Below are 144,179 nucleotides of genomic sequence, written 5' to 3'. Positions count from 1 at the left end.
CGTGTACATCGGCTTGCGAGATGTGGACCCTGGGGAACAGTAAGTTTATTCCACGCTCTTTTACACGCTAGGCTAGGCATGCTTTAACTGGTCAAATCTGTAAGAGGTTATTTCAAATTGCATATACATATATATGTATGTATGTGTGTGTGTATATATATAATGTTTGTGTGTATATATGTATGTGTATATATATAATGTTTGTATGTGTGTGTATATATATGTATATATAATGTTTGTGTGTATGTATTTATCCACACAAGCACACATTTACATTCACTTATACACATAGTATTATTTGGGCAATTAATAACGATTTACTCTTAAAATGCAACTAGGTGCATATACACACAGTTCACAGGACTTATACTAATTTTCCCACCCAAAGGAAAAGTCAGCTGTATTAACTGCAGTTTAATGTCAATCTGTTCTTTTACAGCTATATAATAAAAACTCTGGGCATTAAGTATTTCTCAATGACTGAAGTGGACAAGCTGGGAATTGGCAAAGTGATGGAAGAGACCTTCAGCTACCTGCTGGGAAGGTATGATGCTTTACTGTGCACGTGTGTTGACCAAGGTTTCCTCCTGACATCCTGTCAGCACAGGCTGTTAATAAAGCCTAGGTAAAACTGCGGGATTTGCGTACAATTATAAAGCAGGGTAAGACCTACATTTGATTACTGATTCTTAAACCACTTTAAACTGAAAGCCTCTCCCATTTCTTCAAAGGAAGAAAAGGCCCATTCACCTGAGTTTTGATGTTGATGGACTGGACCCAGTATTCACCCCGGCTACGGGCACACCCGTTGTGGGAGGCCTATCTTACAGAGAAGGTCTCTACATCACAGAAGAGATTTACAAGACAGGTAGGTAAAACTCTGAGGCCATAAAGAAGCAGCTGTGCACATGGCCAATGTATACGTTGTAGGCCTCTCCGACCTAGAAAGCAAGCCCATTGGTTCTTCTAGATTGTCCTTCACATGATGTAACACAGTGTGTTTGCTGTTGGTCACCACCTCTTCCCCACTAGGTGTACTTGGGAGTCAGCTGTCGCAGACTTTAGATGTCAGTTACTTTGATCAATGATGTCGTCACCACCTTCTTTGTTGTAGGGCTACTTTCAGGACTAGATATCATGGAAGTGAACCCAACTCTTGGGAAGACACCAGAGGAGGTGACTCGTACTGTGAACACGGCAGTGGCGTTGACCTTGTCTTGTTTCGGAACTAAACGGGAAGGTAATCATAAGCCAGAGACTGACTACCTTAAACCACCGAAATAAATGTGAATACATCGCGTAAAAGTTGTCTGGGGCATCACAGCAAACCGAACAGAACCAGGCCAACGCTGCTCCTCCCAAGGGCTTGTTCTTTTAGAAAAAGAATGTTTTTTCCAATATGTATGTGTTGTAGCAGTTCCTTTCTGGAATGAAATTCAGGGTGTGGAAATTAAAACAGCTATGAAATTAGGAGACACGTACTTCCCATTTTAGCAGAAGTTATCCTTAAGAAGTAGTATAAATTAATATCTAATTAAAAAATGCACCAGGAGTTAAAATACACAGTGATGTCAAGTGTCAACTCACGGTTGGAAGCAAAGGCATCTAAAGAGGTGGCCTGTATCCACGTCGTTCAAAACATGTGATTTTTGTAATAAACTCTTTATAATAAAATTCTGTTGTCTGCATCTTTCCAAACACATGTAACGTACTTACCCATGTACATATCATACCACACATGTACCTATCATACCACTACATATTAAAATATATATTCCCACAGGGCACAGAGATAACCATCCCTAAAACAATGGAAGACATTGACCATTAAAAGCTGGTTCCTGGTTGGGGATTTAGCTCAGTGGTAGAGCCCTTGCCTAGGAAGCACAAGGCCCTGGGTTCGGTCCCCAGCTCCGAAAAAAAAAACAAAAAAAAAAAAAAAAAAAAAAGCTGGTTCCTCTCTAGCCTGTAAAGTGGATCATCTCAGGCTTAGAGAATGTTCAAGTTCACTGGCATTAGACCACCCTTCCTCTTTCAAAGCAAACATAACGCTGGTATTTTAAGCATGACTAGTGTGCCGGTGTCCACAGAGAAGGGATTCACAAACACCGATGAGGAACTAGAGGAATTAAACAAGGGCTACTCATACATACGAGAATGTTAAATCTTTAAGGCCACCTAGGCTTTGGGAAGCCTGGCCTCCCATCTGCAGCATCCCTGATTAGCTAAACTCCTAAAACTCATCTTGGCTCTGAAATACGCCAAATGAGAAGGAATCACAAACGTGGATGAACTGTAATTATCAGAACAAGTGCGGTCACATGTGTCTGCCCTCACCTGAGCTTAGGCAGTAAGGGGAGGGAGCTCAGGACCGAAACGGGCTCTACAGAGCGATTTTTATTGTTTTTCCAGATGCACGTTAGGAAGGCTTGACCATCTGACTTTTCGTATGCAGTCCTAGAGTCTGAGCCTAATTGCTACCTCTACAGTGTTTGAGATAAATTTTATTGAGTTAATTGTAGAAAATTACGATGTACCTTTAAAGGGCCTTGTACGGTACAGTGACCACGTGCAGTTATTTACACTAAAGCTTCATCGAGATTTAAAATTCAACCCCCAATGTTAAATCTTTACTAGCCACGTGCAGCTATAACTACTGTACTGGAGGGGCGCAGGGAGCTCTGGCACTGCCGGGAGTCATGCCGGGAGGAGCCGGTTATAAGTCAGGAGAACAAGCACCCAAAGCCAAATTTTACTCTACAATTACTGTAGTGATTATTTTCCCCCAAATTATAAACCCAAAGTTTCTGTCTTCTATTAAGATCTCTGATAAGTAACTCTAAAATTCTATTCAGAGAAAACGTTTGATTTCTGATTTCTAACCTAGAGGGAAATTTGAATTTTTTATAAATTTACTTGAATGTATATGCCCTTGAGAAAGTCTTAAGACTGCTTTTCTTTTTTAGTCCAATGTCAATATATATAATATAATAATAAAACATTCTCATACACATAGTGTCAAATGTTCCCATTCTAAGATCTCGAAGCAATCTAGTCCTTGTGGTGGCACAAAGAATATGTTGAGATTATGTTAAGAACAATGTTTGGAGTCATCCCCAAAGTTTCTGGAGAAGGCTAAGACTGCTTATTATTAGCCTAGAAACATAATGCTACCCCTACATAAGTTTAAGATAGACAGACATGGCAGATAAGGATGTAGTGACTGCAAGGACCCGAACCGCAGAAGTAAAGGCCCGGAGGAACACAGGATCTGGAGTGTAGCCGGCCGGCTTCATCATTATAATTCTATGAGGAGAAAACTCAGGGTTCCCAGTGATGATGCTCACATTTGTAGTGCAGACACTGAGGCAGTCTCCAGGCAGCAGGAGCTCATATCAGGCCATTAAAGAAACCGCAAGTTTATTTGTTCGACTTTACTGGCTTTAGAATTTTTCAAAGTGCCATTTCCCTTCGAATTAGCACCTCGAAAAGCAAATAAGCCTTAAAGAACTAAAATGTGTACTATATTTAAAATTTGTGAAGTTACGAAAATTCTGAGAGTTTGAACGATACAGTTACAGTCAGGGAATCGAAGTCTGAGCATGGCCTTATTAAATTTATAAATTTTGGATGGCTTCTATTCATTTTATTCAGAACGCTCAGAGCAAAGACAAAACTCTCACAATCTACTTTGGTAAAAACTTTACATCATTTATTTGGAACTATTTGGAAATTTAAAATTTACAATAAAAAATTTATAGGCAGTTAAATAAAAAAAACTATGAAACTTCATTTGTTCTGTACTCCAAGTGAAGTATAAGGCCCTGTAATTAATGTATTTGGAAGGACATTTATGTATAAAAGGGTGTGCAATGACCATTGCACACGTGTTGTGTCTGCAAGGAAATGTATAGGAAATGTGAAGTGTCACGTACAATAATTTACAAGGGGCTGAGACAGGAAGCCTGGGAGTGCCTGGTCAAAGCCACGTGACTACAGAAACACCCACATTCCCAGGGCCCCAATAAATGATAGGAATATGAACAACACAGAGCTTACTTAATCTCTTAGAGATAAAACATAGACAGGGAGAAGGGATTCGAAGGTGTAAAGAGATTCAGTATCTGAATCAGAATAAACCAATCTGAACATGGCCGCTGACGGGGTTCGCAGATTTAGCCGTGAGTCCCCTCCTCTGCATCGTCACAGTGCCCCAGGCCTCACTGAGTCACGGGCAGAGCTGTGGGCACCTGGTTGGCCTGAGGGGCTGGAGACCCGCTGCTGAGGGCCTGGGGCGGCACTGCCGGCTCCATCTTGCTGATGTGCGTGATGAACCGAAGACGAAGCTTCAAAGCTGGCTTTAAATTACAGATGATCTTCTCTACCTAAGAGGTGGGAACACAATTAGGGAAAGCAGCGTCCAAATTTCCCAAGTGACATCAGTTGTCAACAGCGTGCTAGAGGAGGGGTTGGCACATGGGAAGTTTTATAAACCACTACAAGCACATGTATACGCCCTCACCCTCTGTGTAGGTGTATGCAGTGTGTACACGCCTGTCTACACATGCACTTCGAGAACTTACGACCCATCGACCTGCTCAGTTATCCTGCCATCCACAACTAGAACTGCTCCCATTAGGAGAACATGTAACAACTTAGTCATCCTCCCGAGTGCAATGCTAGCAGAAGCGGAGAGCATTTGCAGCGGTCCTCCCCAAAGCCGTCCTCATTTTACCCCCATTAGACTGAAGCAGCAGTGTCTGCAGTTCCACGCGCTCAGAAAGTGTTACGGGGGCAGATGCACCAGTTCCCTGGCTTTCTCATCTCTACTGCTCTTTGATCTCTAGGGAAGGACTGGGTTGTCAGCAAAGTTCCTTTTTGTTTTATTCCCGTGTCATAGTTTAGGCCCAAATATAAAGAATACATTTTGGGTTTAAAACGCTTCATCAGTTCTCCCCATTTTTGTGTGTGGTCACTGAAACAGACACAAAAAGAAATGCTTCCTTTCAAGAGGGAAAATGTTAACTCTGGCAATGCTGTGAGGGTAGGAAGGAGCGAATGTCCTCCCGTCCGTCGTCGTCAGCTCCAAGGAGCAGCTGCTCAGACCAGCATTCACGCTGACACAGCAACTGCCTTTCTGACGAGCAGTGAATGAACAGCACATGCAAGTGGAAACAGCACCGTGAGACGCACTCCTCAGTGCTGCTCAGAGAGCTAATTAAGACAAAAATCCAACAGAGCAAGCCTGAACACTGCCCCGGCAGAAAGGGAACAGCAGCCAGGCACTGAGGAGACGGGGGCACGGCAGCCGTCTGTCTCTCTGACACCGCCACAACAGCTCTGATGGCTTCCTAACACGGAGCACACACATGACTGAGGTCGTCCCACGTCCAGCCATCTCTAGTTGGAAGTGCCTTTTCCTGTGTTGACTTTCGGTGCATCCCTTCAACTTCACCACCGACCTCATGCTATGTCACGTGACAGAACAAGTCTGACCCTCGGGAGAAATTCTTCTGAGCAGTGGAGATGGGAACACGTCCTTGGGACTCTGTTCTTCAGGGTCAACAGGACCCTCATGGTCTCCTGAAACCCTCCGTAGCCAGACTCTTGGACAGCCGGGTGTGACTGGTACCGCTGTGCTTGGCATCCCACAGTGCCCTAACCAGCAAGGGGCGGGGGAGGGGAAGAAGTCGCCCCCTTGGGTCTTCCTAGCCACACCACACGGCTTTTCCCAGGTGAGCAAACTATTCAAAGAGATCCTACTCACTGATGCCATAGGGCCTTTCTGACGTTCTGTTTCTAACATCACAGGGAAAGCTAAGAGATCATTTCTTTATCACTGCATCTAGAATTACGTTCTCCTGTGGCCTTAAGAGGTCAGATACCAGACACCTTACAAACCAAACCACACCAAACCAAACACCACAAGCAAGTGTGCTTATCACCATGTATTTAATACACAGGTTAAACAGCACTAAAACTTGACCTAACTTACCTGCTCCTTCACACTGTCGCCAGTGAACATATACTTCATATGGTACAGGAAGTCGCAGATCGGGTCCATGTAATTGAGGTGGGTGCTGCACTGGTCTACATTCAGCAGCATGTCATAAAATGCCACTCCAATCTATGCAACGAATAAGGTTAGGTCACGTAAATGACTAAATGACCAAGTCGTTCAACATAACCTACCCGGTCTCCCACACTGGCACACAGGACGGCACTTGTGCAGAGGGACAGTGGCGGCCCACGCATCTCTCTGCACAGAGAAGCTACGACACAGCCTGCACTCAGGGCGGAGTCACAGTGCTACACAATGGCTAACTAGAGCGCCTCTCTCCAGTGAAGTCTCTCCTAGAGTAAGATACAAGATCCCCGTCTAGACACGACCTCACCCACAGACGCTCCGGGCATGCTTAGGCTTAGTGTGCCCCAGTTCCATTAAAGAAAAGATCTGTCTATTTTATTCTGTGTGTGTGTGTGTGTGTGTGTGTGTGTGTAGCCCTGAAACCGGAGTTACAGGTGGCTGGGACCGGCCATGTGGGCTGGGCTGGGAACTAAATCCAGACCCCTGGCGAGAGCAGCCAGTGCTTTTAACCACTGCGTCAGCTCTCCAGCCCTGTGGTGGCGAATGATTGTTAAAGTTCTATTTTGGCCCATTTTCTTAGAAACGCTTACTTCTTCCAGTCCCCTCATTGTAAATTCTCAGACATACTTGTGTGCCCACAACTGACGACCTCCTTGAGCGCAGCTATTTTCCCGTGTCTCGTTCAGCACGCTGTGCTCTAAGCTTCCTGCAGGTACTCTGAGCCCCATAGGTGGCTCCCAGACCCCACGACACATGTGACAGCCTACGGCTGACCTCCCCTGTGAAAACACTTGTCCGGAAACAGGCCTTTCAGACGTACCTCGATCATGCACCGGGTTCTCTCCTGCTGGAATCGCTGTAAAAATGGCCCCACGAGATGGTACACGTAAAGCAACTGGAATTCAGTCTTCACCACGGGAAGAAGCACTTCAGTGAGAAACCTGAAGGTGGAAGATAGAGTAAATCCTCCCATGAAGTTCAAGCAGCTGAATCCTCTGAGTTCTTTAGTGCACTGTTTACAAAAGTGCGTCAGAAGACCGGGAACGTGGCTCTTCCTTCCTTCTCAAAGGTGCCGCTTACTCCTGGTAACAATATTCCTGTGTTCTGTGTACATGCATGTGGGTGTTGTGGGGGTGGTGTGCGTATGTCTGTGGGCACACATGCCTGTGTGCAGAGGGCAGAGGAGGCCGTCAGGTGTCTGCTGTGCCACTCTCCTGACCCCTACATGGGCTGTCCCTGAACCTGGGGCTGGGCTGGCATCCAGGAGTCTTCTCCATTCCTCCCCACGGCACTGAGGGCACAGGCGTATCTGCAGCCATGTCTGGCTGTCTGTGTGTGCTCTGGGATTTGAACTGAGGTCTTCACGTCTGCACAGCACACGCACTCTGTCCAAATGCACAGCACGCACTGCTCACACCTGCGCACTCCCTCTGTCTGAGCAGCTCCCTCTCCTGGTAACCATGGAATCTATAAATCTTGTATATCTCACCTGGTCTCATTTTGAATTGACTCATCACAGAAATAAATTACTTCAGATTTAAAAGTAATTCTTATATATATATAAAGTACAGGTATTAAATGGCAGGTGACTTACCTAAAAGGAAAAGAGAATTGGCAGAAATGCTACGTTCGTGAACTTTAGATCTAAGTGATAGCATTTTACAGTCAACAAAGGTAATCCGCAAAGAGCTTATTCAATCCGGTTTTCAGTTCAAACGGCAACGTCTGTGATATACTCTGGGGCAGAGAGCTGAGTGAGCCCCTTGAAAGCTCAGTGGAGAAATGACATACCACTACTTGCACGCATAAGAAACTAAAACAAACAATTCTGAATAAAAGAGCAGAACCTTTGAGAAGGAAGGAAGAGGCACGCTTTCGGTCTTCTGACACACTTTTGTAAACAGTGCACTAACCAGACCCCCGCTGTCCGAAACCCACTTTGCAATTCTCACGAAACACTGCCCTGTAAAGCAGACTTCGGCCAGAGATGCTACCCCTTTATGGAACCCGGCTTACTTCGGGATAAGCGAGAGCTGTCCGATGCTGGAGTGGTGCCACACGGCGTGAGCCAGCGCTAACGTGTAGCTGCAGCTCATCTCAGAGTAGGACTGGTGACAAGCGGTGAAGTCGAAGAGGCGGAACGGATAACCAACCCACTCTGTCTCTGACGTCAGGCTAGAACTGCTGATTACACTCACGATTCGGTCATGAAGCACAATCCAGTATGGTTCCTTTAAATCAGAGAATAGTCTGGCTGAAAACTTACCATGTATCCAGCACAGGACTTCATCTGCTACTCTGCTGCTTCCAAATGCACTGACATTTCCATTTGTCTGGCTATGTGTCCGCAATGGAGTCTGAAACAGCTAAGTGGCTTTGCACTGATTAGCCTGACCTACAGAAAGGCTGACTGTACATTAGTTAGCGCCTGACACTTACCATGCAGCAAACTGACTTTGCAAACCTTTATTATACAGAGAAGCTGGGACACGTGTAAACACAGAAAGCATATTAACAAAGCACAGGTTCACATAGTTACCCAGCAAGTGTAGAGAGCATGGTGCTGATCAACATTATTTAAAGCTCAAGAGACGAGGAGGCCAGAGAGGAAGAAACCACTTGGGCTGCAGGGGCTGTGGGTGTGGCTGATGGAGGAGAGAAGTTTGGCTGGCACAATGTATCATTTACTAACACTTCTCAACAGTGTGCAGGAGGACGGGTTAGATACACAGCATGTTAACTGGCCCAAACCAGACCAGATTGTGAGACAGAAATAAAGGTTGGATGTGGGAGTTGCTAATGGCAGAGTAGGTTAAGTCTAACAGATAACATTTGTAAGTGACACAGAACAGCAAAAGGACAGAGAGAGTGATTTAACTACATGTATGTGTTGACGTGGTCTCATGATGTAGTGGAGGGTGACATAGAAGCCTCGATCTTCATGCCTCTACCTCCCAAGTGCTGGGCTTGGGGGTGTGCCACCACCAGGTCCATGCTCGCAAACCCAGGGCTTTTGCAGGCTAGGCAGGCGCTCGCTCTGTTAACTAAGCTGCATTTCCAGCCTCACCAATGTTTTAAAAAGGACTGGTAGGAAAGACTGAGGAAGGAGGCGAGGCCGTTCATTAACTGGCATGAGCTCCTGGGGTATTACTCTGTATGCATTTCTCTGGTTGACACTGCACCACTACGTACAAACCACAGTTAGGAACTCACTGGGAGGGCCGTGATGATCAGACCAATTGCATTCATCCATGCTGTAATGTTCTCCCTTGGCACTAAGGGCTGGCTGCAAGCAGACAGGAAAAAAGGTGAGGTTATGAAAACAGTCTACATGCTTGACTAAGGATCTTGTTTGGTAAACAAATGTAATTAAGATGCACAACCAATCAACTCCAAATAATAATGGGCATTTTGTGAGAAAAAAAATAATATAGACAAAGTTAGTCCTCTGTACGTGTATCCTTTAATAACAGTTGTGAGGCTGAAGACTATCGAACTTTATTTATACCTTCTCCCACTCACTCCTCCCTCCTTTCCACTGTTTTTTAACAGGACATTTTTGGTGTAGGGCGTAGCTGGGGACTTAACCCACAGTCTAGCACTTGCTGAGCAGATGCTCTAAAATCAAGCTCTACCCCTGCTCCTGGTTATCTGTAAAGAGACTTATTAGTCACAAGCTAACATTACTGCTAACTTAATTGTTGAGGTTATGAGAGGTCTAATGTGAGATCACCTTAGTGATCGTGCGCAGTGTTCGTTCTCTTACACCTGCCTCTCAGAGTCGAGAGTGCGACCAGAAGATGGCTCTTCTGCGCGGCCCACTTTGGGGCACGGGTCTGCCTGACAGCAATCCTGTCAGATGAAAACAGACTCTGACTTCAGGAAAAGAACAGACCTTTTCAGGACAACATTGAGAAGGGCATTCCCGACATCTTTGCCTGGAACTGCCAAGGCCATGAGTTCCACACACGTCACATGCAGAGCATGGGCAGCAGGGTTGGGGAACTCATTGAATCTCCAGTCACAGTTTGGGAAGGGTCCCGGAGACTTGCCAGCCATGGGTGCAAAAGATTAAGGCAATAACAATTTGACTATTCTGAGATTAATGGTTCACGCTTAAATAATGTTTACAGATTTCATAATGTTCCAAACGAAAGCATCTCATTTGATTATCAACTTATCTGATTATGGCCTGTCAAGAGATGATTTAGCTGCAATTAAAATATAAAAGATAAACAATACAAAGCAAACACAAGATAAGGATCATGAGATAAGGGTTGCACAACTTAAGCATACGGAGCAATACCCACAAAGCAAGTGGTTGCGTTTACATATGGACTCTCAGAACAGATGCTATACCAGCGGGAGGCAGAACAACGTGGCCTCAGGCTTCTTTATCCTATTTCTTTTATAGCTACAAGGCAATTTCACGTAAAAATTGAGTAATCCGGTTAGCACAGGAAACAGTCCTTTGTTTAGGCATGGTATGCAGACATGTTCTGTAGACGGTTGAGAACTGTACACATGAAATCAAACTCAAGGAAAAAACATAAAAAAGCAATAGCTATTTAGTTCAAAGTTTGACTGGTGTTTATTAACATGTATGCTGTAAAAGCACTCAAAGATTTAATATTTATTCAATTCATTAACCGAGGTAGGGTCTTGCTATGCAGCTCAGGCTGGCCTTGAACTTTTTCCTGCCTCTGCCTCCCAAGTGCTAGCAGTGTCTGCTGCTATACCTGGTGCCTTTTGTTTGTTTTGTTTTGTTTTCTTTCCCCTGGAGCTGAGGACCGAACCAGGGCCTTGCACCAAGCACTCTACCACTGAGCTAAATTCCCCGCCCCGCTATACCTGGTTTTAAAGTATTCATTCAAAGCAGTAAGACTCGTGCTCTCAAGGAGCAAACTGACGCCTGCACTGAGAGAGACAGTGCACTCATACAGAATTTCCTTCTTGAAGACAAATGTCTATAACATCTGTTCTTACGTTTGAGTAGCAACAGAGAAAATCCCCATGGCTGGTCTGATGATGCAATTTAAAGTTTCAACATTTTTACAGAGATAAACTAATCCCATCATGTGGAAGGCAGATATGTGAATCTAAGGCCAGCCTGGTCTATATAGCAAGTTCTGGGCCAGCCACAGCTACACAGACTGACACTGGAGGACCTGGGTGAGCACAGTGTGTGCTTACAGCCTCAACTCGTGCGGGAGCTCAGACAGAAGACTGGCCAAAGCAAGGAGTCTGAGCTTGGCCCAAGCATCTCAGAGAAAAAAATTAAAAATGAGGTTTTGAAATACATAAAAACACTTCCTTAAAAACTGTTCTTACAAGCTAAAATACAGCTATTTATGGAGCGTCTAGAAGAGGCATGATGGGAGAAAGGATATTGTCTACCAGCCGGCCAATCAGCTTGCAGTAGTAGGAGTCCTCTGGAACCCAGGGGTTGTCCTCCCGTGCATTCATAGCATGCTTCAGGTAGGTGTCACTGAGACACCAGCCCTGTGGCCGGTTGTCTTTGAGGGAGCCAATGATGGCATGGACGAGTTTTCGTTTGAGATGGTCACGGTTTCTCAGGCACATTTCATAATAGTGTAAAGTGTTATACAGGTAAGTCACCGGCCGGTCTGCCAAGAAGAAAACAGCTCAGCGTGTGTTTCAGGTCACGGACCAGTGCGAAAGCAAACCTGTATCTCCATGACTACGCAGAGACAGCTCAGAGGGTTAGGACATTACTCCACACTCTGGACCACGCACACAGGGAGTACTGTAATCCTACAGCAGCAGAAGATCCCTAGTAATACACACAGTATGTAAGGATGGCCATCCTGAGCCGACAGGGTCACCTCTGTAAATTTACTGTGCAAAAATGACAGAAAGCAACAAATGTCAAGTGTGTTCCTGTTCCCACTGTTAAAATGGTCACGAAGGACTGAGACGTTATCACCCAGGGGGCAGAGGCCTCCGTGTACTTACTGACGTTAATGGCCAACCTCAGCACAGGAGGAAGAACCAGTTACAGAACGCTGCACTGCATTTATAACAAAACAAAAAAGGCAGAGCAAGGAGCCAGAGGGGCACCTGACAGTCGCCTAGGCAACTGTAACAGTGGCATCTAGGGAAGACCACCCAGGTAACTGTGACAGTGCCGGCTGAGAGACCATGGCAGCTGCACACTGTGGTACTGTTTACTGCACACCCATTAGATACCATGTCCCCACGTCCCCTAATCCCGAGCACTGCTTTTAAAGGCATCCCCCTGGAGCCTGACACTTGCTCTATACAATACTATACTTCTGCTTTCAAAGAAGATATTGTAACAGGTGGAGGGACCTGTTGCTGCCAGGGGACACCTTTCTCTGCAGTGGCTTTCCTCACATTTGTGTCATGGGCTGCACCATGCTCTGGTTTCCCGTCTTAAGACCAGAGTTTCAATGGTCTCCTAAGCAGGCCCAGCCCAGCAGATCGTTTCCTAGCTCCCGTGTCTTCACTGCATGGCCCACGGCGTTTTGAGAGCTAATACCCATAAGGGCTGTGAGGTAGCTGTCAGATGTGCTGTGAGGCCACAGCTGACCTCATCTTTCTAAAACGATGGCTCCCACGCACCCATCTTACTTGACGACTTCCAGGACCACCATGCCTAGGTTATAAAACCGAAACTGTGAGCCTGCAGTGAGGAGTGTTTTCCTCTCCTGGCCTCATTTTGAAACTCACAGGAAAATATTCTTAACTCCAATGAAGCAATTTTCCTTCGAATATGCCTTTCTCTTCTACCATCGCAGTTTTCCCAAAAGATCCCCCATGGCTCATGTATGCTTACAAATTGTGTATATCCAAGGTTCAAACTGCACATCTCAGAAGCCTGCCAAGACCCTCTTTGTTTACAGAGGAATCCCGAGGCTCTGTGCTGTGCATCTCTCACTTGTGTGACTTCATCCTGAAGCACTGCAAACCGGTAGAACCACTTTTACCACATGGCAGTGCTCGGCCTGTCTGCTCACGACGGCATCAGACGGGATCACAAGCTGAACACACTCACCGTGGAATTTGTACAAGCCCCCTAGGTGGTCCAGGAGAGTCTCTAGTGATTTGGACACTGGCAGCAACTCTAAAAACCTGTGGATCACTATATCAAACACTGGAAGAAACCGGAGACACACATTTCCAAAGTAGATGGGCAGATACGGGGACTGAATTGGTACAGGAGGGTCAACCTGTTCTGCCAGGCCTTCAAAGTACAGCTTCTCCGGATATTTCTGTAGGTGAGGAAATAGACATTTATTAGAGTATCTCTGAAAAGCAAGCTTAACAAAGCTACAGAAAATGAAAATATTAACTTTTTAATAAAAATAATTTTTTTGGTATTGAGGAAAGCATGTGCTCCCTAAATCAAGCACCCCAGCTCCCCAAGAGTCACACCATACTAATTTTATTATTGCTACCTTCATTTAATACAGAATTATGTCTATTAAAACAGTTCCAATTAACTCTTACTCATTATCATAACGTCACAGCTAATTTGCTTCCACACAGATCATAAAGTAAACAACAGACCCACCATGCAAACTGTGCAATCAGGCAGCCACTCATTCCTGCGGCTGCTCTGGAGAGCAGTACCTTGTGGTAGCTCATGTGTTTGGTGTGCCAGTCGCTCTGCAGCCAGTGCTCTGGGGAGTTCTCCTTCACAAAGTCACTCACTCGGTTTCGGAAGTCATTTGGTTTCAGCAATAGCAACTGAATTATGAAATAACAAACCTGGGCTTCATTTCCTTCATGACTACGCATAGCCTTTGGAAATAAACAGAAACATTAAGTGAACTTGTCCTATCTGTATACAATTATATTATTATAATTTCCTTAGAAGTCTGGTCTACCCCAAACTAAGTTTTCAGCATTCCTAAAGACTATTTGACCCTTTTTGGCTTACTTGTGGTTCACTATTCCTCCTGCTAGGAATGGTCACCTTAAGGTAAACCTTTGTTCGATGATGTATCATTTAGGGTCATGTGATGCCTGCTGTTTTCTGATGCTATTTCCCTACATCACTATGTTATTTGCCAGGTAAACTTGTCTTAGTCCCCTACTACACTCCAACTACCTGTACATTTCTGCTTCCCAGGTAAGGGGCCACTGTTAATGAACTAAGCCACCACAAATACTACCAGCATGTCCTGGCTGGCCCTGGGCGCTCAATGTGGACCAGCCTGGCCTTGAACTTATGACAATCCCCTGCATCTGCTAGGATTACAGGGATGTGCTAACATACCCAGCCACTACTGATTTCTGAAAAGTACATAATGTCCTAGTCTAATTTAGTCTTTTCACAAACTTGGCCTGAAGGGCTGGGGTGTGGTTCAGAGTCTGGAGCCCTGGCTCTTCTTACAGATGATATGGGTCTGACTCTCAGCACCTACAGGGCTCCTCAGAACGTTCCAGGCAACCCGACATCCTCTTTCGGTCCCCATGAACACTGCATACATGGTACACAGAGACAAGTGCAAGCCAAACACTCATGCACATAAAAATAAAAAAACCCTAAAACACACAAATGATCAAACTGGCTACTTTTGAGATACACTAACAGGCAGAGGCCAAGGGAACACCTGGAGGATGCTGGGTATACACGAGAAACAGCCAAAGTCCTGGCTGCTGAAGGGAATGATTACGTCAGCTAGCACGCGACAAAGAAAGCTTTTCACTGTTTCCTGACCCACAGCCTCTGCGCATCAACCATTTTTATTTCAAGGCATCACAAGGCCAGAAAAGGTCTATTCATTTCTGTATCTTCTGTGAATCTAACACTAATCATTGAATATGCACTGACACAAAGAATTCAGAAAGTCCTCCTTCTTTAAGGAAGCTTAAGCGCAGCATAAACCCAACTTCTCTGGAGCCAAACAGGAAATCAGTGCCAGGCGCCCACTCACACAGTCTGCTCAGAGCACGATGCTATTCTTACCAGGCAGAGAATTAGTCTGTCCAGAGTGACAATGTTGTACTTCCACACCATGTCATTGAGAATCTCAATGCATTTATTGAGTTGCTGACCTCCTGCTGATGTAGAGAACTCATACACCAAGAAATCTGCAAAGGTTCTCACGTGGGCCACCAAGGCCCTGGCCCCAATTCTCTCTAGTACTCTAGAAGGCAAAGAGTGAGAATTGAGCCCTCGTACATGGACAGCCCTGACCGTCAAGCGGGCGGAAACCCTCGGCTTCTGCCCGGCTTACTTGTACCCGATCTGACTGATGTGGTCCGTCTCCAGGAGCATTTTCCAGAGCAGGCAGAGGAACAGTGGAGGGAAGCCTGGCATGGAGAACTGCGTGATGATCTCGCTTTCATCCGTCATTGACTTCCACTTCCTGTACTCTTCTTCCACGTTCTTTTTCAGATTAAAACGGCTTTCCTGAGGTACATTATTTTGCTTGAAGAATGCCTAAAAGGGACAACAGAAGTTCATGTCACCGGATACAGAAAAAAGGGACAGTGGACAATTGGAAATGAGAAACTTGCTCTGCATTTGGTCTGGCAGAACAAGTAACTCACCCTGTATCTGTGAATCTCACAAAACTAAGTGTCCCCGAGTCAGGTGGTAATGAACACCTCAATGTCACAGGCTGGCCTAGCAACTCTAAGTTTCTCTGTTCTAATTCCTAAACAGAAATTCTAAGCAAGCTTGAATTCAAAGTCTTTTCAATCATTTTATGCTAATCTTTGAGAGAAAGAAGAGAAGGAAGAAAAAGAAACGTGTCTCCTTCTCGGGTTACACATGCAGTGTCTCCACAAGGGATCAGTTCTGACAGACCAGTGGTTCTGCTCAGGCCGTCTTAAGGCCCTTTCCCAGATCTGCTCAACCAGAAGCTCTAAGGCTGGGACCCAGGAGCTGTGGCTTGGCGAGCCTTCCAACTCTATCCAATATGTGAGGACCGACACTGTAGCCTCCCTGAAGTCATGGAAAATCAATATCCACCATGCCGTAAACCTTCTCTGAGGTTCACCTTCTCTTTTTTAAGGAGCCACAGCTATAATTTTGTCAAATTTGATATCTTTGTGCTCTATGAAGTTTCACTGAAGCTTATTTCTCTCCATCTTGGTGTCAGCAAAGAATTCTTCAGGAAATGTAACCTCTTGTGAGAGTCTAAAACTGCAGAGAATAGCCTTGCTGGGGCACCAGTGGAAGGGGAAGCCCTTGGTCCTGCCAAGGTTGGACCCCCAGTGCAGGGGAATGTGGGGGGGGCGATAAGGGGGATTTATAGGGGGATGCCCGTATGGGGGAGGGGGAGGGAAGGGATGGGGGCTTATGGAAAGGAAACCGGGAAGGGGAATAACCTTTGAAATATAAGTAAAGAAATACATCTAATAAAAATTTTTAAAAAAAGAAAAGAAAAATGGAACCATAATAATTACATTTTCAGAAACATTTAATCCTCAGTAGGATGAGAACCAACTCAAGAGATTTGGGAAGTAAAAAGAAGAATTTTCAAAAAGGAAATAGCCAATTTTCTTTAGCTATTACCAAGTCAGAACTCCCTAGAAAGCCACCATAACTGGAAGAAAAGATTCACTGCCTATTTAATATGCACTTCAGAACCAAATTACCTGCAGAGGGGCTGGAAAACAGCTAAGGGTGTGCGAAGCCCAGTTATGAGGAGTAAAAGTCATGATGGTCTGAAGGATATCTTTACACCAAGTTCCCTGTATTGAATCAGATCCTGTAAAAAAATCTAAACAAACAGATGTGAGTCAGCCCTCTATGACCACAAATACATACTGTCAAAGGAAGCAAAAGCATCCATGTACACTGAGGTGTTGTAGTGTGGACACTCACTGTTTACCTATATTTTACTCAGCACCTAAACTCTCTTACTTTGAGAATAACTAGGAGTGACTTGGACTTTTTATTACAACATATGAGTACAATTAGTGAAGAGACAACAAAGGACTTAATCTTTTTTTATTTTTAAAAGGGTCAAGGAGTGGAACTAAAAAAGCAGATGTGGGACTACATGCCCTGTACGTCCCAAGTGTAAATCTCTAAATCAGAGACATTTACTCACAGGAAATAACCGCTTACAAAATGTAGCTGAAATTGACAAATCTGGTATCTTTTCTTTCCTTTTTTAAACAAACAACTCTCACAGTGTACTGTGAACTGCTGATCTCTAGCAGCTGCCGGTGTCCATTCGTCCTTCCTTCCTTCTGTTTTTGAGATAGGGTCTTTTTTTAAGTCTAGGTTTACCTCAACTTTGAAATCCTCCTGCCTCAAACTCTCCAAGTGCTAGGATTACAGGCTTGTGCTGCTATACCTACCTAGTCCTACTGTCCTTTCAAGGATTTGGTGTGTTCACAGCTATTCAAATAACAAACTGCAGCTATCCGTAATGGTACAGCAAAATGCCTGGCTCTCTGCACACTTCTAAGAAGGCCCCAGACTACCCATTATACACTACTGCACGCCACCTGCAGGAGTCTGAGGGAAAGTGCGCGAACGGCAGTACTCAGGTGCAACAGCTGCCTTTCCTCATGGGATTTCAATTTTAGGTAGAAGAGCGTCTGACAGAAAGTCAGTAATTATGCAGACATGAACATCTGGCAGACGCTCTAGAAAACGAACACTCACCCTGTGTTTTAAGAAGAACATAGAACGGCATCTTCTACAGACGCAGTCTGATGTTTTAGGTGGCAATTAGGAACTGGAAAACTTCCGTCCATGAGTGTGACTGATTTCCCTGATGTAATGATGTTCTATGGAACTACAGTGAGATGTGTTCACATTTGCTACAACTGCTTAACTCGGGGAATGTTTTCCAAATGGTGAATTCATAAAGACCCATACATTAAAAATGTATTCATTATAAAAAATAGGCCAGGGATCACAGGGCAGAAAAGTCCACGGACAGGACTGGGTTTCACAGTCCAGCTGATCTTGACGGACACGCAGCTATCTGAAAAGCCTAAGGTGGCCAGGCCTTTCTTCCCTTGGCTGTGTCTGTGAGAGGCCATGCTTCCTCATGTGCTCTAACCACCGTAGCATCCTCGTACTGAAGCAGATAAATGCTGCAGAGGCAGACGGGAGAAACCACGGCTCGCTTACTCCACACATTAAAGGGCAGCGACTAAAACAAAAGCACCACTTCCCACTGGAGTTGTGTTGTGGAAAACACCGTTTTCATAAATGTTACTTATACTGATGTTATATGCTGCATTACTTTTAATAAATAAACACTTTTTAAAACTTCTCTATTTTAATAACTAATATACTTGTTCATGTGCAAATGAAAATCCATAAAAAGAAAATCTTTGGGAATTTCCTCAGTCAGAGTGACAGTGCCACGGGACTCCATTTTTGACTGATCCCGAGCAGAGCCTAGAGCAACTGGCTCGCTTCCCTGAAAGGCACCTCCTTGGCATGTGCTCCCACAGGGAGGGTCTGAGAGGAGCTGCACGATGTATGCTAGCGTCCCTTGCAGGATCTCTACCTGTGACGTGGGTTGCTCTGGCCAAGGTCAGGATCAAGGCTCGGTTCAGCTCTTCAGATTCTGCGGACAGCACTGTTTTGGGATCGTTGAGGAAGCGCGTAAACTGCGGCTGGACCTCGGAGCTCCCCAGTGCTGTGATGAGCCTTAGCGCAGTACTTTCCACGCTGAAAGCAGGAACGCAGTTGACACACACGTTGGTAGACCCCAGTGCAGAGTTATGAACACGTAATAACACAAAGGTTACACGTTTCCCTTCTTTTTGATGCTAAATTGTACAATTTGAAGCAGCTGACCTCTGTACACATTTGACAAAGAGAGCCCTAGGCTAGAAGAGACCCTTCTCCTAGACAGACAGCATTTCTGTAACACCGTACTACTAGGTAGGCAGCAGACACTGCAGAGTCAGTACGGTGGTGTGAATAAAAATGGCCCCCGTAGGTCCATAGGGAGTGGCACTATTAGGAAGTTGGGCCTTGGAATACACATGGCTTCATTGGAGGAGAGGAGTGAATAAGAGGCCTCAGAAACTCAACAATCAGGTCCTTCTTCAGCACCGTGTCCTTCTGCATGCCACCATACTTCCCTTCATGATGATAATGGCCTAAACCTCTGCACCTGTGAGCCAGCACCAACCAATGCTTTCCCCTGGTAAGAGCTGCCATGGTCACGGGGTCTGTTCACAGCAACAGAACTCTAAGAGAACCAGCATTTAGGAGGCAGAGGCAGGGGATCAGGAATTTTTATCTTGTGTCGGCTACAAAAATGAATTCCAGGTCAACTTATGCTACAGGACACTGTGTCCCCTCCTCCATTAAGTTACAGATTTCCATCTGAAATACGTTTTCACTTAAATCAAAATGGAAATGATACTTTTTCTTGGTTTTCAAGACAGGGTTTCTCTGTGTAGCCCTGGTTGTCCTGGAACTCACTCTGTAGACCAGGCTTGCCTTGAAATCACAGAGATCTGCCTGCCTCTGTCTCCTATAAAATGATGCTTTAACCAGGACTTGACACATATGTAAGTCCAATTTCTTTTAAAAACTTGGATTCCAATCTTTCACTGTAATTATAGTATCTTAGAAGCAGAATTTAAATTTTATGGCAAATAAGAAAAAAGTGGGGGTGGGGAAGATTAAGACCCCCACTTCCAAGCATGGGTGCGCTAAACCTCAGGGGAGGCAGCCTGCAGGCTACTCACTCACCACAGATGGAGCTGGTTCTGGTTGGTTTGTGCGACTGCAGCCAGGGTGTGGAGATGGCTCAGGAGCTGAACTCGGTAATGCGGCTGAATGTGGTGCATCCGGTGGCTGAACATCTCCAGCAGCGTGTGCAGGATGCCCCAGGCATGGGACTTGAAGACAGTGGGCAGGAGCTGACCTACCAGAGGCAGAATTCCGGTACCAGTTAGTAAAAGGACCTCCCTGTATATATCTGAAGACTGTCACTCAGGACATATGTGAAACTACGACTACAAACACAGACACACACGTATATACATATTTCCACTTGTAGGGGTAAAAAAATGCAGAGCCTAAATACGCACTGAGTTTATCCTTCCCTTTCGGAGTTTAACATGCCAGGCTCCAGTTAATATGGAAAAATAAAATGAAAGCAACCACACAAAAATAAAACCAAACCAAGCAACCAATCAAAACCATGAAAGCCCTTCTGGTCTGCTTCACATCTCCAGTTACCTTTGGATATTTTTATAGAGAGTCAAAGGTTTCTGACTTCTGAGTATGAAATTCATTTTTAGATAGATAGATAGATAGATAGATAGATAGATAGATAGATAGACAGACAGACAGACAGACAGACAGACAGATAAGTAGGTCGATGGATAGATAGTTAGTGCTGGCAATTGAACCCAAGGGCTCCATTACCCAGGCTGGCAGTGAACTTTCACACTCAAGTAATTCTCTTCAATCTCTTCAGCTGAGACTACAGGTGTACACCACTGCAACTAGTGTAACTAAAACAGACTCGCCTTTTAACACCAAAAAAAGAAAGGGAGGGAGGGATGGAGGGACAGGGAGAGGGAGGGAGGGAGATGAAGCGGGGAGGGGGAGAGGGAGGGGGAAAGGGAGAGGGAGCAAGCCAGCCAGCCAGCCAGCCAGCCAGCCCAGCCACAGCGGGGCGCACAATTCCAGTACTCAGGAGGCAGAAGCAAGAGGCAAGAGGCAAGAGTTCAGAACCAGACTCTCTTACATAAGGAGTCAGAGGCCAGCCTAGACTGGACAACAGGAGACACTATCTCGAAAAAGTAAAAACCTAGACCAGAACAAAAAACCTAATGTTTTTCCTTGTTCATTCTTTCTTCCATCCAAAGAAAGTTGGATTCACTTCTGGTGAAATGAGTCAGAAAAGTGTTCCCAGTCGGGAAGTACCTATCAGTCAGAATCCCTGAACTAACACAGATGTTACCCTCTGCACTGGATGACAGCTCCTTCCCTGTGGCCAGACCCGTGCAGGGAGAGCAGCCGTCCTGCTGGGGCTTCTGAGGGGCAGCCTTGTTCCCTTTCCTTGCCTGCTCCTTACACCCAGCTCCCTCACGCCTCAGACACCGAGGGAGGCCTGCCGCGCCCTGGATTCCACAGCACCCATGTCTGTCCCAGCGCCATCTGCCATCCTCTGCTTTTCCCTGTCTGGACGGGCTGGCCTCCCTGCAGCGTCCTCAGCACGAGGACGACTGTTCCCTGAATTACTGACTTGTTAATCATGAGAAACAGCAGCGACGTTTGTCTTACTGATAAATCCTTTGATGCCCAGAGACTCTATTTCCATGTAGACCAGTAAACGACTGTAAGTTTCCACCAGGGCTGGAGCCAATGCGACACTGGACTTTGTATGAGCCAGTTTTATCACTCTGGTTGCAATGCTGTGAATAAGGCTGAGGAGGAAAGAAGAAGAAGATGAGAGCCCATGTCTATAAGGAAGTTGTTCTTCTCAGTGGCAAATACCACAGATCTGAAACGCAAAGGCTCCGACAGACTTGGTCACTTGACCGGCTTAAGCTGTATCAGACACTTGGCAGTGACGTCTGAACAACTGGAAAAAGCTGTGGTTTCTACAGGACTTCAGGGCTGGGGCAGTAGCTGGGCTGTGCACAGGGATCCTTCTGCTCAGGACAAAGCAAGCCCTGCACACAGACCCTGAGAGCACGACTGAGTGCTTTCAACTAGCGTCACTCAAACAGGTAACTAAGTACCCTTGAAGAGCGACACGTATCACATTCACCATACATTATCATATACATCACAAAATCATTAAATAAATTATTACTAAGACCCACGTGCTTGCTTCTAGCAGGGCTGTGCTCAAATGTGTCACATCTGCCAGTGAAGTGACACTCTGTCACAATGTGTACCGTCTGAGAGTAAAAAGCATGGCTTTTGTAGAGCTGACACTGTGTCTGGGGAGCTACAGGCCAGTTTTCTTTGGCCTGTATACAGTGCTGTCTTAGGTTTGCGTCAGAACCTAACACTTGAGAGCAGACATTTCTGGATTGCCTCGTCCTTCTCAAGGAATCACCGTGAGCAGCTAGGATAGACAGCATCCTACTCCACTCACCAACCGAACTGTGAGCTCAAGGTAAGACCCTAACGCTGTGCTGTGTGCCTCCACACGCCAGCCTCCAGTGCACTCACTCCTGATTCTCAGCATGCTGTGCCAGGCCGCACCACAGCTCCAGCCTGGCTACCCCGGGCACCTGAGGTCCGGTGCCAACGGAGGTTTTCCTGCCTTCCAGGAAACAAACACAACTCTAAAGTGTCCTTGTGCACAATTCAATAAGGCAAAAGCCTTAACACTTTAAATTTCGGGACACAGCAATTCTCCTTTCAGAAAACTGTTTAGTAAAAAAATGTAAGAAAAAGACTGAAGGTAAATGCAACTACAGACATCGCCCTGAGCGCTGTAAGGCAGCCTTCATCAACATCTCCTAAATAGGAAGGTGCCACCAAGCCCTCGACTCCCAGCAATGCAGAGAGCCGTTCAGGCTTCATGAGGAACTTGGTTGTAGCAATCCACAACAGTTTTGGGGGAAAATCACGTGAAAAGATGTTTATTATGGGAGGAAAACAAGGTACAACACATTTTTGTGCACAATATATAAAATCATAAATTTACTGATTGAAAAAAAGATGCAAGGATGTTTTTCCATTGTCTTGTGAAAGGGATAAAGTCCCCATCGGCCTCACACTCCTCTGCATACTCTATAGCTTCTACAGTTAACAGCATTCATTTCTGTGAAGAAATCACTCTTAAATGCCCAGACCATACACACATATGTACGCATTTTTTTTTTTTAATCAATTCCCAGATAAAGAAAGGAACACACCTCATCTTGGCATGCACTGTCAGAGAATCCAGGAGGTTCATTGGTAAGGGAGTTACTGATGCTGAGGCCAGACAGCTTGTCCCGGGGAGAGGCACTCTCATAATTCCATTGCCATAAATGGTCTCTACCAGAGCGCCCATAGGTAAGGTGAAACACTCTGAATTTGTAGAATACGCATTACACAGCAGGGCGATCTTATAGTCATTCATCTGCAAACTTTTGTTTCTCAGACTCTGCTGTAGGAACCTAAGTATCACATCGGAACAGAAAAACACAAGTAACATGCATGAGGTTAATTTGCGTAGTAACTTCAATCCTACTGCTGTCTGTATCTTTACCTTTAGAGACACTACAATCTCTGATGACATGCATAGTGAGTTTATGAATTAAAGCCTGGGTAATACTGCAGACGGAAGTTCATCCTAAGTTAACAATCACTACACATCTGTCAAGTACACACACGATACACGATGCACTATTTTAGGCTAAGTTTCAGAGAATGAAGAAATAACTCACAAATTAGTGAAAAATATTTCTATTTATTATCTGCTTAAAAAACAAATGCCTTCATTATTGGTTCTGCAATGAAAAGATGGTCATGGGTATTTCATAAACTAAAAGCCCACTGAAACATGGCCCTCACCATGGACAGGCTCTATGGAGAGAGACCTGGAGTCCTAGAGAGGAAGTCCAGCTGCTTCCTAACACCATGATTGACACAGCTCTTTCTAAGGGGACCTCTTCTCTGAGGCATCACAGCTTTGGGACACACATCTGCTCCCTGTCTGTGGCCATCCCAGGGAGCATAAGATGCCTGATTCAGATCATGTCCAAATCATGAGCACTTGGGAAATGCTGGAATAGTCTCATGTTGGTAAAGATAAGATACTTTAAGTTATAATGTAAAGGTGTAATATATAGAAACCGGAATCATTCTTGAAAACGGACAGGAAGACACCCAGGCACATGAGAAGGCTCACTGACACTGTTTCCGATGCTGCCCTTGGCCAGCATTACTGGCAGTGTGGAGACATCACACGCCACATGAACACTGTCAGTGCCGGTCTATAGCACTACTAACGAACGAGACATCAGGCTCCGGGCACGACGACTTACTCGTGGTGCAGCTTCAGGGAGTGGGGTATGGGGATCTGCAGCTTGGAGTTGTCATTTTGAGCTTTTCTATTAAGATGAATCCAAATACAAGTCATTGCGAAGGCATGCGTTGACTGTGGCTTGTTAATGTCAGGAACTGGGATACACTGAAAGACAGGAGTTAGCGTCATATGAATGAGATCAAATAGTCACGTGTATCTTAGAAATCCTCTACTATGTAACTCTTTAAAACTCTTATCTCAGCTTGGCCCCACTAGCTCTTGACTATTCATTAGGATGAGAGGCCTTGTGGAATAACATATTAACAGGACATTCTTGTTGGCAAGTTTCTACCTGTTAACAAAATAAAAGATGCTTAGCCAGGGTCTCCCTATCACAGAAATAATGAACAAAAAGTGTTTAAAGTTTAATTTTGAAAAATTAAACATATCCCAAAATCATATCAAATTGTGATAAATTCTATAATTCTCACAAATGTATTTCAACTTTCAACACACAAATAAAAACACAACTCTAGGGCTGGAGACACCGTGATTCAGTCTTCTTTCCACAGAACACATGCACACTAGACAAGCTTGCTCTCTCTGCTAAGCACTCAGGGACACTTACTTCCTTCTCTGGGTACAGCAGGTCAAAGAGCTTCATGACAGGGAGGAAGTCAGCAAGCGCATTTTTCTGAATACTTCCCGAGATGAACTGCAGCAGAACCCACATCAGATGGTCTCGCCCTTTAATCAGTCCTCGCCCTGCTAACTGTAAGAAATGTTACAGTACAAGTGTGCACTCGGCCACTAATGACGCGGGCGGAGAAAGCTGCGGTTCATTCTTAACAGCGCACCTTGATGTTATACTCTGGACCTCAAACGATCCACAAAGGCCATGAGATGAGGCCTGGCCATCATCTGATGGTGATGTTGGAAGATGGGGGAATATTGAGAAGGCAGTGGCTAGTGAGAGGAAGTTATCACTGGGAGCATGCCCTGATGTGACTATTTGGTCAGTGGTCCTTCCTCTCGTTCCTTGCCTCCTGGCTGTGATGAGGTAAATAAACATCTTTGGTCACACATTCCCTCACCACAATGTCCTGTCTTACCACAAGCTTCCTTCGCTTCCTTCTCTAAGAGAGTGACCTGGCTGAACGACCAGGGATAGAAAAGTCAAAAACGACAAAAACTCCTTGCTAGTGTGCAAGCCTTCCTTCCTCACAAGCTTCTTAGCTAACGCATCACCATGCTCACTGGTGTACGACAGGGACTGACACACTTGGTGTGTGTGCTTGGAAGTCAGTATCTTAGCTTGGGTGTTCAGTAAGTACTGAGTCTCAATGCAGGACATCAAATTCACAGCCTGCTACATTGTATGTTTTTCCGTGCTCCTTTAAACTACACATATCAAAAAAAAAATTAAACATGAGAATCAAGCTCAATATTCTGAAGGTAAGAGGTTGCTGGACTTCCCACCCTGGTGCATGTTTCTATCAAGCAGGTCTACCTCCTGTCTGCAAAGAAAAGTTGTACTCACTCCAACCAGGAAAGGTCGTAGTCTCTGGACCTCCTAGCTAAGCTCTAACTTCCTTCCTCCTGAGTGTACCTTGGCTGGCTGACAAAGCCATTGGAAAAATATCTCACACACACACACACACACACACACACACACACACACACACACACACACGCACACACCCCTTTTCCCCTTCCCCTCTAGCGTAAGGGTCCTTGGTGGTACTACAGCGTCGTTTCCTTTTGTATAATGTGTCCTGGCACCACGGGTATATGTACAATGAGTGACAAACTAGAGTTTATAGTTAAAAAGAAAAGTAAAAAGTTAAAAAACCATAAAAGTTCTAAAGAAAGCAGGCACAAGGCCACACACCTTCAATCCTAGCCCTTGGGAGTCAGAGGCAGCTGGGACTTTGTGAGTTTGAGGGTGGCCTGCTCTACATAGTGAGTTCTAGACAAGTCAGACAACATGTGAGACCCTGTCTTAAAACAAACAAATAAAATACAACTAAACAAAAGCATCATTAGGGCTCTGCCTTCTGTCCCCTCTGAACCCAGGAGCTGCAAGTGCTGAAAGCTGTCAGAGCCAAAGTAAGGGGCTGTTGGAGTGGCTCTGAGGAGGTGCACTGTGGTCATACCTTCTGGTGGAGAGACAGAACCATATGTGGGAAACTGGCAAACTGGAAAAGCACAAAGAAAATGAGCTGGCTGGAAAGGTGCTGCCACAGGAGCTGGCTGGTTCCCCCATCGTCAAACTTCTCCTCGGTCTCAGACCTCTCCATGGCGTACACCACCAGGTCCACCAACTGGTCCTCCAGCACAGGGCAGCGCTGCTTGTGCTGTAGGGCAGAGATTGAATACAGTATTCCAAAAGCCTCCTGGTAGTTACCGAAGTCACCAGTTAACAGGCTTTAATCCTAACCCGAGGCCAAGAAGCATGGGATGGAGTTGAGGTTACGGTTAGATCTAGTCTCTTAAAGCTGCATCCTGTCCTACTGGCACAGAGGAGGGTCCACGGGGACATCTATCTTTTCATGTCCTCCGCTTCCAATTCATTTTTAATTTTGATACAGAATTACTTCAACTTGACAAAAGGCCACCAGAGCACTGCAGATTCCTTTCTTAGGACACTAGGTTAAAGAGGACGGGCGTGATAGAGAGATGCCATTATTTTTGCAATCTAACTGAAAAATTGAAAGGCCTGAATTTCCAGAGATTGAAGATTTAGGGAAAGAAAATGAGGCAATAAGGTAAGCCTTGTGTTTTAAAGTGATTACTCCAAGTTTACGGTTGGGCTCCTCATGTGTGACGGCAATGCTGGGTTGAAATGGAAGCCTCGTCCCTAACAGCAGAGCAGCTCATCTCAGAGCGAGGGGCATCTGCCATCCCTCCTACGCAGGCAAACATAATGCAGCTTTAAATTAGATCACTTAAATCTAAAACAACGAGAGTTGGTTCAAACACTGACAATGAAAACGCGACTTCCCTTTCTAGAGGCAAAAAGATCTGTGCTTGTCAAAATGATGTCTAATGTGCTTTGACCGAAAGAGCTAAGCCGTATTTGAAAAGCATCTTCATTTTTTTAAAAAATAAATGTTGTATTACTCAGTAGCAGGCAGTTAGAAGCCATTCTAGTGAACACAATGACTAAAATATAGATAATTTGCCCTATACTTTAGATTTAATTATTGATGTCTTTTGCCATGAAAAAGGGATATGATTTCTTGAATTTATAGAAAAATGCAAAATGGGGACAGCTCTGGAAGGAGACAAGATGCCCCACTGCCTCCCGACCCTCCTTGCATGCTTCGCCAGCTCCACGTGGAAAGGCTCTATCATAGCTGCACTTTCTGGATGCATGCAAAGAAAACAGACATCTACCCCACAGATAAGCATCGATGGTTGCTTCATCTTGTATTTTCCCAAAACCACAAGGCCATGACCACAGCTGAACCACGGTACAGGTTTACAGAGAGCAGGATTAACGCCACCAGTTTAGACTCCAGCACGTCTCCAGACGCAATTATCAGTACGAAGCAGGGCAGAGTGCAACAGACAAGACTACAGACTAGCTCTCAAGTCAGCATGCAGCTACTGTGTACAGGGCTTGAAATTCACTAGTTCTGCCAACCACCAACAACCTCAGAAAGGTGTCAGACAACACACGTCTACAGCGAGATCACTCAAAGGATGCAAAGTCAGAAAAATCTGTGAAAAGAAGGAAAGCCAGGATTTCCAGTAGGAATTTTTTTTTTTTTTTTTTTTTTTTATACTAGTGGGGAGAATTTGCTTCTACTGCAGAGACTAGCCAATCTGTGAACTGTCCCTGTCTGTGGTGGTTGCCCATGAGTCTATTTTAGGAGAAAGAGCACCTGGGTCACTCTGGAGTTCCCCTTTCTTGTATTAGCTATTTGTTTGTTTATTTAAGGGCTGGACTTTTACCTACATGGTTTCGGGCATGTTGTCTTGGTAACTCAATTAATGGTTTAAAGAAGAATGCCAGAAATACGAAAATTTTGGCAAGATAAAGCACTTGGGAAACGTAAAGCTGATGGCTTTACGACATATGCTCCATGAGTACACCCCAGCTTTTTAGTTGAAAATTAAATACACCAGTAATCTCTGGTCCGGAAGGCCTGGTATCTAATATAAGCAAACTATGGACTGGGCTAATTGTTTTGGATAAAGCTAGGCACATTCCCTAAAAGCAAACATAAAGACAGAATTACATGCTGTTTTGTCTGACAATGGGGCAGCATCAACGAAGGAAGGCCTGTGACAGTCTAAGTAACGTGTGCACAGGTCTAGCATCCAGCTGCCACAAGGGAGGGGGACTGGACTTATGTTGTAAAGGCAGCCTACTGTATGCAGTGTTTCCAGTCTTAAAAAATAAAACGTAAGCGTGCTTTCATTTTCTGCTTTGATCTTTGTTTTAAGGCAAGGTTTTGCTATACAGCTCTGGAGAACCTGGTACTCACTACGAAGCCCAGGCTGAACTCGCGCTTGAGGCTGTCTTCCTACCCCAGCCTCCTGAGCACTCGGATTCCAGGTGTATGACACCATAGCTAGTTTGTTTTAGTTTCCAATTACTATAAAATAAGTATATCCAAACAAAGAGTCCTCAGCATACTTCAGATTATCTTATCAAGTGGACGGCATAAACTTTTGAAAGGTACTTTAATAATTGTATTTATAAATCACTAGACTAGTATAAATATTGAATGTTTATATCTACGTGTATATTTAGCTTAAACCTGTTTTAACAAAGGGACTATCCAATTCAGTATTTAAAAATCATTTTTCTATGTGGTGGGTCAATGTGTACGAGACCCTACTTTAACCCTCAACTCGACTGTGCCCAGCTTCCTTCCTACCCCTGGCCAACTGGACATGACAGTGCTCCTCTGTCCCCACTCAGAACCACTACTAAGTGGCATGGGACACTTCTGCAAGAACAGCTCACTTTTGCACTAAACATTTCGCTAATTTTACTTACAAGGGGTTAATTGTGAGTAGTAATTTAAATGACTTTTAATACTGCCTTCAGAACAGGCTGGGAGGAATAAATCTCTCAGTTCTAGTGGTTCCTACTTTAACCACGGAGGCTGTAATCAGAACTGGGTCCCTGTGGTAGCACTAGCCTCCAGAGTCACTGCAGAGAGGTGGCAGCCAGAGCCTACACACAGCACACCAAGCTCGGGAAGTATAGTGACTTCTGATGCTTTTATTCATAGGGAAAACACTAGAAAGTCTATGTCAACACAGAACACATCATTTCTTTTGTTCCACTGCTGTTTCAACACTCTACGCTGGCTGTGGTTGTAGAACTGAGCTATTTATGACCTATCTACGACCGATTTTAGGATTAACCATAGCCCAATTCCTACTGGAAAATGTAATATGGACAGGTCATAAAGTCTCCAAGCTTTAATTGTTGCACTGTTAGAGAAAGGACAAGAAAGTACAGCACAGGGTATACAGTTCTGTAATGATAGAAGATGATTTGATTTGTTTTATTCATATGGATTGATACTGCTGGTTCTCCTTTCGTACCCTACTTTCCACATGTAAAATAATACACCAAGGCACTTCGGCATATTATCTTGCATCTGTAGATCCCTTCACTACAGTTACCTAAGACAACAATTACTGATGAATTGTGAATTTTTGACAATGTTTACACTACGGTGGGACCAATAGTAATAATGTTCTGTCAGCATTTCCATTATAAACTTTATTTTTTATGGATTTATGCCTTAGTCATAAACTTTTTATAGGTTGAAACTTGTTATTAAAATGATCAGATCATAAAAACTCTTCTTGAAGTATTTTGTCAATTTCTATTTTGAGGACAACTGCCTCCTTTCAAGGAAGAGGGGAGCCATAATAGCTAAGGCTATCTGGAGAGGAGGGGAGCCATAGGTGGCTAAGGCTATCTGGGGGATGTACTTACAGCTCAAATGTCAGTTAGCCACCAAATTATAAAAAGAATGAGCGGAGTATGGCAAAATGCTTACTCAAACTTCGTCTTCAGACGAAGCGTGAAGCATTCTTGCACAGTTAGCTAATACTTACCTCTAACTCAAATGAAAGCGGGTGAGAGTTAATGTGACAGGCTACAAGAGGTAACTGTTGGTACTTGGGTGGTCAGGGAGTTTCAGTTCACTTTACAAAGGCTCTTCCAAACAAGGAAACTTGGTAAAATTTTTTTAGAAGGAAAAAAAATGAAAATAATAAAAGAGGTGTTGCTACTGTGGTGAGTTTGGCATGCAGTTTCAACACTGAGCAAGTTTTATGGCCAAGCCGTATGTCCGTAAAAATAGGGCTTTATCAATGGAAGCACTGGCACAACCTTCACTATGGTATTGCAAACAGCAACGCTACCTTACAGAGCCTGGAAAGAGCATCTCCTTAAAATCAAAACGCTGTTCGATTTTAATATGCTGGGCTCAAAAACTGTTAACAAAAATTTACTGGAACCACAATTCTGCTTAAGCTCTCAAAGGTGCGAAGCCCAGAATGGACCTGGGGCTGCACCAAGAGTTCAGCTTATCAGACATAGCACAGTGGTTGTCTCCTGCCACAGGCGGGCCGCACCTGAGGAGCCCGCTCTACGAGAAGGGCACATCTGGCAAAGACTGACAAAGGCAGGTGTTTGTCAAGAGGTGTGGGGTCACCTAAGAGTGTGACGTTTCTTAGTCAATCCCCATGGTTCCAAAAAGACTTCCCTGTTTAGAGCTTACCACTCCGACCTTTGAAGGCAGCATATCGCTATGAAAATGTTCGGTTTTTCATTCCTTTTTGAAATTGTTCTGGTTTTTAAGGCAAATCAACACAAGTATTTTTGTTGTTGTTATTTGTTTTTTTAGTAGCCTGGAAAGATATGAGGCTGCCGCCAATCTTCCCTCTCTGAAAACTCCATCAGGGCTGCCTTTAGCCCTGAAATGAAAACAGTAAAACGGAGCTGGGGAAACAACCAAAAACTGACAGGTTTACTGAGTGCCAAGTGTTGTCTCTTTCTTTAAAAAGAAAAAAAAAACCAAAAAACCAAGAAACCAAAAAAATATATATATTATATATATATATACATATATATTTCAAAAAAACCACAAAAAACAAAAACCATCCACCAAAAAGAACTCTCACATCCCAAGAAAGGTTTCAGTGGCCTTGGTCTCAGACGGCCCCGCCAATTTCAAGCCCCGACCGACCATACACGTACTGTCTAAATGAATCAGCGGCTACAAAGCGGCCAGCGTATCGTTAGTCACAATACAACAGTAAGGTTGTGAACATACCTGCGCAATGTTCAAGGTCTAGAGCATTGGAGGATGGGCAGGACAAGACAGGACAGAACAAAAATAAAGGAAGAAAAAAAGAAAAGACAAAACGGTGACTATGAGGCCAGCCTCAAGGAACCCCCAGTCAGCACAAACCCGCCCACATGTCAACCACCAACACACCAAAAAGAAAAAAAGAAAAAAATTAAAAAACAAAAAAAGAAAAGAAAAAAAAGAAAGAAATAGAAAAAGTCAGCAAGGCGGCCACTCGGAGGGTATCAGGGTTATAAAAATACACCCAAACAACAACAACAAAAGGTCCAAAAATATGGTTAAGTCATGTGTAGGTTTCTCTGGCAAAGGGGGACTTGAAACTGGCCTTATAGGAAAAAAGCAATGCAGAACAAACCAATTTTAGAAATACCTCCCTTTAAATTTAAACATCCTTAACGCAATATTAAACCACAGCATACACTGTCGAGTAACCTGCATACTGAAAAGGTCATCAAAGGGTTCTGAACTGTGTTGCTCGGTGAGCTACAGCAGAGAAAACAGCACAGTGCACATGAGATCTACAGACGTACGGCCTCCAGCGTAGTACAGTACCTGCTTGTTTAAACCTAGCATATTGCAGACCATATCCCTGGAGTAAGGCTGCTCCAGTACATATCTCAACAAAGCAGTCTGGGGTTCAAACAGATCCTTTAAAGGAAATAAAAGAGACATTACTGCTCCAAGATTAGCAAAGGTGAACTCAAACGATGAGGAATTAAGAGGAGAATCTCCTCCAGCACTGGTTACTTCCCCAGTAGGAAAATCTCCTGGGAAAATGACATTTACTGTGTACAGGTTAGGTTCCCACCCAGCGTTCTCATTTCAACACCAAGGTGAAAGCCTTCAGCAAGGCCTTCTAAGGATTAAAAGTCAAGACAACACTTGAATGGATCTTGTCATTTCCCCTGTTCCTGAAAACATTTAGTTTCCCCTTTAGAGACTACTTAAGATGTCAATATTATAGTTGCCAGTTTAGATAGGCCTCTGTCCTTGGCCGTGTTTCTTAGACATAATGAAGCATCCCAAGTTTCTACGTAACTGAACACACAATTTCTTATACATCCAAACTTAGAACCTTTTTCTGAGTTTACAGTTTTTTCATAAGTATCTCTTGTACTCCCTCAGTATAAGCTGCTGGGCTCCATGTCTCTAGCAAGACTGGTAAAGTGGACTCACCATTTAAACACACAGCTTAGGAGAGCAGTGCTTTGCCTATGCCCTTCAGTGACCCTTACCTCACAGCCAGCCGTCCTACAAGAGTGGCTCTTACAGCACATGCGCAGGAAGACCCTGTCTGACCCTGACTGAGTCTGCATGTTTGCTGGAGTGTCTGAGCCACCAGCCAGTGTCCTAACGCATGTCCCATCCTTACGTCTGTGTGTGCTGCCAGAGCCATCACTTGGACAGTCACTGCCAAGTTTACTTCAGATACTACTTGTATAACGGTCACTTGGTTGCAATTGTTTTTAATAGATACCTTAGATGGAATTCTGAAAGAAATGGGACGAGGGGAGAGCAAATTAAACTGATTTTGTGTGAATATCTAATTGTGGTTTTTGAGATTAGGTTTCTTTGTGTAATCCTGGCTACCCTGGACTCACTTTGTAGACCAGGCTGGCTTCAAACTCAGCGAGGTCTGCCTGCCTCTTCATCCTGAGTGCTGGGATTAAAGGTGTGTGCCACCATACCCGGCTTTAAACTGATTTTAAAGACATGCTTTAAAAAAACTGTACTAGATAAATTTTGAAGTAAAACTCAGGAACAATTATTGCTTTCATAAACATGTTTCCTTTTCAATGGACAGATCCTCACCCTCAGTTCAGCCCAGTTCTCTCCTGGCTTATTGCTCTTTTCTCCACTTGTGCTATTAAATATGTGCAGAAATAACAGGAAGGCACACACACATCCCCGTCAAGTAATAATTTTAAAGGATTCCTTGTGAGGCTGGAGGGATGGCTGCTCTTCCCGAGGGCCAGGGTTCAATTCCCACCATCCACTGGGCAGCTCACGACCACTTAAAACTCTCACTGTGGGGGACCTGACACCCCTCAGGCACTGTATTCACGTGGCACATAAACAACGTGGATCATTTAAAACCAGAACATGCAGACTCAGCTTCTCCCAGAAGCTTCGGAGACAGGAGCACTGGCCTAGAACTTCTCTAAAGCCTAGGATGGCTTGGGTCCCACAGTCACCTCTTGCCTCATCACTCTGAATCCTAGGGACATGAGCCACAACTCACTGTGTAGGTACAGTTCTAATGACAACCAGACTGGAGCCAGCACAATCTGCAAGACTGCTCATTAGTGCAGTTAGGGATTGCTGCTTCTAAGCAGAAAAATGCCCCAGTTTCCGTGATTACAAAAACACTCCCTCTTTGCTTTGGTCACATTTGTCATAAACATGGCTGTAAGGAGAATTTTCTGCTTAGAAATCTAACCAAAGCGCCAAATGTTCTCTTCCAAGGTTATCACTCTTCCCAAAGATGACAAGGGCAAATGCCAAAAGAATAGTAATGCGTGTATGTCCTGAGTTCAAATCCAGGTCTTCATTTTATTTTTTTAATGTTGAGCCTTAGACAAGAACTGTACTTAGAATGTTTGTATCGAAGTTCTTTAGCAGAGGTATACCACTGAGGCAAATCCACACCCACAGAGTATACTGGGGTAGGGGACGGACATAGCCACAGGTAGTGGCATGGTGCCTTCCCAGCACTGCCAGCTCAAGGCTGGCTATGGAGTCCAGGCCAGCCACGGTTACACAGCAAGACCATAGCAAAAGAAACCGAAATCTAAGACTAAACCAAAGCACACACCATGAAATATAATAAGCCATAAGCTACCTCTCTTGAGAACATTTACTTCTCTAGACTATTAAGGGGCGATCTGTCATCGAACACTTGACAATGCAGTATTCAGACATAGATACGCTTTTTCTTTTTCTTTTCTTTTTCTTTTTTTGAGGATTTTTTTAAAAATTGTATATTTTATTTATTTACATTTCAAATGTTATCCCTTTTCCAGTTTCCCCTCTGGAAACCCCCTATCCCATCCTCCCTCCCCCTACTTCTATGAGGGTGCTCCCCCACCCTCCCCCCCCCCCACTAGATGGCCAAGCCTACACTGGGTTTAAAACACACCTTATCGTATGGCAAAAGGCCTTTCAAGGGAAAGCGGAGAGTTGCAGGGTCCAGTTTCCATGAGTTACAGATGGCTCCCGAGTTGTTCACAACTGGCAGAAGACTGCAGCGGCCTGCACGCATTACAAAAACATGTCCGTGTGAACGTGGCCAAGGCAATGGCAGGCCCTTCATCCTCTCAGTATCTAATGAGTATGCTTACTGAGCCAGGCTCCGGTTTAAACTGCCTGCAACAGTGTCAGCAGGACACTGAAGCGTGGCAGTTTTTATTGTGTATATTTCTCCCAGGTGGCTGAACGATCAAGCCGTACAAGGCTTCTAAACGGTTGCCCTCTGTTTAAGGGTTTAGGGCAGAACTCAGCACAGCTCAGTCCATGAGCCAAACCTAGAGGCTATCTGCTTTTGCAAGTTGTACACGAGGAAGTCTCGAGAGCACCTCTGCAGTCCGGCAGCAGAGCTGCTACAGACCAAACACAACACACAGCTTCCAATGTTTACCAGACGGACCTGCAGGAGAGAGCCTGAGGCCTCAACTCCACATCATCTTCACTTCCATATTTCATTTAATGACATTAATACTCAGCTACAAAAACTAGAGAGCTCGGGATTTATGTAGTTTCTTTTTATACTCCCAGTGTCAAAAGCAGCGCAGACTCATAAGAAATGCTCAACATCTGGTCAATTTTTAAAAAGCCTGTATTCTCAGACAGTTACGAGGCTAATGTAATCTCTAAAACAATCTGGAAATATATAAAGGAATTTCAAGGATAGTAAACGATTGCATCAAGCATAAGGAAACAGAGAGCTAAAGAGAAAGTGCGTGTGGACTACAGTGCCTGGGCTTCGGCACCGGGGCTACAATGGACTGAAGAATCCGGACTTCTCATTACTCTGCCACAGAACCCTGCAGACATTTCCAGGGGCCAGGAACAGAGCTCATGTGCTAGATTGGTCAGCAGGCATGCAGCCCTGGGTTCTCTCCCCACAAACACACAAACTGAGTGTGGCAGGAAAGAGGAGAATCAGATGTTCACGATCACAGTTGCCTACATAATTTCAGGCCAGCCTGGGTTATATGAACCGTGTCTTAAAAATCCAAAATCAAAATATAATGAAAGGTGTGCTAATTAAAACATACAAAATAAATAGTGTTTCTAGTCAGATGAAAGCCAACTGCTGGAATAGTCTTATGTGAAAGTTGCCCCAGTCTAAGATTTCTGTCTTTGCCTTATCCAAAGCACCTAAAAATAAACATTATTTTCTAGACTGCTACAAAGTGGTGGGTCACACCTAAGAGGCCATCCTTCAGCTAAGTCCAAAAGATCTCTGGTCACTTAAGATACAGGTTTATGTAGTACGCTAAGTGTACTTTAAACGCATCTTACCACAAATGGAGTTTATCCTCGCTGTGGGCCTGAAGGTATCCACAAAGTCTGATACCAAGTTTCCTAGTAACTAGAAGAAAAAGAAAATAAATATACAAGCAAGGTTATCCCGCATCTCTGAGCATCATCTACAGAAACTGAGGTAACACACAAGAATTAGTGCAAAGTATGGCACAGACAATTACTTAAGGACTAATGTGCTCTCTCCTTTTCTTCCAAACACTTGTTACTCCATGTGTCCCTAAGTTGAGCCAAGTCATACCACTGCATCCCTACCTAGTCAATGAACCTGTATAGTTTTTAAGGACATAAGAACTGTTTTGGGAGCTGAACTGGTCCCACAGTTCTTTGTACCCAAATCCCATGGGGGAGAGAGCTGGACTCTCAGAAGTGTGGACATTCCTGAGAGCTCAGGGGAGACCACCACTTCTGCTCACATTCCTGGCATAAGAGGAATCCACCTAGAGCCCTCTGGACACAGGAACCTAGGAGCAGTGAGGGGTAGGATCCTTCTAGTCTCTGCCTGGGCCCAGAGCCAGTCACCAGGGGTGCTGATACAGCTGAGAGCAGAGAAACACCACTTCTGCTCTGAGGGACCCGCCTGGAGCCCTCAGGACACACGAACTCAGGAGCAGTCTGGACAGGACCCTTCCAGTTTCTGCCTGAGCCTAGAGCTGACATGGACCCACAGCTCTCTATACCCAGATCATGCTGGGAAAAGCCACTCTCCAGGAGTGCTGACACACAGGCGTACAGGAGGGTCAAAAAACTGTCAGAGATAGCAAAACCAGCTAACACCAGACACAGATGGCAAGAGGCAAGCACAGGAACCTAAGCAACAGAAACCAAGACTACTTGGCATCATCAGAGCCCAGTTCTCCCACCAGAGCAAATACTGGATATCCAAACACACCGGAAAAGCAAGATTTGGATTTAAAACCACATTTTATGATGACGATGATGGAGGACTTTAAGAAGGACGTAAATAACTCCCTTAAAGAAATACAGGACAACATAAGTAAACAAGCAGAAGTCCTTAAAGAGAAAACAAACAAACAAATCCCTTAAAGAATTACAGGAAAACACAACCAAACAGGTGAAGGAATTGAACAAAACCATAGCTCTGAGAGCCTGCAAAAAGAAATAGGAGAGAGCATACATCAGCCACTTGACAGCACACCTAAAAGCTCTAGAACAAAAAGAAGCAAATACACCCAAGAGGAGTAAAAGGCAGGAAATAATCAAACTCAGGGCTGAAATCGACCAAGTAGAAACAAAAAGGACTGTACAAATAATCAACAAAACCAGGGGCTAAATCAAAAAGATAGATAAACCATTAGCCAGACTAACCAGAGGGCACAGAGAGTGTAACCAAATTAACAAAATCAGAAATGAAAAAGGAGACATAACAACAGAATCAGAAGAAATTAAAAAAACATCAGATCCTACTATAAAAGCCTATATTCAACAAAACTGGAAAATCTGGAGGAAATGAACAATTTTCTAGACAAATACGAAGTACCAAAATTAAATCAGGATCAGATAAACCATCTAAACAACCCCATAACTCCTAAAGAAATAGAAGCAGTTATTAAGAGTCTCCCAACCAAAGAGCCCAGGAGCAGATGGGTCTGCAGAATTCTATCAGACCTTCATAGAAGACCTCATACAAAATACTGTCCAAACAATTCCACCAAATTGAAACTAAAGGGACACTACCCAATTCCTTCTATGAAGCTATAATTACACTTATACCTAAACCACACAAAGACCCAACAAAGAAAGAGAACTTCAGAACAATTTCCTTTATGAATATCGACACAAAAACACTCAATAAAATTCTTGCAAACCAAATCCAAGAACTCATCAAAATGATCATCCATCATGATTAAGTAGGCTTCATCCCAGGGATGCAGGAATGGTTCAATATATGGAAATCCATCATTGTAATGCACTATATAAATAAACTCAAAGAAAAAAAAACCACATGATCATTTCATTAGATGCTGAGAAAGCATTTGACAAAATTCAACACCCTTTCATGATAAAAGTCCTGGAAGATCAGGAATTCAAGGCTCTTACCTAAACATAGTAAAAGCAATATAAGGCAAACCAGTAGCCAACATCAAACTAAACGGAGAGAAACTTGAAGCAATCCCACTAAAATCAGGGACTAGACAAAGCTGTCCACTCTCTCCCTATTTATCCAATACAGTAGTCGAAGTCCTAGCGAGAACAATCAGACAACAAAAGGAAGAAGTCAAAATATCACTATTTGCAGATGATATGATAGTATACTTAAGTGACCCCAAAAGTTCCACCAGAGAACTACTAAAGCTGATAAACAACTTCAGCAAAGTGGCTGGGTATAAAATTAACTCAAACAAATCAGTAGCCTTCCTCTACTCAAAGAATTAACAGGCTAAGAAAGAAATGAGTGCAATGACACCGTTCATAATAGTAAAAAAATAACGTAAAATACCTCGGTGTGACTCTAAGCAAGCAAGTGAAAGATCTGTATGATAAGAACTTCAAGTCTTTGAAGAAAGAAATCGAAGATCTCAGAAGATGGAAAGATCTCCCATGCTCATGGACTGGCAGGATTGATCTAAAAATGGCCATTTTGCCAAAAGCAATCTACAGATTCAATACAATCCCCATCAAAATTCCAACTCAGTTCTTCATAGAGCAATCTGCAAATTCATTTGAAATAACAAAAAACCCAGGACAGCAAAAACTATACTCGACAATAAAAGAACTTCTGGGGAAATCATTATCCCTGACTTCAAGCTGTATTACAGAACAATAGTGATAAATAGTACATGGTATTGGTACAGAAACATGCAGGTAGATCAATGGAATAGAATTGAAGACCCAGAATTGAATCCACATAACCATGGTCACTTGATCTTTGACAAAGGAGCTAAAATCAGCCAGTGGAAAAAAGATAGCATTTTCAGCAAACGGTGCTGGTTCAACTGGAAGTCAGCATGTAGAAGAATGCAAATCGACCCATTCTTATCACCAGGTACAAAGCTTAAGTCCAAGTGGATCAAGGACCTTCACATCAAACCAGATACCCTCAAACTAATAAAAGAAAAAGTGGGGAAGAGTCACATGGGCACTGGGGAAATTTCCTGAACAGAACACCAATGGCTTATGCTCTAAGATCAAGAATGGACAAATGGGATCTCATAAAACTGCAAAGCTTCTGTAAGGCAAAGGACACTATGGTTAGGACAAAACGGCAACCAACAGATTGGGAAAAGATCTTTACCAATCCTACATCTGATAGAAGGGTAATATCCAATATATATAAAGAACTGAAGAACTTAGACTCCAGAGAGCCAGATAACCCTATTAAAAAATGGGGTACACAGCTAAACAAAGAATTCTCAACTGAGGAATATCAAATGGCTGAGAAGCACCTAAAGAAATGTTCAACATCCTTAGTCATCAGGGAAATGCAAATCAAAGCAAACCTGAGATTCCACCTCACACGAGTCAGAATGGCTAAGATCAAAAACTCAGGTGACGGGGTTGGGGATTTAGCTCAGTGGTAGAGTGTTTGCCTAGCAAGCGCAAGGCCCTGGGTTCGGTCCTCAGCTCAGGCAAAAACAAAACAAGACAAAAAAAAAAAAAAAAAAAACCAAAACAAAACAACAATGCCAACCAATCAGAGCTCCCAGGGACTAAACCACTACCTAAAGACTATACATGCACAGACCCATGGCTCCAACTACATATGTAGCAGAGGAAGGCTTTGTTGGGCACCAATGGGAGGAGAAGCCCTTGGTCCTGCCAAGGCTGGAACTCCCCCCCACCCCTAGTGTAGGAGACTGTCAGGGTGGGAAGGTGGGAAGGGGTGGGTAGTTGTGGGGGGAACACGCTCATAGAAGGGGGAGGGGCGGTAGAATGGGGAGGGGAGCTTATGGCCAGGAAACTGGGAAAGGGGATAACATTAAAATATAAATAACCCCCCCCCAAAAAAAAAACCACACAAATAAAACTGACCTGTTTCAATGGGTTAATAGAGATACAAAACAAATACTATGGTAAAAGAATATATTTACTGGGTCAGTGATTTGGTTTAAGAGGGAGAGGTGCTTGGCACCAAGCCTGAGGCATCGTATATCCCTGGGACACAAAGGTAGAAGAGAAAACTGACTTCTGCAAGTCAGCTTCCGACCTCTAGCCACATGCACGGGGTACACAGTCTGCCCCCTACCCCAAATAAATATTAAGCACAGTAAAGTATGCAGCACCTAGGGATACCTAACCATGTGAAAACGTGCATGACATGATTCTTTTGGAACCCTCCCACTCTCAGGAGTTCTCCTATGTTTGCCCTAAAGTAGAAGTTGTTATCTTCTCAAAGGGGCCAGAGGGACGAAACGGCTCAGCGGGTGAAGTTACTTGCTGTGCAAACCTAACAGCATAATACTGAGTCCCTCCAACACAGGAGAAAACCAACTTTCAAAGTGCCCCAACTCCACACTCGTGCTGTGGCGTGTGCACAGAGATACACACTGTGTTAGCTAGTTTTATGGTCAACCTGACACCGGCTAGAGTCACCTGAGAGGGGGAACCCCAAGAAGAAAATGCCTCCCTCCATAGGATTAGATTATAGATGAGGCTGCAAGGCATTTTCTCAGTTAGTGGTCAGAAAGGGAGTATCCAACCCACTGTGGGTGAGGCCATTCCTGGTCCTGGGTTCTGTACAAAGGCAGGCCGAGTAAAGCCTAAGAGCCAGCCAGAGAGCAGCACCCTCCTCAGCCTATGCAGCAACTCCTGCCTCCAGTTCCTAGCCTGCTTGAGTTCCCATCTTGATTTCCTTTGACGGCACACAACGATATGGTCACATCAAGAGAAACGCTAACTAAGATAGGAAGTCAGTCATGTACACAGACACACACACACACACACACACACACACACACACACACACGCCTGTGTACAAATAAGCAATACAATTATATAACATTTTGACAGGAATTTAAAATTTTAGAAAATGCAAAGTTACCCAGTGTGGAAGTTTTCCCTCGGGATATAATTTTCTGATCTCTGTGACTGCAAAGTAGGCTGGCAACAGGCAGGCATTTCGTTCCAAGATATACGCTATAACCTAAAACAAACAAAAAGCATTATTCTTGACTAGCCTCACACACACACACACACACAAAAATTCAAATACGGTTGGGGATTTAGCTCAGTGGTAGAGCGCTTGCCTAGCAAGCACAAGGCCCTGGGTTCGGTCCCCAGCTCCGAAAAAAAAAGAGAAAAAAAAAAAAAATTCAAATACACGACAGCAACAACAGAAAAGTAAGTTAGCAAATAGGGCTGGGGCAATAAGTCAGTTGGTAAAGTGCTTGTATCTGTGTGGGAGCCCTCGAAATGCTGATTAAAAAGACTCACTTCTGGTAATCAGGAGGAAAAAATTCAAGAGTCTGTTGTATATCATGACTGCAGTTAATCAGAATATATTATAAACTTGAAAATGGCTATGTAGGTCTTATAAAGGTAATCGTATCTGAGATTCCAACGTTTGGGAAGTGGAGACAGCGAATCTGGAGTTCAGGCCTATCCCCCCGTAAGCTGCAAATTAGTTCAGTGTCAGCGGGGGTTACATGATACTTGACAGAAAATCAAAAGACTGTGAGGTAAACTATGCCAAACTGCTTCCCTTAACCATTCCTCAAGGTAAATGTATATGTGTGCACAGCCTTAAAAACAGCAGAATTATTACTTTAAAAATTAGTAGAGGAATTCTCTTAGAGAATTATAAAAATGAAGGCTATTAACAATAGAATGCATTTTTGGTAATAATACCTTAAAATGCTTTAAAGAGTGACAGGTTTAAGATGGTAACAGGAAAAAAGAATAACTATTACAGTATTATTAATAGTTTAAAAAGATAAACGTGGCCATTGTCTGTCTTATAACGATTTAAAATACTTTAGTCTCTATACTCCTTTCATAACTATCTAGCATAAATTAAATTTTTAAAATTTCCTTTTGCAAGCCAGGAGCAATGAAGCAAGAGTGTCTTTGAAACCAAAAATGACTTGGGCTGAGATATAGCTCAGTGGCAGATCATGTGATTAAAAACAACTGATTTCATTTCAGTAGAAGGAACTAAACATTCTACAACTATTCCAAGTTATGAGTGTGTGTGTGCTGTGTGAGTTATGTGCACGTGTGCAGTTGTCCGTGTGTGTCAGGTGTCCTCCTAGCGTTTTCTGCTGGGCTCACTGACCAGCCTCTCTCTGACCCATAGCACCAGGGCTATGGCACTGGGCAGTAGCAGGATGCGTGCCTGGTTCCTTTACTGAACTCTCTCTTGTTTAACAGCAAGTGCTCTTCCCCACTGAGCCATCTCCCCAGCTCCAGCCCCTGTGTATTTGAAAAGCACACACCAAAACAAACCGAGATATGAGCAGCATGTTTAAATTACCTCTCTTGCTGCCAGAAGCTGCTGGACAACAGCAGAGCTTACAGTATTCGGGATTGTCAAGATTTTCTCCAAAATCACTTTCAGGAGGTCTCGAACACCCTGATAGGTATAAAGATGATGACGTGAGTTGAACCAAAGGTAAGTGTAAAGTCTCTATGTGAGACAAAATGGCCAGGTTTCAGGAGTGGACACCGCTTCAACGTCACACTTTTGCATTTTTCCAAATCATTACTAACACTAACCTAAGAAGCATAATGCTCTATAATAGGACAAAAACCGCATGAACAATGAAAGTGAGCTAAAAGTCAAGTGGAGCTTTCTATTCAGCCAATCTCTGGTCGTAAAAACCATGAAGGGTTCCTACTCTTACAAAGGTTAAGAGAGCACAGCTTTGCTATGTGCAGAGATGGTGTGAGTAACACTCTGGGGACCTGGGTAAGGATATTCAGTTTGAGTACAAAGAAAATAATCTGAGAAGTCTGCTGTGACTAATTTAGGGTCACTGTGATTTAATAGTAACGTCTACTTGGTCACTACTGGATCATTTCAGATGGAAGGCTATGCAGACATAGAGCATAAAGCCACACACTGGCAATTCCTTGACAAAGAACAGTAACAAAGGACATGAAAGAAAATGGTCTTCCAGCTGTGGCTGTGATGCTCCTGAGCTGGACCCTGAAGTACACGGAGATGCTCTGCTGCAGCTGGTGTTTGGTCAGCTGAGGAACCCTAAAGGCGTCCAGTAAGGAAGGACACGATTCTAAAGACACCAACACAGAAGTCTCGATCCACAAATCCCGCTCTGCCTTCCTCATTTCACAAGACAACGAAAGAACTCTGGCATCAGACATGGATTCTGCCTTGTGACTGCCCATTTTATTATAAAAACATATTAGTCCTGTGTATGTTTTAAAATGTTGGGAGTTGACCATAAGTCAACTGAATAGTTTTAAATCCCTTCAGCACATATGAGAAAAAGTCAAGTTATGAATACTCTCTGCTTTGTTTCTCATGAGAAGAGTCACACCCTGTTTTTAAAACAAACATGTCAGAAAGCAATCACTTTTTATAATTGGGAAACAATACCTTATAATCCACTCCTCCAATGATTTTCCGAACCAGCTTAAATGTTAAGGCCCAAAGCTGTGTTCTTTCCCATTCAAGAGTGTCAGAGTTTATCAAAGATTCACAAACCATCCTGGGGGGAAGGAAAGAGCATTCAGTTACAAGAGAGAATCCTAAAGATTTTCTAATGGCTACTGTATATGCAACTGATTTTTACTTAGAAGAAAGCTCAAACATTAAGTAGAACTAAATGATATAGAAATGATATACGATTCGCTAGAAAAACGAATCTCTCATAAACTTTTGGCTAAACATTTACCATCTGCCAGGTGGCGGCAGACTGTATTTTCTTCCAGATGACTACACCACATTTCCATATGCTTCTGTGAAGCACGGCACTGATACACACCCTTGAGAGCTAGAGGGACGGGCTACGGTGTCTGGGCAGTTTTAAGGCTATGGCAAGGATGTGAGGCTACTTCTTTTTTTAAGAGTGATTTATTTATTATATATAAGTACACTGTAGGTGTCCTCAGAAACACCAGAAGAGGGCATCAGATCTCATTACAGATGGTTGTGAGCCACCATGTAGTTGCTGGGATTTGAACTCAGGACCTCTGGAAGAGCAGTCAGTGCTCTTAACCACTGGGCCATCTCTCCGGCCCACGAGGCTACTTCTTGATTATACTTCTTTGGTGAACTTCTGAATGCTACTGGGCTGTGAGAAAGCCAAGTCACAGTAGACAACACCTGTAGTCTGGAGGAAGGCCCCAACAGACGACTGAGTGTGGAAGGGACTTCAGCCACAGTGGCTATAATTACGAAGCACTATGAAAGCAAACACAGGGCTGGAAATGGCCGCGGTTCGAAGCTCACAGTGCTCTTGCACAAGCCCCGAGTTCAGTTCCCAGAACCCATGTCAGGTAGCCCATACCATCTGCCAACCCCAGCTCCAAAGGGTCTAACGCCCTCTCCTGGCCTCCTCAGGCATGCCTACATATACGGCAACCACTAACACAGATGCGTATACATAAAAACAGAATAAACTTAAAACAGAAAACCAAGGGGTTGGGGATTTAGCTCAGTGGTAGAGCGCTTGCCTAGCAAGCACAAGGCCCTGTTCGGTCCCCAGCTCCGAAAAAAAAAAAAAAAAAAAGAAAAAAAAAAAAAAACAGAAACCCGCCTCATAAGCCAACTTACAGATGAGCTCCACGCCTCCTTCCCATCCCTTGTTTCTGTACAACAACCTCAAAGCAATTCCGCAACTTGACAATGAAGGGTCTTCCCACTGCCCATCCCCACCCAAACGTACCTGGGTGGAAGGAGACCAGTCTCAACTGCCATGGCTAAGCAATCATACAGAAAGGAAATCCTTTTCGGGCTATGTTGGCCGTGAATAAATTTAACGATCCACTGGACACACTGTTCGTGAGACTCCTAAAAGTCAGAAAACACTTTTATTTTGGGCCTGAGGTTTCAATTTCAAACTCACACATATTATACCTGAGAAGCAATCAACATTGTAAATGAAATATTTCTCTGTGAACATCTATAAATGAAGATGATTTCTGAAAGAGCAAGATGAAAAGAGTCAGATTCAGCCGTGGGCACGGGAGTGCCGGCCTGTAAACCTAGTACCTGAAGGGGTGAGGCGTGGGTAAGGCCACCCTGGGCCGTGTATAGATTTCTAAGTCAACCCGAGTTATATCTAGCAGAGACTGTCCCCAACCAAATAGATATGTATTTGTTATATCAATTGTAAAAATCTTACCATTATATAAATTATACTTTCACCATGAGACCTCCAAAATAGTTAAGATTATATTAACAGACTCATGGCCGACTGAAACTCATTTATTTGTATCTTTCTGTCTCACTACATAAACATCCTGTAAGGTCGCACGGTAAGTCACTAAATGCTTAGGGAATTACATTAGCAATTTCACGTGCCGTTAAGGAGCTCGGCACACACGGCACTTGCTGTGTTGAGTTTGATTCCCAGGACCCGTATAGTAGAGAAAGATTCTCGCTTACAAGTTGTTTTCTGACCTGTACACAAGTACTGTCACACACACACACACACACACACACACAACAATCCCCAAAAAAAGAAAAAGCCCAACAAATATTTAAAAATTAAAAATGCATAAAATATGATAAATATTGAAAGAAACACAAAGTAACATTTTACCAAGATAAAACTTCTCAGTGCTTGATACACAAGGATAAGAAATTATTATTATTCCATTGTATGCCTTTAAGGAATTAAATCAGTTGTTGGTATTGAGAATGTAAACTAGATAACTCTTATAAGAAATAATTAGGTAGGTTGGGGATTTAGCTCAGGGGTAGAGCACTTGCCTAGCAAGCGCAAGGCCCTGGGTTGGGTCCCCAGCTCCAAAAAAAAAAAAAAAAAGAAAAGAAAGAAATAATTAGGTAATTTCCACAAAATCATAAATTGCTGGGGTGGTTATGAATGCTTACATCCCAGTACTGAGGAGGAAGAGACAGGAGGGTCATAAGTCCATACATAACCAATCTGGACTACATATCAAGTCCCAGGCAAATCAGGGTTACAGAGACTGTGTCATGTGTGTTATACACCTCCCCTCCGTAACTAAGGAAAAAAACAAAACAACTAGCTTTTGATTATCAATCCGATGCCTGGTCAATAGCATGATTTACTGTGACACTACTTAAAGTAGAAAACTGAAGAGAAAATCTAGCTAAGTGTGGTGGTCCATGCTATGATGCCAGGAAGCAAAGGAAGGGGGAATGCTGAAAGGTCAAGTCTAGCCCGGGCTACATAGCAACTAACCCTTTATCTGGAAAAAAGAGAGAAAAATTTGAAAGCAAGAAGGTGGTTAGTAAATAAAGGAGGTAAGGACACATAACAATATGCTACATCACTGTAAGAAATAAGAAATAGGGTCTGGAGAGATGGCTCAGCGGTTAAGAGCACTGACTGCCCTTCCAGAGGTCCTGAGGTCAATTCCCAGCAACCACATGGTGGCTCACATGGGGTTATGTGTAATGGGATCTGATGCACTCTTCTGGTGTGTGTCTGAAGACAGCTACTGTGTATTCATATAAATAAAAATAAATAAATCTTTTAAAAAAGGGGGGGCGTCAAAAGTCATCAACTGGATGCTGAACAGGAAATGTCTTACCTGAGAAAGTCCATTCCAAAACTGCCGGAAGGCTGCCAAACAGCTAATAAGTTTTGTTTTTTCATCCTCGGGGGTATCCATAAACATGCTGAAAAACAAAAATCGCATTATTTGCTACTAGTTTTAAAAGAGTACACAGCCAGTAAGGTAGATGTTTTTAACTCCCCCAAACCAACTTAAGTGACATCTAACAAAGATAAATCTACAAACAAAAACCCCACAAAAATCTGCCTGTCACATACTCACCCTGGGAAAGCCTCTTCTATAATTTCTGTTTTCTGAAAACAAACAAACAAAAAATAGTAAACGATCTGAATACTAAAAGGAGGTGGGGTTGGAAATGTCCCCTAAAGAAATATTCTCGGGCAATATAGGGCAAGACCTTATCGGGACCGCGACGGGAACTAACTACACTTTCTCGAATCTGACAGCAGTCCGGGGGACCGCCACCCTAGTTCAAACGCCCATGTCAACACAGTGGGCAGGGAAGAAGCTGCCCCAAGCCCAGAGCTTGGACCTGCAGCCTGCCCCTCCCGGAGCCATTTTCCTGGGTTACGGACAGGTGCACTCACCACCACCTCCTCGAAAATGCTCTGCAGTTGCGTCTCCATCGGTACCATCGAGTCCCGGCCTTCCGGGGTACCCGGCAACCACCGGGTGAACCCCTAGACCTGGGAAGAATGGAGCGAAGGGGCGGAGCCACCAACAGGAAGCCGCCGCTCTTTCTGTTACTTCCTTTGGTGCTCCGCAAAGGAGCCCGCCCGGTGCTCACCCGTTACCAGCCCCTCCAAAATCTGTCTCTCTGCTTGATGGTTCTGCGTGCAGATGTGGCCCGCAAGCTGACAACGCTGCTTGATCGCTGACACAGCCTTGGACAGCAAGGCCACCACCTCCTGGCTGGAGCCGGAGCTGCGTCCAGCCTGGCTCCTCGGACGCAGCTCCTTGTAGTTCACTTATATATATAGCCCAGAAGCACAAGGGCTGCAGCCAGAACCAAGTGGGTGACTGTCAAGAGCTGACCTCGTTGAAGCAGTTGATAACACGTTATTCTTGCCCAATAGAATCCAAGTCTTCACTATGGTAGCCTCAGTAGCTAGCACAGTGATGGGTATGTCGTCATCTTTTATTGGATGTTGAAAAAAAAAAACCCGGAATAAACGCATTATTATTAATTTGCAAGTAAGTGGCTGTATTAAGCACGTCATTGTAAAACAGACTATTTCCCACCATCCTGGTAAATTTCTGACATCATATGTGCCCACTGGCTCAGCCACACAGCCCTACATCCAGAAACCATTTTCAAAATATATCGTCATTAATTTTTCACATCCTTGATATTTATGACTAGACTGTTTAAATTTGTCTACTATCAGACAATTTCTCATAAGTTTATTTGTGGTTCGAATACATTTTGTATTTAAGTTTTTCACCTTATATAGCCATCATTTTTCCTTTGCATACTTGCTTTCTCCCACCTCTCTTCTCACCCCTCCTCTTTTTTCTCCTCTCCCCTCTCCTTTTGTCTCTCCCCAGATTTCTCACTTCCTCTCCTCTTGTCTTTCAGGACAGGGTCTAGTATAGTCTGGGCTAACCTGGAGCTCACTATATAGCCCAGGTTAGCCTTGAAATCACAATCGAAAAATCTGCCTGAACCTCCTGAGCGATGGAGTGTTTTCTTGTTTTCTAAAACACTCTCTTTTGCTGTAGACTGATTTTTTTTTAAGATTTATTTATTTAATGTATATGAGTACACTGTTGCTGTCTCCAGGCACACCAGAAGAGGGCACCAGATCCTATTTCAGATGGTTGTGAGCCACCATGTGGTTGCTGGGAATTGAACTCAGGACCTCTGGAAGAGCAGTCAGTGCTCTTAACCACTGAGCCATCTCTCCAGCCCCTGTAGATTGATTTTAATGAATACTTTTATTTATTTTTTGTTTTTGTCTCTCCTAAAGCCATGCATGGTGCTATTCATACGTTTTCTTCCAGAAACTTTGTTCTAGTTTTGGTTTTTAAGTCCATACTTTTCTCGAAGTAGCTTTCATGACTGCTGGTCAGTTTTCATACAATTTTTATTCCTGGGGGAGATGTAAATAAATGTTTATAAACCCTAAATGGAGGGCATTGACAGATTAAAGAAAGAACCATTCAAATCCAGGTTGGTGAAACAATGTGATTATAGTTACTTATAGGAGCACAGTGACTCAGGCATCCTCATTACTGGGAACTCCTACTCCAAGCGTCAATGACTTACACAAAGTTATACCAGTGGACAGTACCCTCCTGCTAAAATATTCACTTTTAACACAATGTTAGAGAACAGAGGGGTCTTCTGGGGAATCTTGTAAAGACCATCTTGAGTTTCCATGGAGACTTTATTTTACTGTATTGTATTTTATAGTTTTGAGACAGGGTATTTTTGTACCCCCAAGATGACCATGAACTCACTATGTAGCAGAGTGACCTTGAATATTTGATCCTTCTATTATAGTGGAGAGAGGTGGAACGCCCCCGAGGCTTTCTGCCATGAAGAAGTGTTTATTTGTGCCCGTGCTAGCTCAGAGGATCCACATCCAAAAGTTGAGCCCCAAGCACCGCACCTCAGGGTGTAGCCTTATATACCCTTCCTTTGTTCCCCTTTACATCCTACCTCCTTTGTCTCTCTTACATGGTAGCATACATTCAGATTAGGTGATCTATGTTACAGAGTCATGAATACCTTCATAAATATTAATTCCACCACATTGTCTTCCCTTTGTCATGAGAAGGCCCTTACCACACTACCTTTACCTTCTGAATGCTGAAGCTACAAGTCTATGCTGCCATGCCTGTTTTAGGTGGTCGGGGTTGGGGTTTAAATTTGGGTTTCGGTTGCAGTGGGGTTAGAGTTAGGGTTAGGACTGAACCCAGGTTAGGGATAGGTTTGCTAGACTTAGGTTAGCATTAAACCCAGAGCTTCTGGCTTGCTAGACAAGCAGTCTACCGGTAAGGACACATTCCCATCCCATCTCATGTGGGTCTCAGGCAACTGAGCCTGCTCTGCTCTGACAGTGAAGCACGCACTACTTCCTGGGAGACGCTGAGCAAGAAGCTAGTGATTTCCCAAGTAAGTCTGGCAGAAACTTAGTTTCCCAGCAAGTGTAAATGGCATCCAATCACCGTATAGCATTGCTTACTGGATCGTAACTACTAAACACTGGGATGAACTATTTAATTTTCTAGTTGGAGAATAGCTTGGAGACGTATGCACTGTGGGAGGCTCGCTAGGGACGTGATAGGAAAGACTGGGTAGTTTAAATAATAGCGATTTATGTTGATGTTGTTACAGTTCTGGAAGACAGAAGTCTAAGATGAAGGGACTGACTTTCAGGGCTGGTTTCTTCTGGGGCCTCTCTCCTTGGCTGGTAGATGGACATCTTCAGTTTTCCTGTTGTCTTTGCTTTGTGTGGCCGAGGCTGCTACTGTTCCTTCATACTCTCCTCTTTTTTCTTCCTCTTCCCTTGTCTTCTACTCTGTGATAAGGTCTTCTCTGTCCCTAGGCTGGTCTTGAGCTCAGCCTTCTGAATATGTATGCTTATACATATAGACCTATACTAAGGTCAGCCTTTAATCAGAGAAGATAACAATATCCTGGTGTAAACTTGGTAAATGACCTTCAGGTCCCTCCCACTCCTTACTGAGTAGCTATATTCCTGAATAAACAAGCTAAATTATCTTCACGTCCCAACCTTTATCGAGTGGACATATCCTGGCATAGACAGGCTAAATGATCATCAGATCCTACCCCTTACTGGGTAGCTATAAGTAGAGGATAAGTTTTAGGGAAAGAAGACTCGGTTTTGAAGATACGACTACCTGCAGATTTTCTTAGTGCTAGTGCAGGGGTTCTCAACCTGTGGGTCAAGACTCCTGCAGGGCAACAAATCAGATATCCTATCTATCAGATATTTATAGCTCAGAACAGTAGCAAAACTGCAGTTATAAAGTGGTGACAACATAGTTCTCTAGCTGGGGATCACCACAGAAAAGCTGCATGGAAGGGTCGCAGTTTTAGGAAGGATGAGAGCCACCGTTCTAGTATCCATGCGGGTATGAGCAGCTCTAATTAGACCTAGTGGGTCGTCAACCAAACAAGACATGAAGTTTGGAGGAGGGCACGCTGAGGCAATATGAGGAGAACTGGAGTGGCAAATGGGGATTAAATAGGATCACACTTCATCGTATGCACACATAAAATTCTCAACAAATTCACAGGTAAAATTTTACACTTGTTTACATATCTGTGTGCACGTGCCACGGCATGAGTGTGGAGGTCAGAGGTCAACTGTGGGCTCCAGAGATTGACCTCAGGCCACCAGCATCTGCCATTACTGCTGAGCTATCTCCCTGGCCCTCTTTTTAAATAAACCCCAACTCCACTTCATTCTTTCTTTTTTGTTTCTGGAAAATATTTTCTGGGTTAAACCCAAGGATCCAGTTTTGCCTCAGTCGAGGTCCCTGAAGAGTTCAGGGAAACATTCAGGTGGATAAGTCTCTGTCCCTGCTTCCACAGATATCTGGGCACAATCACTCTGCCCCGACCTCCTAAATTTCTTCTTCTCTTGTAGCCTATAACTAGTAGATGGTACAGCAGAGACTCAGCCACACTGATGCTTCGTCCTAGCCACTTCTGGTAGCAGAAAATTATACAGCATTTATTTTTTAAAATCTTTACATTTATTTATCTTATATAAGTACCCTGGAGCTGTCTTCAGACACACCAGAAGAGGGCATCAGGTCCCATGGCTGATGGTTGTGAGCCACCACGTGGTTGCTGGAAATTGAACTTTGAACTCAGGACTTTTGGAAGAGCAGTCAGCGCTCTTAACCACTGAGCCATCTCTCCAACCCAACAGCATTTTTTTTTTTTTTTTTCCGGAGCTGGGGACCAACCCAGGGCCTTGTGCTTCCTAGGCAAGCGCTCTACCACTGAGCCAAATCCCCAACCCCCCAACAGCATTTCTTAATATAAAAAGACAAAAAGAAAGAGAATCAAGGCTAAGGATGTAGCTCAGTGGTTGAGCATTTGCCAAGTACGGCTAAGGTCCTAGGTGCAACCATCAACCCTGTCATCAAAACCCAACAAAAACAAGAAAGAAGGAACAAGGGGACGAAGGATAAGGGAGGAGAGGAAAGGAAAAGAAGATAGGGAGGGAGGGGGAGAGAGGGGGAAGGAGGGGTAGAGTTCTCAACAGAGGAGCTTAGCTGACGTCATCTTAACCAGGTGATCGGGTATTATCAGCAGTGAGAAAATGTGAATCATGCACCATCATGATAGGCTGTCATGAGAACATCGTACGTTTCTCTTCTTTTCTGCCAACACTGCACAATCTTAATCTACTTCATAAAGAAATGTGAAGCTCGCTACCTATGGACATTCGCCCAAGCAATGTACTTCATGGAGAATACAAAGGCAAGGTGATGGGCACTCAGTGAAGCAACTGAGAGAGACTCAAGAGAGCTAAGGAAGGCTGAGAAAGGCTTCAAGAACGGAAGAACTGTTCTACACCAACACAAAGCACGGCTCTCAACAGATTTCCTCATGTAGGAAAGAGAAGTTGGCGAAACCTAATGACAACTGAGCGTGAGACAGGGGACACTGAAGGAAACGCTGATTGTGGTAGCTGTGGCAGTATAGAGAAGCGCCTTTATCTTTAGAATGCATACATACTTAAGTAGTTTTCAGTGAAAGATCTAAGATTGGGTTGGCAACTTGTGACGACTCAGAGCGGAAGCTGTGTCAGAAATTTGGGGGAAACAGTTAAAACAGAATGTTGACACTGTGGTTTGAAGATGAAATGTTCCCCCACAGGCCTTTCATATTTGAACAGTGCCCCCACCTGGAGGAAGTGGGTCACAGCTCAGCCTGCCCCACTTCACGGTCACTTTCTGCTTCCCAAGTGTAGGTACAATGTGGGTGGCCCGCTTCCTGCTTTTACTGCTGTTATCTTCCCAACCATTATGGCCAGTCGCTATGACCCAAAGCAAGCCTAGGCATTAAAATTTTTATTCCACTCATTTCTACGTATGTATCTGTGCACGGGCATGCCGCACTACATGTGTGTGAGTCAGAGGACAGCTTACAGGAGTTCCTTCTGTTACACAGGTTCTTGTTAAGCAATTCTATCACAGCAGTGAGAAAGTAACTAAGATACACAAAATGAATCTGTGTGGACCCAACAAAGGGTGAGCATCCAGAATGTTTTTTTGTGAAAAGAGACGCATAGTCTGTCACTGTTAGGATGTCAGGACTTCTCACTTGGCAAATGTAGTCACACACACACACACACACACACACACACACACACACACACACACCCTGTATTGGAAATAGCCAAACCCACAAATGCCCATGTCACTCATATACAGTGGTGTAGGCAGGCAAGTTGGCTCAGCATGTAAAAGCACTTGCTGCCCAACCTAGTAATTTGAATTTGATCCCTAGCACTAAAATTGTGGAAGGAGAACCAACTCAATTCTCAAAAGCTGCCCCTCTGATCTCCAATATATATGCTATGACATGCAAGTACCAGCAAATGTACACACACACACACATACACACATACACACACATACACACATGCACGCACACACGCACATACACACACGTACACACACACATGCATGCACATGCATGCACGCAATGCACACATACACGCGCGCACGCACACACACATATACACACACACATGCACACACGCACATGCACATGCACATGCACACGCACACACATTGCCAACCAAGAAAACCTACCTGAACTTCAATGCCCAAATGAACTTCAATGCCCAAATAGTGCTCATTGGTGGGTAGTTTTAACAGTCAACTTGGACTCATCTAGGGAAGGAGTCTCAAGGAAGAATTATAAGGATCAGGTTGGCCTGCATGTTACTGGGTGGCATAGGAGGTTATTAGTTGGCATAGAAAAAGGCAGCCCAGGGTAGGCAGCATAACTCCCTAGGCTAGGCTCTCTCCACTGTGTAAGAGTTAAAAGCTATTGAGCAAACAAAGATTAAATGCATTTCTTTTTTTTTTTTTTTTTTTTTTTTTTTTTTTTTTTGAGCTGGGGACCGAACCCAGGGCCTTGTGCTTGCTAGGCAAGCGCTCTACCACTGAGCTAAATCCCCAACCCCTTAGATTCGTGCATTTCCTTTCTCTGCTCTTGACTGTGAACACGATGCAAAAATGGACTACCTGAAACAGTAAAGCCAAATAAACACTTTCTTTTCCCTAACTCTCTTTAGCTCAGAGTATTTGTCATAGCCACAGAAGTTACACACGGGCAAGACTTCACATAGATGCCATATAACAGCTTGTGTAGCTCACTTCAGCTTCCAGCTTCTCCAGAGGTTGACCTGATACTTCATGATCTGCCCAATTCATATTGTGAGACCACGTAGGTGACCCACACCCCCAGGGAAGCCAAGCCACTTCTATGAGATGTGACTTTCCAAGGTCATGATCCTCTAGAATCAAGGTGAGGGCCAGGTCTCTTTCTGGTCAAAGCTGAGCTCTTTACAAGTTCACTCAATACTACCATGCAACCTCCCTTGCCTTAAACCACAATGTCTGTCAAAAAAAACCAAACACTGAACAGGCTTCACAGTGTTCCTATACGAGTTTATGCAGAATGGCTCTCCAGTAATGTCTTTTCCAACTTTACAACCATCTGCATGATTTTGCATTTTAAACATCCATAGGTTTAAAATCTTGGATTACTCTTCAGAATGTCTTATAACCAAAATAGGAACTTTTTCTTTTTTATGTGTACCATGATCCTGTTATGCAACTGGAACTATCTATCTTAGAGAGTGAAGAAATCATTGAAAATTCAAAATTTAGTGCTGTGGTTTGCGTGTGCCCATCAAAGGTCCATTGCTCAATAGGTTGCTAGAATATGACACCGTGGGAGGTGAGGCCTGGTAGAATGAAGCCATGTTACTCAAGATTCGTGGTTTTCCCACAACCTCCCTATGCCCCACCACAGGCTCCAACACAGCAGAGCCAGTGACCTGGAACTGAAGTGTGTGAAACAATGTATCATAGCAAACACTTCTGCCTCACAGGTTGCTTTCCTTAGGTATTTTGTTACAGCAACAGGAAGCTGACCGACAAAGCAACAGCTCTCCATTAGAAGTTGCTCACTCTGTGTCTGATTCTATACTGATTTTTTTAAGTACATTTTTTTTCTTTTCACAAGAATTAGCTGTTTTTCAAATGATAAGTTAGCTTCGAGGACTTAAGGAGCTTTCTGCGTGTATTGATAGTATACCGACGTGAGGCTAGTCTGACCAAGTCAGATAGATTGGTGACAGTGGAGTAAGGGCATCTCTGTTAGTGCCATGGGGTGACATGAGCTTTGGTATTGATGGAAAGTATAGTTCTGCGCATACACTACAGATGGCCACAGAAATAATGAGGTCACGCTCCAAGGAGGGAAATACATGGATCGCAAGAGGGCTAAATACAACCCAAGGTAATTTGACTCTGGACTTACAACATTCTAACCTTTCCACAGCACTAAAGTTCTGGTAGTCAGTCATCTTTTTTGTAGTCACAGGTTCTACAGGAACTTTGAATTATGGTATATTCAGGTCTATTGTGTGTTTGTGGATGTGCTTTTGTGTGTGTATTTGTGTGTGTGTGTGTGTGTACATGGGTGAGTGTGCACGTATGTGTATGTGTTTGTGCATGTACATTTGTGTGCGTGTGAGTGTGTGGGTGTGACTATATGTGAATATATTCATATATGTATGAACAAATACACATATATGCATATAGTTTGCTCAGGTCATTCAGCAAGTTTGCAGATCTTTGTGTCAATCTATTTTCTAATCTCACCACTAGCTCTTACCTTAATGGAAATGTTTTCAAAGTTAGTTCCCTTGACTTCCCACTCCATAGCCCAGAAATAATTTGTTTTCAGCAGTCCTAATCTCTACTGAAGACAGACCCCACACCACTCACAGCTGTCTGCCCTCCCTGGCCTTCACTCCCTACCACTAGGTCCAAGTTACTGTAGCAGATGATTTGAGTGGGTTAATGGATGTCCAGAGAGCTGGTAAAATGTTGTTTCTAGTTATGTCTGATAAACAGAATTTAATTTACATTAGAAGGCTGACAAAAAAAATAGTGTTTTCCAAACAGATTAGAAAAAAGCAAAAACTAATTTCCTTTGTTTTAATTGGAGCATGCTTTTTCCTGAGAGTGGGAAAAGATCTAAATAAAGAAAAATGGTTAAAAAAAATCTGGGAAGTTTCTGGACTTGAAGGTGGAGGAAGGAAACTATTTGCTAAGGCATGTGCGTGGCTTCCAACAAAGTCAGAAAGGCCATAATACACCCTTTCCTAGCAAGTCCAGTGAGGGCTTCAGTCATGCTGATAACTGGACTTTTGCCTGGTGTGATTAATATTGGACTTACAATCAACAAAACTATAAAGTAATAAATTCGTTCTGTTTAGATACTTCCATGGCAATTTGTAACATCAGTAGCAAAAAACTGTTTGATTTCTTTGTTGAGCTTAGACTATGCTGTATGCTAAGTTTCTCTGCCTCAGGAAAAGCAAAGGTATTTCAGGCTATGCCTTGCCCAGGGACTCCATTTTACAGGAAGCTCTGAACTCCGTTTTGACACTGAAGGATGCTTGTAAACCGAGGAGAATGGACAAAGAACAGACCCACCCAGTACCACCCATATGTCACAGGCTGACAAATGACTTATTTGTGTAAGTAGAAGAGATGCTACCCCACAAACTTCTCATACTGAATTGAGATTGTAGGAACATTAGACTTCTATCAGGTCCAACAACTTATCTGACATGCTGGAAAGGGCGTAACTCCCTCAGCTGGACCCATAAATTGATCAACAGGCAGCAATGATCCCACCCCCACCTGGCACCCGATACCAGGTGAGTGTGCCACCTGTTACCTGATACCAGGTGAGTGTGTGTCAGGGAGCAGCAGAGCGCTCTACCAACCTGAGGTTTTAGCTCAGCTCTGTGCCTCTGTAGATGTGGTCCACTAGAGGTCTGTCTGCTCTTATCTGCTCACCCATTTGGGCGTGGACCCACAGTTCCTGCTGGGGGAGCCAGTTTTGTCCTATTGTCTCAGCAGTAGTAGCAGTTCTTCCCTACAGGTGGTTCACGTTCATTATCTTACCAATATAGACAATGTACACATTCTTTTAAAGATTGATTTATGTATCATTTGTAAGTACACTATAGCTGTCTTCAGACACACCAGAAGAGGGCATCAGATCCCATTACAGATGGTTGTGAGCCACCATGTGGTTGCTGGGATTTGAACTCAGGACCTCTTGGAAGAGCAGTCAGTGCTCTTAACCGCTGAGCCATCTCTCCAGCCCCAACGTACACATTCTGAACAGCCCATCTCCGAAACCCTTGGACTCCCTGTTGTAGCCCCTTTAACTTGTATTCATTCTGTAACTCAGATCAATTGCTATCTACCACTATCCATATTTACTGTATGATGTGTGACATGAGAGCTAATATTAAAATTAAGAGTAGAATGGAAGGAGCTGCCTTGGCCAGGTAGGAACATTTGGCAAACTGCTACCATCAAAACGATTGCACCTTGTGAATGTACAGCTAGTTATTCAACAATCCCAGCATTGGGGTGTGTGTGTGTGTGTGTGTGTGTGTGTGTGTGTGCATACATGTGCTTACATACATGACTCAGCACACATAAGGTGTGTGCAGGAGTCAGTTCTTTCTGACACAAGGGTTCTGAGGCAAGAACTCAGATGGTCAGGGTTGGAGTTAATGTTTGTGTTTAGATTTTTCTCTTCTCCTTTCTTTCTTCCTTCCTTTCTTCCTTCCTTTCTTTCTTCCTTCCTTTCTTTCTTTCTTTCTTCCTTCCTTCCTTTCTTTCTTTCTTTCTTTCTTCCTTTCTCCCCTTCCTTTCCCTTAGGCCCTCTCTCCCTCCTTCCTGCTTTCCTTTTCCCTCAGTTCTTTATCTATAAAGTAAAAGAAGTTATTTAACTATTCATATTACTTTTCTCTCCTTCCTTCCTTCTTTCCTTCCTTCCTTCCTTCCCTCCTTCCTTCTCTCATTCCCTCCCTTTATCTGTTTAATATCTCCTTTCTTTCCTAGGAAAAGCAGTTTGGGAGTTTCTACGACTTTTAGACGGATTATTAGCATATTACCTTGAAATTGTTTAAATAATGAAAGCCATAAAATTTTTTTTTAATCTACAAACATGCACTTGAGGAAAATTGGCCAAAACATTGTAGGGCCATGTTGGCTTTTCAGAATATGTTGGTGTTCTCATGTTAAGTAGACTCATTGCCTCTTCTGGCCTCTTAAATGGACACCAGAAGGTATTAGATCAAATCTGCACAACCAACATATTTGTATTTCTCTGTCTGTCTCTGTCTGTCTCTGTCTCTGCCTGTCTCTGTCTTTCTCTGTCTCTGTTTCTATCTCTGTCTCTGTCTTTCTCTGTCTCTGTCTGTCTCTGTCTCTGTCGCTGTCTGTCTCTGTCTGTCTCTGTTTCCATCTCTGTCTCTGTTTCTATCTCTGTCTCTGTCTGTTTCTCTCTCTCTCTGTCTGTCTCTGTCTCTGTCTCTGTCTGTCTCTGTCTCTGTTTCTATCTCTGTCTCTGGCTGTCTCTGTCTCTGGCTGTCTCTGCTCTGGCTGTCTCTGTGTGTGCATGTGTTTAGCACACACTGTGCACCGTGACAGGTGTTGCAGCCATAGCTTTATTTGAAACTGTCCTGGAAGTCATTTGCACTTCAATTCATTGGCTTCACTGAATATTTCTTTTTCATGTAAAATTAGATATTTCATGTTTCAGTGTCACCTCCTGGTTGAATATTCTGAGATCTTACTGGTGACATCAACATCAGAATTTCAGAAATTAACTACATTCTCTTTTAGCCTTAACTTTCTACTAATGATAATGTATATAAAATGTCAGCTTTGCTTAGGATCTACATGTTTTATTTAGGGGTCTATTTACCATTTTTACTACTTCCATTTGGTCTTCTGAGAGTCAAGTATAGATCATCCAGTGACAGCTGCATTCTCTCCCTTACACACAAGGAGTCCAAACAAAAAATAATTGCCCCACCTACCTTCTTTCAGGTATAGATTTTTAAGGGAAAAACCAATTTAAGGCGGCAAGCTGGGCACATTGGTTCATGTCTGTGTTTCCATCCCACAAGAGGTCCAGGCATGAGGATGGCAAGTTCAAGACTAGCTGGGGATACCTGATCAGACTATATCTTAACAAATGCGCAAAACCAAGATGGTGGCATCTGTCTCTCACAGCTAAAAGCAGGAGATGGCTCTGTCAGCAAAGTTTATAAGAGTTTATAAGGACTAGGATTTGTTACTTCTATGTGTTAGTTTTAGGTGTGGACATTGCCTTTTGGGATTATTATATTTCCTTTTTTCTTTTCAGGTTTATTTATTTTATACATAGGAGTACACTGTTGCTGTCTTCAGACACACCAGAAGAGGGCACCAGATCCCATTACAGATGGTTGTGAACCACCATGTGGTTGCTGGGAATTGAACTCAGGACCTCTGGAAGAGCAGTAAGGGCTCTTAATCACTGGGCAATCTCTCCAGCTCCGATTATTATATTTTCGATAATGAAATCTGTCACCCATAAGGGAGAACACATGGGGATTTATCAGCTGACAGACTGTTCGCTTAGTGTACACAAAGCACTTGGCTCAGTCCCCTAGCCCTGCAGAACCTGGGCATGGTGGTACACTCTTGCAATGCAGTGCCAGAAGGTAGAAACTGAAGGATCAAAAGTTCGAAGTCATCCTCAGCTTCGTAAGGAGGTGGAAGCTAGTCTGGGTAGCATGAGACCCTGTCTCTTTCTAATAAAACTCCAAGTAGTAACAGCAGTAGTAATAATATCAAGTAAATATCTCAGGACAGATATCTAGTGTACCTTCACTGGGAAAAGAGACAGAACATTGCCAACACCCTACTGTCCCACTTTTTAGCAGTCTCCTCCTCCTTCCAGTGACAACACTGTCCTGACTCTTATGGTTTGGTGTCACTTTCTCCACTGTCTATATTTTCATCGGCTGATATATGTGTCTTCCTTTGCCAATGGTGAGTGGCAGGGGAAAGGTGAGATATAAAGTAAGGACTGGGTGATGGTTACTAATATAATCTCCCAGAAAAACATAAGCCAGGGTAGGGTCTGGGTCAAAGCATGGCTTTAGTTTCTCAGAGGTTTCCAATGATGATTTGCCTTCTGGGAAAAGTCAATAAAACAGAGCAGAGAGAGCTAGACCTGGGAAAACAGAGTACATTGCACCCTGGGTGTCCCACAACGCCTATTGGATAGCTGGTGTGTATACAGCCATTGGGGCAGGCTCTCATGTGTTACCCAGTTTCTAGCTTTACACAGATGCTTCTAGATCCTTGGGGCAGTTTTTCTTGCAATGAACTAAAATGACTATTCTTTCCCTTACTTAAGCATCGGGACCCCCCCCCAGGCAAGAAAGTGTTTCCCAAAAACCCAGCAAAACGGAGGAACTCAAAGTACAAAGTCTGGTAGCGCTGGGCAGCTGGCCACACTGCCAGACCCTAGCGTCACTCTAGGGTGACTCTGCCATTCTGAAGTGGTTGCTTCCTTTGTCACTGCACATCTGTTGCGCTGTGTTCCTTTGTTATCTGTCTGTTTGATTTCTGGGCTGTTTCACATTGATCGGATGTCAGATCACGAGCTTTCTCCAAGTGGTGTCTTCCTGTTTGATAGTTTAGGATCTTGTTTTGGTGTAAATGAGGGTGTGGGGTAAAAACTCTGCATGTCTTAAAATGCTCTTCTTGCATTCTCATCCCGAACAAGAGTGTAGGCTGTGTGTGAAATTATAGATTGAAGATTATTTTCTTCAAAGGCATTATTCTACTGTCTTCTCTCTTTTATCATGGCTACTGGGAGACCCCAAACTCTTCTGGTTCTAGAGACATTACAGGTCCCCACTTTTTTCTCTCTCTCCAAAAGCTCAAGAAATCAGAACATCATTACCGAGTGTTTAGGAAGATGTCTGTCTTTTATTCATTAACTGAGCATGCAGTGGCCATAAGACACATTTTCCTTTGGGGCTAGCAAATTTTCTTCAACTAATTTGTGATTCTCCCTTTCCCATTTTACTTCTGTCTCGTTTCGACATTTATTACTGGATAGAGGCTAAATTCTTTATGTGGAATTTTAAATTTGTTTTGATATGTGCTGGTTAGTCTTTGTCAACTGGACACCAATTTGAGTCACCCCGGAAGAGGGACCCTAATTGAAGAGGTGGCCTCCATTAGATGGCCTGAGCATGTCAAGTGGGAGCCAGCATTTTCTTCATTAACAGTGGATGTAGGAGAGCCCAGCCCACTGTGGGCAGTGCCATCCCCAGGCAAATATACCTGAGCTCTATAAGAAAGCAGACTGAGGGGGTTGGGGATTTAGCTCAGTTGTAGAGCGCTTGCCTAGCAAGCGCAAGGCCCTGGGTTCGGTCCCCAGCTCCAAAAAAAAAAAAAAAAAAAGAAAAAGAAAAAGAAAAGAGAAAAAAAAAAAAAAAAAAAAAAAGAAAGCAGGCTGAGAAAGCTGTGGAGAGCAGTCCGATAAACAGTGTTCTTCCATTGTCTCTGCTTCAAGCTCTTGCCTTGTGTTGTTGCTACCTTGGTTGGCTTCCCTCAGTAACGGATCGTGACGTAGAAGAGGAAGAATCCCTTTCTTGTCCCAAATGTTTCTGGTCATTGCTTTTAAAGAGCAAATTGGGGTAACAAGTATCTAAAAGATGTTAAGGTTCTTCTTCACTAAAAATCCTTCATGTAGGTGTTTTATAGTCTCTTCCCTCCCTCCCTCCCTCCCTCCTTCCCTCCTTCTCTTTCCTTAATAGGGTATCTTATGGCCAATGCTAACTAACCTCAAACTCAATCTGTAGCTGGTTCCTCTTGCCTTGATTGTCTTGCCTTTGCACCCCCAGTGTTAGATTACAATGTACAGTACCACACACAGGTTGCGTGGTATTGAGCATTTAACTGAGGCCAAATCCATGCTAACCGAGAACTCTATCAGCTAAGTGACAGCCTCAGCCAAGAACCCCCTAATTCTTCATTTGCTCACCAAGTTGTGCAGCCATTGGTACAGTTTTAGACCTACATGAAGACCTATCTACCTACCTACCTACTTACCTACCTACCTACTTACCTACCTACCTACTTACCTACCTATCTACCTACTTACCTACCTACCTACCATCTCTAGATGTAGATCCAGTCACCAACTCAAGCAGGCCTCCAACTTGGGATCCTCTCGCCTCATCCTCCACAGAGCTGGGATTACAGGCATGTGCTACCTTGCTGATAGTTTTTAAGTCCCTCCACTCCTCCCTTACTTTGGTCGTTATTGCCTTTCTTCAGCTGCCGAGAGGTTCTTCCCCAGCGTCCGCGATTGAGAGTAGAGGAAGAAAGAGCTGCTGAGAAACTCTGAGCTGCTGGGCAGGCTTTAAACACCAATATGGGTTGACTTGAGGCGTGCTCTCTTGGGAAATCCCCAAGGCTGAGCATTCTGGGCTTCCCTCTTTGGCAGCAGATCAGACACCGTTACTGGAATGTAAGTGGGTAGCATTCTGAAGGCTGCCAAAGCCCTGCTTCCAAATGGAGCAAGAAGTCTGTGTTCTTAACTTTCTATGTGTATGGAGCCTCTATCACTCTCTCTATATAATATATATATATACCCACTATATACATATATATTTATGATAGATCTATATTTCTTCTATATCTTGGAAGGCTAAAAAAGAACTTATTTTCCTATACCTCTTCCTTCAGAAAAAGCACTTCTTGTTTAAAAAAAGATTTATCTAAGTATATGAGTACACTGTAGCTATATTCAGACACACCAGAAGAGGGCGCCAAATCCCACTACAGATGGTTGTGAGCCACCATGTGGTTCCGGGGAATTGAACTCAGGTCCTCTGGAAGAGCAGTCAGTGCTCTTAACCTCTGAGCCATCTCTCCAGGCCTGAAAAGTGCACTTCTTGCTTGTGCCCTTGCTGCTACATCAGCACCATTGGCACAGCATTCCTTACACTGTATCATGGCCCTCACCTTTTGCTTCTTCAGATTAAGGCTCTTTAAAGAGAAGTTCAACATTCTGCATTTGCTAAGTCCCAGCCTACAGTTTGTGGTTCAGATACACGTTTACTATTCACTCCTGTGGGTGATATATAGGCCTTCAAAACCACTTTATATTGTGGACATAGCTTCTTCTGGGGTAATAGCTAGTTCTAGAATCCTGGGTGTTAAGAAAGATTTGGATCACCAGCCAAATTATACCTATTATTATATCAAAATTTCATTTGCTGGATATTTATGGGTGGGGCTTAGGTTTCTGTGTTGTTACTAAAACAATTAAATAAGTCACTTGATAAATCTTCCTCGAATGTCTTGCAGCAGACAGACGTCTCTACAAATGAAAAGCATAAGTGATTTTACCCCTGTCACCAGGTAGTGGACATGTCATAAATGAGTCTCGGGACAGAGGAAAACAACTCAGCTCATTCCAGGTTTCAAAGAAGGGAATGAATGTATGTGGCACGTATCTTAACTTATGCCAACACACAGACTGCACCTGTGACTGTCAACGCAGGGATTTTCAGCTCTCTTCCTCAGAGACTTTCTAGAAATTTGGCCATTCATGATTCCCTCATAAGGACAGTAAAACAAGAGCTTATGAAAGCCTGGAAATCAAATTTATGAAATCAAATTACTTCAGAATTTTGCAATAAGTAGGAAAGGTTTTCAAGAACTTTATTGAGGCTAGGGTGAGTTTCAGTACTTGAGGCCAAGTAGGACACAGTCCTGGTGGGTTGGAAGAGCATCTCAGAGGTGTGGAGTTAGCAGAGAACCAACATAGTGGTCTGTTAAGTCATCAACTGCTCATCTACACTGACCCACAGATGTGTATTTCATTAGTACACGGGCACTATTAAACACGGTTACCATGGCCCAGTCATTGATTCTCATCTCCCACGTGTCATTGCTTGGGTGTCTGGCAATGCACCCACTTTACTTATATTTCACCTGCACAAGCCTGCATCTTCTAGCCCATGTTGTGTTCTTGCCATTGTGTGACATTGCCTCCTGGACCTCGCCCGATACTGATGACAACCAGGCTCACAACTCAGTCCCCACACCACAGCTGTACTATCTGTCCTTGGTCTGGACCAAGTGCTAACCAAATTAGTTACTTTTCTCCTATTTTTCTTATTTATCAATCTTCTCATATATTTTTCTGTCTTTTCACTGTAACTCACCTCCCCTGAAGCTGATCACCTCCCCACAAAGTCGCCTTTGAGTGACTCTCTCTTCTTGTTTTTTTTTTTTTCCTGCATTTAGTTTGCTTTTTGAAAGCCCCTTAGTGTGTCTAGTTTCTCTCGACCCTCCTGGTCCAGCATGTCCACCTACCATCCAAGTTCTAGCTCTGGCCTGGAAGTCAAGGTTTCTGAGACTTAGAGGAATGGCAAATTAATTAATAGATGGGTAGACTGAGGATGGCTTCCCCTGACTTAGGTTCTCTTAACTAGTTTTCTAATTCTCTCACGCTTGCATGTATTAATTAGAGTAGTTATGGAGGCAATGCACAGGCAGCCTTGGCTTCTATTAGGACTACTATTTTTTCTTTAACAAAATCGGGAGGGAAGTACAAAGGTCCTCTTAACAGATCACTAGTGAAACCAGAACTATTAGACATACAAGGGCGTTTTCTCATGGCAGGAGATTAAAATACCTCTTTTCCTGCCCAGAAGGCTGGGAGTGGATTTTATTAACGACCTGGTGACCTCTTCTGTCTGTGGAGGCAGACCTCACCCAAAGTCCTGAGAATGATCATCCCAGATTCTTCCCTCCCTAACTCCCAGTTAAGAGAAACTGTCCTTGGGGGAGATGTCACATGTGCGTTATGGCCTACTGTGCCACCAACCCCAACGTCACAGGCATACTGACTTGGGCATAAACCCTTCGTTGGTGAATTGGTCTCAGATACACTGTGACAGTAGCAGAGAGCGAACACAGAGGTTGTGAGGAAGATGGAGATTCTGAAACATGGAAGCTAACCGAATGCACTGTGGAAACCCAGGGTCAGGGTCAGGGTCAGGGTTCGGGTGGTGAGGGGGAGGGGGAGGGGAGCTTTATAGAACACTGGTGCAGAATGAAGCTACATCTTGGAGAGAACTGGAAAATATATCTGAAGGTACAACTGGGGACTCAGAACCAGCAAGCATTTGGGAGGAAAAGCATACAAATTCTTGTATAAATCGTCAAGATTGGGAATTAAAATCAAGACAATGCTCAGGAAACCCAAAATACAAAGCCTAGTGTTCTAAGTAAAGGGGTAGGGTGGGGTAGGGTGTCTAGTGAGACTACTTTGCCTTGTCTAAACATAAACATTAAAACTATGTAAAAGGAGGTAAGGTTCTCCAAAGAAATGTATTTGGGAGGAGCAGAGAAAATACAGACGTCAAGGACTTGGTCCAGTGCCCTGGAGGCTGGCATGACTAAAATCCACAGGATTGACCAGAACAGCCTAGAGGAGAGAGAGAGCAGGGAGAGCAAGCTCAAGCTACCTCTCAAGATTAAATATCCTATTTAGTACATTTTTGGTTTTATTCCTCCTCCAACCCCATTTTTGGTTTTGGGAGACAAGATCTCATATAGCCCAGGTTGGCCTTGAACTCCCAGTGTAGCCGAGATAACCTTCTGGTCCTCTGGACTCTACTCCCCAAGTGAACTATTAGACGTGTTTACCACGATGATGCCCAGTTTTATGTGTTGTTGAGGAAGAGCCCAGGGCTTTGCAAATTCTAGGCAAGCACTCTACCAAGTAGGGTACGTAACAGTCCCTGGGCTTTTCGTTGACCACCAATGAGTGATTAAAGAAGGAGGTGTGTGTGGTTTGAATAGGGATGGCCCCTGTAGACTTGTGTGAGAATACTTGGCCCATTGAGAATGGGAGAATGGTACTATTAGGAGATGTAGCCTTGCTGGTACAAAGGCGCTCTCTCTCTCTCTCTCTCTCTCTCTCTCTCTCTCTCTCTCTCTCTCTCTCTCAGACCAATTACATCATCATCATCATCACCACCACCATCATCATCACCATCCTCATTTCAATATTTATGTTTATTTTTGCGTATGTGTACAGATGAATGCAATTATATGCCAAGTGTATGCAGGAGTCCATAGAAGCCAGAAGAAGACGTTGAGTCCCCTGGAGCTGGAGTTATAGAGACGCTGTCAGTTGCCTGATATGTGTGCTGGGAACCAAACCTGGGACTTTTGGGAGAGTAGCAACCACTCTTAACCACTTGGCCATTCCTGCAGCCTTTTCTTACATTATTGAAGGCAATTATTCCTTAATATTACAATTTTTAAAGATTTATCTATTTTTAATGTATATGAGTACAGTCACTATCTTCAGACACACCAGAAGAGGAATCAGATCTCATAGATGGCTGTGAGCCACCATGTGGTTGCTGGGATTTGAACTCAGGACCTCTGGAAGAGCAGTCAGTGCTCTTAACTGCTGAGCCATCTCTCTAGCCCGAAGGCAATTATTTCTAAAAGTCAACTGGTTCTAGTAGCTTCCACGTCTACAAAATACTACTGCAATAATATCCTAGATCCAGTGCCTGCTGCAGGAACATCATGGCTTCTCCATGAAGACAACTAAAACCAGCCATCCCAGATGCAAGCAGGAGCCTCGAGGTTTTTAGAACCCAGAAACCCACAGGAGCTCAAGCCACGTGGCAAATGCTCATGTATACTCAGTTGCTCCCCACGTGAAAGGCGCACTTCGATACAGGCTCAATCTTTCCTAACTCATTATCATTCTATATCTCAGTTCTGAGATGTCACTAGCTGAGAGATCTTACAGACGTTATCGAATTGCTTTTGAATTTATCTGTTAATGGTTGATCACACAGAGGGGATGTTTTCCGCAGGGAGTTTGAAAATGAATCCACCGACTAAGAAAACATTTAGGAAGTATTACTGAGGAATCTGAATTTCAAAATTTAGAACAATAACAACAACAACAAAAAGCATTAAAAGCAAACCAAGACACATCCCTAGACGTTGTCTTAGCAGGGTTTCTGTTGCTGTGGTAAACACCATGATAAAAAGCTTGGGAGGACAGGGTTTGCTGCCTCTTGGAGCTGTAGTCAATCATGAGGAGCAGTTGGGGCAGGGACTCACGCAGTGTAGGGACATGCAGACAGGAACTGAAGCAGAACCGTGGAGGGACACTGCTCACAATGAGTTGGGCCCTCCCACATAAATTATTAATCAGCAAAGAGGCCTCAAGGTCTTGTCTACAGACAATCTGATGGAAACATTTCCTCAGTTAACATCCCTTCTCCCCATATAACTGGAGTTTGTGTCAAGTTGGGAGAATCGAAGCAGCAGCACGACTGAGCCCTTGTGAACTCGACACACAGACACACCGTTAAACCGTAGGCTTTCCTTTCTTATTTGTCCTCAAGGTCTTGTTGATATTAACAACAACACAACGTAAAACACAGTCCAACTTTTAAAAATTCCCACGGTCTTTAAAAAACTTCCAAGGGCTTGAAAGTTGAAGGTCTTGTTACAAGTCCAAAGTCTCCTGAGTGTAAGCTCCCATAAAATAAAAAGAAAGTTAAATATTTTCTTATTATGAAAGGGGGGAAACCAGGGCACAGTTACAATCAGGTTCAAGCAAACCCAAAATCCAACATAATAAAGAGACTGGGGCTTACTCACAATTTCCGGAGCTCCAAAGGCCTGAACAGCTCCATTTCTTTGGCTCTGCCATTCACAGAGCACAGAGCACATCTTATAGGCTCAGGCAGGCTCGACAGGGGCTCACACTCCAGTCCTGGCATCTCCCATCTGCTGGAGTCTTTAGAGGCTACAGACATACCAATGACTTCTTCCTGGCTTCTCTTTCAGGACTCCAACTCTGACACATGATGCCAAGCCTCAGGTTTTCTCCATGATCCCTCCAATCCCAGGGTATCCACTGCACCTTCCCCAGCCGGTGTCCTTCGCTAGCATCTCAAAGTGCCCAGCTGCCGATCTCCGTAACCCTCAGCCTTACAGCTCTGCTGCTATGAAAACCAGGGACACGAGGAGACTTGGCTACGTTATTAACTTGAGCCAGCTTGAGATGCAGGCTTGCCCGCCTCTGAGCTGAAGTGTGGAGAGAGTGTAAGTTAATATGAAGGGTGCTCGTGAAAAACCAAGGTGCACTCATGAGTTTTTGTGCTCGTTGGGTTTTGTCAACATGATGCAATCTATCTGGGAAGAAGGAATCTCAAGAATTTGGCCTGTAGACAAGTTTGTGAGGCATTTTCTAGATTAATGATTGATGGGGGTAGGCACCCAATGTGGGTGGTGCCATATCTGGGCAGATGGTCTTGGGTGTACAAGAACAAAAGATAAAAAGGCACATCAGTAAGCAGTACTCCTCCAGGCCCCCTGCTTTCAGTTTCTGGTCTGATTTCCCTATAAATTTTAAGATGAAATTTTCTCCCCAGGTTGTTTTCGATTGTAGTGCTTATCACAATGATAGAAAGCAAAATAGGGCACCTATGTTCTAGTTAACCAGTTAAAAGACACAATGGCGTGTTTGATGGCAGATGGCCATCATTTTGATCCTATAATTAATGGGTCACTAAAAGAAAACTCCAGTGCCAGGTATGGGGCATCTCCATGGGAGTTATTCCTCAGGTAGTCGCCGGAGGCCCCTCCCCCTCCCCCAAATATAGGCTTTTGTAATTCTACTTGATTCTTCACTGGAATTAGATGAGAAGATCCTATTGCCAGAAATAACAGATATCTTGAATAAAAAATATAAGTAAACCAAGGCATAAATGAGCTAGATATTTCCTTTCTGTTAGGTGGCTTTCATAGTGTCCGATGAGAATATGTAGCCTGCCTGCAGGTGGGGGGGGGGCAGGGGGTGATGTGTTTATAAAAAAGAAGAGGGGATATGTCTGGTGAATGTGTGGTGAAGTGTGAGGGGAGTGGGTGCCTCTGCAGGCCCATACTATGGCATCCCTTTCCCCCTGAGGGACCAGCCATGGGGAGGGGAGTCAGGAGGGTAGAGAAAGAGAGAGAGAGAGAGAGAGAGGAGAGAGAGAGAGAGAGAGAGAGAGAAGGAAGAGGAGGAGGAGGGGGAAGAAGAGGAGGAGGGGGAGGAGGAGGAAAAAGAAGAAGAAGAAGAAGAAAAGAAGAAGAAGAGGAGGAGGAGAGGAGGAGGAGGAGGAGGAGGAGGAGGAGGAGGAGGAGGAGGAGGAGGAGGAGGAGGAGGAGGAGAAGAGAAGTGAGGCCAGCCATGAGCATGTGGAGAGAGAAGGGGGAAGGGATGAGAGGACAGAGCAGGAACAGGAAGGCAGGAGCAAGAGCAAGAAAGAAGAAGGGGGCAAGCAGCTCCTTTTCTAGTGAGTCAGGCACACCTGGCTGTTGCCTGGTAACTGTGGGGCGGAGCTTAGACAGAATGCTAACAGAGGGGTCTCATGGAGGCAGAAACTCTCATACCCAGCTCTGAACACTGTGGACTGCAATAACCACATGCCAGACAAATGCGCCCATTGGTGCCGTAGTGGCATGATTATTATGGTGGCAATTAGCTACTCCCTGACTTGATATATGACCCACACCAAGAGAGGGAATCCATGCTTCTAGACTGTAAACCCAGTCAAGAACTCATGACTAAAGGGCTCTCGGGCTCCAGGGGAAAAATAAACCCATGTTCCTTAGTTAGGTGGGTGTAGCATCCAAGTTCTTCACAAATATGTGCATTTATACCTGTGAGCAAAGCTTTTCTCAGCCTTAATCAGAGAAGCCTCTGATCGCAGAGAATGGAGGTGGTGTCTCCTCCTTAAGGCTCAGGGAACAGTGCAGAGCCAGAAGAGAGAGAAAAGTGTTGTAAAGCACTATCTTCTAAGCATTACATGGGTTGGCAATTGGGAACTCATGCCAGGTTGGCTCACTGGATCTGGACGAGTCAAGCCCAGCCAGCAGTCAGTCACGGGTTGGGAAGGAGCTCCCAGGGTTCTACAGGTTACTTAGATGAGCTATCAGCAGTTAGAATTCTGGGACAGAGGGAGGCATAGTAGCTAGCTGTGTACCTGCTGATGAGTCCAGCAGGCTCTAATGGACAGTTTCGAATCCACAGTCATATAGACAGTCCTTGTTAAACTCTGGGATATAAAACAAGACAAAACATCACGAATGTGGATAAAAAGAGACTTGTCAAGAAGAAGGGTGACTAACAGGAATGAACTGTAGGTAAGAGAGGGCGTATTGGGGTGTGGACAATAACCTGAATACATGCTATCGATGTATAAAACTGTCAAGGCACAGAATTTATTAATTTAAACCTATCAAGCCCTGGGTTTGATGCTTTCTATAGAATCTTCCACTTCTGACAAGGATTCTTTTTGTTTTAGCAGTTAATGATCCTGATTCTACAGATAGGGCTTGAGTAGAAGAAAGTAGGCACACAATGGGCCAAGGAGCAGATGGGAAAGAATTAGACACCCACAAAGCCACAAAGAAACCTGGCTTTTGTGATATAGATGTTTTGCTTGGGAGAGTGACTTGACCACACAAGATGGATGTGCCATGATTCTAGGAGCTAGTCTTAACATTCCCAAGTTTTGGTATAGCAAAGCATTTTCTTCTCATATTTATCTTTGCTGTGTTATGGTTGTTCAAGTTTACCCAGAGCAGTGCTTTCCATGGGGTGGACTCCAGCGTGAAGCATTTTAAATAATCTTTATACTGGAGAGGAGTTCTCAGAGTTTGTTTGACAAGCTAGGCAGTGCTTATGGGACTAGTATTCCATAATACTGCGTTGTAAGACTCACTGGTTTTAATGTCATCAAAACTTGATGAGTTCACTATGACTTTTGACTGTTATTTATTTAGTTTTTTTCCCATCAACCTGAACCTTTTTCTCAGGGCAGGGGAAATGTGAAGCCCCAGTCTCTCCACTTTAGACAGCAGAGCTATACTGCAATGCTCTGTTACATTCAGATGAGCCTATGGGGGCCATTTCTATTCAAACCACCGCAAGAACCTTTTAGTTGATAGATTAAAATAGGCTTGGATTGGGGTATTAGAAGGGTTCCTTGTCTAATTCTGGTGTTTAGTAAGCAGGCAATACTGAGAGAGTGTATCACATCATTTAAACAACCAGAGCTTTAATGTACTCACTTGACAGAGAAGAATAAAATAATTATAAGGGGCACGTGTTATTTCTAAGTACTTAAACCGAAGCCAAGGACTTACACATTCTAAGCAATCACTTCCTAACTGAGCCAGCGTCCATAAAGATAGCCTTAGTTTGACATCAGATAATGTGTATGAAAACATTTTTTTTTTTTGGTTCTTTTTTTCAGAGCTGGGGACCGAACCCAGGGCCTTGCGCTTCCTAGGTAAGCACTCTACCACTGAGCTAAATCCCCAGCCCCTATGAAAACATTTCTTAAGACCCGGGAAAACAGCCATTGTAGGGTCATCAAATCCTTTCCGCCATGACGAACTGTATCCCTTCAAACGGGGCTGAGCAACCTCCAGTGCCAGGAATGAGTATGCCTTTATCAATCAGGTTAGCTTAGAGTGGAGACATTGCCTTCTACCTGGGAATAGGGAACCCTTTGGCTAAAGGAAGCCAAGACTTGAACTACATTGATGTTGAAGCCACTGCAGTTCCAGTGATGGGGAAAGAGACAGAGAAGGGGAGAAAACATCAAAGACTCAAGTTCTGCCGCTGTCAGTGGTTGGATCCAGCCTTCGCATCATGAAGCAAGCCTGTGGCGCATTCTCATTGCATTCACAGTAGCCCGGTGGGTAAGGTAGGAGACTTAATAAAAACTTGGTCCAGTCCAACTTCTTCCTACTTGGAAAGCTGCTTAATTCCCTGAAAGGCAGAAAGCAGTGAGAACACAGTGTCTTAGTCACTAGTCTATCGATGTGAAGAGATACCATGACCAAGGCAACTCTTATCAAAGAAAACTTTTAAATGTGGACTTACTTACATTTTTGGAGGTTCGTCCATTATCATGTCTAGAAACACAGTAGCATGCAGGCAGACATACTACTGGAGAAGTAGCTGTAGAAAGTTTTATATACCAATCCATAGGTGGGAATGTATCTATCCATCCATCTCTCTCTCTCTCTCTCTCTCTCTCTCTCTCTCTCTATCTATCTATCCATCCATCTATCTATTCATCTATCTATCTATCTATCTATCTATCTATCTATCTATCTATCTATCCATCCATCTATCTATTCATCTATCTATCTATCTATCTATCTATCTATCTATCTATCTATCACAAGAGAGACAGACAGACAGACAGACAGACAGACACACACACACACACACACACACACACACACACACTGGGCTTTTGCAACCTCAAAGCCCACCCTTAGATGACAAACTTTCTCCAACAAGACTGTACACCTCTTAATCCTTCCGATCCCTTGAAATAGCACCACTCTCTGGTGACTAAGCGTTCAAACACAAGAGCCTGTGGAAGCCCTTCCTAGCAAACCACCATACGTACTATTTTGTTGTTTGCTTTAAAATAATTCTTAAACTGTAGACATTTTAAAATGTAAGATATACTCCTCTCATAGTTAAAAATCTTTATAGCAGTTTCAGAATTTCTATTATGATCAAAGGCATTTTATTTTAATTACTTAATCATATATATATATGTATATGTATATAGTGGAGGGGGGTAATTATGTGTGTATGAGTGCAGGGGTCCTTGGAGGCCAGAGGAAGGAGGGAATCAAGTCCCTGGAGCTGGCACTGCTGGCTGCCCCAAGCAGCCTGACATAGGTGCTGATGTCTGAATTTTGTCTGCAGCAGCAGCCTCTACTCATAACTGCTGGGCAGTCTCTCTACCCTCAAGTACTGTAGCAAATGTACTAGGTTTTAACCATAGTGCAAAATCTTCTTGAATGTACAAACCCCCTGCATAGGCTTCTTGTCAGCCTTCAGAACCCTGAGAAAGGAGGACTTCGAAAACTTGAGGCCACTCAGGCTACCATGGTGTAAGCTCCTGCTCCCAAAACACATCAGAAACAAAACCCAGAAAGCAACCCAGCTGGGGTGGAGCTCAGCTGGTATGAAGCTGAAGCCCTGGGTTCAATCCCCGGCAATTTGTAAATTGGAGGACACATGTTGTAATCCTGGTGCTCAGGAGATAAAAAGTGACACAAGTTCTTGCCACATACAAAAACAAAGCAAAGGGATTGGGGATTTAGCTCAGTGGTAGAGTGCTTGCCTAGCAAGCGCAAGGCCCTAGGTTCAGTCCCCAGCTCCGGAAAATAGAAAAAAAAAAAAAAACAAAAAAAAAACAACAACAACAAAAAAAAAAAACAAAGCAAATGATTAGCTTCTTATAAGTTTGATTAATACACTATTCTTGCTATCTACATATCATGGTTATTGCACATTATTACTTCTAAGGCTGTAAAGAACAGCTGTCCACAATGTCTGAGAAATGGACTTTACTCTGTGGACAATGCTCTTAGACTAAGGCTTTTTCCTCTTCGGTTGACCAATCACTACAGAGCTCTGCTTTTCTCCGGGATTTAAAAGTCAGCCACAGCTGGGGCAGTCAGGACAGTTCCTTTTTCCTCCCTAGAGGAAAGAAAGAGCCTTATTTTCTGGCTAAACAGGTTTACACAGCTACAGGAACAATGGATTCCAGGCTAGCTTTAGCCACGGAGGAGCCCATTAAGAAAGACAGCCTGAAGAGATACAAGATCCTTTGTGCGGTAAGTGCAACTGTTAACTTTAAGTCTTACAAGCTTGGAGCAGAAATGGAACGCCTGCCCGCCTCCCCACTTAGGTTTGTTTGTTTTGCTACTTAGGTTGGAGTGCTAAGTAATTGTGTCCAGCCTTATATTTGACTGAAATCTGAGACCACAGGGGACTGATTTCGATTTCCATCTGTTTATAGTTAGAGCTCAGGGCACTTTTGAGTGGTACGAATCCTGTAAGAGCAAGAATTTAGCAACTGAAATCCCTTAACACATCCGTCTTAAGGAACTGTTGATTTGATTTTTTTAATTAACATTTCATTCTATTTATTTTCTGTGTGGAGATTACTTCTTTCCCTTCCTTCCTCACTTCCATCTTTTTATGTGATTTATCTTCCCTCAACAAAAATATAATGTTAAAAAGCACCTTGCTTTTATGAGTCTGTTTTTATCCTTCATCATCAAACTTTGGAGAAGTGGGGGACTCTGTCCAGCACCCCAGTTTTCGTGGCCCGTCTAAATGGGCGTGCTCTGGTTTTCCCCTCCCGTAATGAAGTGCCCCTTTAGCAACTGATCTATCTCTTCCCTCTGTGTTTCCAATTTGAATGTCCCTAACAATACGTGGATGTTGAGAGTTTTATCTTGCTTCCTTGACAACTTGAAACGCTCGTTTCTAAGAATTACTTGCTTTTTGGCTGACTTATCATATTTTCATTGAATGTTACTCAAGACGTTGCCCCACATCTATCTTATCCAGTCATCTTTTCTTTACGAAATCCGTGAGTTCTCATGAGATGTTAAATTAAACCTTCCCGGACCCAAGCCACCATTTCCGACTTCTCACCGGGTCTTCCTTAACTTCGGATGTCTCATGCCTGACTACTCACCCAGCATCTCAAGCCAAAACCAAAAGCAGTCCTTTCACATCTGTCTTGCAGCGGCTTTCCTCAGGCTCCTCTCGGCTAGCATATGTTATAGCTCTCCTTCCCGGTTTCCCTAGCGACGAAGGTCAAGCACTGCAGGAGCCAAGACCCATGACTTACAACAAGCCCTCCGGGAGATCCTCGGAGTTTATCTTTTCAGAACTTACAGGGCCCCCCTTGCAGTTTTCCTGCCTTTGGCTTTATCTCAGTTTGTCACTCAAAGAATCAAACCCCTTGGGAGCTCTCTCTGGGTCCTTAATGTATTTTTAGATTTTTCTTTTCTTTTTCTTGCTGAGGAACCTGTGGGCTGGCACACAAGCTTAGGTTTCTTTCCACAGGACACTTCCTACTATTTTGTTTCTTTGTTTTGTTTTTGAGACCCTGGACCCCGCCTGGGGCTTGCTGATTAGCATAATCATGCTGGCCCTGGAGCCATGGATGCCAGAGCCTTCTCCCAGAGTGCATACCACTGGGCCACACCCTGATAATTTGGGTTCTGGGAATTGAACTCAGGACCTTGTGTTTATAACAAATACTGAACTGAAGGAGCTATCTCTCTGGCCTGAGGATATATATATATATATATATATATATATATATATATATATATTTTTTTTTTTTTTTTTAAATCGTATCTCAAAAAATACTCTAATGGTTCTCTCTCTCTCTCTCTCTCCCTTCCTTTCTTTTTTTAAATAAGTTTCAGTTAAAACTTTAAGGTTTCAGTGGGTATCATGGTACATTCCTAAAATTATAATACTTAGGAGGTAGATGCAGTAGGGTCGGTGGTCCAACGTCACCCTCAGCTACATGCTGAGTTGAAGGCTGGCTGGGCTGATCTCCAAAACCAAACCACAAAACAAAACTGAAAAATAACACACTTAAAGGTTTCTATACACCCCCTCCTGTGCTTTATTTAGTCAAGCTGAAGCCAGATGTTGGGCTCTCAGTATGTTTCAGAGTCTAGAACATCTTTCCTATTTTGTGTTCAGCATAAGGTAAGAAGCTTTAAAGAAAGAGCATTGAAGAGAGAGAGAGAGAGAGAGGAGAGGGAGGGAGGGAGGGGAGAGAGAGAGAGAGAGAGAGAGAGAGAGAGAGGGGGACAGGAAATAAAAATACAAAACCATGAAAAATATAAATCTTAACATTACAAAGTTTTAAAGCAGAGTAAGGGCACATACTGTCCTATAGGAAATTTAAATGGAAAAACACAAAAGGAAAGACGTGGGTCAGAATGTTAACACTCTGTAAATGGTAACACATCAGGTTTACTGTAAGGAATTGACCAGCTCTGGCTTTAGTGCTTTCTGGTAATTTTGGTAGGATATCTGTGGTTCTTGGACACTGCCACCAGGCTTAACTACCAACGTTCTTTTCGTTCCTGTTTTGTTTTGAGACAGGGTTTCCCAGGGTAGCCCTGAGTGCCATGGAGCATACTGGCCTTGTAGACCAGGCTGGGCTTGAAATCGGAGATCAGCCTGCCTCTGCCTCCTGAGTGCTGGGATTAAAGATGTGGGCCACCTACTGTCCTTAAGCAGTTTACACTCCCTGCCTCTCACCGAGCAAATGCACACTCAAAGATCTCTTCCTGCTGTTGTTACTTGGATGCAGTTTGAGACCTCATGGGGAAAGAATTGTTCTAATATTGGATTTATGTGTTTTCTTGGGCACTGCATTTCCTTTTATGGTAAAAGTTCATGCATTTTTTTTCTCAGTTGATTTTCAAAATGCAAACTCCTCAAAGTCAATAGTTTGTGCAATTCTTTATTACGTAAGCGATTTTGGTACTGCATTTGTTCTTTTGCAAGGTTTGTTCTTTGCTTTTAAATTCTAGTCAAATTTATTTTTGAAAGTAATTTGAACTCATGTCTATTGTTAGCATTGTTTAAAAATTTTAAAATTACAGTTACTGGAGGTGAGTCTGAAAACAGAACACTTTGGTGGGAGGGGTTTGCTTTCTATTTCCACTCTGCAGGGCCCAGGGATCAAACTCAGGTCACTGGGCTTGGCAGCAAGCCCCTTTACGCACTGAACCCTCTCACTGGCCCCTGTTATGTTCTGTATGGCATTGTGCAGCTTCACTAGCCCGTTCTTATCACTTGAACCCAAGGGAGAATCTAGTCACATCACCTTGTAATCTGACTGAAGCTCAGAGTCGACAATGCTGCACAGCTTTGCCAACAGAAGCAATCCCAGTGAACTCAACACTCTCTGGTCAAGAAGCTTCCAGACCATGTGAAGTCGTCGTGTTCATGAACAAAGGAAACTCTTTCAGTTAACGACTCGCACAGTGTACATCGATGAGTGTTGATTATTTTCCTTGTCCTCTGGCTAATTAGCAATGAGGCACTTAAGGATTTCACAGCTCTGCTGGGTGCCAGAGTAAATTCATACAAATATTCTCCGAGGGACAGTCTAGTAAGAAAAAAAAAGGATATAGCTCTGGTGGTGTCGATGCCAGCTTTCACTCAATCCGAGTTAAACTTAATGTATTTGAAATATGAAAGTGTTTGAATCTGGACATCATAAACGCTGCGCACAACATTTTCTCATGGGGTTAGGATGTATCTCAGTTATTAGAATACTTGTCTGGCATGCATGAAGTCCTGGATTTGATCTCCAGTCTTGGAGGAGGGATGGATGAGAGTTTAAGATTGTCCTTGGAGAGATAGTAAGTTTGAGGCTAGCCTAGGCTACACGGGGACTTGTTTTAAAAGCAGATATGAAAAAAAAAAAAACAAAAAACAAAAAAAAACAAATGATTGCTTTCCAAATCTCTTTCTATCGGGCATTCAATGAAATCGCAAGCTTTTGTTTTTGTTGCATCCAATACAGTTGGTTGTTAGCATGCTGCCTCTACTGAGTATTGATGGCAGTCTAGAGGAAAGGTACGTACCTGTCATTTGTTTATATATTTAAAACCACAGAGATGACTTCTCCTTTCTATAACAGGTTCTTCTTGCTTTGCTGGTGATTGTGTCGCTTGGATTGGGCCTGGGACTGGGACTCAGGAAACCTGAAGAGCATATAGGTATACGCAGTCTCTTCTTCCTTCTGGCTTTACCTCCTTGGAACCTGTCTGCTCTCTAGCCCCGAAGCCCTCCCCTACCTCCCTCACAATCAACATCACTCATTGGTGTTCATGGACTTTCCTCTTTTACCCTGACACAATAAATGAAAGAAAAACACCAAGTCCAGAGGAGTCTGGGAACTAATCGAAGACATTCTGTCCCAGCTCCTCCAGCAACCAGACATGCCTGACGACTCTGTCCAGCCTCTTGACGTCTGCTGTGTCCAGCCCCTTACCTCTGCTTTTCTGGCCTCTTGACCCTCAAAGTCTTTGTTGCTATGGCAACCTCCTCTGGGCCTGGATAGCACATTGATACTGTCAAACTGTCACATCTTTCACATCCTGCTATGTGGTTAATCAATGCCAAATTCTTTTTTCTTATAAGAAGCAACAAAAAAAAAATAGGAGGTATATATTCTTAAGTATAAAATCATATTCCCTTTGTTTTATCGTACTGGTATGGATAGCAAGTTTAATATACGCATTTTGTATAATTTTTAAAAATTTTTTTAAAGATTTATTTATTATATAAGTACACTTGTAGCTGTCTTCAGACACACCAGAAGAGGGCATCAGATTTCATTACAGATGGTTGTAGGCCACCATGTGGTTGCTGGGATTTGAACTTAGGACCTCTGGAAGAGCAGTCAGTGCTCTTAACCGCTGAGCCATCTCTCCAGCCCTAAAATTTTTATTTTATTTAGTATCATACATATGTGCATGATGTATGTGTGTGTGTGTGTGTGTGTGTGTGTGTGTGTGTGTGTGTGTGTCTGCAACATGCATGTAGAAATCAGAAGACAAGAATCTGGGGAGTTGGTTTTCTCATTCAGCATGGGTTCTTGGGACCCAACTCAGGTTGCCTGGGTCACATGAGAAACACCTTGACTTTCTGAGCCAGTTCACTTCTGTATTTCTTAGTAGATTGTGCTGGTGTTTTGACTTGGGTGAACTATGAAGTCTCTTTTTAAATCACTTGATATCCCTCTCAATGTGATTAACACACTTCCCTGAGAAAGGATTTAGCATCTCTGTTCCAGAGAGGCTTCTGGGGAGGTTAGCTACAATTTCCCAGTCACGTGTCCATTTGAGAACTGACACACAGTTCTTCTATGCAACACAGGAAAATAGAGATTAAAAACCAAAAGGTAACATTAGCCAGAAAATTCCTGTCATCTTGCGGTCACTGGACTTCTGTGTCTCTGAGGGGCGTGGCCATTCCTGGTTGGAGTGAACGTTGCCAAGCTCTTTCAGTAGCTTTATAACGTGGTTGATACACACAAATGGGCATTAGTTCTTGGCTATTTTATCCTCCAAATTGCGTATGTTGACTTCAAAAAGAAAACATAGACTAATCTCTGGACAAAATCCCCTATTGTCTCAGCATTTTGCTCTCTTTACTTCCTCATACCTCCTGCCAGGTTCCCAGAGTGCTGCTCCTTTATTCTCTTCCCTTCATCTCAGTTCTCAACTCTCCTAACAGCATCTCCTGCCTCCTCTTTTCAGTCAGGGCCCTTTGGCCTCGTTCATTTTCAATATCCCGTGGCTCTTAGCACGGTCAGCCCGTTTCCGTTAGGGCAAAGTCCTGAACAACTTTAACATTCTCTGCTTCATGTAATCCTTGCTCATTTGCAATGTAAATGGCGATTTTTTTTAAAAAAAATGTTTATGTATTCTTTAAAACTCATTGTCGCATGTGCATTTTACTGTTTTGAAAGTACTCACTGAAAACTGAACGCCGGCTTGTGTTTTCTAGCTAGGGCGTGGTGGTGAAGGAGACAAAGGTCCTTTCAAGAGTGTCCTTGTCTAGGTTGAGGATGTAGTCCCATTGGTACAGTTGGGCTAGTATTTGCCTAGCATGCATGAACAGCCCTGGGGTTGGTACTCAGGACCCTAGGCACTAGAGCATACCTGTAGTCCCAGCACCGAGAAGGCAGCAGGCAGGGAATCAGAAGTTGAAGGCCATTTTCAGTCATGTAGTGTTGGGGAGGAGTGAGAGGGTCCAAGAGGAAAAAAAAAATAATGAGGGAAACCAAAAAGAAGAAAATGTTATGTCAGGTGGGTATGTGAGATTGGATGTGGGTGCGAAGTGACTGACATTTGAGTTATGAGCTCATGGAAGTGAAGAAGTGGGGGTTCTCTCTGAGGAAGACTATTTCAGGTAACTAGAAACAGCGAGTGCAAAGGTCTAAACCAGGAGAATGAATGTCTACTGTGCTCCACTGAGGAGACAACAGGAAGGTCGCGATCTAGACTTAACAGGGGAAGGCAGTCACAGGATGGGATCAGCAGTCACAGGTTGGGATCAGCCAGAGAGAAGTGAATCCCCAGGGGTTGGTATCAAAGCTTGGATTTGGACTGGAGAGTTTGAGCGGAAGAATGAAATGATCTGGTTTGTGTTCAAAGGCAGTATGAGCTAAGGCTGCTGTGTTCCAACCATGGAAGTATGAGAACAGAAGCAGAGAGGGCAGTTGGGGCCTGGGACAGTCGCACACACAGTCATGGTCTCGAAGCAGGTGGCAATAAGTCTTTGGATCCTGGAACCATGGGTAGAGCTCATATATAAAATGAAAACTAGATACTTCAAGGATGGTTCCATGGTTTTGCTTTGGGTTTTTTCTTTTTTTGCATGAACATTTGGAAATACAAATCCTATTTGAGCTGGCCATGGGGTAGAGCTGGGGTTGTGGGTAGTATTAGTTCAGATAAAAAGATTTGGCTGCTCAATTTTAAACCATCTGTTGTAGTAATACTTTAAAAATAATCTCAATGCTCCATTTCATATATTTTGGGGTCAAGTAGAGTAGGCTGAATCCGAGAGGTCTACCACCCCAAGAAACATTAATTTTTATGATTTTTACCCCTGTCTTCATCTGTACTTCCTACTCCCCTTGCTTTTTTAAACTTTTTATTTTTTGGTACATTTTAAAGCAAGTAGTCTCCCTATCTTTGACTACCAAGATGTTTGTATCTTGTTTGGCCTCCATATTTATTGATTTCTGTATATGAGGCAAGAGTATCTACCGATTCAGTTTCTTCCCTTGCAACTGACTGGTTGTCTTAATATACTGAAACTCACTATTGTTTTATTAACATAATTTTGCTTAAGGAATCTTTTATTAATGTGGAGTCTCTATGGCCACATCTTGGCTTTTCCTACCTCTTTACTCCGATACCCATCACAATGTTCGAAATATAACAAAACTAAAGTAACACCTCTGTGTGCTCGAGCTGTAGCTGGTGGATGGCTTGTCTAGCACGGTTCAGGCCATAGGTTTTAATCCTCAGTACCCCATGACCTGGGTGTGGTGGCATACACCTCTTATCCCAGTAGTCAGGAGGCTGAGTCAAGAGGACCAGGGGTTCAAAGTTACCCTTGGTTGTTCAGAGTTTGACATCAGTCAGGGCCACATGAGGCCCTGTCTCAAACACAGGGTTTTAAGTGACAGTTCATAAATTAAAAACTTTGTAGTGGTTTCCAAGGAATGGACTTAACGTTGGCGAAACAGAATTCACCCAAACATACTACCATGTACTCTTGGCCTTCAACTGGGAATTTTAAAAAGCAGAAAACAAGTATCATAAGGAATTGTAGATAATATTTATTTGTTTAGTCCTCGTTCAATTCACAGCCAAGATAAATTATATTTAGCTTGACACACACTTAGTTCAGGACACATCAAGGAAGAGGAGCAGGAGAGTCAGGGAAGACTGGGCTGAACCTGTCTTCTGGACATGACAGGACCCACAGCAGCTGTGGTTGCCTGCATTAAGACCTGAGCAAGATCATACCTGGTAACATGCTAGCATGGGCTGTAAAAGGGGTGGGGGTTGGGGGAAGGGGGCATGATTCCCCACTTCCACTTGAGAGGTTATTCACAATTAGTGGTTGATTAGAAGGGAGAATCAGTTTTCTTTAAGATTTTGACCCTGGTAGAATGACCATGATCCGACGGATAGTGCCATACCCATGCGTACATGGGTAACATACATTGGATCCAGAGGACTATAAAAATATAAAAAGAGAACGGGAAGGTGAGGGTGGGAGATGGATCTGAAAGTAGTCATGGAGAAGACATGAGGTTATTATGATGAAAATACATTGTGTGCACGTGTGAAATTCTCAAATAAATAATAAAATACTATCTTAAACATAACTATAGCATTCTTTTTTGTTTGACCATCAATATGCTGGTGATTTCAGAACGAGTATCTGTAGTTTCTCTCTCTTTCCTGAGCTTCAATATGCAGTAGGTATCTATCTACTCAGCTATGAGGAAGCACTGAGCTTATTATTGTTTGACATCTCTGCCCTCCTTGTTAGGAGCCATCCTCACCTTATTCCTCCTTTTCTATTCTGAAATGCACTTTACTTTATCTACATTGTATTTGTGTCATCTTTTGTTGGTTTGGGTTAAAATTCCCGACTGGTTTGGCAAGTTTCCATCCACTACCCCTGCCACTTATTTTCTGGAGTGAGTTTCTAAAATGCAAATCTACATTGCTAGTGTGTGTGTGTGTGTGTGTGTGTGTGTGTGTGTGTGTGTGTGTGTGTGTGTGTACTATGACTAGTATAATGACTTGCCCTTAACATAGTTGAGCCGCAAGTGTCTTAGCAGGGCAGGAGAGCACCTGTCCTCACACCCTTTGAAAGCTACCTTTCCAAACTACACATTGCTCATTTGGAAAAAGCCCAACTGTATGTATGTGTGTATATATATATATATATATATATATATATATACAGTTTGTATACATCCATTTCTCTTACTGGGCATGGCATCATCACACTGGACCATAAACATCATCAATCTAGTCCTAGCCTATGTTAACTACTGCTGTGTTCTCACCCCCTAGAGCTGAAACCCTGGCCAGCTTCTAAGTGCGGCTGTCCTTTGTCTTTCGTTCGACAGGCAGCTGCAGGAAAAAATGCTTTGATTCATCACACAGAGGACTGGAGGGTTGCCGCTGTGACTCCGGATGCACAGACCGGGGAGACTGCTGCTGGGACTTTGAAGATACCTGTGTGAAATCAAGTAAGGGTTCTGACAGCCTTTCACTAGCACATTAGTTATGCCGACGGCATTCCGAGGGCACAGCCTTCTGCCTTTTGTAAGTTTCCAAGGTTACCGTAACGAAGTACTGTATAGTCTAGGTAGCTTTCAAAATCAAACAGCAAGCAGCAAATGACAAGCTGAAGCCCTTTCTTTCAGTTGGGGAGGCTAGAAATCCAACATCTAGATGTTGGCAGCATTGGCTGGGGGTGAAGAATTTCAACCTCTTTTCTAGGGTCTGGTTTGTCACGGGCAAGCTTTGACATTCGTTGACTGGGGGTATTGCAGCCTTGCCTACCCTGTCACATGATCTACATTCCTTACACATAGCCTTCCTCTGCCTTACTGTCACATGAGCTATATCTCTTCACATAGCCTTCCTCAACCTTCCCTCTCACATGATCGTGGAAATTAAGCCTTCATTATCTCTCAAGGCTGCACAGTTCTGCACATAGCATCTGCTCTGGATATCTACACAGGTTATTTATTATCATTTCCCCCACTTTGTTTGACCGCAATGGAGGGATAGCTGTATAGGAAGTGAAATGATGGATGGATAACAGCCTGGTTCCGAGGGATTCTCAGATGCTCCTGTTACTTCTATGACCCCCATCCCTCCTTTATTGGCTACCCTTAGACAAGGCTGGGAGAGGAAGTTCTTGATCATACTCCAATCGTGTCAGTGCTCGTGATGCTTTGACATGTGGAGTTTCCACACTCGAGAAGGAGTAGGACCGGAATCCAGAACCTCTGCAAACAGAGTACAAGTTCAACTTAAGGAGCCTCACTACTCTCCACTACCCATGCAAGGAGAGTGGAGTCGCAGCTTTTTGTTGTTGTTGTTGTTTTCGATGTCTTTCTATTCATTAAATCTGATAAACCAAGAGTCTGCCTGGGTGGTAATAACGCAGGGGGAGCATGTGGCGTTGGTGGTCTTTGTGTCGCGCGCCTAGGTGCTCAGAACTGCACTGCGTGCCTTTTCAGCTCAAATATGGAGGTGCAATTCGTTCCGCTGTGGGGAGAGCAGACTAGAGACAGCCCTCTGTTCCTGTGCGGATGACTGTCTGCAGAGGAAGGACTGCTGCACTGACTACAAGGCCGTGTGCCAAGGTAAGCGGAGGCCGCTGGTGCGTTTGCCTCTGGGGGTTCGCTGGGACTGGGGGTTTCGTAGAGCTATCCCAAACCACGAAGATTTTGAGGGAGAGAGAGAGAGAGAGAGAGAGAGAGAGAGAGAGAGAGAGAGAGAGAGAGAGAGAGAGAACATTTAGTGGTTACTCCGTGTACAGGAAAAGATGGAATGTCTCTAGTGTGCGGTGAAATGGGGTTTAGAAGGGAAGTCCATTCCATAAAGAGACAAAAGAGCTTTGTACCCCTGTCACCATGTAGACAGCAAGGGGCTTCCAGTCCAGGGACAATGTCCGTGACTTGTGCTTTGAGACCCTAGTTGGCAGTTCTCAAAGTTAAAGCATGTGGAGAAGGTTTTGTAACAGAAGCAGGGAATGATCTGTGTCCCGAGTACTCTACAGAACCCTTAGGGACTTAACCGCAGATAGGAGGTCCTAATGCAAGCCTACACCAGATGCTTCATAAAGCTTTGGTATCGTTGGGAGTTTGTTGATGCTTCAGCCTATGTGATGACTTATGAAAAATGCACATTGAGCACTGAGATTCTATATACTCTAGATCCTGTCCCTGTAATACCGCGCTGTAATGAATCGATGTTTTAAACACGCTCGAGAAATTAAACTGGATTCTAAGTTTTGAAATAAGAAACAGAAGTTAGCAAATAAATGTTGCTAGAGCTGGGCTCTCTTAATCTAGAAATGGTAGCAATGAGACCTGTCTTCCATAGCCTCAAGGATTTGAATGCTTGGTCCCCTAGTTGGAGGTACTGTTTGGGGAGGTTCTGGAGGCACGGCCTTGCTGGAGGAGGAGTGTTGCTGTGGGTGGCCTTTCAGAGCTAAAATCCCTTTACTATTTCCAGTTTGCTCTGTCTGCTCTGTATGTTTGGTTAAGCGTGTGAGCTTTCAGCTTTCTGCTCTGGCCGACCTGCCACTTGGGTCTAAGCTTCCCGGCCACAACAAACTCATATCCTTCTGGAATGTTAGGCCCAAATAAATTCTGTCTTCTATAAGCTATCTTCGTTGCAATGTTCTATAACTCTGACAAATTGCAAGAAAGAAAAGCTTGGCTACCAGAGAAGTTCCTTTCTAGATCTTTTGTGCAAACAAGGGATTTCGAGTGGCAGAGTATCCTGGTCCCCTCTGGCCCATGTCTGAGCTCAGCTGTAGGAGGCTTATGGGTCAGCAATAATTATATGACAGGTTAGGTTCCAAGAGGCATCTTCTGCTTCTTCTCCATGGGTAGGATATATTTGTAACTCTTACATGTTTAACATGAGGGCTGGGGGAAGGCCTTGGGGCCTTAACTCAGTCCTTATTTATGACTTTTCTATGAGAGCAAAAAGTGGATTGGCTATCTATCTCCCAGCTTCTGATCATTTTAACCTTGGTTTGTGTGACTCTTATCTGTCTCAGAAACATTAGTCGCTATAGTCTAGGAATGTATTGATAAATATGAGTCAAATATATTTCGTATTTTTCTATGAAAAAATACTTTAAAATAATCAGAGCCAGGCTTCCTGAAAAGTGGCCTGAGACGCTAACAGTTTCCAAATACTTAACAGTAACTACTGAGTCATTAATTCTTTTTTCCTGAGTATTTAGAAAGCCAAGTAAGGCTTGTAGTTGGCCTAGCTTTCCAATTCCACTGAACGTAATTTTTCTCGTCCTCATATTTATTCTCCTTTCTTTTGCCCCAATTTTGTAACTTCAATATTTTATCTGAAGGCTTGTACTGAGGTCATGTAAGTTTTTAACTGAGTTCATGACTTGGCTCTACCATGAGAAGCGGTTGTTACAAACAGAGCTGAAGTTTAGCTTTGTACACATTCATTAGTCTGGTGGGCTAATCAATTGTCTATTTCCAAATTAAATGCAATGCTTTCTCACTCCAAAGAGACAGTTTTTTTGTTGTTGTTGTTGTTCTTGTTGTTTTTCTTTTTAGATTTAAAGAAATAGTTTCAGAGAATAGTTCGGAGGGAATTTGAATGATTTGGGAGTAAGAACTTGTTTGTGGTTTTTGTGACAAATTTAGAAAGCTCAAAAAAAACTCCGATTAATTTCTACCGAGCAGAGGCAGAGAGAGCCATCTTGTGCTTTCCTCGTGCCTGCCCACCACCTGTGTAAAACACATCATTTCAGGGCCAAGCCCATCTCCTACTGAGGAAGTATATAAACGTAGCATGACTTGCAGATAAGCGTAGAGTGAACGAGGCAAAGGTAAGCTGACTCAGTACGATAAGCAACCAGATTGCAAACCTGCTTGGAAGAGAAGAGTGGATATAGGGTGGAAAGACTATTGAGATAAAACTGCTGAATTGGTAGCCTCCGGCGGGGTTGAAGTTACTTGTCCTCCCACAGAGCATTCTGCTGTTTGCTATTAGGTCAGAATTCAACCCTTTTATCTCTAGTTGTTCTCTACTAGTGAACTGTTGTGAAAGATAGACTCCTGTTTATCTAGGTAATTGAGTGATGCATCGTCTGGCCTCTTAGAAGATTCACAGCGGGACATTGCCAGGGAGTCTAGGACCGTGATCTGCGTGTCTCCAAATCCTGTATTTTCTTTTCTTTTTAAAATAGCTTTGTGTGTCCAAGTGTTTGCCTGCCTGTACCTCTGTGTCTTCTCCATGGGTCAAGAGGGTGACAGATCTGAGTCTGGAGTTAAAGATGGTGTTGAATCTGCATGTGGGTGCTAGGGATTGAAGCCTGATCCTCTAGAAGATCAGCCAGTGCTCTTAACTGCTGGACCATCTCTACAACATTGTATTTTCTCTATTATTTTTTTAAATAAAAATATACATGTTATTTCTTGCCGTCTTCCTCCTTTCTGTCTCTATCTCTGTTTAGCTGTCTCTGTCTTTGTCTGTCTCTGTCTCTGGCTGTCTCTCCTCCCTCTCTAAAGTTTAGATTAGTTCAAGGATGGCATTAGCATCATGGCATTGGAACATTTTCAGTATGTGTCTAAAAAACCAAAGATTTACTAACATTATAATACTACCTATTAATATAATTACTTCAAGTCCTGAAATATCTTTCTTTCATAATAGTTTTTAAAGGATTGGAGCAAGATCCAAATAAGTACTTGTTATTGCAACTGACACATGTATTTCAAGTCTTATTAAAAGCTATGATCTCCCTTTTTGTTCCTCTGACATTTTATATTCTAGAGAAATGGAGTCATTTGTTCTAGAGAGTTTCCTAGTCCAGGTTTTGCTGATGGAATCCTTTGTTTCTTAAGTAGTTTACTATTTCAAACATTTCCAGAAATATAGAAGTTAGAGCCAGAGCATTGTTGAAACTCTGCTATTGATTGATTGATGATTGATTGATTGATCTGCATCATGATACACACCACATCTGCTTGTGTCTTCTATGGGAGGTGTCATTAGGAGTTGCCCAAGGTCACATGTGTCTTTTGTCATTTCTTCTTTGTCAGCTAGCTGGAATGTTTTATAAAGGGAAACATACAGCCAACTTCCGTGGTTAAGATTTTTCAGTGTTTTCCATTTGATGCCAACCATTCCAGTTAGCCATTTATTGCCTTCATGATTCTCTTCCTTTTATAGGTTTTATTAAATCTATTGTTACTACAGCCCTTGTGAAAATACCCTTGAGATGAGGACGTGAGAAAAACAAACCCATTAAGGAAGAAATGGTCTTTTTGCTTGAGGACTCTGCTTTGTTTCCCCTTCCTGGCACTCAGCCGTGTAAATCGCTGATCTCAAGTCTTTAGAGCCCTTGTCACTCCATGAGACAGAGCAGAGCATGCTAGGTCCTGGAAGAAGTTAGTCATGAGTCATCAGAGAGGCAGTGGTCCAGCAGCTGGAAGACACGCCTCGATAAACCCCTGCTTCTCTCTGTATGTGGCATAGCTGTCATATGATCTGCTTTGCAGGAGAAATCCCATGGGTGACAGAAGCCTGTGCCTCATCCCAGGAGCCCCAGTGTCCAGAAGGGTAAGTCTAAATGACACGGGACGTCATCTTCCTTTAATAGCAGGCACATGATGCTGTAAGGAGGAAGGGAGGGGAATTTCTACATTATCCTCTCAATATAACTGTTGACAGAAGTTTGGACTCTGTGGCTTCACAGTCAGCAGTCATTTATTTGCTTTGTCGATGACAAAGACATTACTTTTGTGTATTATGTGATTATATCTATTAATAGTGTCAGGAGTTGGCTCTCCTGTGGGAAGGGTCTCAAGTGATGCCGGTCATTGTTTAGCCGTTCCCTCGATCTCTGCTCCATCTTTATCCTTGCACATCTTGTGGTCAGGGCACATTTTGGGTCGAGGGTTTCCTGGGTAGGTTGGTGTCCCCACCCCTCCACTGGAAGTACTGCCTGGCTACAGGAGGTGACCGCGTTAGGCTCCATATTCCCAGTGTCAGCCAGAGTCACCTCTATAAACTCCCAGAGCCCTCCCCATCCCTGGTCTCTGGCTTATCCAAGAGCCCCGAACTGATTTTCATTCTCTCTCACAACCAGCTCTCTCCCCACCCCTCCCAACACTTGCTCTTTATCCTGTTCCCCTCTCCACCCCATCTTCCTCCCAGACGACTATTTTATTTCCTCTTCCTTTTCAAACCTCTTCCCTTGGGACCTCCTCGTTACTTAGCCTCTTTGGGTCTGTGTATTGTAGCATGGTTATCCTGTACTTCATGGTTAATGTCCACTTACAGGTGAGTACATACCACGATGCCTTTCTGGGTCTGGGTTACCTCACTCTGGACATATTTGTTGACATATACCAACTCCCCAGGGCATTTCTCAGTCCATTTACATCCTTGTAGTTAACACATCTTCCAGTTCCAGAGGGGAGGCAAAGGGATTCAGGGAAAGAAAGGCTCACAGTGGCAGGCCCTTTGCCAGGCAACAACCACCTCTCACCAGTCTCTCCTCATCTATGTGTGACCATTGTTCTCTTTATGCTAAAGACCTGTCTCTTGTCCCCTCCCCATCAGGGTGAACTTCCTTTCCTGCTTTTGCTCACTGCCCTCCTTGGGCCCAGCAGTTAGAGGATGGCAGGGGTAGGAGTGGCAAAAGCAGAAAACCTGACTTTATAAAGAATCGGCATCTTAAAAAAGCATCATTTCATCAAGAAAACTGTCTACAGAGCCCAGCACGGTGGGAGGCCAGGATAAAGAGTCCCAGCTACTTGGGAGACTGAGGCAGGAGGATCACTTGAACCAAGGAGTTGGAAGACAGTTGAGGCAGCAAAGAGAGATGATGCCTTTCTTTAAAAAAAAAAGTGTATTATATTAAATTATAGCTCTTGAGACAGAGATCTTGGAAATAAAAGGTCTAAGTTGATAGCTATTAGACCAGAAAAACCAGATCCTAGAATAAGAACCCAGAACTTTTGGGCAGCAAAATTAGGAAGAGGTTTGAAAAACTTCACCGTCTCAGAAAATAGTATTTCTAAGTATACATACATTTAATTATATGTATATTTAATTTGTATATGATTGACACAGATATGGAGGAGGCAGGGATAGGATCAGAGTTAAGTTTATAAAATGTTCATTAAGTATATACATTTACGTATTGCAGTTGGAGTACGTTCTGTTGGAGGCACAAAGGTCCCCTGTCCACAGATCCCTAGAGAAACCAGGAATGTTAAACACAGAGGAGCCTCTCTTCTACAGAGGAGATCAAACACCTGGTTTCCTTCCCAGAAGGCTGGAAATGGATTTTGTTAATGACCTGGTGACCTTTTTTGCCATTATGGAGGCAGACCTCATCCACCTTTTACTACCTCACCCAAATCCATCCGAACGTTTATCCCACACTCTCCCTCCCTAGGTCCCAGTTAATAGAATCCATCCTTAGGGGTGATGTCACATGTACTTTATAGCCTTCTGACCTCTATGCTCCCACCTCAGTCCGAGACCATAGATTCTTTAGAACCCACCCTTACAGATATATGTACTTTGTAAAGGAGTTTCCAAATAGTCAGACATTAAACTTTATTATGCACCTGGAATGAGAATGATCGTTGCCTGGAAATGTTCCCCCCACCCCAAAATTGTACCCTGTTTTAAATATGCTGACAATGAACCATCTGGCATCAGATTTCCCAAGTCCGATGCAGGTTGACAAAGTCAGTCTGAGCCGAGCTTTCATTCTCACTTCTTCAGGGTTTGCTGCCCTGCAGGGTCCCCTCAGCTTTCGTCTCTTTACCCCCTCTTGTCCCTTTCACTGCTGTTAACTCCCCCTGTTCTTTATGACTCGCTTCCCCCACCCATGTCCATGTCTTTCTCATATATGCACCTGACCCAGCGAATGTCATTAGGACTGTTTATACAAGTCCTAATTGGGATTGTTTTACAAAAGCATGAGCCCTCACCCATGGCTCTGTCCCTGTGGAAAATGCCTCTCCTTCCCCACCAAACATTATCTGAATGTATCCTCAGGGGAGGAAGGAGGCCCAGGAGTTGCTCACTTTCCAGGCCAGGGTGTTGATCTGCCTGGTCTTATGGAGATTTTGTGGAGGTAATCATGGCTGCTCTGAAATTGTGTGTCTGACACACACACACACACACACACACACACACACACACACACACACACACACACACACATACACACACACACACACACACATGCACACACACACACACATACACACACCACACACACACACAACACACACACACACAGCACACACACACACACACACACACACACACACACACACACACACACACACACACATACACACACACCACACACACACACACACACATGCTCACCACACACACACCACACACACCACACACACCCCACACACACACACATACCACACACACATACACCACACACACACCACACACACACCACATGCACACATGCACAGCACACACACACTCACACATGCACACGCATGCACATGCATGCACGCTTGCACATGCACACACCTACCTTCAGCTATCTTTTATATCCTATCTGTTCCTTTTTCCTCGATATCCCCTGAGCCTTGATTCGGTGACATAGACATTTCATTTGTGACTAAGCATTTAAAAATTTTTTCTCAGCTTTGACCAGTGAGTTTCTGAATTAAATGCTGACTACTGCAAAAAGATAGTCCTCGGACCAAAACTGATAAGAGCACTGATCTATAAACAACATAAACGTAGTTACGTACGTAGATAGACACATGGTGTCATTCTACCAAACCACCTTCCCCTACATTCAGAAGGATAAAGAAGCCTTTTGTTTGGGCCTGTTACACTCATGAACCTCACCATGTCTTCATCCTCCTCGTTTAGGAAGACGCTCACTGAGGGATAAAGTGTTTGGCTCTATATCATGCGATTTGGCTCATGCCAACTCTTAGATTTACCAGCTCTCTTCAGCAGCAGCCTCTGGAAGAACAGCAAGGATGTACAACGAAGTTTGAATGCTTGCTTTGCCCGTGGGGCTCTGCGCTAGTAGGCACCTCTCTGAGCTTCATCTGTGAAGTCAGATAACAACAGCATGGGCCTGGAGAGATGGCTCTGACCAAAAATGCTTGCTGTCCTTTTAGACACCCAACTTTGGTGCCCAGCATCCACATCTGTCCAGCCCAAAGACTGCCTGTAATTCTAGCTCTAGGTGACCCAGTGTGTCTTCCACATACACCAGCAACGTATGAGGCACACGCGTACACATAAATAAGCGTAAAGAATTGATGTTGAAAAGAATAACAATTCCAATTTCAGAAGGCCTCATGTAAGAAGTGAAGGATTTAAAGAAAGGGGGCGATGTTTGCTACTGTAGCAAAGTATAACGAGAGGTAGGGTGGGAGTGTAGCTCAGCTGTAGCATTAGTAGTACTAATACCGTTAAATTACCATTTACACGATTTATTATGTACCAGTATGCAATTTACGCAGTGTAGTCTTATATATTACTCCTTGTAAAAATCTCTCTGAGGTAAGCGGTCTTCACACCCCCGGTCCTCCAGTTTTGAGACCAGGTCTCATGTAGTAGCCCCAGCTGGCCTTGAGATCACTATGTAGCTAAAAATGGCTTTGAACTTTAGATCTTTCTACCTTCACCTCCACTGAAACTGTGGGACATTTATAAGACACTTTTTCACCCCAATAAGATGCCTCTTGCCTCTTCCCAGCCTCTACTCTGTAAAGACAATGAGCTGATTTATTTCCCCATTAGTCCTGATTTAGACTTGACCATCACAGGAACCGTGCTATATTGAGCAAATCAGCTCAGTCGATCAACAGGTTCTCCAGGGAGGGAGTGAGGATTAAAAAGAAAAAAGGCAATTAGCCAACACTGTAGCATGACCCCAGCCAGTTCTGAGGCTGAAGCGGGTTTATTTGTTTTCCCCAGTCTGCTTTTATACCATTCTAATTACACGCAAATGATAAGGTCAGTTCTAGGTTAAGGAACTAGCAAGGCAATAAGCAAAGTCTGGTGATCACTGTTTCTAGGACTTATCAGGATGACCAAGATAAACCTACTTCCCGAGCCTACTTCCCTGTCCTAGCTCAAAGTCACATTCTTGTCTGAAGCCTGCTTCTTTCTTCTAGCCTAAAATCAGATTCCTCTCTGAGCCTACTTTCCTGTCCCGGCCCAATGTCAAATTCTTGCCTGAAGTCTACTTCCTTGTCTTGGCCCAATATTCCTGCCAAGTTTCTAGAAGTGGTTCCCAAAGCTCTCCACACTGTATTCTCCCACCCTCGTCTCTCTCCTGTCCTAACAGTGTTAGGACACTGTTTTTGAGACTCAGACGTGTCTGTAGGCATCGGTTCTCTCTGGGCATGTGTGCAGGGTATTGCCCTGTCTGGACATTAGCCCCGTTCTCTTATGTAATTTCTCTTGGCCCTTTAGCAGTCATACCTACTAGAAAGCCTGCTCTCAAGGCTTATAGAGACTCTGGAGTCCTTCTGTATGCCTGACTCTGTATTGAGGTCCAGCCCTGAACCTGTGCAGGTCACCTCTCATTTCCTAGGATGCCTTTAGACTCAGCATCTGGCTCAAAATCTTACTTGGAAATCTGTTGTTAATTACTCTGCAATAAATGAGTATTCTAGGCAGCCAAACAAACTGTTGTTCTCTATTCCCTTCATGACTTTTTTTCTACAATATGAAAGTAACGGCCATATTGATAACTTTTCTGGCTTTACCCAGCCATGTTGAAGAAGTAGAAGCATTTTTTTTTTTATTTTACATGGCACCAACAGATTTTTGACTTCAGTCATATTTGGGCAATAGAATTTTAAGGGTTTACGCTAACCAACTTTTAAAAGTATGCTTTTGTTAAAAGAAATGGAATATATAAGTGCTTGCACACAGAGGTGAAAATTGCTTTGTTATACCCGTTTTTAAAGTGATCATGAAAAACATATTTACTGTATTCACAGTTGCTATTCATGACAAACCCACATCCAAAAACACCCGAATGCCTGTCAACCAGGAGAAGGAATACATTGTGCATTCATTCATGCAGGATAAACTAAACAAACATTTCAAGTCACAAGGCAGATAACTCTCAAATACAATAAATGCCAAGCAAAAGGCAGTAGACTCCATACAATGTATCCTCTGTGGTTTAATTTATATGTGAATTCAATTGTTCTTAAGAGTTGAGATACTGGGGTTGGGGATTTAGCTCAGAGGTAGAGCACTTGCCTAGCAAGCGCAAGGCCCTGGGTTCGGTCCCCAGCTCTGAAAAAAAAGAAAAAAAAAAGAGTTGAGATACTGTTTCTTCTAATTCTGCTGGAGATGGGGCTTGCTGAGGTCAGTAATGAGAAGGAATCGGGGCAGCTTCTGAGGTATTACTCACATACTTCTTCCTAGTGGCTAACATGGCAGAGATGGGCTAATAAAAATTTATGAAGGTATGCACCTGTCACACATGAACATGTATACCATATAAACGAAAGACAAAAAAAGTAAAGATAAAATAACAAATTTTAAAAATGCAACCTGGGGCTGGAGAGATGGTTCAGGAGTTAAGAGCACTGACTGCTCTTCCAGAGGTCCTGAGTTCAATTCCTAGCAACCACCTCGTGGCTCACAACCATCTGTAATGGGATCAGATGCCCTCTTCTGGTGTGTCTGAAGACAGCCACAGTGTACTCATACATAAAATAAATAAATCTTATAAAAAATACAGCCTATGGTTGTGTGAAGTCTGAATTGAACCTCTTCCAGGACCTCTTGAATGAGACTCACAGAGACAGTGATCGATGCAATAGCAAGAGGAGTTTAATTCCAACATGTTGGGGTCGTCCCACTTCAAGGGGAGATGGCCCCAAGCAGACTCTGACAGGGAGTTATATACCTTGCAAACAATTGGGGCAGAATTCAAACAATTGATCACTAGGCAGGGTATAATTGATGGGGCAAAGTAACCTTCAAGCTGACTTGTGATCAGTGGACCATTCTGGACTCTCCAGGGGGCACAGTTGGGAGTCAAGGGGAGGTCAGTTGGGAGTCACAGGTATCTTTGTTTGACAGTTTGGCTTGCAGTTGCTCGGGGAACTAACTACTCTCTGGAAGGGAGGGGTCTTTGTGTTTGGAGGTTAGCAGTGGAACTCTCCTAACTCAGGCTCTTTTGGTTGTTAACTCCAAAATTGCTGTTCATTTTATGTTAAAGGCTGGTTTAGAAGAGCTCTAAGGTTTGTGAATACCTGTTAATATCCTAGGAGACGAGTACAAAGTAAAAAAATAAAGCTTTAGAATAAGAAACACCACAAACTATGTCATCACCAGAAACTAAATCATGGGAATATTCAAAAGATGGCTCGATCTAGAACCATTTTCTTATTTTTAAACATTTTTTTTCCCTCCTGGTGAAATTGTACCAAGATCACCGATAAGGTTTCTGTTTCCGATTTCAGGTTTGACCAGCCGCCGGTTATCTTGTTCTCCATGGACGGCTTTAGAGCTGAGTACTTACAAACATGGAGCACCCTGCTGCCAAACATCAACAAACTGAGTAAGTGGGGCCAGCCAACTGCGTGTGAACGAAAAGGAGCCCACGGCTCCCATTTCCCAAGGAGGACTTTCCCCCTGACAGCACTGCTGACTTCTCTTAGCCCCCAAGTCCTCTCAAGATCTCCATGACTTAGCCCCGTGGTCTATTATATTTTCGCTAGGGAAAGATTTTTCGACTTGATAGTTCTTGGCTTTTTCTTAAGTAGTGTGTTCATCGCTTTGTTTATTTAAAGGGGTTCTGTCTTTGAGTGTAACTTCTGAACTGTGGGGTTCCACTACGTATACGTATACGTCCCACTCAAAGGCGGTGTTTGCCAAAACTGGATTCTGAGTCTCAACAAGGTTGCTGGGTATATCTGCCATCTACTGATACTCTACTAGAGGCTCTGACCGTCAGGGTCCATCTCTACTTCTGGTGTCAGATGGTGTAGAAACTGACTCTGGCCACTCACTGCTGAGACCTCGGTTTGTAAGATGGTCATTTCCAAGTGGATAGGGCCCCTGTGGGATCATTGCACGACTTTTCGTGATGATACATACAGATTCTCATCATCACCTTTATTACAGCGCCGTGCTTCTGGGTTAGGGCACTTGGACCTTCCTGGAGGGAACTCAACGCAATGATAACGATAAAAGCAGAATGCCCGAGCTCACAGGCTGAGAGCGAACAGAGGCTCCTAGCTTTGGCTGCTCTGAAATTTCTGTCTTTCATTTCCTCTCTCCCCAGACTCTTGTATCTCCAAAATTCTCAAATACAATCACAGTTTTATGGGTTTCGCGTTTATGATTTTTCTCCAAATTATTGGTAAATGGCCCTTTAAGCTTGAGTAAGCAGATTGACTATTCTGAGTCTTGGTTTTTTTCACTGGTAAAATGAAAAGACAAGATCCGATGATTTCTTCAGTTGACCCCATGCCAAGATGATGTAAAAAGGCAGCCTGCTTCTCTCTGCAACACTGGCCGGGCAACTCCTGCTTTCCCTCATTTAGACAGATCTTTGACAAAAGAGACCGAGGACTTTCCAAGTGCAGAACTTGTTGCTCTGCCCGGCAGCACCTTGGGTCTGGAGAGTGAACCGACATCTCTCAGTTTTTACCTCATTATCTACATTTATTTGGTAGCACGGATAGGAATTCCTGTGTTCAAAAGGAAGGTTAATAGAAGGCTGGACTGAATCTGTTTTCAAGGGAAGTTATTGATTTCCTCATCCTATTCGAGAACTGGAAATGTCATTTACAAATATTTCAACCATAGCTTTCTGGTTTCTGCTTGAAACACGTCTTTAGCCATTTGGATGCCATCTTTATAGCCACAGCATTAAAACCTCACTACTTAAGTCTGTCATCTCAAACGTCCTCCTTGTCAGCTTCCAGGGAACTCCCTGCCCCACAGCTTGTGTTTTGAACACTCGGTTCTCAGCTGATGGCTTTATTGCAGGATGTTTGGAAACGTTTGCAAAAACATTGGAACCTAACCTGGAAAAAGTAAGCAGGCAGGTCCTTGGAGTGTTGTCCCTGGCTTCTTCTTGCTACTCTCTTGCCACTTTATGTCTGACAGGAGAAGGAGAATTCATCTGTTATACATTCTTGTGTGTTCTGCTCAACCTCACAGAACTTAGTAGCTGAGGACTGAACAACACCAAACTGTCTAAAAAAAAAAACAAAAAAAACAAAAAAACAAAAAAACCACAAGCCAAGCTAAATCCTGTTCTTCTTGGCTCTATCCAGGTTCTGGTCCCACTGACAGAAAGCTAAGTAATCTGTGGATTAGGAACAGATATTGTGAAATAGCATCCGCCTTACAGTAGCCTTCAGGTGGAATGGGCATCGCTGTTGAGGAAGTCTGACTCCCGTCCTTAGCGTCCCATCAAGCTGCCCAGGGAGAGCTACCACAGTTGTGGAAACTGAGTATGATCTTAAACCACACGGCGGTGAGCTGTATCGTTAACTACTCAGTGGATGCAGACGTGACTGCCACGCGCACACTGTAACAGGCTCCCGGCATTATTTCACGTTGTCTGTAAACACGTAGACTACCTGGAGACAAGACTTGGAGCCCTTCCGGTGAGATGGAATGGCAGAGCCACCTCCCTGGAAAGTTAGGAGGAACACCGAGGCTAACATAAGTGTCAAGCAGACAGTAAAATCTCAACGAATTCTCTTTGTAGGATGGTTTTGGAGATGTAAGCTGTCAAGGTTGGCAGTTACAGACAGTAAGCCTCTTCAGTTCTCTGTAGCAGGCCATTTTCTCTCTGCCTTCTACTCGATCTACCCTCACAAGCGTTTGAGGCGGTATTGTCTGTGAGCACAGTGTTTACAGCGGACCTCTAAATACTCCCACTTTTCAGGACAAATTTTGTATATGCCGGTTTCCAATTCAATAGCTTTTTCAATCTCGTCTTTGCTCTTAACTATAAACCAAGCTTCATAGTTAACATATACTTGGGTTGTTTTTTTTAAATATATTGAGCCACTCTCCATCTTTTTATTAGACGTATGCATGTCATGTAATCAGTGATGTGGAAAGATTCTTTATTGTCATTTTCATGCATTTCTTTCATGCATTCTTGACGTTAGTCCTGATTTTCCTCTTTTGTGCTTAATTTTCAAAGCACACTTTGAGTTCTTTGATTTTGTTTTGCATAATTTATGTAGATATTTTCCTTGTATTTCCCATGGCACTTATATACATATTTTTATCTTATGATTATAACAGTCTATATTTTAAAATAACAAATTTAATTGTGTACAGAACTTGATATTTTTCTCCCAACATAGTCACAATTTCTACCTATGTATATGACATCTATCACCATATTTAGTTATATTTTTATTTTAGTTATCGTTTTCTTTTCTATGTTTTATGTTGGAACTAAATGCAATTTACTACCATTTGCAGAGAGTTTTAAGATAGTCTGTGTCTGTCTGTATGCTTACCTTTGCCCGTGAGCTTCTTGACTTTCTCATGTGATTCATCTGTGCATCCTTTTCAAGACAAGCCTGGTGCCAATGAACTCAGGTTCCCATGGAAACCTCTTTCCCCTTCTCTACCTGTCTGTCTCTCCTTTCTATCTTTCTGTTCCTCTTTTCTTTATCTTCCCACAGAGGAATGTTTCTGGATACAGCGTTGTTGTTTGGGAGGTCTTTCAGTACCTTGAATTCGTTATTCTACTCACTTCTGACATTTTAGGGGGATTTCCCTATGGTCCTACAGGGGTTTCCCTTCTGAGGCATTCATTATTTATCTCTTGATCATTTTATTGCGTGGGCAATTGTATGGTTTGCTTGCTTGCTTAGTTTCATGTCTTTTGGGTGTCTATAGATGTTCTGGAATTGGATGGATATCCCCTTTCCCGGATCTGGATGTTTTAGCTTATATTTCTTAGAATAAACTTTTAAGCTCCTTCTCTCTCTCCTACTCTTCTGGAAATCCCATGATGTGTACATTGGTCCACTTGATGTGCCGTAAAACTCTTCACCTTTATTTACTCTTTGTCATTATTTCTAAAGTTTGTTCTTCTGTATGAATAACTTCCAGTGAAGTCCTTGACTTTTCTGACCTCTTCCTCTTGACCTGGTTTGAATTTGCAGAGCTCTGGTTGAAATCTTCAGTGAAGTTACTGTAGTCTTTGGTTCCGTGAATTCTTTTTGGCAAATGTGAAACTGTCCATTAGTTTATGCAGTTGTGACTTTGTACATGTATCAGTGATGGGCCCCTTTGCAATAGCTATTTTTAGCTCTCTGTTAGATAAGTCATACTTTGCTGCCTAGTTAAGACAGGCTTCTGAAAAATTGTCGTGGAACTTTGTTTTGAACTTGTTTTCTTATTGTATTCATTGTTTCTTTACTAATTATAGATTGTATTCATGTGTATTATTAGACATGACAGTTACTTCTCTTAGTCATGGTCTATTGGCCTTGTATAAGGGAAAGTTACCAATTAGCCTGAATATATCGTTAAAGACCTCTCAAAATCTCATGGTAGGGTCAACTTTTTTCTTTGTTCTTGGGGGATGTGCAGGTATGAAATATATGTCAGATCTCACCCAAACAAGCCAGACTGAAACAGTTTCCTCATTAGAAAGTTCTCTAACTCTTTCTGACCCTAGAGAAATACGTTGGGATCCTGGACTCTTTGCTTGTTTTCCTGGTGATGATGGAGAGGCAGCATGCTAATTAGTATACTAGATACATCTTTTAGCTTTTGTCTCACTGGCTTCCAGGTCACTGGACTGGTTCCTGTTAGTGTTACAAGGCAGGTTTGATGATGGATCTCAGTTGTCAAGGTGGTGAGATTTAGAACCATTTGGGAGATGGGCCTTTGGGGATTCTCTTGGTCAGGTGGGAAGACCTATATGGAAAAAGGGTAGTACCATTCCCAGAGGCACAATCCAAGACTGCATGAAAAGAAAATCTTAGAGTAGCAAAAGCATTCATTGTCCTCTGTTTCTTAACTTCGAATACAATGTGACCAAGTGCCTCAAACTCTTGCAGGCTTTGAATTCCCTACAACAAAGGACCGTGAGCCAAAATAAATACCCTTTCCTTTCAGCTGCTTTTGCTGGGTGTGTTAGTTCAATGTCAGGCACAGTAACTAGACAGAGGATAACACAGAGGCCATTCCTTCCCAGAAACCCTGAAAAGACAAAACATTAGATGTAATCCAGGGGGATCTCTGAACTAGGGTCCACTACTCACTCACGTCAGCACGAGGAGCTGGGTGAACTCACACAGGCTAGTTCATGCTTTTTCTTTCTTTGGTTCCTGGGGAATTAGAATATGCTGGCTCGCCCCAGCTCTTCCAAACTGGTGAGAGAGAGACTCATCATGTGGATTTTAACTGGGAAGTTTGGCTATTAGATGTATGTTCTTTTCTTCCCTGGGGGGAAGCTGGGATCTAGAAGCTCCCAGTGGATCACACTGGGATACAGAACTGTGCTTGATGAGAAGGAATAACGGCAGTTACCATGTAGCTGTGCCTGTCTTTCGGGAACCTCTGAAGAGGGTTCTGGAGTTCCCACACAAGGGACTGATGAATGTGTTAGAACTGAATGGCTGCACCTGTGGCAGATTGAGCAACATGGCTTCCTACTCCTTCCCCTCTTCCAAGCATCATCCCCTCTTTGATCGTTTCTTCTCTGTGTGCTGTGAGCTTAGGCACACGACTTGCAACTACTGGGAGGATCAACACCCCACAGAGCTTACAGGTTCCACTGAATTCTGGATATAAAACATAAATTAGGTACAAGCAAGGTATGTGAACAATGAAAGACAGGTCTCAAGCTTGTGGATATTGCTGAGCTGTTGGTATGTGTCACTTTGTGGCAAGGTCTTGTTCATGTTTTACTAGGATTGCTTTGAAGCTCCTACCCGCACACTCCTTGCCTTTGTCTGTTCCTTAGCTAATTCTCTGTCCTTATGGTCTTAGAGGCTGTAAGCCTACTTGTGCATGCTTATTCTGTTTGTATTTTTGGATCATGTTTGTTTAGCATTTTCTTTCCTTTCTTGTGCACGGTGTATGTGCTGAAGTGTTTGTACATGCAGATCCATATTTGTGCTCATATATGTAGAAGCCAGAAGCTGACACCAGGTACTCTCCTCAATTAAATTTCATCTTATTTTCTGAGAGAGGGTCTCTAGCTGATCCTGGAGCACATCAGTTCACCAAGGCTAGCTGGCAGGTGACCACCAAGGATCTGCCCATCTCGGCCTCCCCAGGCTTTGGGTTAAAGATAGACATAACCGTGTCCCACTTTTTATGTAGGGGCTGGAGACCCAAACTTGGTTTCTCAAGCTCACGAAGCTAACTGAGCCATTTTGCCCTAGATTTTTGTTTCGATGAGAATGTTTTCTATAATAAATTATGTATATGAAATTAATATTTTTAGGCAATGTTAGAAAGTATGTAGTCAAAACAAAACCTTGCTCTAATAGCCTTCCTTTCCCTGTGGAAGCAAGCCATCATGTCCATCTCGAGGCTTCCTATTGGATCTAGATTAAAGTTTTCATTTAGATTCAGAAGAAGCACACTGCTGGGAGGCCAGGCTTTCTGCGGGCTGTCCTCTGGTGTCGTGGTTATAACACAGGACACAAAGCAATAGCCAGAGTCTGACAACAATCGCAGGTGGGTCCTGGTTAGGACATTAAAACTAGGATGGGTCCTGCTCAGTTACACTTCATTAATACCCAGTATCTTCAGGCATTTACAGACTTGAGTCCTCTCACCCATGTTCTAAGGAAATAAAAACAGAAACTGACTCTATTCCTGTTCATTGTATAAATTCTTCTCTTCCACTTTGTTCTTTTAATGATGAAAGTAGATTAGATCGCATTTTTATTTGATCATAGAACTTCATGGTAATTTGAATTTATAAAGCCCGAAGCAGCAGGCACCTCTGCCTCTCCTCTTTGCGTCATGGGCCATACACAGGGGACTCAATATGGAGTTCAGGAGATTCTGATGGGGGAAACTTGCGAATCCTATTAAAAACACCAAACAAAAGCTGGGAAGTAGACCAAACGCATGTCCGTTTGGGAGAACGTTGTTTTCAGCTGCAGAGCGTGTGACATTTTTGGCTGTCGACCAATTTCACGATGTGTTTTAACTTAAATACAAGCCGTAATGGGAGAGCGGGCTTTGAGAATGAGAGGCCCTGAGACCTGGGCATGGAAACACTCCTCGTCTTCACCGCCACACAAGAAATGGCAGTGCGCTCTAACCATGGGCTTGTTTGGCTCAGACTGAAAACAGAAGAACAATGGAAGGGCAATTAATGCCATACTTTGTGGAAAACATCTAACAGGAAGCTTCATAGATCAGATGGAAACCGACCCAAAACAAACAAGCAGCAGCGGGCACTTTACCGTGAGAACGGTACCAGGTGGCACTCGGCCTTTTCGACTGCGCAGGCGGGTTTGATGATTCTTGTTATGTTGAATATTTTAAATGTATGAACTGTCAGCTGAGACCCAGATTCGGCATAGAAATCGTTACTGTAATTATTAGACACACAAAGAGAGGAACCAAAAGAAAACGGTACCAGTAGTGTGTACGTTAAGGTACTTTTTTACCTTAAAGGTCAGCAAGCTCGAGCTCCTCGGCTATCTCTGTCTTCAGTGCATTGAATTCCATACATGCTAAGAATTGGATTTTTTAAAATGGATTTCAAACAATTTAAAAGAGAAGAAGAGGGCTGGAGAGGTGGCTAAGTGGTTAAGAGCAGCCGACTGCTCTTCCAGAGGTCATGAGTTCAATTCCCAGCAACCACATGATGGCTCACAACCATCTGTAAAAAGATCTGATGCCCTCTTCTGGTGTGTCTGAAGACAGCTACAGTGTACTTATATATAATAAATAAATAAATCTAAAAAAAAAAAAAGAGAGAAGAAGAAAATCTTTTGGCATATAAGATTATAAAAAAAGAGAAGAAGAAAATCTTTTGGCGTATAAGATTATATAAAATTCAAATTTTGATGTCTACCGGTAACATTCATTGTACTTCAGTGACATTCCTTGTGTATGGAATACCTGTGGTGCATTCGTGCAAAGAATGAGAAACAAAGAATAGAGTTCAATTGTTCCAGCAGAAACCACATGGCCTTACAAAGTTTATCATCACTGCCTCCTGACTCATCCCAGAAAGAAAGCCCACCTGACCCCTAGAAATGGACTATTTTTTCTTAGTAATGGATAAAGTTTCAGGGTCAGAATTCCACCCTCTTTCCATCTTTAATTGCTTTTTTAGTTTTCTGGGAAACATGTTGTTTAGGTATCCACAAGAAACACCTCTCTAATGTCTTACTCTATTTTCTTACAGAAACATGTGGACTCCATTCCAAATATATGAGAGCAGTGTATCCCACCAAAACCTTCCCAAATCATTATACCATTGTCACGGTAAGTGCTTGGCCCAGTGGAAGACTGACAGGACACGGGGCACAGACACGTTGAGCAAGAACTGGGCAAGTTGTGCTACACACTTCATACGTGCACAACTGAATTCGGGCTAGAAAGGCTTGGCTCGGTATTGTCTATCCATTAGCTACACATGCTTAGAATTAGGTTAACTCACCCTTGTGAGGCCACGGCACAATGGCTCTTAAATTGTTCTCTGATGACCTCTGTGTGCTTGCTGCAGCAGGTACATACCCCATAACACACACACATGTACATGCACAGAAGGAAAATATAGAAACAAATACACCTTCAGGCCTGTCCCACTGACCTACTTCCCACTTCTGTCAAGGCTTTGCCTTCTAAAGCAGTGGTTCTCATGCTGTTACTTATGACTCCTTTGGGATTACATATCAAATGTCCTGCATATCAGATACATTCATCTTGATTTGTAACAATAGCAAAGTTACAGTTATGAAGCAGCAATGAAGTAATTTTATGGTTGGGGGCGGTCACTGCAACACAAGTAATTCTATTAAAGGGTCGCAGCATTAGAATGGTTGGGAACCACTGACCTGAATAAAGGTTCTATACTCTCCCAGAATAGTGCTATCAGCCAGGAACCAAGTGTCAAAACAACTGCGCCTCTGGGGGACATTTAACAATGTAGCACCACAGTGAAGTTAGTACAAACCATCCGCTGCTGAAACCAAGACACTTACATGTAGGATAAGAATCTATGTATCTTCCTGATAGTTTCAGACCTGTTACATTGAAAATTGCACCACATTCTTCCTAGGGATGAATAGAGATCTGTTGCTATTGCAGCCTGCCTATATTTTACTAAAGCATGTTTCCATAATCTTATTTTTGTAATAAAAATTATAGGGTTTGTATCCAGAGTCGCACGGCATCATTGACAATAACATGTATGACGTGTACCTCAACAAGAATTTTTCACTTTCTTCAGTGGAGAAAAGTAACCCTGCCTGGTGGAGTGGGCAGCCGGTATGTAGCTGTCTCACCTTGGCCTCCAAGCCTGTTTCCTCTTGACAATGGCTAGGTCTTCTCAGTTTACCCAAGTTTCTCACCATCCATGTAGTTTCTAATGGCTGAAGACGTGAAAGTTCTACTACAATTTATTATAACTACTTGAATTTTAAAAACCATTTATGGCTGTTTACTCAGGTGGTTCTGTGTTGAAATTTACTTATTGTATCATCTATGGATCAAGACTCAGTCTCTCTAAAAAAGATATCTATTTTCCCTCCATGCTGTTCTGCAGTTTCTTTAAAGTGTGGGAGAAATAGTGAACTGTCATTACGTTACTACATGTTTTATTGTTGAGGGAGATTGACTGTTCATAAACTTAAATTGACTGTAAAAACAAAAACAAATTCTCTGTCAAAATAGTTGTTAGCAGGAAGTTATAGTGTTTGTTCTTAAATAATTGTCCTGTTGCCTTTCACTCTTTACAGATTTGGCTAACTGCAATGTATCAAGGCTTAAAAGCTGCTTCCTACTACTGGCCAGGATCAGATGTGGCTGTCAATGGCTCCTTCCCTAACATCTACAGGAATTACAGCAAGTAGGGAGTCCCTTCCCCTAAGGATCCATTTAGACAGGAACCTGTAGCACTGCTCTCCTCGTTTATTGGTTTGCCTTCAAGATTGATTTGTGTGTGTGTGTGTGTGTGTGTGTGTGTGTGTGTGTGTGTCTGTGTCTATGTCTGTTTGTATGCATATGTGTGTGTCTGTGTTTGTATGTATATGAGCATATGTGTGTGTTTGTATGTGTATGTGGATATGTGTGTATGCATGTGTGTTTGTGTGTATATGTGTGCATGTGTGTATTTGTATGATTATGGGTGCCTGTGTTTGTGTGTGTGTGTATATGTGTGTGTGTGCATATGTGGTATGTTTGTATGTATGTGTGTGCATGTGTATATGTGTTTGTATGTGTGTGTGTGTATGTATGTGTGTGTGTGTGTGTGTGTGTGTGTGTGTGTGTATACTGCTTTCAGTGTACCATGCAGCATATGTACAAGTTTGAGGACACATTTCGAGAGTGGGTTCTCTTCACAGGGGTTCTGGGTATTAAGCTCAGCAGCAGGCACCTTATCTGTTGTTGTAGTTTCGTGTTTTTTTTTTTTTTTTTTTTGTTTTTTTTTGTTTTGTTGTTGTTGTTGTTGTTACTGTGCTGTGCACAGAATGAGTGAATGGGTGTCTGTGCACTCACTCCGTCACCTGCCTACTGGTGCTGAGCTTCCCCATTCTTAGAGTTCAGGGGGTGTGTCCTGGGGCCTAGTGTTGTCTTCTTCTGTCCCAGCTTGTCAGTCCATTCAACTTTCGCAGAAGTTGCAGTCTGAGGGCTTTTTGTTTTGCTTTGTTTGTTTGTTTGTTTGTTTGTTTGTTGTTGACACAGGGTTTCCTCGTGTAGCTTTGGCTGTTCTGGGACTTGATCTGTAGAACAGGCTGGCCGTGCACTCACAGAGATTTGCCTGCCTCTGCTGGGCACAGAGTGCTGGGATTAAAGGCGTGTCCTGGCCTGAGAATCTTTTGTTACCACTCCTATCTGCACTTTTATCTCCTTACTTGTATTACTGAGGCTCCTCTCTCCACAACCTTCAGTTTCTTCTCTCCTGTGATGGATTGTCAACCATCATTCAAGAGGTCCATTTACAGCACTCCTTAGCATCAAGTGTTTCAATGGCTTCCAGCATGCGTGCTCTGTACAGAGCAGAACCATGGAGGGGTGCTGATGCTGCTTTGCCCACGTGCCTAGGGATACCACCACCCACAGTGTACTGTGCCCCCTTACATCAGTTAATAATCAAGACGATCCCCTGCTGATTAAACTTAGAGACCAACCTGATACAGACAACTCCTTAATTGAGATCTTGCTCAAGTGATCCCAGGGGCAAGTTAACATAGGAGGCCAACCATCTCATGAGTCAACCGGCGTAAAAGTCTTCAAGGCCTCTCACTCACTGGTCAAACTCTATTTCAAATGAAAGTACACCATTTGCCAATAGATAACCAATACATCTGAATGCATAATGAGTAAAAGTCAACAGCCAAATGATAAGGTCGATAATCAGCGGTTTTCACTTTAGCTGTACAAAGTTAAAGGAGAAAGGAGTAAAAAGGAAAGAAAGTAACCTTTTTTGATTAGACGTGTTTGTGGAAAGTCTGACAGTGGGGCCCTTTGAGTGTGCCACGTCCCTTTTAGTATTTTGATCCTGTACTAAGGAATGGATGCCTGAAGCATTAACTCTTCTCCCTGAGGTAGAGTATGTTGGAATTATCTGATTAAATTTTCAAAACTTTTTATTTCAGTTCTGTCCCATATGAAAGTAGGATTGCTACACTGTTGCAATGGCTGGACTTGCCCAAAGCTGAACGGTGAGTGACAGACAGCTCTGTCTAAGAGTGCCCCATTGTGACGTATATATGGGTGAGTTTGGGACCTTCTGTATTCTTGCTGGTGGAGAACAAACAAAAACCCTTGGGATTCCCTCTTTGTCCTCTGTCTACCTGCCTTCCTTCCATCCTTCCATCCATCTCTGTCTGTCTGTCTTTTTTCCCTCTTTCTCTTCCTACCTCCTGCTCCTAACCACTGTTGGTAGTTTGAGAGCCCTGCTAGCCTGGAAGTCACTATATATATATATGTGGCTGCCTTGAATTTCTTACAATATTCTTGCCTCTGTCTACTGAGTGCTGAAACTGCAGATATGACAGACATTTCTAGAAACGTCTTTCTAACTAAAAGCGTCTTTGTGGAGATTCGGATATGTCTAGAGCCAAATTACAATTTATTTTAAGCCATGTGTAACCCTCTAAATAGCCTCTCACATTTCAGGTCTAAGTCAGACCTAACATCCAGAGACTAACATGTAAAAAACATTGTAATATATTAACTTAACAAAACTCTAGTATCCAACCATGGAAGAGCTAAGAATGCTACCCAGTAGATTCTAGGGCTGATTGCACAGTTGTCCTCATTTTTGCTGTAACCCATCTCTCTGACATTCAAGCCGATGTATTTAAAAGTGTCGATTTATGACTTCCACTGCTCTGTTACTATAAGAGCTCCACGAATCTGCTTTTGTGCTGGAATGTAGAATTTGGCGTAAACTAAGTCTGAAGCCACGGTCAGTCAAATTTGGCTGTGCAGTAAACTCTATCCTCCTTGAGGTGACAGTTGGGTTTGGAGTTACATAGGCATCTGTCACTAAACCAGCTATTGCCTGCTTTTTAATGGACACTTCCCAAGACGTATTCCTGAGAACAGGTGCTCTGTGGGGTGGGGCTTGTTAACCTCAACAACAGAGATAGTCAGTCCCCCGTAGGAGAGGCGGACAGATATCACAACCATATTGAATGGAGGCAGGAATGGCAGAAGGCCTGGTTCTTGTTTCTGAGGATAGATTCCAGAAGCTTCAGGGGCTGAGTCATAGACAAGTCAGAGCACTGAGAGAGCATCAGGTAACTTCCCATCAGCAGCCACATCATGATAGAGGAACCAGGCATAGAACAGAGTCAGCCAAAGGCCAGACACCAGGAAGTAGAAAAGGTTGGCCCATTAAGAGGTCTTAGCTACAAAAGCGAGGCATTTCACAACTGAGCCACAATAGTGCTTTTCTCTGGGAAGGTATTATTTACCTCCTATTAGGAGACTCATCTCCACTCAAGCCCAGTGTAGCCTCTTGCCTGGATAAGGAGTTGGGGGTGGGCTGGGGGACAGACTGCATGCTCATGGCCCACAAAAGCACAACTCCACCTGTAGGTTTATCCCAAATTATTAATCTCTTCCTTTGTTTCAATTTTACCCATAGACCCAGTTTTTACACCATATATGTGGAAGAGCCCGATTCTGCGGGGCACAAGAGTGGACCAGTCAGTGCTGGAGTAAGTGTTTTCTGTTGTTTTGGTTGGTTTGTTTGTTTCTCAACAGATGGAAAATCATCCAGGCCTACCCTACAAAATAAGACAGGATCTTAAAAGTCTCTACTGAACACACACATTTAAGGAATGCATGACATCAAGTAATTAAAAGTCTCTAAAATCAATATTTCAGTTTAATAGTATAAATATAGATATAGAAATATAAAATTGCTATAAGTTCTAGGAAAGATAAACTGCCCAATAAACTATCTCTTAGTTCCTTTGACTGGCGACCCAATGAAGACTTTGATGAGGCACTGTTAATTCCCCTACTGCAGAATTAATTTTAAGTGAAGCCACCTGCCAGTCTCTGTGGTGTGTCCTGGGCGCTACTGCACACACTGTCACCCACACTGCCGCTCATAGTGTTAAACCCCACATTAGCCATCATGGAAAAGCTCCCAGGATGGAGATGCCCCGAGGAATCTCACTAACAATTGCCTTCCACTGGAATGTGGGCATGCTTGTTTGTGGCTTCTTCTGCTGCTGTTTACAAGGGAAGCCCATTTTCTTTCTTCTTTTTAAGCCAAAATTGCTCCTAATGCAAGCAAGGTTCTGGTCCGTTCGTACCACGTGTGGGTCTCTTTAGCCTCCTGGTACCATTCTGACCTCAATGTGAAATGTCACACTTATTCTGGTGGCTCTGAGGGTGAAGAACTCATTGATTACAAACCCCCTCGGGGTTCATTCTCTGGTTTAACATTGTCTGTGTTGTCACTGTGCGTGTTCCATAAGATTAGTCCTCTTAGGAGGAACACCGTCTCTGAGTTTATCTGCCTCTGTATCTGACTTGCGCTGGGTCCTGTTAACCTTTTTCTTTCTTTTCTGTGATCTAGTTTTAAAGGTATCCAGTTTTAAGTTTTAAGAGTGATTATGAGGGCCGGAGAGATGGCTCAGTGGTTAAGAGCACTGACTGCTCTCCCAGAGGTCCTGAGTTTAATTCTCAACAACCACATGGTGGCTCACAACCATCTGTAATGAGATTGAATGCCCTCTTCTGGTGTGTCTGAAGACAGCAACAGTATGCTCACATATAAAATAAATAAATCTTTACATTTTTTTTTTTAAAAAGAGTAATTATGAAAAATGTTGCAGAACCCAAGCACTCAGAAGTGTGAATGAGGTCTTGATCTAGTAGATGTCAGTGGGACTGTGGTTTGCTGGGAGAGCGTTGTAGTCAGGGTTCTCTGGAGGAATAGAATGATGGGAATGGAGATTATACGTATACAAGATGAATCTGTTAAGCAGGCTTTGAAATAGCAATGACAGCCACATCACACCTGAGATACTGCAAACACAGTGATTGCTCCATTCTTGAAGCTGGGTGCCTCAGTCATTGGCATAGTCCCATAATGGGGGTCTCTTGCTGGGGAGCTGTTTGTCTCCATACTACTCGGTCTATAGGATGGGATGCTTCAGTAGTCACAGGCAGGCACCCAGAGTCCAGAAAGTCAGAAACAACATCAAGGTAAATCAGCTAATCCTCTTCCTGAAATGTCCCCCCTCTTTTTGTCTGGGCAGCCACCAGTCAAGGTGGGCTTTCCCATACCCAACAGGACAATCCCTCAAGTGAGGCTTCCTTTGCAGACAATTCTAATTTATGCCAAGACGGCATTAAAATCAACATTATTAGAAATTCTCCCCTGAGGAATGAGAAGGAAGCAGAATTTGCGAATGGCTCAGTAGACTGAGCATATGCTACAGGTCACCACAGAAGGGCCACACCCTTTCCACAAGGGGACAGCAGCTTGCTAATAAAGAATGAGAGTAGTGGGTAACCATTCCTGTGAGGTACTTAACTCTGCGTTGAGTATACTCTTTGAAGTGCTGTGTATACAGTATTTTGAATCCCTGACTAGGGCACTGGGAGCGGGGGTGGGGTGGGGGGAGGGGGAGGCTACAAAGCAAGCCTAGTGCCTAGCCATGTAGATTCCTGCAGGCCATAAAAATGGTCACCAGGAAGCACTGGGGCATTGTTACTAGGCAAGTGGAATGGCCAATCCTGTGTGTGCTTAGAGATCATTTTTATTGGGCACGAGAAGGAGGGAGAAACATTGATCTCTGCAATAGTCTACTAGAGAGGGTAGGCTTGGACCTGGGAGGAGGCCAGCATCGAGGGTGGAGGACGGTATGTTTGAGATTCAGTCAGAGAATGGACTGGGGTGATGCATGTGAGACGGTTGGAGACAGAAGAGCGATGGTGCATCCCTGCTCTCTGCCATATGCAAATGGGCGACTGATGGTGGCCTGTTGACTTTAGTAAGCCCAATACAGGGCTGTAAGTGTGCTGTCCAAATGGAGGTGTTTCCAGATGGCAATGGAATGTGTACGGAAAGGGAGGAGCTGGGGATTGGAAGCATGTAGCTGTGCACAGACGTGGACACTCATGAGGGAGTGAAGAGGGATGGAGAGAGATTAAGACAAAGCCTTGGGGGCTGGGGATTTAGCTCAGCGGTAGAGCGCTTGCCTAGCAAGCGCAAGGCCCTGGGTTCGATCCCCAGCTCCGAAAAAAAAAAAAAAAAAACAAAAAAAAAAAAAAAACAAGACAAAGCCTGCGTAAGACTCACGGCAAACAGGAAAAAATGGACAGCGATAATTGGAAGGCTTTGCAGTTTTATTGTTGTCATTATTGTTATTTGCTATTACACTTTAATTCAAGGTTCCCCAAATCTGTAAGTCAAAAGCACAAAGGCTATGTTAGTGTGCTTCGGTCCATGCAATGAGGTGAAAGTTTATTAATTTGTCCTAGATTTTTCAGTCACCAAATCCCATCTTTCTTGGCTATGCAGAAGAGTTTCTGGTGGGTCTAATATGGCAGGTAGCCCTAGGGATGGGAAAGATGATTCCTTAGTACATAAAACTATCTTGAAAGAATAAAGGAAGTGAGGAGTTAACACCGTGTAACATTTTTTGGCTAATTTTTAAAAAAAAATTAATAAAGCCTTTAAGAATAAGATTTAACTGATATGTAATGGAAGGTTAGACTTGAGAGAGCTGTGTGAAATTATGATTTAGAGGGCACTGGGATTTGACCAGTGAGGAAGCCATAGGAGTCCAAAAACTTCCTTTCCCTTTCTTCCCCGCTCTTCCCCTTTCTTCCTCTCCTTCTCCACTCCTCTCTCTGTTCCTCTTTTCCTTCCCCCTCCTCCCTCTTCCCTTCCTTTCTGTCTCCTCCCCATCCCTCACCCACCTGCCCTCGTATTCTTCCTCCCTCCTCCTTCTCTCCCTCTTCTTTTCCCTTCTCCTCTTCTTCTCTCTATCTTCCCCCCCCTCCCCTCCTTCCACCCTCTTCCCACAGTCATACACACAGTCAGGCTGTCACTGGACTCTCAATCCTCTCCCCTTAGCTTCTTGATTTGTCCTGATTGCCCATGGAAGATGAAACGCTCACAGACTTGCCCTCGTCATATGTCAGCAAGAGTCACATGTTACCCATTATCCAGCGAGGAATCGTTACATACAGCTTCAGTAGAATAAACAGTGAGGAGGGGGACAAGCCATTCTGAAGAGAGCATTAGACTCAGACTGGCTTCAATGCTGATAATATAACGCTCAGCGTCCAGGAGAGCACCACTGTAGAGAAACATGGAGGTAGGGTTCATCTGAGAGGATGGTGGGCCTTTGGGAAAGGCAATTGGATGCTCTGTAGCATTCAGTTCAGTTTTATAGGAAGAAACTGTTGATCTGAAGCACAATCGCCCACTTCGGTCTTACCAGTTAACCCGTGATACCAGGACCTCACGCACTGTTCCCAGAGTGTCCACTGAGAAAGGGAAGCACCATGATTCCATGCAAAGCAGAATTTTCATTTTCTTCTTCACCGCTGGTGCTAAAGACCCAGTGCCCTCTGTGTGCTGTGCAAAGAAAAGCCGAGCCCTCTAACATCCAAACCACAGCCACAAACATTCTGTCCTTTATCCTTTTTTTATAGATGAGCTTCTGTGGACCGTGGGGTAGGAAGGTTGCACTCATGAGTGACTTCTAGACTGTGGGAGGTCCAGTGGCATCAGGGTATCAGGTGCTGGGGGAAGAGAAGAGGAGAACTGGTGATTGGTGTGCTTGGGAGGTTAGGGTAGGATGGCAATGGGGACATGGGATACTGGGATCTGGGACAGTGATGGACAGACTAGATTGTCAGGTGAGCATCTTAGAATTGGTGATCGATTAGTATAAGAAAACTCATGGGTTGGGCTCCGTTCCATGTCTCTCAGTAACTGTGGGGCCCATGAGCATGCTAAGCCTTTACAAGGGGACATCCATCAGCACAAGCCACACCCAAGAGTGTGTCCTGTGAAGATTTCATGGGATAATGCACCGCTGTCTTTAGCTCTATCTGATTCGTAAAATTCTCCCTCTAACGAAGGAAACAAAGGTAATAAATAAGAGAGACACAACATATTTCTCTTAAGCCATCACCGTGATATTCACCATGTCACTAAAAACACACTCAAAAATTACAACTTTGAAATTTCATCAAACTTTAAGTTATTTCAATGTATAATAAAGGTAAAGAAAAATCATGAAACACAGAGACTATATACACTGTTAAATGAAAATGAACCCCAGTTCACTATTCAGAGACAAGCATTGTTTACATAACTTGATGTATTTCTGTTAGTTTCCTGTCCATTTGTGTTTACTCAGAAAGGGTGAGATACTTATATACAAAACCAGGGTTGTTGTGTAATATGAATGGTTGAATTTCCAATTTGATTTTCTTTGTTAGCATTAACATGGTATTTGAACATTTTCCTATGCGTTTGTTCTCTGTAAAAATGTTTTATGGACAGGGAGAGTAGGTCAGCATGCCTAGCACGCTTGTGGCTATGAGCTTGAGGTCCAACAACAGTACACACATACACACACATACACACGCACACACTCATATACACATACACACATACACACACACATACAAAAACACACACACTGGGGTTGGGGATTTAGCTCAGTGGTAGAGCGCTTGCCTAGGAAGCCTTGAGGCCCTGGGTTGGGTCCCCAGCTCCGAAAAAAAAAAAAAAAAAAAAAACACACACTCATACATACACAAACACACACACATTCATACACACCTATACACACATACACACATACACACATACCCACACATACACAAACACATACACAAACACACACACTCATACACACATATACACATATACACACATACACACATACACAAACACATACACAAACACACACACTCATACACACATATACACACAAACACACATACACACACATACACAAACACATACACAAACACACACACTCATACACACATATACACACATACACACATATACACATACACAAACATACACAAACACACACTCATACACACATATAAAAACACACACATATACACACACACACTCATACACACATACACAAAAACACACATGCAAAGACACACACACTCATACACACATACATACACATAAACAAACACATACACACATGAACACATATACATGCTCTAAAAACTAACATATGTATCTTAAAATTTTTGCATAATTTATTTTCCTTAGCATTAAAATTGCAAGTCAGTAACATGAGTTTCTTTGCAGGTAATATTTGCATAGGAGTAGAATTACTTGGGTATGGGATAGGCTTCTCTTTCATTATCTGGATACTATCACGTGAACTTTCAGAACACGTCCAATTCTTTGGCTTTCAGAAGTCTGAGGCTCACGTGTCTACCATCAGGCATTCTTAGAAAAATATCTACAGTCCAATGCTGTTTGTTGATATTCAATGTCCTTTATATCTTACAACCCTCTGGTCAGACTTCCTTTATAGGAAACATAGTTCAACTCAACTTTTTTGTTGTTATTTATAGACACTGAGGATTTGTCTGTGGTAGTTCTCATGACATAGGTTCTGTCCCAACAATTTTAGAGAAGAAAATACGTTTGATTTTTTTTTTTTTTTGCTTGATTGGGTAATTGTTTGGTGAGCTGAAATGACTTAAAATTGCAATTTTAACTCTCATTTCTTTCTTTTTAAGGTCATTAAAGCCTTACAGTTAGTTGATGATGCCTTTGGGATGCTGATGGAGGGTTTGAAACAGAGGAATTTACACAACTGTGTCAACATAATCGTTCTGGCTGATCACGGTATGGTGGGTTTTTTTAAACTATATTTTTTTATTCATTGATTATATTATAGCCAAAGATAATACAAAAACGATAGTGCTATTTTTATGTCTGAATTTCTAGATCTAGATGCTACTGAAGAGGCAAAGAATGGATTTCATGGTAGATCATGGCGGGGGCGGGGGCAAGGTCTAAAGTTTCCACCTTAATTATTTAATGGTCCTGAATAACTGTCCATATGCTTTATTTTCTGTGAAATAGAGTTAACAGTAGCTAACAAATGTGGTCCACTTGTTACTCAGTCTACAAAGTGCATCAGGCTGCCTGTTAGCCGTGTGCTTTAGCCCTGCATGGCCAAGCCTTACCAAGCTCCTTAAATCCTGTGGACAGGCGTGTGCTTAGCATTGCTCTTGTCCACAGAAGCCCCATAGCCTCTTGTTCTCAGCTCGAGGTGAACTCTTGTACTAAACAGTAAGTAAGGCACACAGCTCTTCCTGCAGGCTGTGCCTTCACAAGCATAAGCCTGCTTCTTGCCCCATGGAGCCCCCCCGCTCGCTGCCCTGTGCACTTAAAAGTCTCTAAAAGAAGTCCCTATATCTTTGCCTGCTGTCTGGAACCATGGGAAGACTTGTCAGTGCACATTTTATTAAAGGGAGGTGCTAGAAGTAAACTTTTAAAAGAATTAACAGCCAGTTCTAGAGAACTCGGTGCTCCTATGAAACTTCAAACGTGCCTTCAAAAGAAAATAACTTTCGGACCCTGTGATTCATCGGTGTTTAACGAGTAATCAATCCATTTATGTTCCCTGCCGAGTCTCACTCCATGATCTTGGCTCTTCTCATCCACTACCTCCATTTTCAAGTTCTGCCATTTAAAGTATAATAATAGTATACTAAACTGTACAGATATTCAGTTTGCCTGTGTCTGAGGTTTGTAACATCTCCTATTTGACAATACCAAACATAGACAATTGTTACCCTTTATACACGTCTAACTAGTTTTTTTATTTTAAATTCAGGAATGGACCAGACCTCTTGTGACAGAGTGGAATACATGACAGATTATTTTCCTGAAATAAACTTCTACATGTACCAAGGACCTGCCCCTCGAATCAGGACTCGTAATATACCTCAGGACTTCTTTACCTGTAAGTATGGAGGAGGAGAGAGGAGACATTGAGAAAGTAGCCACGGCTACCACGTTCTGAGAGTGTGTTAAGACTACAGCCTCCTTTTTGGCTTTTTGGAGAAACCACACAGCCCACGAGAAATTCCGAGTTTCGGGATACATGGTCCCTGCTGCTCTCTCACACTGCTGGACTAAAACTATATTGTAGTCCAGGCTTTAATTCTAAAGTAACTCTTCGATTTAAATAATTTGTATCCAATTCTCCAAGTTGACAGTTATTGATAAATAAACGTGTGGGTGAAGTGTGCTGTAGATATGCACAGTTTCTGGCAGTGATTCATGTGTGATGTAATTTGTCTTTTTGTCTTGAAACAGTTAATTCCGAAGAGATTGTCAGAGACCTCAGCGTAAGTCCGTTTAGAACATTTTATGACATATTTTTATGTTTAAGATCTATTAATGTAGTAATATATTTAAAGTCCAGTGGCAGATATATTCCTATTGTTTGGAATTTATGAGTTTATTATTGCTAGGAATGACACTTAATTGTTGTAAGGATGGGTGGCAAGCAGTTAGAAAAAAACCAGGAGGGGTTGGGGATTTAGCTCAGTGGTAGAGCGCTTGCCTAGCAAACGCAAGACCCTGGGTTTGGTCCCCAGCTCGAAAAAAAAAAAAAAAAAAAAAAAAACCTGGAAGATGCAGCAAACTATTGAGGATAAAGAAACACGGAATGCATAGTGGTTAGTCACCTGGAAACTACTGTAAATTCAATGAGGCACTAACACAGAAACCCTTCATACATAAACAACCCCGCCCCTACTGGTGAAACCGTGAACTGCATACATGCTGTGCTGGCCTGGGAAACCACACTAAAAAGTTTCACCTGGACTCTCAAAATCCACTTACTGTCCTGTGTTCCATCACTTAATGAGCTGTACGCAGCTGAGGTTCGTTTGGCCAAAATGAGCGCACCTTTCACGTCTGAGTGGCGCAGAGAGTTGAGGATTGCAGGCTTTGAGATCCCTGTCCACAGCATCGCCCTGCAGGCTGGGTTGCAAGCTGCAGGTGGAGCTGCCCGCCTGGGAGCAAAAGGCTACAGTTCTCCAAGTGGTCCCTAATACCTGGGAAAATGCGGTAGCACAATCTCAGCCAGAACCGAACTGGAACCTCCACAGAACGCTGACGATGATGAGAGACACATTTTAACCCTAAATCTGATGGTTTTGCGCCAAATTCTCAAACACGATGGGATAGGCCCATGATTTATTCCTCTGAAGCGGGTTCTAATCCCAGCGTTCTCTAGACCTGCCCCAACTGCACACGGAGAAAACGTGTGAACAAAAAGTAACAGAAATATGCAATAAATACTTCCTTTCCTCTTTCATTGGTTATTTCTCCTTACTCTCTGATTACAATATTTCTTTTAAAGTTTGTTTCTATGTCATGTCTCGAAGTTCCTCATTTTTCTCTGCACGTTGGCAATGAGGTACTGGTGACACAAGCTTGCTCAGAGCTTGAAATACGTAAGAACAAGAACGAGCGGAGCTTTCACTTCCTCATATTCTTGCTTATATGTTATTTTTCCCCGTTTTGTTTCTCCTGAGTTTACGAAAATTCCTTGGTAATTGTTTCTCATTTCTTCATTTTTATTTTGCACGAATAGATGCTGGTGTGGTTTTCATTTTTAAAGTTTTAAAATAGTAATTATTGAACATTTTTAAATAAAATTTTACTGTTTTGGTGAATTTGTGAATTTTTTTTTACAAATAGGAGAATATATATTAAATATCTAATATATTTATATAATTTATATACAGATATAAGTTAATATATTAATATATAATAAATATATGATATTATATATAATAAATATAAATTAATATATAAATATAAATTACTTAAGCAAATACTCAATCTGCTTAAGGTTAGATGGCATTTCTGATTGAATTTTTGGTATAGTTAAATTAATTTGTATATGTGTCCATATCCCCTGACATATGTAAATCTCACTAAAAATCTGCATATGCTTTGTTTTTCACTTAAAAAAAGGGAGGAGAAATTTGTGGAGGTTTCAAATAAATACCCAAGAATACAACATAAGAAAGACATCAAAGTTTAAGTTTCATCATAATGATTGCAGTAATGATAACTATGATTATTATATTTGGCCATGTAGATAATAGGGTAAAATTGCTAGTTAACTAGCTAATCTTAAAGCTACTTATTTCGAAATTTCATTTATTTATTTTTAATTTATTTGTATGTTTTCCTGAGCGAGCCGATATGCCCATGTGCTTGCAGGATCCGGAGGAAGCCACAAGAGGGCATGAGGTCCCCTGGAACTGGAGTTCGGCGGGGGGTGGGGGGGTGGTGGTGGGGGTTGAGCCATCACGTGGGAGCTGGGAACTGAACCCAGGTTCTTGGCTGACTCAGCAAGTTCTTCTCACTGCTGAGCCATCACTGCTCCTGCCCACATCCCCTCACTTCTAAAACTTGCTGAAGTACTTGCCTTAAGTTGAAAATTTAGAAGGTAGCCTGCATACTTCTTGTGTAATGGGAGAAATCCTTGCACGTTTTTTTTTTTTTTATTCAGTGTCGAAAATCCGATCAACACTTCAAACCCTACTTGACTCCGGATTTGCCGAAACGACTGCACTATGCCAAGAACGTCAGGATTGACAAAGTTCATCTAATGGTGGATCGGCAATGGCTGGCTTACAGGTTCGTGCCTATTCATATCCTCCCAGCAGACACCTCTGGCTGTGAGCTCCTTAAGCCCCGCCCCACCCCTGCTGTTAGCGGTAAACTTCTCTGACCTGTACATTTCCTCGGCCTCTTCATGCTAACTCAGCACCTCCTTGTTGCCAATATTCTTGTTAGGCGGTTGCTGTTAGCGTCCTAATTTTCATAACACAGATCAAAAGATGGAAGAAGGTTGAAAATTCTTATCATTACTCCAGAGGCACGCGCAATAGCACATTGCTACCACGGAAGGGCCGCCTCTTAAAGAACAGTTAAGAGGAGAGGCTTTGTCATCCTCCAGGTTGAGTGACAGGTGGAATGTCTAGGAGGCTCTTTTCTGGCTCTCATAAAATAATCTTCTGATGGCTGCGGGTGGTGGCCTTATCTCTTACTGAAAATCCTCCATCCTAAGTAATCCACGACTCACAAAACTATCCGATGCTTGCCTGTGTGGCCAGGTGTTTGCAAAAACAGTCACAGTTCCTCCTGCAGAGAAAACAGCCTGGTGGGAACGACTGGGCAAACAAGACAGAGAACAGAGATGGGTCACGTTCTTGTCACTAAGTGATTCACTTTCTTGTGTTTTGTTTTTTTAAAGCTTTGATTTTGATTTTAAATGTGACTGCCCTATCTGCACATACATCTGCATGCCAGAAGAGGGCATCAGATCCCTTTATAGATAGTTGGCTGTGAGCCATCATGTGGTGCTGGGAATTGAACTCAGGACCTCTGGAAGGGCATCCAGTCCACTTAACCTCTGAGCCACCTCACCAGTCTTTTGTTCCTTGTTTTGTTTTGAAATAGAGTCTCACTATGTAGTCCTGGCTACCCTCAAGTTCAGAGACAGCCTGCCTCTGTCACTTGAGTTCTGGAATTAAAAGTGTATGCCACCACACCCGTCCTGATTCTGGTTTTTAAAGTATCCTTTTAGTATTTTTTCCCCTATATGCATGTGTGAATATGCCAAAAATCGCTGTCATTCTGTATTTTTGGGCCCAATCCGTATCAGCTAGGTAATGCTGGGGGGAGGGGGAATACAGTGATTAAAACACACGTTCAAGAAGGAAGGGACGTTGAGCTCAATGTGTGTGTGCAGGAAGAGAAGTTGTGGGGCTTAGCTGAATTTAGTCTAAAAATAACCTGTAAATGCAGCTTGACCAGACAGCATGCAGTTCCCCATCTTGTCACCAGATGGCACTAGTCTCCTTTTGAGAACGGGTCTTTTAGCCTTTTCTGTGCAGGCAGAGCTGAGAGTTCTGCATCTTCATCAGAAGGCTGCTGATGGAAGACTGACTTCCAGGAAGCTAGGGTGAGGGTCTTAAACCCACTCTCACAGTGACACACCTACTCCAACAAGTTCACATCTTCTAATCCTGCCACTCTCTGGGCTAAGCACATACAAACCACCACACCATCGGTACAGAATGACATAAGTGGGTCCAGCCACCAGAATACTTCTAGGCAACAGGTACAGAAGCACAGTTGTAAATGATTGGTTTTTGCATCCCTTCAAAACCAAGCAGTAGGTTTGAACCTAGGTCCTCTGGTGGAGCAGACAGTGTCAGTCTTTAAGGCATTAAATCACTGCTTTGTATTCAGAGTCAGTGGAAAGTCCACGTTAACTTAGCATCTCTATCTCCCTCTCCTCCCCCTCCATCCCTCTTAACTTACCCCCTCCCCTCTTTTTTTGTTCCTGAGTTTGCTCCTGTGGGCACAGGGAGAGGGAGCAGACAAGAGAAACTTTCCAAAGGAGGCATCTTTTGGAAATTAAAACTTTCTTCTCTTCAGTGGCAAGATTTGAACTAGTTTAAATGAAGTCTTTTTTTTTATTATGTAATTATGTAGAAGTATACTGTCACTGTCCTCAGACACACCAGAAGAGGGCATCAGATCTCACTACAGATGGTTGTGAGCCACCATGTGGTTGCTGGGATTTGAACTCAGGACCTCTGAAAGAGCAGTCCGTGCTCTTAACCGCTGAGCCATCTCTCCAGCCCTTAAATGAAGTCTTAAGGAAACCTAGGTTCACGTATCACTACTTTTGTCTAACTGTACGTAAAATTCATAGCATTAACTTCAAATGTCAGCATGTGAAAAACGTGACAAAAGGCAAACTAATTGAATTTGAAGAGTCATGAAACTAATGGAGTAGTTGCTTCGTCAGGCTTCCTTAGGAGGAAGTCCCAGATGGTTGAAAAATAAACATTTAATTTACAGACTATATGGCCTTCTTATCACATTACTTCCAAGTAATCCTTAACCGTGGTTTCTTATTATTCCCCTAGCCATCTCCACTCTAGACCAGGAGTTAATAGTTCCCCAGGTTTCAAAGCCTTATTGCTCAGTTACTGAATTCTCAATCATCTTGATCTTGATGGTCAAAAGTGAGTTTGACGGTGACATCTTACAAACTGTGTATTATATTTCATGTTTTGTTTGTGTGTGGGTGACCATGTATATATGTGTGTGTGGACATATGTGCCATGGTATGCACATGGAGGTCGAGGACAGTTTTCAGGAGCTGGTGACTGACCTGAGTTCAGTTGGGCTGGGTGTCACGTGCCTCTCTCTGCTGAGCCATCCTGAAGGTGAAGCATTTGAATTCCTTCACATTACTGTTCTTCCTTTGCCAATGTCCTAGAGGCAACCATCTTTGAATTCTCTTTGTAAGAGCTAGAGGTTTGGTTTTCTCTGTCCTCTCCTGCTTATCAATGGTTGTGAATCTGAGCATGTAAAGATATGTATTTAGTTGCCAGAAAAGTTACTTTGAGAACAGAAGCTGTGTAAGACGAAAGCTTGCCTTAGAATAACATCTCACCTCAGCCCCTTGCAGACCAGTGGATAACAATGTTGCCTTTTTGCAGGAACAAAGGGAGTTCCAACTGCGAAGGCGGAACACACGGTTACAACAATGAATTTAAAAGTATGGAGGTAAGTTACTGCAGTCTTTTAAACAGAAACAAGTCAATAGTGAGCAAGGAGATGACTGAGACCGCAGGCATATGTGCTCTGGCGTGGTGGGGTGAAGGCCTGTGGGGCACAGAGAAAAAGTAGGGCAGAGTAAGGGGCTGCTGGGGAGGCTTTGAGGTAGGTGCCTTTGAGGGTGGTATGCGATTTTAACTAGTGAAAGAACTGGAGATTCCGGGGTGACATTTAAACAGATCTGAAGGTGGAACAGTTAATTTTTCCAAAATTGAGGACCAATGAGTGGCCTATGCAGAAGTAGCCAATTCAGAGGCTCTAAATTGGAGTTCATTTCTTAGGGACAAGAGAGCCTTAGCAAGCTCCTGGAAGGCATTCAACCATGGCTGTTGCTGATTTGGAAGGAGAAAGCAAGGGAATAGCTGGGCCCACAAATCCAAAGTGTGTATTAAATGTGCAACAAGAGACGTTGGAAAGCAGTAAAGAGTCTAGGTTCTGTGTTTGGGGATTGAGTACAGACACAGAGAAAAACCAGGTATTCAGTGCAGGGCGTCTCTACTTGAAGAAGTTGTGGAGGCAACAGCTACAAGCAAAGAGACATAGAAGTTAGTGATAGGGAGGAAGAAAATGAGGAGTTTGTGGAGCCCCAAAGCCCAGGAAAGGGACCGTGGAGAGGAGCCACTAGAGAAAGCTTAGCTCACACTTCTCCTCCTGAGCAAAGTCTTGTGGTTTCTGCAACCTCATTCTCCTACCTTTTAAAAAAAAATCAATTGTTTGGTTACACCGTTAGCCAAGGAGATCACTGTGATTGTTACTTTAGTTGTTTGCAGGCTTAAACAACGAGATCTGTTGTTTAACAACATCAACCTTTCCCCTCATGCATTACACTCTGTTAAGACAGTAGCAAAGACATGTTGGATCCCAGTTGAGTAGGACTGGTGCAGGTCACAGGTGGAAACTGTTTTAAAACGCATTTTTCATCCCTAAAAGAAATTCTTAAAGAGACCTAAGGAACAAATAGGAGGTCGTCCTAGAAAGGAAATGTGTGTGTCCTCCTAAACTTTGTGAGTCAGATGTCATCTAGTACTGATGTAATTCTTACGATGTAGGCAATCTTTTTGGCACATGGACCCAGCTTTAAAGAGAAGACTGTTATCGAACCATTTGAAAACATTGAAGTCTATAATCTACTGTGTGGTAAGTATGTCTAAGTCAGCTCACAGCAAAGGCATGGAGATTGCAGTGGACTTCTAATTTGAAAATGGGGATAAATTGAAGAGGATGGGAAGCAGAAAGATAAGGAGAAAATTTATTCAGAGTTTTTCAGTCACATGTGTGACTCCTTTTTGTTTTACAAATAACAACAAATCTTGTATTCTAGGAAGGAAGATTTTTTAAAAAGTATTTTAGTCACTATAAAATTAATAAAATATAATTAAATAGCAATTCACAATTAAGTCCAAGGAGATATCTTGGTCAGTAAGTTGCTTGCTGCACAAGCATAGAGGCCTAAGTTTGGATCTTCAGTAGCTGTGATAAAACCTTTCATTATAGTTACTGATGGAACAGAGTCAGGCATAACCCTGAGGCTCACAGGACAGCCAGTCTAGCCAACTGAGTCAGCCTCATTGAGAGACCTTGTCTCAAGAAATACACTTGAAAGAGGTTGAAGAAAAAACCTGATACCATTTTCTGGTCTCCACAAGTATGCACATACATGTGCACCTACATGCACATGCATGCATGCACATGCATGCATGCACATGCATGCACACACACAGAGGCTCAAACATACACAAAGTCAGCTAAAAAGCACTTTTATATAATTGAGAAGAGAAGTCTTCTGGAACTAAAAAAGATAATAAAGTCTTATTTAGATAGACACTTGTTAATACACTAAGTGTTAAAAAAAAAAAAAAACTTTACAGAATGAGCGTTTCAGGAACCAGATCTTCTACATGCTTGCCCTAGTCTACCACATCAAGAGATCACTTGCTTAGATCATCTAGGGAGGAAGCTGCCATTTCACTGTCAGTCACATGTACAGAGTATGCTTTTCTTAATCTTGCTGCTGGCTCGTCATAACTGAATATGACTTAGGAGAACAAAAAAGTCCCTATTTAAAGGATGGTGGGGTCAGGCAGCTCAGCAGGGGGAGGTGATGGTCGAGTTCAGTCCTGCAACATGCACGGACTAAGGAGAGAGCTGAGAACCGATTCCCACAGGTTGTCCTCTAATCGCCACATGCATGATGGGCACATGTACCTCTCCCCCACCTACCCGTATGTATCTTGGGGACTTTAGGGTGCAGAGAGCTTTTAGGAATGGAGAGAGGTGACCCAGAGAGAGAGAGAGAGAGAGAGAGAGAGAGAGAGAGAGAGAGAGAGAGAGCGAGCGCTCTGAAGTCTGGGCACTGTCTTGCTCTATTCAGGAGACATGCGTTTTGTTCTAATGGGAGCCCCGTAGTGTGTGAACTTTGTCGCCAGTCACTTGTCTGCTGCCGAGGGTTCCTTTGCTCTACCTAGATGGAAATCCTGGGTGGGCAGCGGGGAGCTCTTCCAGAATGGGCTTCTGTCAGCTTCTGTTTCGACCAGAGTTTGAAGAGCAGCAGCAGCAGCGAAGACAAAACAGAGGCGAGCGGCGCCCTCTGGTGTTTCAGTTCACATGAAGACCTTGGACATCAAGCCTCAGGGCCCTCGGCAATAGAGATGTCACAGTCCTCAACCAGGAGCTTGAGAGCCTGGCTTGTGAGATGTGACAGCCCTCTAGAAATCAGTTGGTGGCTGGGCCTCAGTGTTCTCTGGTTCCACATAGCTGTCTCTCTTTCTTCACTCAGTATTGCCTGTCCACTCCCTCACTGTGTGTGTCTTTTTCTGTTTGCACTACACTTACTTAACTCTGACCAGGCTGTTTCTTTAGCTTGATTGGTGGCAGACTGCTCAAGGCGGCCGCCTCTCCCGGGACTGGTTGGGGGGATCTAGGCAGGACACTCAGGAGACCCAGGGTACCACTGCTGCCTCTGTCAAGCCTGTAGGCAATTCACAGCCTGGCTTGTGGACTGCTCACTTCCATTCTGTTGCCTCTGGAATTTTCCACGGTCTCCACCACTGTCCCTGCAGCTGCTCTCTTTGTGCTACAAGCTCAACCTGCAATTCTGACAATAGACCTCCAAGACCATTCATGCAAGACAAGCCTTTCTGTTGGGCCTGAATTTGTAATATCAGGGGGAGGCAGTGTAGGAGGGTATCTCCCAGGCCATTTTCTGAGTGACCTGCAGGCTGTTTGGGCCAATCACAGCCATTTGTTTGGGGCAGTCACCCATTCGCCTCTTAGCACCGATCACACGTTTTGAGACTTGTGTGTCTTCACCAATTGCGGAGCTGGTCACGGTGTTCTCCTTGTTAGACAGCAAGGGAAGTGGCACCTCTCTGACCCTGGTGTGGATGGCTGGAGGATGAACTCATGGTGGGTCGCAGCTACACAAAGTCCAATAGGAAGTATCCTCAAGCAGCCCTGGCTGCGGCTGGCTCTGCCTTCAGGAGCCTAGGAAATCAGCTATGGTCTTTGGCAGGAAGGGCATCTGCAGAATGTTTGACATAAGTGCTGTTGGTATAAAAGCAATTGTGCTGGCTGTGCTTATGCTCAAAGCAGAAAGGACAGCAACAGTCCAACAGCTGCTGACTGGAGAGCTGTATGGCTCCTTATCAGTATTATCAATCCTAATAGTGATTTGAAATAGATTTTAACAGCTTTGACAGTAGACTCCTGCCCAGTGCCTCAGGGGAAAGTAGTTTGCCATTCTTTGTCTCACCAAAGCTAGTTAGCTATAGACTTGAGAAGGAGCATCTCCTCAGCAAATCAGGTTAGCTGGGTATGGTTTCGAATGACCCCATTATCATTCGGAGCTTCTAAAAAGGTGATGGCTGTAAAATGTTTGATATAATTTGTTTTTACAGCAAAAATAGAAAATGTTCTGTAAGTACAGGATGAAATTTGCTGGTTTAATTATGTTATTATGCGTGCGTGCGCGCGTGCGTGCGTCGTCGTCGCGTCGCGTCGTCGTCTTGCATGTTCGTGTGTGTGTGTGTGTGTCTGTCTGTCTGTCTGTCTGTCCGTCTGACTAGAGTCATAGGCATCTAGGAGCAGCAACGTGGATGCTGAAAATTAAATTAGGGTCTTCTGCAAGAGCAACAAATGCTTCTAACCACTGAGCCGTCTCTCCAGACCAAAGAACACCACGGTTTTTAGAAGTATGGTGGGACACACCTCGAATCCCAGCACTAGGGAGGCAGAGGCAGGTGGATCTCTGGAGTTCCAGCCACCCTGGTCTAGAGAACCAATTCCAAGCCAGCTAGGGCCATATAGTGAGATCCTGTCTCAACGATACCAACAAACAACAAAGAGGATAGCATCTTAATATGTAACACTTAACGTAATGTAGCATGCTTAAGGGGCAAAGTAATCCTTTAAGCAATGAAGCTTTTCTCTAGAGAAATAGAAGCTCATGCAGATTCATCATGGGGATGGTCCCAGTGTAGACAGACAGGAGGCTGGGGACTTTTGGGAATGAAAAGTCAGCTAGGTAGGTCACATCTGGAAGTATAACTTACGGGCGGCAGAACTGATAGCGGGTACCACACCGTGGGTGGTTTTGTCCCCCACATCCCACAAAGCATTGCTGCCATCCATTTCCAAGCAACTGAACTTATTCTTTCTAAACAGATCTTCTGCACATCCAACCGGCACCAAACAACGGTTCTCACGGTAGCCTGAATCATCTTCTGAAGGCACCATTTTACCAGCCATCGCATGCAGAAGAACTGTCAAAGTCTGCTGGCTGCGGTTTTACTACTCCATTGCCTAAGGACTCGCTAAACTGCTCCTGCCTCGCACTGCAGACTGTGAGTAACAATTTCACGTCTTTCCAAGACTGCGAAGGCGCCATCTTGCTGACTGAGTGATTGTGTATGGTTTCTCTGAACTTTATCAGGAAGTGTGACATTATGGTGTGTACACTACACAAGTAAGTGTGTGTGTGTGTGTGTGTGTGTTCAACTCTCTAACCATCCAAATTAGCCATCTTGGTACTCTTCATGTTCCCCTGCAAGCCTTTTCTTACAGTAATATCAGATGACTACCCTTAGCTCCTTAGAACAGAGCGGGCAGGGATTCTAATCTGGCTTTAGGCGCACTCAGCAGTGTGTGTGCTGTGTGGCGCTTGTTGAACAGTGGTGTAGAGTCTATCAGGAGGCAGCTGAACACTGCAAAAATATCAGTGTGTCCTGAGCCAGTCTCTTTAACAGATTAAGCTCTGGGCTGGGTCCAGAAGGAGACTCTTGATAAGGTGAAGTTTCACGTCTGGGAAGAGACCCAGGGACAAAGAATCAGAAGAGGAATTACAGTATAAATGTCACATGTAGGAATTGAGAAGACGTAAAAGGACAGAAAGTCCACTAAGCTTCTCATGTCCACAGGAAAATATCCTAGGAGGGGCGTTGGCATTCCTTTCTGTGCATATAACTTCAGAAGGAGAGTTCCTACACTCTGTTCCACATAGCCTCAATAGAACTGCGATAAAAAAAATCATTAATAATATACAATGGGTGATTTGCTCCACATTTTAGAGATAATAAGGGCCCAAGAGAAGTTAGATGTTCTATTCAAGATACTTCCAGTCTAGTCTATCGCTAGTCAATCCCAGAGTCCTTCTCTGTAAAGACTGCCTCTTGATGTTCAAAATGCGATCTCAGAACTAGCTTACATATCTCTTCTAAGTCAGAAAGACATGCATAATCTCAGGCTATCCCTCCCCAGGCTTGCTCAATCAGAATATGAATTTTTAACAAGTCCTTAAGGAAACTATATTTGCATCAAAGTTTGAGAAGCACTGGGATGCAGTCGTCCCTGCTTAATGTGGTCAAGATGCTCGTTCCCATTAACAATATCACACAGACACACAGACACACACATACACACACACACACACACACACACACACACACACACACACACAATGGGGCAGAAATCCCTCTGTGTTTCTGAGTGGCGACATAACTGAAATTTAATCTCAAATGAGTTCTTTAGTAAAACACTTTAGATTGTTGGTGTAGAAATATGCGTGGTCATTTTCTAATGCTGACTTATTTGTTCCCTTCTCTCTCTCTCGTCTGGAAGTCTGGTCAAGAAGAGCAAGTCAACCAAAGACTAAATCTCAGTGGAGGAGAAGGTAAGTCAGCAGCGACTGCGACGCTGAGAGCTAATGGCACACAGCATCACCCTTTGAGGTTTCCCAAACTGAGCTCATGAAGACTTTTGAGTGTAGGTTTTTTGGTCGCTGTAGAAGAGGAACAAGCAAGCAAACAGAATTCTAATATCAGATATCAGAGCAGCTAGACTGGAGCTTCAGTGTCCCCAGGACATCCTTTCCAGTGCTGTGTCCCATCCACGTCTGCTAGTCCCTGGCTAAGAAACGAACAGATGAAAGGCCTGGGCTTGTACCTGACCTCTGTAGCTGTCCTGCTGTCTAACCTGGGGCCAATCATTTGCTTTCTCTGGCCTCCATCTCTTCATCTTGCGGTACTTGGACCCGCCTCATGCAGTTGTAAAGAGTTTTAAAAAGTCCATGGAGAGAACTGACAAGTGTTCCCCTGCATTACTATTAAAATTATGTATTATTTTGTAAGTATCTTTAATATCTATAGAGGATTATTCTTGGACCTCTTGAGGATACCCCGATCGGAGGGTGCTGAAGTTTCTTATATAAATAGGTGTTGTAAGTGCATGCGACATCTATGTCCTCCCATGGACTTTAAACCATTTTTAAAATTATAATATGCAAAACAATATAAATGCTGTAAGAATGGTGATTACAGTACTTTTTGGGATAAATGATAAGAAAGAATACTTGCATATATTCAGTTCGAATTTATTTTATATATACAAATATATAATATTTACATATTTAAATATATAGAATATATATTTTTTTAGATATTGTCAACCTGTTTTGATTGAATATATAACAACATATAAATACAAACACATAAATAGAAATAGATGATACAGAGAGGTAGGTAGATACATAGATATATATACACAGTTAGGTAGACAGATGCTAGGAGCCATCAGCTCCCGCTCTACAGTTAGATAAAAAAAAAAAACCCTCTGCAGGCAAGAAGTGCAGGCTGACAGGAGCCTGATGTAGCTGTCTCCTGAGAGGCTCAGCCAGAGTGAGACAAATACAGAGGCGAATGCTAGCAACAAACCATTGAACTGAGAACGGGGTCCCCATTGGAGGAGTTAGAGAAAGGATTGGAAGAGCTGAAGGGGCTTGCATCCCCATAAGAACAACAATACCAACCAACCAGAGCTCCCAGGGACTAAACCACTACCCAAAGACTACACATGGGCAGACCCATGGCTCCAGCTGCATATGTAGCAGAGGATGGCCTTGTTGGGCACCAATGGGAGGAGAAACCTTTGGTCCTGCCAAGGCTGGAACCCCCAGTGTAGGCGATGTCAGGGCACGGGGGTGGGGTGGGGAATAAAATACTGTAAAATAACCATGGTGACATAGCCACGGACGTTTACTTCACAAGGCTGTGGGAACCGAGTCCAATGTCAAGGTGCCAGCAGATTCTAGTTCGTGATTCCCCGCTGTCTCATTTGAACCTCACAGAGCAGACATCAGTAAAAAAATCTCTCTGGGGTCTCACCTCTAAGGCTCCAACCCTGTTTGAGGGTTTCACTTCATGACCCAAATCATCTCCTAAAAACGTCCCCTCCAAACACCCTCACCCTGGGGGACAGGATTTCAGTATGACATTGGAAGGTACAAACATAAAAAGCAGACATACTTTGTAATAAAACTCTAATATTTCTTCCATGACAGTTACTAATGGGATCATCTATCCTATAAAATATGCACCTTTGTTTTTGAGTCTTTTTTTTTCTCTTAAGCTGTATCTTGTGAGCTCTTAAATAGTAAGAAGCAGGGTTGGGGATTTAGCTCAGTGGTAGAGCGCTTGCCTAGGAAGCGCAAGGCCCTGGGTTCGATCCCCAGCTCCAAAAAAAAGAACAAAAAAAAAAAATAGTAAGAAGCTATAGAGAAGGCAGCCTTTGGATCTTTGCTTAGTCCCTGGGTTGGCCCAGTTACTTATCTGAACTTCTCCTTTGTGGTGGGCATAATGAGATAATAACCTTTCTCCCAGGGTTGTTGTAAAGCGTTAATCCAGATACCACTCTGACGGTGGTGGTTACCGATTTCACTAATTTCCCAAATGTTTTGTGTCATTTCAATTTTAGTCGCGGCAACAGAGAAGACAAATTTGCCATTTGGGAGGCCCAGGGTGATACAGAAGAACAAAGACCACTGTCTGCTTTACCACAGGGAATACGTCAGTGGGTTTGGGAAAGCTATGAAGATGCCCATGTGGAGTTCATACACCGTTCCCAAGCCGGTAAGCCCTCAGCCCAGGGAGCAGTGAGCAGCAGAAAGACTCTGGGTCTGGGTACTGCAAGGCTTGACTTATGTTTGACTGAAGAATTCTCAAAGCGAGTGTGGACTCCCGTCACTTAAAAGGAAATGCTACAGTTATGATAGAAAGGCCTGGAGAAATTGGAAACAATTTAGGCCAGTAAGTAGTGAGGATTGAGAGAGACTGCTCAAACACATACACATTAGCATTAATATAGTCTAGTTAAGTTCTTTTGTAATTTTGTTAGTATTGTTCCAAAGAGCTCCAAGGTCATAAAAATATAAGTAAAATATATGGAGTTTTGGGACCATGAGTCAAGCAGGAAGTGAAAGGAGGATACTATCCACTCATCTTCCGGAGTATAAGGCAGGTGTACCTTGAAGGTAATGGTGACTTATATAAGGTTTTTCCGCCTCTGATTATTTAATGAGCAGGTCGCTGTCTGCCGTGAGCTGCGAAAGGCACAGTGTGAATGTGAACTGTCCCTTCCTTGAAGGATCTAGCCCTCTAGAACGTTGCATGAACATATGTGTTGGGTCACAGGTCTCTCTGGCCTGAAGTGGGGATCCACTATGTAAACCTCCTTCCTTATTCACTTTCTGGCAAACTCCCAATTGTGCAAATGATGCCGGAATGGTTGGGGACCCATCATGAAGAAAACGCTCACGCTGTCCACAACGCTAACTTCCTGCTTGACTTATAGTCCTAAACATGAATAGCAACTCCCCATTTCTCACTTACGCTTTTATGACCTTGGGGCTTTTCTGAATGATACTAACAAAATTACAAAAGAACTGAATTAGGCTATGTCAATGCTAATGTATGCAGAAAGGAACATCACAGATTAGTACATTTGCATTGCGTATAGAAGAAACAACCGGGCAGATATCTCAGAGAGTGATTAGGATCTAAGACAGGTAATCAACCTCTGTACATGAACAATAGAATGACAAACATCTTAGCGGAGGAACAGGGAAAAATGACTCAGGTAATTCACTCTCACAAACAATTAAGCCGATGTAGATGAGAGCAAATCTACACCTTCCTTCCATGAACGCCTTTGGGGAGGGAAGGGTTTTATTCGAGTCTGCAGGACAATAGCAGCACTGGTGTGTACCACTCACTAAACCATATGTATCTGAGGGATTACTCTCAATATTTGAAGGACAAAGCTCTATCATTGAGCAGAAGGATGAATAAATATCCATGAAGCATTAGAGCGGAAAAATCATGACAAACCCTAGCTATTATGGTCTGGGCCGAGGACACTGTCTTCTTTAAAGACAGGACATAACTGGCTGGATCCAGTTTATCTTCCCTTCTTGGTCCAATTGAGGCAGAAAAAATAGGCATCTTTTCTAGCCCTAATTAAAGTTTTCTTCACAGCCAACAGTGATTCCATCTCAGCCATTGTTGACAGGATGTTAGTGTCTGTTCCCAACGTAGGTAAATGGTCTAAAATTACCTGAGTCCTGATGTAGGCTCGTTGCTCTCTTAATGGGCACACTATTCAGGTGTTTGTGTTTTTCTTCAACCTTCCATAAAAAAAGATCTCTATTTTGTGTTTGCTTTGAGAGGGCCTATATGTTCTGGTCAGGGTCCTCATCCAGTTCTTGACCATCAAAAGTCCGGGCCTGCAGGGCCTGCATGGAGTTAACGGGGATGTTTATATTTTCGATGCTTCCCCTTTGCAGCCTGGCATTCCTGGATTCACTCGAGCAGGGACGATGCGGAGGGCAGAGAGATCGTAATTGGGTGCAGGCTAGGCTGTCAGTACAGTCCTTTATTATTCTAAAACCAACTTCCTTGTTATGAGAAGACCCCATCCCTTCTCCGGCCCCAGAGAGATACTTGTGTATTTCCCCGTCCACATGACAGGATGGGATTCTAGCAATTTTCTGCTTTCTAATTCAGAGATTACTCTGTGTGTGTTGTGGTTCGAGAAAATTACAGAGAAGGACGTTTAGAGATTCACATAAAACACCGTAGATCAGCTCTCTGCCTGAGAAATCAGGTTTTAAATAAGCTCTTTGGAGCACGGGTACAGTCGGTTTGTCTTTGAGATCCGTGGAGCTTGTGTTCCGCTGAGGTTTCGGTGGGCGTTTGTAACGTCTGTTGTTCTCTCAGGAGCTTTCTGGGGAGGAATTGTGATGTGGAGGCATCCTCCCCCTGCAACTGCCTCTGGAATTGCTAATCTGATCGGGTTTGATTTGGGTGCTGCTTCTGGGCCTGCTCAGGACGACGAGCTGAGTTACCCGTCTAATTAGATGAAAACTGTAAACACGGCAAGAACTACAGTGGCTGTTCTTGAAGAGAGACACTTCATGATTTGATTTAGCATGAAGTCAGACCTTCGTTGATAAAAAATTAGCTAATGAAAAATACCTATCATTCTGCAATATATATAAGCACTATACACACACACACTATATATATATATATATGCAGATAGATAGATAGATAGATAGATAGATAGATAAATAGATAACCTAGCATATATAACCATCTCCCACATTATTAGGAACTTTAAAAATCTGTGTGTGTGCATGTGTTATGTATGTGTGTATATATGTATTGTGTGCATGCATGCATGTGTATGTATGTGTGTGTGTGTTCATATATGTAAGTGTGGATGTACATGTGGAGGTCAGAGGATGTCAGATTTTGGTCACCACCCTCTGCCTTATTTAGACACAGCCACTGTTGTGCATGGCCGAGTAAGCCACGCTAGCTGCATCTCAAGCTTCCAGAGCCTCTCTGGCTCCGCCCCCAGCTTGCTATAGGAGCCCTGGGATGGCAGAGTGCATTTCAGCCCTGGTCTGTGTGTGGCTTCTGGGAATCAGAGCTCAGGGCCTGCAAACTGCTTCAAGTACCCACTGCCGAACCATCTTCCTACCTCTGAGTGGGAATTGTTATAAAACCCTCTTGGTTCCCGTAAATGATGACCTAATCATGTTTGTAAGCCCAACCAGGGACAATATACATTCCAGGCGTGTTTTTTTTCTTTTTCTGAACTATAACAGTCATTTTTTCCATAGGAAAATAATTAGACAGTCAGACAAATACTCAAGAGGTGTGCATTTGTGACTGCACCATAAGACACAAGCTTGTGTGTGGGCCCACAGGTAACAGCTGTCTGTCATTTCAGTGGAGGGGTCACTGGCTGGTCAAGACCTGTTTGGTCCCCACCCCAGTATGGGAAGAAAAGCTTCTCTCTGTTATCTGTGTTCACTTTCACTTTCCTTGGAGGATTTTGAGAGGTGGGAAGTACGCATTTCCTCAGAGTCTCTGACTGCATTTTCTTTATTGTTTTTCTCGCATTTCTTAGGGGTTCAGAAATCCCAGGGGCTCTGGAAGGATGGTGGGGCTTGAAGTCTTGCAGGAGTGCTGGCTGAACTGGTGGGGCAGGAGGACCTCATGCCATCTCTTCCCAGGGGACAGGGCTGGAGGACATGACTGAACTCTGCATCCTTCCACAGCTGGGCTGTCTCTTAGTGGGTTCGAGTTTGATATGTGGAAAACAAATTCGGTCTTTCTCAGTTAGCAGAAAGTATATGATGACGCTTTTGGCTTTCAGCCATTCTGGTCTATTTCGCTCAGTCTGAAGTGTATTCCACTCTTATAACACTGTAAGCACGTGGGCTGACTGAATCGCTGGTGTTTTTAAGCTACGGTCTTTTTCCATTTCACAATAGTCCTCCCTCCTTAACATTTTGAGGGCTGTAACTGTAGAGAACTACATCCTAATGGTTTAATCAAAGAAAAAAAAAAAAAAAACTGGGAGAAGTGAAAAAGCCCATGGCACAATACCCCAGGTGCTTTCAGAACTAACTCTTAAGTAGACAAGGTTATCCCTTTTCATGACATAGCCCCATGCCTCTCTGTTGCCACATGGGGGACCTGCTCATTCAGAACCTTTACTTGTGACACTCTTTTAGAGTGGCATTAGCGAGCTTTCTAGACTCTGTACCTTAATGTAGGGGGAGGGGAGACGGTGATTGTTAATTGTCTTAGTTAGGGTTTTACTGCTGCGAACTGACACCATGACCAAGGCAGATCTTCTAAGGACAACATTTAATTGGGGCTGGCTTACAGATTCAAGGTATCTGCCTTCAGATCATCATCAAGGCAGGAGCACAGCAGCATCCAGGCGGGCGTGGTGCAGGAGGAGCTGAGAGCTCTACATCTTCATCTGAAAGCCACTAGAATACTGGCTCCCAGGCAGCTAAGAAGAGGGTCTTAAAGCCTATACCCAGAATGACACACCTCTTCCAAGGCCACACCCACTCCAACAAGACCACGCCTCTTAATAGTGCCACTCCCAGGGCCGAGCATATTCAACCCATCACATCAGTCTACTGCATTTAGCCAAATAGCTTCATAAGTCACGGTCTGCTTCTTTCGGTTTTCTTAGATAGAGGTTAAAGTGTTTGGTTCATTTGTTTGTTTGTCACGGTTTTCATTTAGCTCACAATTATCTTAAACTTCTTATCCTTGTCTTCATGCCCTAGATGCTGGGGTTACAGGCTCACATCCCATCTGATGGGAACTGAACCAGGGCCTCATGAATGCTAGACAAGCACTCCACACCTAAACATGATATACCTAGTCCAAGGTGATACATTCTGGAGACTATCCCTACCTCAGAATGTGTTTATTCTGGCTGCATGCTTAGTTTGTGGCTTAGCAGGCTTTCAATTTTAGAAGATTTTTTTCTCTAAACTTATAGGGCATATTAATAATCTGATATCGTAATATTTCCATTCCCGGCTTCCTCCTACCTGTTTGCCTTTATTTCAGATTTGGAGATGTATCTTCAGCATCTCTTATTTCTGCTGCTATGTCTTTAAAATGACCAGAATTCTTTATTATCTTTTTTTTTTAGTTTCTATTAAAAAAACATGCTATATATCTCATGCTTCTCTCAAGGTTTTCTTCTGCTTTCTTTTTTTTTTTTTTTCCGGAGCTGGGGACCGAACCCAGGGCCTTGCGCTTCCTAGGCAAGCGCTCTACCACTGAGCTAAATCCCCAACCCCTTCTTCTGCTTTCTATATCGTCTCCTGTATTTCCCTGTCTCTCCCTCACCAAATGCCTTTTGGTCCCTCCTTGGCTGTCAGCTCACTGTTTAAGAATGAGACATTGAGCTGTGTGGTCGGTGCTTTCTAATTTACAGGATTACATCGTTCAGTTAAAAAGAGACGTCGTGTCACGTACTTCCAACTACAGATATTGTTTTGTTATCGGACTTGTTTGTTTCCCAAAGAAGGAACATCTCTAACCCACCCCACTGGTGTATGTGGCTTACAGTGGACGTGGGGTAAAGGGACGGGGTGGCACCTGCCGCTCATTACTCGGAGGTTCATCTGTTCGTTTGCTTTTGCTATATGTACACTATGCCCTTTACTATGGGAGTCTGGAATTTAAGCTCTCCAGAAGGTTAAGTGCTCTAGTTACCCTGCCCCTTCGTAGATTTTAAACTCCTCTCCTGCTTTCAGTCCGACCTATATATCCCTGTTTTTAGGAGACCTCGAATTCTACCGTTTGGGACTTCTGCTGTTACTTTGTGCTTCCCCCAGGAACAGTTGCTGACTTTCATTGCTCACTGGCCTCCTCTGTCCGGTTACCCTTTGTCGGGTTTCTAACTTCTGTATATTTTTTTCTCTTCACCTCACTGAACTTTGCCTTCACTTTACACAGTCACTGTACATAGTCCAGTGCTCATGAAGATCTTTCCACACGCATGCCCATCATATACAGAGCACCTTCCCCCACCTCCTACTGTCCTCTTCCTCAGGTTTCCCCCATCCCACTGGCCCCTTCTTTGCCTCTAGACCAGTGGCTCTCAACCTTCCTAACACTGCGACCCTTTAATACAGTTCCCCATGTTGTGGTGAGCCACAACCATAAAATTATTTTGTTGTGACTTCATGACTGTAATTTGATACTGTTAGAAATCATAGTGTAAATATCTGATGTACTGGAAAGAGGTCATGACTCACATATTGAGAATTGCTGCCAAGACAATTTGGCTTCCACTTTCATGTCATAGATACGTAGATGATATCTATCTATCTATCTATCTATCTATCTATCTATCTATCTATCTATCTATCTATCTATCATCTATCTATCTATCATCTATCTATCCATCTATCATCTATCTATCCATCTATCTATCATCTCTCTATCCATCTATCTGTCATCTATCTATCATCTATCTATCATCTATCTATCATCTATCTATCCATCTATCATCTATCTATCCATCTATCTATCATCTCTCTATCCATCTATCTGTCATCTATCATCTATCTATCTATCATCTATCTATCCATCTATCATCTATCTATCATCTATCTATCTATCTATCATCTATCTATCCATCTATCTATCATCTATCTATCCATCTATTTATCATCTATCTATATTTATCTATCTATCTATCTATCATCTATCTATCTATCATCTATCATCTATCTATATTTATCTATCATCTATCTATCTATCATCTATCTATCCATCTATCTATCATCTATCTATCTATCTATCTATCTATCTATCTATCTATCTATTATCTATCTATCTATCTATCCATCTATCTATCATCTATCTATCTATCTATCCATCTATCTATCATCTATCTATCTATCTATCCATCTATCTATCATCTATCTATCTATCTATCCATCTATCTATCATCTATCTATCCATCTATTTATCATCTATCTATATTTATCTATCTATCTATCATCTATCTATCTATCATCTATCATCTATCTATATTTATCTATCTATCATCTATCTATCTATCTATCATCTATCTATCCATCTATCATCTATCTATCATCTATCTATCCACCTATCTATCATCTATCTATCCATCTATCTATCTATATTTATCTATCATCTGTCTATCTATCTATCTATCTATCTATCATCTATCTATTTATCATCTATCATCTATCTATCTATATTTATCTATCATCTATCTATCTATCTATCAGCTATCTATCATCTATTTATCAGCTATCTATCATCATCTATCAACCATCTATCTATCATCTATCAACCATCTATCTATCCATCCATCCATCCACACATATATATGTATACATACATACATATACACACATACATATCAGCCATGCATAAGAGAGGCCATACTATACTTGTTTTCAAAGATTGCCTCAACTTACGCAATGTAATTATCTCTTGTTGCAACCACCTTTCTTGCAGCAACATAACTAAATAAGCTCCATTGTGCACATGTAGCCTGTTTCCTTCATCTGCGCCTCCATAGTGAATCATACTGCAGTAAGCATGTTGTTTACCTATCTCGGTGATGCATGGGCCAGGAGCGCTCTAGGTAAACACCTAGAGAGCAGGTGCGCTCAGCCAGGCGTAGAGCAGAACAATGTATGTAGGCCTGGCTTTCAGTTGTTTGCCTTCTGAAGGAAGCTCCATCCTGTTTTTTAGCTTCTGAATATGCACTGTGTTTTCTTGCCTGTTTTCACCACTAATGCCTCTTCACGAGCCTTAGAAGGAAGCAACGATAAAGTGTATGTTTAGTGATGATGAGAAATGGACGGAAATTTTTCTCCTGGAAATGCTTTCGACTGGAGAATGGCAGTGTGCCAGCATTGGCAATCCCCATAGCTTCCCCACGCCGCCCTGCCTCCAACTCTCAGTGTTCTTGACAGTGGGCATTACCCTTCTGCCTGAGACCAGCACGGTGTGCACTGCCTTCTCTGTTGTGAGCTGGCCTCACACATGCTACACAGACCACGTGGCTGACGTTGCTGTCGACAGTGCACTGAATAAGGAACAGGACAAACTTAGCACAACTTTCTTGTTAAATTATTGCAAGTTTTTTCTTCAGGAAAATACCCATCACCTACAGCCTGTGAAATAATAGAACCAGATTTCGACCGTATTTCTTACTTATTTGTATGTGTTCCATCCACTGTGGTGACCTCATACTACACTGTATTCACCGACGTGGAGGCCAGGCATCAACCACCACCAATCGTGTTTATGGGATAGTTCTGTGCATGAGGCTCAGTATTAGTCTTCATATGTCGTTTTGAGAGAAATTACAACTTTAAAATCTGTCTTGGGATTTATCTTACAAACTCATTTTACTTCAAGTGAAAGGATGTCTGGAGGCTGAGGTTGTAATTCAGTTGACAGAGTGCTTGCCCAGTGGGTGCTATGTATGTATGTATGTATGTATGTATGTATGTATGTATGTATGTATGTATATTATGTTGTATTTGTTAATATGTTATATAAAGTACATTATTTGTGTCACATTATGTTTAGGTAACTATAGCTCTTTGAATTAATTTTAGGCTGGTTAGAATTTTTTACTTGGTTTAAAAACAACGTAGCTGGGGTTGGGGATTTAGCTCAGTGGTAGAGCGCTTGCCTAGCAAGTGCAAGGCCCTGGGTTTGGTCCCCAGCTCCAAAAAAAAAACAAAAAACCAACCAACCAACCAACCAACCAAACAAACAAAAAACAACGTAGCTAATTCTTATCTACACATAATCTGTTGATATTTTGTTTTCCCATTTAAAAACAGATTTTTTTTTTATTTTTAAAGTTTTTTTCCTGCGCGTGTATATGCACAGCCTGTGTCTGTCTGGTGCCCACAATTCCAGAAGAGAGTGTCAAATTCCCCGAACGTGGAATTACAGAGAGTTGCGAGCTGCCCTTTGGGTGCTAGGAACTGAACTGAGGGGCAGCTAGTGCTGTTACTACGGAGCCATCCCTCTAGCGCCAACGGCTTCCACCCACCCACTTCTTATTTGCATACACCACAAATCCCTACAGAGAAGTTCAATCCCAAAAAAGACCTTGTTGGCTCTCAGTTCAGGTTGCATTCTGCAAATGTCCTTCCCGAGGTATATTTGACGTGTCCCTCCCAAGGCCACCTAACCAGTGAGAACCTCGCAGGAAATCATAGCTCAATACATCCCCTCCCGTTGCTGGCGTAGACCTGATTCACTAAGAAAATAGGAAGAGGGTAAATGAAAAACAGTCTAGGAAGTCCTAAACCAAATAAGGCAGTGGGCGAGCCGCAACTGTGGGTGTAATTTCCCCCCCTTTTCTCTCTTTCAACAGGGAGACACATCATCTCTTCCTCCCACAGTTCCAGACTGTCTGCGGGCTGATGTCAGGGTTGCTCCTTCGGAGAGCCAAAAATGTTCCTTCTATTTAGCAGACCAGAATATCGACCATGGCTTCCTCTATCCTCCTGGTTAGTGAAACTCGGGAGCCCTCAGTCAGCGGATGTGGCGTGTGCGTTAAACATACATTCCCCACCCAAATGACCTGCTCCGGCCTCCGAGGAGGCTTCGGTGGTCCAGGGCTGCCCCGAGGTGGTACGACAGCTTCCTCAGAGGCTGATAAATTTTTCTGTGGGAACCACAGATTAGCTCTAATCAGGCCCAGATGTGGAGAGAGTTCAGCAGGTTTGAGTTTAATTTTACAACTGAAGGGTTTTTGGAAAGCATCTAAGAAAACATTATCTCTGGCGGATCGCCGGAGCTAAAGGTCCTCGTGGCAACTGCTTCGTGCAAATGACAAAAGCTGGCGCGTCCACTTGGCTGTGTGTCTGACAGCTTTGAACTGTAAATTAACCAGCCGAATGAATTTCAGGCTGTTTTGTTTTTTGTTTCTTTAAGGGAGGATCTCTCCTTTGGTGACATAAAAACCAGTGTGATTTTTCTAAAACTCAAGTCTTTTTTTCCCCTCCTCTGTTCATCTGGGAAGCTCATTTTCATGTATTCATGAGAATTTCAACATTACTTTCTGGGAATGGTTTACAACCTGGTACGTGACTCTAGTTTTGTTTTAAGAGATTCATGATTTAGAGATTTGGAGAGTTACAGTAGAAAGAGACTTGAGGGGAGCAAAGAACGAGTCACTGAAATCCTATACTTACTAAAACACATTTGTTTTACAGCAATCAAAGGAACTAATGAGAGTCAATATGATGCTTTAATTACAAGTAATTTGGTCCCAATGTATAAAGAATTCAAAAGTAAGTATCTACCCTCCCCCACACCATACTAGGCATTAAACTTAGGGGCTCCCATACGCTGAAGGAGCACTGTACCCTGACCCATGGACTTGGCCCTAGGCTCCGTCTAGTGTTAGTCTTTATTTTGGAATACGATCTGGATAAGTTGACCAGGCTGATCTTGAACTCACTTTGTCATCCAAGCAGGCCTTGAACTTGTTACCCTTTCTTCTAATCCTCCAGGATAGCTGGGATTACAGGCTTGGTGTTACATTATGTATTAATGTTAAAAACCAGTAAAGCAACTTCTTGGCCTGCCAAACTAAATTTATGTCTTATTATAGCAATTTGTAATTTACACTGAGTCATTTTATCTTGTTATTTTAAATATAGGCAGAAAAAAAACAAAACAACCCTGATGCCTTTTTTTTTTTGCAACTAATTACAATTTTGACGTGTTGCTAGAATTTAATAATTGTTTTCGGTTTGTTCTTACTTCTTACCTGTTAAGAGCTGTCGATGGAGCTAAATTTTATTAACATTCACCGTAAGTGAAAGAAAGATAAATGTCTGTTTCCAGAAGGATAATGAATTAGACAGCATGTGTGCCCTGGTGATCGGTAATTTCACTGTTGAAGGAATTCAAAGACATATTTTGCTCTAATAAAATGACAAAAAGTTCTCGTCAGTGTGGGCACTTCTTTTACCTGCATAACTATCTGACAGAACTACCCAATCTCCACAGGCAGCTACTGGAGGGGAATGTGATGCTGTTTAAACGCACCAACAATAGAAATTATTTCTGCATTTGGTAAAATCAGATACTTTTTAAATACCTCATTTTTTTCATTTTTAGAAATGTGGGACTACTTCCATAAAGTTCTCCTTATACAATACGCTATAGAAAGAAATGGAGTGAATGTGGTTAGTGGACCCATATTTGATTACAATTATGACGGCCATTTTGATGCCCCCGATGAAATCACAAGGTAAGTAAATCTTAAAACTTGAACCGGATGCTGTATAATCTCAATATTACATAGCATATACACAGCACGTTCACTTCAGTTGCTATTGACGCCATTGCTATTTTCAACTTAAACTCCCTAAAGATTTAGCCAAAAAAATTATACAGCCCAAACTTAAATAACGGTTTCCAAGTAAAGTTTAAACAATTTTTTTTATTGAAAAATTTATAAAGTGTGAACAAAGACAAGATGAGATTTTTTGGAAGAAATGTAGAGTCGGAGTCATATTACTATATATAGAATCAAGCCAACCATGATTAGGAAGTCAAGCACACACTAAGCTTGTCTTACTAAGTTTCACAAATACAGTGGACAATCCACAAAACAGTTTCAATACAGGATGCAAATAGGGTTCAGGAGAAAACAGTCCAAAACAAACCCTATGCCTTAGTACTAAACCCATTACCATTACAACGGCCCGGACGGATTACTTTTCCCCTTTAGTGTCTTCCAGTACCGGGCTTTTCCGGAAAGAAGTCCCATTGCTTCTTTTATTATCAAAAAAGGATAAAAACAGTCAAAGTCAGGATCCCAGCCTCAAAACGGCAAAGCTCTGGTTTCTACTGACACCTTTTGATGAAGTAAACCTCACACCAGCCATTCAGCCAGCCAGGAGCTTTTCCTCCCCTTCCTGTCATGGTTTTTTGTTCGACTTTGAGGCAAGGTCAAAGGCAGCATAGGCTGGCCTTGAACTCAGTATGGTGCAGAGGTTGTATTTGAACTCCTAATTCTCTTGCTTCTGTATTCCCGGTGCTGGGGGTGGGGGGTTTTGTTTGATTGTTAGTAGATTCTACGTCTAACTGCTAGTTCTAGCAAATATTTTGAGGGCTCTTTCCTACATGCCAGGCAGTTTTCTAAGCATTTACACAGGCTTGGTTTAATCTACAAAACAAGTTACTGTCAGATTCCATCAGCCCTGAGTAGAAATGAGGACACCAGGGCTAAGGGAGGTTAAGGAACTCTTTTGATAGGCTTTTCGCCTATTGGCAAAGGCAGAACGGAGATACAGACAGTTGGCTCTGAATCGGTCACATGTTGCTGCCTATAGGAGCTTACGGGTTTCCTCTAGTGGGGTCAACAGATATCTTTATCTTCACTCAAAACCTTTACCGTTTTAACATTCATGTTTGTTACTAGAAAGACAGCCAGCACACCATCAGTTGCCTGGCTCTCCCCCGAGGTGGACCCTTGGACACCTCCATATTAAAGTTGATTAAATGAGAGTCTTAGAGCCGACAATCCACCTGTGCAGGGAAGTGCACAGCCATAGGAGATGGGGTCCTTTGTGCTTAGCACCCACTCCATGAGAAGACACTCCTGTGACATATGAAGCCAGCGGACTTGGGAAACACAGGAGGCAGAGTTCCATGGGCTTTCTTTGTATTCTAATGGCTGGCTATAATGTTAGAATACTATAGATTTCGACTAGAGCTTTCTGGCTCACCGACATGGACGTCATATATGAGAAAACTACACTCAACACATGATCTATACTTTCCCCCTGGCCCCTTTACTGGTTCTTCGTCTTGGCATTTCCTTAAAGCTCTAGAAACAAAAAGACATCTGTAATGATATCGAATTTCGTCAATTATGATTTCAGCTATGTAGCTGGCACCGATGTTCCTGTCCCGACACACTACTTTGTGGTACTGACAAGTTGTAAAAACAAAACCCACACACCCGACAGCTGCCCTGGGTGGCTGGATGTCCTGCCCTTTGTCGTCCCTCACCGGTCCACCAACGTGGAAAGCTGTCCTGTGAGTACACTTGGGGAACCTAGGCCAGAAGATTATTTATATTATTATATTTATATTATTATATTTATATTATTATATTTATATTATTTATATTATTATATTTATATTATTTATGCCTCAACTGAGCTGTTATGGAAGCCGCTCTATCTGAAACATGTTTCTGTTCTCTGTGGGTAGAGTTCTATAGATGTATGATCTATAGAATATTAAACATGAATCTGCATATGTAAACAAGTATTTATATATGAAGGTGTGTGTGTGTGATTGATACTCACTAGGGTAATATTAGGTTTTTTTTTTTTGGACATAGCATTGAAGTTCTACACTAAGGTTGACATTAAGTTAATGTTAACCTAAATGAATAAATAAAAAAGTCTAGCACCTTGAAGCATGAAATGTTAGATCAGTTCACATGTGTGTATGCATGCATGCATGTACACGGGGTGGGAAGAAGAGGGAATTAAAAAACAGCAATATAGGTGAGACATTTATAACGATGAGTTAAACACAGTGGAGAATTAGGGTAATAACTGCTATGTCATACTCACGACTGGTAAAAGACACGGAGGCATGGGGATCCTATTCTGCTCCACAGGAATGGAAACTGGCAAACATTTGATATTTTGTAGTTATAATAGCATGTGCTTGGCAATCTAGCAATTCATTTACATATTCTCAAATCTATGCTCGTAATCACAGGAGAACAACCAAAGTTATTCTTCACAGTATTACTTATAGTAGGGAAAGCACCCAATCCTATCAGTTTGTTAACTTTGAAAAAACCTGAGTCGAATTATAATGAAGAAATATCAGAGACTGCAGCTAAAACAAATTACCCATCTAAGTCTAGATCCACCATTGTGGATAGATTATAAACTTTGCCATGAACATAGAACAACTGGAAGACATAGCACTAACAATGCCCTTAATGGAAGTTTGAAAACACAAACCAGTGCTATGTACTGTATACTGATATGTAGTAACGGTTTAAAAACAGTTGAGATTCATACCGACTTATGCAAGTTAGTGATGTTAGCTCTGAATCTAGGAACGAAACGCTATTACCTAGATGATATTTCTTCTAAAATAGTGTGTCTAGGGACTAGGGAGACAGCTCCATCGATAAGCACTTTCCGGGCACGTGTGATGACCTGAGTTTACCGTGGATGGTGTGCCATACACACGCACTCCCAACGTTGGGGAGGTTGGCGTGAGAGGATCCCTGGGGCTTGCTGGCCAGCCAGAGTAACCCAATCACTGGCTTCCGGCTTCAGTGAGTGATCCTAAAATGTAACGGGGAGAACTGATTGATGGAGAAATTCAATATCAACATCTGGTCTTCACATGCATGCACACACGTGCACACACATGCACATCCACACAAACTCGTGACTGAAGCAAGTACACAGTGAGTCTGAGTTTATGGTGAAGAGTATTTCTTTTAGGACTTTTGTTGGGTGGAACAAAATTTAGTTGTATCAAATGAAGAGCCAAGGAAAGAAAAAGTTACAAACCAGGCACCTAAGTAGTAAAACATCTTCCTGCCAATGAAGAGATACACCATGGGGAAAGTTGTTTTGTGTTTTATTTTTCAGGAAAACAAAGCAGAAGACCTTTGGGTTGAAGAGAGATTTAAAGCGCACATCGCCCGGGTCCGTGATGTGGAGCTCCTCACTGGCCTTGACTTTTATCAGGAAAAAGTACAGCCTGTCTCTGAAATTTTGCAGCTGAAGACATATTTGCCCACATTTGAAACCATTATTTGAATAGATGTGTAAAGCCATTTGACAAAAATGGAAACATTTTCTGTCAAGAAATTATAAAATAAAATTTTCTATTTTTCTTTAATCCTTAAAGTCATATTATACATTTTAATTATTATCTATCTTATTCATTTTTACAGACATTAGAAAAACTTTTTTTATCTTTATTAACTTGAGTATTTCTTATTTACATTTCGATTGTTATTCCCCTTCCCGGTTTCCAGGCCAACATCCCCCTAGCCCTTCCCCCTCTCCTTCTATATGGGCTTCCCCTCCCCTTCCTCCCCCCATTACCACCCTCCCCCCAACAATCTCGTTCACTGGGGGTTCAGTCTTGGCAGGACCAAGGGCTTCCCCTTCCACTGGTGCTCTTACTAGGCTATTCATTGCTACCTATGAGGTCAGAGTCCAGGGTCAGTCCATGTATAGTCTTTGGGTAGTGGCTTAGTCCCTGGAAGCTCTGGTTGGTTGGCATTGTTATTCATATGGGGTCTCGAGCCTCTTCAAGCTCTTCCAGTCCTTTCTTAGAAAAACTTTAATTTTCTTTATTCTTCTCCCATCTGCCCCTGAGTATTCACATGCACGTGCACTGGTTACCATTCCAGCCCTAGCATGAAATTTTGTGTAGTGAAAGTGATGCTGTATATCACAGAGAGACAGGACTCAAACTGGAAACTCCTTCTATGAGCCCAGCCGTATGATGACAATCTATGTGTAGATAGAATCCCTTTCATGTTCTCTCATTCCAACATGGCTCCAATACCGGTAATAATTTCTGGACTTTAGACTGCTCTATGCAAAGTTAAGTGCTAGATGTTTACCACCCCGAGCTACACGTAGCCCCGGAAACCCAGTTTACCTACAGGGTCCTTTG

At 43.2% G+C, this 144,179-nt stretch overlaps 3 protein-coding genes across 4 annotated transcripts in view; 2 read left to right on the top strand and 1 right to left on the bottom strand.

The window, feature by feature from the left end:
- The window catches only part of Arg1 (arginase 1), a 12,619-nt gene extending 10,945 nt beyond the window's left edge, over positions 1-1,674 (top strand). The window contains exons 5-8 of the mRNA XM_032894901.1: positions 1-39; positions 440-544; positions 732-868; positions 1,115-1,674. The exon at positions 1-39 is cut by the window's left edge and continues 56 nt beyond it. Coding sequence (XP_032750792.1) covers positions 1-39; positions 440-544; positions 732-868; positions 1,115-1,284 — 451 coding nt within the window. The 3' untranslated portion in view covers positions 1,285-1,674. The remainder of the gene's footprint in view (positions 40-439; positions 545-731; positions 869-1,114) is intronic.
- Positions 1,675-3,690: 2,016 nt separating this feature from the next.
- Med23 (mediator complex subunit 23) lies at positions 3,691-47,276 on the bottom strand. 2 transcript variants are annotated; one of them, XM_032894899.1, is made up of 30 exons: positions 47,141-47,276; positions 46,815-46,846; positions 46,569-46,656; positions 44,711-44,835; positions 43,420-43,531; positions 42,334-42,432; positions 40,903-41,004; positions 35,880-35,949; positions 34,495-34,607; positions 31,908-32,003; positions 31,320-31,337; positions 26,160-26,360; positions 24,632-24,775; positions 24,023-24,168; positions 22,907-23,152; positions 21,315-21,457; positions 19,770-19,944; positions 18,568-18,731; positions 16,688-16,812; positions 15,319-15,524; positions 15,048-15,228; positions 13,706-13,876; positions 13,128-13,344; positions 11,479-11,715; positions 9,984-10,149; positions 9,302-9,374; positions 8,105-8,319; positions 6,909-7,029; positions 5,996-6,127; positions 3,691-4,385 (listed from the first exon to the last, which is right to left on the bottom strand). In XM_032894899.1, the coding sequence occupies exons 1-30, from the start codon at positions 47,186-47,188 to the stop codon at positions 4,221-4,223; spliced, it is 4,131 nt and encodes a 1,376-aa protein (XP_032750790.1). In that variant the 5' UTR covers positions 47,189-47,276; the 3' UTR covers positions 3,691-4,220. The 2 variants fall into 2 exon arrangements, with proteins under 2 accessions (XP_032750790.1, XP_032750789.1); XM_032894898.1 differs by lacking the exon at positions 31,320-31,337 and having other exon boundaries at positions 47,141-47,231.
- A 26,013-nt stretch (positions 47,277-73,289) lies between these two features.
- On the top strand, positions 73,290-143,398 carry Enpp3 (ectonucleotide pyrophosphatase/phosphodiesterase 3). Its single transcript, XM_032896385.1, has 25 exons — positions 73,290-73,430; positions 77,291-77,369; positions 82,322-82,444; positions 83,447-83,572; positions 87,479-87,539; positions 94,430-94,527; positions 102,343-102,422; positions 103,308-103,427; positions 103,898-104,007; positions 105,758-105,823; positions 107,257-107,329; positions 113,376-113,484; positions 114,482-114,610; positions 114,967-114,998; positions 117,185-117,312; positions 120,198-120,264; positions 121,365-121,452; positions 124,978-125,156; positions 126,430-126,481; positions 128,560-128,714; positions 137,857-137,992; positions 138,701-138,778; positions 139,614-139,746; positions 141,386-141,542; positions 143,138-143,398. The coding sequence occupies exons 1-25, from the start codon at positions 73,353-73,355 to the stop codon at positions 143,306-143,308; spliced, it is 2,628 nt and encodes an 875-aa protein (XP_032752276.1). The 5' UTR covers positions 73,290-73,352; the 3' UTR covers positions 143,309-143,398.
- Positions 143,399-144,179: the final 781 nt, after the last annotated feature.

Source organism: Rattus rattus, chromosome 2 (assembly GCF_011064425.1).
Source record: "Rattus rattus isolate New Zealand chromosome 2, Rrattus_CSIRO_v1, whole genome shotgun sequence".
NCBI lineage: Eukaryota > Metazoa > Chordata > Mammalia > Rodentia > Muridae > Rattus > Rattus rattus.
This window is presented reverse-complemented; position numbering and strand designations above follow the sequence as displayed.

Bases quoted from the DNA above. Each gene is read 5' to 3' on its own strand.
- Med23 (XM_032894899.1), bottom strand. From the start codon at position 47,188: ATGGTACCGATGGAGACGCAACTGCAGAGCATTTTCGAGGAGGTGGTG. The intron at 21,458-22,906 runs GTGTGTTCCTTT...TTTCCTCCTCAG, and splicing joins ACAGTGCATGCCAAGATGAG to CCTTATTCACAGCATTGCAA. The intron at 7,030-8,104 runs GTAAGCCGGGTT...TTCCACCTTCAG, and splicing joins CAGCTCTCGCTTATCCCGAA to GTTTCTCACTGAAGTGCTTC.
- Enpp3 (XM_032896385.1), top strand. From the start codon at position 73,353: ATGGATTCCAGGCTAGCTTTAGCCACGGAGGAGCCCATTAAGAAAGAC. The intron at 103,428-103,897 runs GTATGTAGCTGT...CACTCTTTACAG, and splicing joins CCTGGTGGAGTGGGCAGCCG to ATTTGGCTAACTGCAATGTA. The intron at 117,313-120,197 runs GTTCGTGCCTAT...GCCTTTTTGCAG, and splicing joins CGGCAATGGCTGGCTTACAG to GAACAAAGGGAGTTCCAACT.